At 41.8% G+C, this 144,179-nt stretch overlaps 1 protein-coding gene across 3 annotated transcripts; it reads left to right on the top strand.

The window, feature by feature from the left end:
* The first annotated feature begins 25,369 nt into the window (after positions 1-25,369).
* FAXC (failed axon connections homolog, metaxin like GST domain containing) lies at positions 25,370-97,826 on the top strand. 3 transcript variants are annotated; one of them, XM_037843629.1, is made up of 7 exons: positions 25,370-25,374; positions 26,145-26,266; positions 31,464-31,599; positions 41,558-41,754; positions 52,690-52,913; positions 83,623-83,739; positions 89,397-97,826. In XM_037843629.1, the coding sequence occupies exons 2-7, from the start codon at positions 26,160-26,162 to the stop codon at positions 89,684-89,686; spliced, it is 1,071 nt and encodes a 356-aa protein (XP_037699557.1). In that variant the 5' UTR covers positions 25,370-25,374; positions 26,145-26,159; the 3' UTR covers positions 89,687-97,826. The 3 variants fall into 3 exon arrangements, with proteins under 3 accessions (XP_037699557.1, XP_037699555.1, XP_037699556.1); XM_037843627.1 differs by lacking the exon at positions 25,370-25,374 and having other exon boundaries at positions 25,837-26,266; XM_037843628.1 differs by lacking the exons at positions 25,370-25,374; positions 83,623-83,739 and having other exon boundaries at positions 25,837-26,266.
* The last annotated feature ends 46,353 nt before the right edge of the window (positions 97,827-144,179 follow it).

The following is a 144,179-nucleotide window of genomic DNA, read 5'->3' on the forward strand; positions in this document are numbered from 1 at the left end:
GTCTAAGCCTCATCTTGTTAACATCCTGCACTTAAGCTATGGAAGCTGTTCTAGTTTGCTAATGCTGCGGAATGCAAAACACCAGAGATGGATAGGCTTTTATAAAATGGGGGTTTATTTCACTACACAGTTACAGTCTTAAGGCCACAGAGCATCCAAGGTAACACCTCAGCAATCGGGTACCTTCACCGGAGGATGGCCAGTGGCATCTGGAAAACCTCTGCTAGCCGGGAAGGCAGCCGGCGTCTGCTCCAAAGCTCCGGCCTCAAAACGGCTTTCTCCCAGGACATTCCTCTCCAGCAAGCTTGCTCCTCTTCAAAACATCACTCCCAGCTGCACTCTCTTTCTTCCCCCCAAGTCAGCTCATTTATATAGCTCCACCGATAAGGGCCCACCCTGAATGGGTGGGGCCATGCCTCCATGGGAACATCTCATCAGAATTATCTCCCACAGCTGAGTGGGGCACACTCCAAGCAAATCTAACCAACACCAAAACTTCTGCCCCACACAAGACTACAAAGATAATGGCATTTGGGGGACACAATACATTCAAACTGGCACCCAAAATGACATTATCTTTCCAAATACACAAAATACATTCACAATACCACAAAAACTCAAATCATTTCAGTAACAAAAGTTAAGTACAAAATCCCATCAAAATCAATTTAGGCGTGGTCAGTCCTAAAGCATACTTTTCCTTTAGCTTTGGATCTGTGGATTTAGAACAAGTTATATGCTTCCAATATACAAAGGAGGGACATTCATAGGATAAACATTCCCATTGCCATAAGGAGAAACAGTAAGGAAAACAGGGTTAACAGGAGCAAAACAGTTCCTAAAACCTGCAGGACAAACTCCATTAGATTTCAAAGTCTGAGAGTCATTTACAGAACGACGTTGCATCCTTGGGGCTTGAGAGAGCGGGAGTCTAACCCTTCCCAAGGGCCTTTTTGGCAGCTGTTTCCTCTCCAAATGCTTGGGTGAGTGCTCCAGCATATCCACACATTGGGGAGACCACCTTCTCGGCCCTACCCTCCTCAAACCTCGGGGCAGCTCCCGGATTCCCTTCCATCTCCGGGGCACACGCTCAACCCCTTCAGAACAGTGTGGTGGCAGCCAGGCTCTCCCCAATTCCCTGGGAATGTGCTCCAACCTCTTTGGGACCTGAGGTGGCAAAACTCTTCCAGAGCATCGAGGCGGAAAGCCCGCCCTCGACCTCCAGGGCAAACTCACCCTTTCCATGCATGTGGGCTGCTCCGCTCTCCCAGCCCAAGACCTCCTGACTCCAGACCTCAACCTCCATGGCTCTGTCTTTGAAGAGATTTTTCCTTCAGTTTGTTCCTTGTCTGTCTCCTCCAGTTCAGACTGGCAATGGCTCTGTCTATAAAGATCTCGCAAAAATTCTGTTGGTTTTGCATGAAGCATGCAGGGGTCAAAGCCATCAGACAATAGGACTTTCCACAAATCCTTTCTGCTTAACTCCTTTTCCTTTCTTGGCTTGTACTGAAATGGCGGCTGGGTTCCATGTTTGGTTACATCCTCACGTTGGGCTGTAGCTTCTGGGATTCCACCCCCTGGAGGCTCGTAATTTTCAGCTTCTGGTCTCTTTGAACCCAAGAGTTCAGTTCTAAGTTTATCTCTCTCTGCTCGCATTTTACTATAAGCTGCAAGGAGAAGCCAGGGTATATCCTCCACATGTAGTCTGGAGATCTCCTCAGCTAAGTATTCCAGGTTGTTGCTTTTAAATTCTTCCTTCCATCTAACACCAGGACTCAATTTTGCCAAATTCTCTGCCACTTTAAAACAAGGATCGCCTTTCTTCCAGTTTGCCACAACACATTCATCATTTCTGCTCAAGTCCTCATCAGAAGTATCTTTAGAGTCCATATTTCCATAAACAGTCTCTTTAAAGCAGTTTAGGCCTTTTCTATCAAGCTCCTCACAACTCTTCCAGAATCTTCCCCTTATCCATTTAAAAAGCCATTCCAACATATTTGGCATTTGCAAACTCAGCAGCAAAAGCACCCCACTTCTCTGGTACCAAAATCTGTTCTAGTTTGCTAATGCTGCGGAATGCAAAACACCAGAGATGGACTGGCTTTTATAAAAAGGGGGTTTATTTGTCTATACAGTTACAGTCTTAAGGCCATAAAGTGTCCAAGGTAACACATCAGTAATCAGGTACCTTCACTGGAGGATGGCAAATGGCGTCCAGAAAACCTCTGTTAGCTGGGAAGGCACATGGCTGGCGTCTGCTCCAAAGTTCTGGTTTCAAAATGGCTTTCTCCCAGGACATTCCTCTCTAGCAAGCTTGCTCTTCTTCAAAACGTCACTCACAGCTGCACTCCGTTCAGTCTCTTTGAGTCAGCATGTTTTATATGGCTCCACTGATCAAGGCCCACCCTGAATGGGTGGGGTCACACCTCCATAGGAGTATCCCACCGAAGTCACCACCCGCAGCTAGGTGGGGCACATTCTAAGCAAATCTAACCAGCACCAAACATCTGTCCCACAAGACCACAAAGATAATGGCATTTGGGGGACACAATACATTCAAACCGGCACAGAAGCAATCTCTCAATTTCCCCACCACTCTCAAGAACATTCAAACTCTTTGATAACTGGATAGCCTGTCCCCAACCCCCTGCCTTCACTTACTTAACTCTACTTTTCCTTCAGAACTGAGCCCAAGCATCACCTTCCCCTGGAAGGTTTCTCTGCCCCCCTTTACTAGGGCAAATATCCTTTCCAACATTATACCATCTCTTTCTCTTTCACAGCACTTATTACTACAGGTTTAGATTTTTTGCATGTGAATATTTGATTAGAATTTCTTATAAGCACCATGTGGGTTGGGATCATTGTTCTGTTTTGCTATTACATCCCGACCCAGCTTAGTGCCTGGCATGGTATATTTTTGTTGAATGAATAAATGAATGAATGGAATACTGGTAATATATTTCATCAAAGTTCCAATGAACTCAAGTAATTTGGATATCCAATAAGTTATTTTTCAATGGTACCTTTTCTTCACTTTGGGACTATCACCTTCACAGAATCCCAAATAAATACAACTTCTCTTGAGATTATGAAAAGTATTTAATCTGCCTGTATTTAACTATTCTCAACCTCACCTTATCTTTTTCTAAGAATATGATCTGTTTTCATCTTTTTGAACATTAATGCACGCCTTCCTCAATGCCTAAAGAGCCTCCTTCTTTTTTTATTCCCCACTAACTACTTCTCAATGACCCTCTTGACTACCTGCCTCTGTATACAGCCATGATCAAGGCTGCTGGATGTTCCCTAAATCTATTTTTTCCTTCTGTAGTAATAGAACTCCCTCTTTTTAGCTGCATTTCTCAACCTTCCTGCAGCTAGATGTGATCAAGTAATGTAGTTAAGGCCAATGAGATGTAAGTAGAAATGGTATGTATAACTTTCATGACATGTCCTTAAAAAGAGAAGTTCTCTTTTCCTTCCCTTTCCTCCTTCCAGCTGGCTGAAAGAGATACATGATGGCTTGAGCTAGAGCAGTCATCTGAGACTTTGAGTTGGAGCAACACAATAGAGGAGCTCGATACCATGGAGTGTTATATTAAACTTGGGCTGTTTGTCTCTAGACTTTGAGTAGAGGGGAGAGAGAGAGAGAGAGAGAGAGAGAGAGAGAGAGAGAGAGAGAGAGAGACACACAACCTGTGCCGGTTTGAATGTATTGTGTCCCCCAAATGCCATTATCTTTGTGGTCTTGTGGTGCTGGTTAGATTTGCTTGGAATGTGCCCCACCCAGCTGTGGGTGGTGACTTTGGTGGGATACTCCCATGGAGGTGTGACCCCACCCATTCAGGGTGGGCCTTGATCAGTGGAGCCATATAAAACATGCTGACTCAAAGAGACTGAACGGAGTGCAGCTGTGAGTGATGTTTTGAAGAGGAGCAAGCTTGCTAGAGAGGAACGTCCTGGGAGAAAGCCATTTTGAAACCAGAACTTTGGAGCAGACGCCAGCCATGTGCCTTCCCAGCTAACAGAGGTTTTCCAGACGCCATCGGCCATCCTCCAGTGAAGGTACCTGATTACTGATGTGTTACCTTGGACACTTTTTGGCCTTAAGCCTGTAACTGTGTAGCCAACCAAATAAACCCCCTTTTTATAAAAGCCAGTCCATCTCTGGTGTTTTGCATTCTGCAGCATTAGCAAACTAGAACACAATCTGTTTCAGTCACCGATGTTTTCTAATTCTCACAGCCAAATTGCTTTGCCATAACATCCAGGCCTAGGTCCAACATTACCACTTGGTGAGAAGGGATGGGATAAATAACCTGAACAAAACTTATGCTTGTTGAATGGAGGATCCAACACAAAGGAAGGTATTGATTTAGGGATCCTTATAAGAGTGGCTCACTTTAAGGATGAGAACACTTGAGGAGCAAACGTTCTTCTCTCTTGTCAATTTATTGAGTCACTAACCTGATTCCAGACTCAATCCAAATATCATCTCTATGAATCCATTCCTGATCAGCCCCACTTCTCATACAGAATTGATTATTTATATCTTAGAGTCACCCCTCTCCATTCTTCCCCCATCTGGTATCCTGTATTTATTCTGTCAAGAGGGTTTGCAAAATTTTATTGTCTCTCAAGAGGCAGTGGGGATAGGGGTGAGAAAGGGGTGGTGGTGGTGATTAATGCTTAAAGAGTACAGATTTTCTGTTTGAGAATATGGAAAAGTTTTGGTAATGGATGAATTGTGAATATAGTGAATATCACAGAATTGTATACTTGAAAGTGGTTAAAATGGGAAATTGTAGTTGTATATATGTGACATTTATTTATTTAGCACTATTAAAAGTTCTTTGTAGAGTAGGACTTGCAAGTCTTATCCCTGTATTATAACCCTACTACAATACCTGACACATAACAGACCATTAAATAATAATTGAATGATTAAATACTTGTCTGACCAGATTCAACTCATAAGGCTTATTTTCTTATGAAATGAGACCATTCCTACTGATGGTGTAGGAGCTCACACAATCTCCAAGCCCTTGGTGATTTTCCTCAACATTTAGATGCTACCATTCCCTTTTAGCCCTGCCTCTATTCTCTTTAATGGACCTATTCAGTCATTCCAGTGAAAATTAAAAGTGCCTGCATTGAAGTGTTGGACTTCCTCACCTGGACTGGTGTTGATGTTGTCACAAACACTGGGACTGGTGGTTTGATGTGCCGAGCCCCTGATAGTGGGACTTGCCCTTTTGAAGCTCATTACTGCAAAGGAGAGGCTAAACTTGCATATAATTGTGCCTAAGAGTCTCCCCCTGAGTACCTCTTTGTTGCTCAGATGTGGCCCTCTCTCTCTCTAACTGAGCCACCTCAGCAGGTGAACTCACTGCCCTCCCCCCTATGTGGGACCCGACTCCCAGGGGTGTAAATCTCCCTGGCAACGCAGGATATGACTCCCAGGGATGAATCTGCACCCGGCATCGTGGGATTGAGAATATCTTCTTGACCAAAAGGGGGATGCAAAATGAGATGAAATAGTTTCAGTGGCTGAGAGATTTCAAATGGAGTTAAGAGGTCACTCTGGTGGACATTCTTAAGCACTATATAGATAACACCTCTTAGGTTTTAATGTATTGAAATAGCTAGAAGTAAATACAAGAAACTACCAAACTCCAACCCAGTAGTCTGGACTCCTGAAGACGATCATATAGTAATGTAGATTACAAGGGGTGACAGTGTGATTGTGAAAACCTTGTGGATCATACTCCCTTTATCTAGTGTATGGATGGATGAGTAGAAAAATGGGGATAAAAACTAAATGACAGATAGGGTGGGATGGGGGGATGGTTTGGGTGTTCTTTTTTTATTTTTATGTTTTATTCTTATTCTGATTCTTTCTGATGTAAGAAAAATGTTCAAAAATAGATTGTGGTGATGAATACATAACTATATGATCGTACTGTGAACAGTTGATTGTATACCATGGATGATTGTATGGTATGTGAATATATTTCAATAAAACTGAATTAAAAAGAAAAAAAGTGTCTGCATTGCCTACAGATAATTCAGGCAAGTATCACTAATTGATAGTACAACTGTTGGTACAAACATTGAGGAGAATGGGATAGTCATTGGGTTCCAAAGTGTCACCCAACAGATTACTTGCTAGTTCCAAATGAGTGAATGTTCCTTTACAATGGAAAGACCCAACAGCATCACTCATGGTGGGACAGCCTGACATTATGTCCTCCTGCTATGATGCAACATGAAGTAAATGATATCCCCTATGAAGTATTCTTGCTAAAAATGTTTAAATTAATTCTACTTAAACTTCTAGGCTTAAGTTTCCAGAAATACAGAGGAAAGGGGAACAAGCTAAAAGATGCAAGGAAAAAGTTAGTCAAATACAAAATGTAATAACTTTTATTAAATAACTGACATTAACTCTTCAAAATCAATGTAAAGAGGGAAAATTAAAGCAGGTAGTAGAGGTGGAGATATGGAGAGTGGGATGTAGGTTAAAAATGACCACTGCAAGAACCTTGATTGGATTCTGAATAGAACAATAAAACAGATATTTTTGAGACAATTGAGGAAATTGAGAATGGTTTGACTATGACCTGGCAATGAAATAACATTATGGAATTATTATAAATTTTCTTAACATGTAATGACAATAGGTTTTTGAAGGAAAATGTCCTATTTCTAGGAATTGCATGCTGAAAAGTAAGATATCTGCAACTTACTTTCAAAAGGTTTTTAAAAAAATAGAAACAGACCACATTCTTAGAAAAGGATAAGGGGAAAGTCGGACTAATTAGATGAAGACAGACAGAGTGAGTATTTTCAGAACCTCAAGAACAGCTGTATTTATTTAGGTTTCTGTGGGTGAGTGTGTGCATGCTTGTGTATAAATAAATACAGAGAAAGTAAATGAAGCAAAATGTTAACAATTGGTGAATCTAGGTGAAGGGTACACAAGTGTTCACTGTACTATTCAACTTTTCTCTAAGTTTAAAATTTTTCAAAATAAGAAGTTAGTGGAAAATGATAGTGAAATTGAGATTTTTTTAACTGGTCTAATAAAGAAAGTCTACCTCAATTAACGTAAATTTCTGTCACCGCTTTTATTAAAATCCATAGTAGCTTTTGCCACTTACTATAATCCTTTGCATTTATGGAGTGCCCAGCCTTGCCCTAAATGTTAAGCATGCAGTGTCTCATGTAATCCTTACCACAGTCCCGTGAGGTACTATCGTTGCGCTGGTTTGAAGCTGTTATGTACCCCAGCAAAGGCCTATTGTAGGTGGGATCTGTTTAGGATATTTCAACTGAGATGTGACCCACGCCTTACTGGAGTGGCTGTTACTTCCGGCACCAGAGTCCTTTAAGAGACCTGAAATTAAGAGAAGCTCACAGAGAAAAGCCCTGGAGAAGCTGAGAGTACCCACAGAAGCTCAGAGAGGAAGCCACTGGAGCCAGAAACTAAAAGCAATGAAACTCAAAAGAGAAGGACCACTACATGCCCCATGTGCCTTCCCATGTGACAGAGGTGTCCCAGATGTTGGAAGCCTGTCTGCAGAGTACAGGTATCATCTTGTTGATGCCTTGAGCTGGACATTTTAACAGCCTAAGAACTGTAAATTGTAAGTTAATATAAATCCCCATTACAAAAGCCAACCCATTTCTGGTATATTGCATTTCTTCAGCTTTAACAAACCAAAAAACAGATATTGGTGCCAAAAGTGGGGGGCTGCTGCTATTTGCAGATACCAAAAATGCTGGAATGGCTTTATAAATGGATAAGGGAAGGTTCTGGAAGAATTGTGAGGCGCTTGATAGAAAAGGCCTAAATTGCTTTGAAGAGACTGTAGGTAGAAATATGAACACTCAAGTTACTCTCAATGAGGCCTTAGATAGAAACGATGAATGTGTCATTGCCAACTGGAAGAAAGGCGATCTTTGTTTTAAAGTGGCAGGGAATTTGGCAAAATTGAGTCTTGATGTCAGATGGAAGGCAGAATTTGAATGTGATAAGCTTTGATATTTAGCTGAAGAGATTTCCAAACTAATTGTGGAGAGTGCAGTCTGGCTTCTTCTTGCAACTCACAGTAAAATGCGAGAGGAAAGGGATAAACTGAGAACTGAACTCTTGGGTACAAAGAAACCAGAAACTGATGACTTGGAAAATTCTGACCTTCCAAAAAGTGAATCCCCAGAGAATAGTGCCCCATATGAGGATTTAACTGAACATGGAATAGCCATTTCAGTGTGAGTCAGAATCAGAAATGCAGCTTTCCAGAAAGGATCTGTGGAAAGTTCTATTGTCTGATGGTTGGGACCCCTGTGTACTGCATGCAAAACTGACAAATTTTTTGCAAGAACTGTATCAAGGGAACCACTGCCATCCAGGACTAAAAAGGACAGGAATGGGATAGAATGGAGGAAAGATGACTTCAAAGGCAGAACCATGGAAGCTGAGGTCTGGTGTAAAGATGCCTCAGGCCAGGAGAGTGGACCCACCCAGTGCATGTGGAGAGGGTGAGTTTGTCCCAGAGCTGGCAGAGGGCAGGCCTTCTGCCCTGTTGTTCAGGAAGAGATGCCTGGGGGATTGAGGGTAGCTTGGCCACCCCTTTGTTTAGGAAGAGTGCTGCTGTCCCAGGCTTCAGAGAGGGTGGAGCACATTTCCTAGAGATTGGGAAGAGTTGGGCTGCCACCCCACAGTTCTGAGAGGGTTGAGCCTGTGCCCTGGAGATGGCAAAGAGTCAGCCCTTGATGGGGGTGGGGCCTAGAGTTTGGTCCTCACCCTACTGCCTGAAGAGGGTGGAGCTGAGAGAATGGCAGTCTCTCCAATGCTTGGAGTTGTTGGAGCCCTCATCCCAGTGTTTGGAGTGAGCAGGGCCTCTACGTAAGTCCTTGGAAGGGGTGGGGCTGTCACTCTATCAAACCCAGAGGGAAAAACATCTATCTATAGATGACTCTCAGACCTTAAAATCTAATGAAGTAGCCCTACAGGATTTTTGGAACTTGTGGAGAGCCGTCTCCCGGGACGGGCATAGCGCATGCGCTGTAAACCTGCTCCAAAGTCCCCCCGCCCATCGAATGAGCCAAGATGGCGCCCATATCCTGCTTCCGCTTATGATGTGCACACTCACTATTCCTATCTGCCAATTGAGTGCATATGCGCGGCGCTAGATCATTGGTTATGAGTAGAGTACTTAAGAGTTTGCCCAAGCGAACCTCGGAGAGACAGCCCACTAGGAGCCGTACCTGACGGCCACATCGAGGCTGCTCTCCCGCGAGGCACTCTGCCCCGCGTGGAAACCTGTAACAGAGAATGTTTATCTAGCTTCAGTAAAAGACTTGCTCTCGCAACCGCCGTGTGGCTCGAGTCGTGACTTCCAGCCAGGTCAGTTTGCGTGGTCTGCATCTCTCTCTCTCTCATCCCTTGTTTCTCCCCTCGCCGGCCGGGGAACAGGGGTCGAGCGGGGCGGCGCCGGACAAGTGGTGGCCCGTACGGGGAACGCTCCTCCTCCTGCCTCGCTCTCGACGGTCCCTCTGTGAGGAGAGCAGCGCTGCGCATCGAGCTTACGGCGGACTTCCCGCGCCTGATCAACGCGAGAAGGTGAGTGCGTCTTATTACATGATAGTTAGGGCCCGTGGGTTTTCAGGTGACCCCGGGGGACTCGGAAGAGCTCTCCGAGTGACTGAAGTATAGTGCCGACTGCAATCATGGGGCAGTCCGGAAGTTCACCTCTCTTAGCTCCCTTAAAGAACCTTTTGAAACAACGGGGTATCTCGGTCAGGAAAAGCTCCCTTCAGCGTTTTCTTGATGATGTTGATACTTTTGCCCCTTGGTTTGCCTGCACCGGCAGCCTTAGCCTACCCTCTTGGATGAAGCTCGGTCGCGACATAGACCGAGCGCGCCAGACGGGCGTGTGTATGGACCCGATTCTAGTACCCATATGGGAGACCGTCCGTGCGGTCCTTGAACTAGAATCGGCTGCCGGCCTAAGCCCGTCCTCTGCCTTGCAAGAAGCACGGTGCGCGCTCCAAGAAACCCAGTCAGTTTCGTCAGCGGACGGCTCCTATAAGGGCAAACCGCCGGAGTCCAGTGACTCTGACTCAGAGTCAGATAGCGATACTGGCGAGGAGGCGGAAGCATCCCCGCTACTTGAGTGGGAGGAGCCTCCCGCCACACCCGTGCGGCCTTCCGCCCCGCCAATGTCTACCGCTGCACCCCCAGGGACACCCCAGCTCCCAACTGACGCCTTGGGCGGTCCCACCAAAGGACCTCGCCGAGAGCTCCCTCTAGTGGCCATGCCCAGTAAATGTAATTATCCTTTGCTGCCAGACCCGGAAACCCCGATGGGCCGGTCAGGGGAGGGGCAACCTTTGCCGTACCCCCCGCCCGAGTACACAGGCCCTCAGGACCCTTTGCCATTAGGTAGTGGTGGGAGACATTTCTGGAGATGGAACCCTTTCACACCTTTTGGCATGCTGGGTGGCTACCAGCCACTTGAGCCGCAGCCAGTCTCAGAAATGTACCCGGTTATTATCAATCCCCAAGGTGGCAATCAGCACGAATCATATGATTACAAACTATTGAGGGAATTGAGGCAGGCCGTCCATCAGTATGGCCCCAATGCCCCTTATACCTTGAACATGATCGAGAACCTCTCTGCTCTAAATCATACACCCGCAGATATTTTTCAGCTAGCCCGTGCTTGCTTGCCGTCAGGCCGATTCATAGATTGGAAAGCATGGTTTGAGGAGTTAGCTGAAGAGCAGGCCGCAAGGAATGCGGCGGGGAGACGTGGCGGGTGGAATGCTGACATGCTGTTGGGGAGAGGCGCCCATGCCCAGAACCAAACGGGTTTCCCACAAGAGGTCTACGCCCAGATCTTCCGCTGTTTTGTGGGTGCCTGGAAAAAGCTAACAGGTAAGGGAGAGGCTCAGGCCTCACTCAGCAATATACACCAAGGCCCCACAGAACCATTTGCGGATTTTGTAGCCAGGATGCAAACCGCAGCTGAGAGAATCTTCTCAGATCCAGGAGTAGCAGAGACTGTGGTTAAGCAAATGATTTTTGAGCAGTGCAACAAGGAGTGCAAAGTTATCCTGGCACAAAACAGAGCAAAAAATTTGACAGAGTGGGTCAGGCTCTGTAGAGATACTGGCAGCCCTTTAACTAATGCAGGTCTAGCTGCCATGCTAGCTAGCTCCCTACAGGTGGCTACAAAAGGCCCGAGAACCTTAGGGGCAAAGTCTAACGGGTGCTATGGCTGTGGCCAATCAGGGCACTTTAAGAGAGATTGTCCCAATAGACGTCAGCCCCCTGCCACTCAACGGTTTGGCGAACCAGGTGCAGTAACCAGGCCGTGTGGCCGTTGCCACAAAGGCCCTGACCCGGTGCTCAGCTGGGCCAGAGGCTCTGTTTGTGTTTTTTCCCCAGGAACCAGGACGTCAACCAGTGTGGGTTCCGGAAAGACTGGTGAGAACCGTGACATCACCTGAAGAAGCCAAGGAACAGCTGTCAGAAACGCCAACGAATATACAACCTGAACCATTAGACCAAGCCTCCGACCCTGCTGATGATGGCGACGACCGACAAGACGATAATAGTAGGACTGACCACCCCGCGGTTGCCCAAAAAGAGGATCGGTAACTCTGTTCTTTGCTCTCCTATAGCAATCCTTCTAATCTGCCTTTTTCTTTTTTTAGTGGAACTGTGGTAGCGCAGGAGAGTGGTCTTTGGGGCCTGTGGCATCATCCCCCGACCCTGGCCCCATTCTCTGCTGGGTCTCCCGCCTCTCCTGTGTTTTTCACTCGTACCCTGTCTCTAGGTCTCCACCACCTGCCTTCTGACAGAAATATTTCCTCCACAAGCTTCAACGAGTCCTTCCCCCTCACCAATGACACACTGATCCTCTCTTTTGCTAACCTCTCTGTCAAGGTTGTCAACACCACAGTTGCGGCGAATGCTACTTGTGAAACTGGTAATGGCGAGTTAAGTAAGAGAGTCTTGCTTGAATTTCTTAACGTTACAGGGAAGAGCCGCCAGTCTTGTGAAGGGATCTTGAGTAAAAATGAGACTCAAAGGTGCCTTTTCCTTCCGGGGTTTGCTCCTACAGTCTGCAACCGTTCCAAAGACCCGGATGCCTCGCCGCCCCGCTATCCTAGTGTATCGCCCAAGTTATGTCTGGCTCCCCGTCAAGGCAACCGACTGGGTTGGCCCTGTTTCTCAAGTTGTTTCACTTAACAATATCCCCTTCTCTAAGTCTAGGCGTCCAAGAGGCATACCTTACCCGAGACGTGCTACGCCGCCACAATCAGATGCTGAACTTAAATTTCCAGGCCATTCAGAAACTCCTAGCGGAGATAGATGAACTTGGACTAGAAATAGATGGACTCTGGAGAGTTCTCCAGCAGACGTGTGATACCCGATGGTTATTCGGGAGGCTTTGTGTCACCCCGGTTAGGGTGAACTTGACAGAGGAGCAGCAAGATGTCGCCGAGTGGCTCAAGGACACTTATCTCCCCAACTTCACCAATCTCTCCGACCAAGTGAAATCCGACCTTCAGGGACTTGAGAACATTAGGAAATTGAAGCCTGTTAGTTTCGACCTTTCCACACTGGGCGAGACTGTAAAAAATCTGTGGGACCAAGTCACCTCTTGGTTCTCTTGGCCCAATTTGACTAATTGGATTCTCTTGATGGTGGGACCATTGGTGGGATTAGTCATTGTTAAATCTTTGCTAGAACGCCTGTTTCAAGCGCGGCAGTACCGTGTTACCACTATGATGGCTATGTCCTCCACCTTTGATACCCCCAACAGCGACCATTCTGATGGCCATACCCCATCCTGGCCGCCTCGGGCGGGGCACTCGGGAGCGAGGTTTGTAGCTAAGCGCGCAGCTGTGTCCCGGGTATAACGGGCGACGCCAGCAGTCATAATTTTTGTCTCAGGTAGGTCCCTAAGGCAGAGTCATAGTTGTGGCCAGACTTGACTCTAGCCAATGCATAGGGACGCCTAGTGACGCCTCCGACTCTGGTTAATGCTATCCCTGCCCCCGCCTTTGTCCCCCAGTTGCAAGGCAAAGCACTGCAGGGAGAGTCATGTTGTTTCCAGCTCACGGACTCTCCTGTCTCCATATGAGGTGAGCATTCTGGTCGGTGCTAGAGGCTCCGCCGCTAAATGGCTGAGACCTAGTCCAGACTCCCCAAAGCACCGGAACAAATTGTGAGCCATCTGGGTTCACGGGAGCACACTCATCACTGGGGACACTGGGTCGATATAAATAATAAAGGGGGAGATGTGGAGAGCCGTCTCCCGGGACGGGCATAGCGCATGCGCTGTAAACCTGCTCCAAAGTCCCCCCGCCCATCGAATGAGCCAAGATGGCGCCCATATCCTGCTTCCGCTTATGACGTGCACACTCACTATTCCTATCTGCCAATTGAGTGCATATGCGCGGCGCTAGATCATTGGTTATGAGTAGAGTACTTAAGAGTTTGCCCAAGCGAACCTCGGAGAGACAGCCCACAAGGAGCCGTACCTGACGGCCGCATCGAGGTTGTTCTCCCCCGAGGCGCCTCGTCCCGGGTGGAACCTGTAAAGATGATGATTGCCTAGTTCCAATAAAAGTTTATCTGCTTCACCACTGTGGGTCCCGAGTGATCACAAGTGCTCCGGGTAAGATACTGTCCGTGCCCTCTCTCCCCCTGTCTCTCTGTTCCCCATCGCCGGCCCAGGCGGGGCGGCGGAGAAGCGCCGGACAGGAACTGTTTGGGACCTGTGACCCCTGTTTGGTTTAATGTTTATCCCATGACTGTCCCTCCTTTCTATATTGGCAGCAGATAACTTGTCTGAGTTTCACAGGTCCACAGCTGGAAGGGAATTTTGCCCCAGGACAGACCATGCCTGTAAATGATTTTGATGACACTGTACTTAATACTGTTACTGAAATGATTTAAGCCTTTGTGATACTGTGATGGAATTAATGTATTTTGCATACGGAAAGAACATGTCTTTTTGGGGTCCAGAGGGTGGAGTGTGCTAGTTTGAAGTTGTTATGCACAGCTTTAGCAAATGAAACAGTCGTTAGCTCTGTTTCACAGAGATGTAAAGTGACATGTTCAGGGTCCAATATTTTAGTAAGGTGGTGCCAGGATCTGAACCCAGCATGTCTGATTCCACTTTTGCACTGGTGCCTAGCATCCAAGCCATTGTATGGTCACAATAGTAGTGTAACTTCAAACAACCAGATTATTATCATATTTTTGAATTGTCTGTATGCAAGGTAGCAAATTCAAAAACATTTAAATTAGAGTTTCATGAAGTCGTGACTCTGGGCTGTTTGCCTCAGTTCTCTTAGAGCTTCATTGTCATTCTATGTTTAAAAGAATATATACTAAAAATTGCAACTTAATAAAATGCTTTGAAGACCCTGAATAAAATTACATCCTTACTCTCTATGTCATAGAGGTTTTACTATTGTACCAATGAAAAATTCAAGAAAAGTATTGAATTAAAATTTTACACATCAAAAATATCTTAGTCAAGCAAAAAAGTTGAAGTAAAAGGGGTAATTTTTTAGATTGTTTGAAATATCCTTTTGATGTGTGCTGGCAACACTTATGATAACTTCTGGAACACATACAACACTCAGAGGCATTGAGTAGAGCTTTAGAGAGACTGCTCAGGCACCAGGAACAGTGTCAAGTCATAATTACTGGAAATATTTTTTAAACCTGGACTGGAGAGTTCCACAGCTCCATAAAACATATTTGTATCACTGTATATTACAGAAGTTGAAAATCTAAAAATCTGAGCTATGTCAACGTAGAAACAAAGATGGAAACAAGACCAAATGAAAGCAAGTGTTAATACAGCCAATGTATAATTGCTTTTATTAACTGTCTATGTGACATTATTAGAAGTGAGATTCTTACTTGACCATTATTAATGAGATTCAAATGACATGCAAGCCTTTTCTGTATCAAAAAAGCACCCTGACATTGAGGGTTTGCATGAAAGTCAAACAAAAACCCTTATCATGCTATCAATAAACCTCTTGTATCCCAGCGAGAAAAGGATGCAGCAAAATATAAATGAGCCACTGTCTAGGAGCTAAAAGACACCAGTTGGACCCAAAGGAAAAAAATATGTTCTCAAGATGATGTGGTGGCAGAGTGGGGGTGGAGAGTTACAAGATAAATATGGACATGAGATGTTTCCACTTCAGCTAGATTTGAACCCTTGTTTCTTGTTGATGGGACATATTAGATATAGAACTCATCACATTACAAAATCCCCACTCCTTTCCTGACTCTAAAACATTTTCAGAACCCTCCTGAAATAGGAAGCAAAATTGTATGTATTTTCTTGCTGAGAATGTACCAGTAACTTTCATTAGAGTCTCAAAATGGCCCCTAACCACTAAAAAGGTTAAAAATCATTGCTCTAAAATATCGCAGTGGAGAAATGTAGTCTTTACTTGACAAAGTCAGGAAAAAAATATGATTATCTTCTCCTTAAATTTTGAAATGTGAACATGAAGTCATGAAAGACAAGAACTGGGAGATGATTTAAACTGCTTCTTTTTTCATTATTATTTGATATGTAATTGGAAAGACTTTCTGTAATTCTGGTTTTTAAAGTAGTTTCCTTCAGAATAGGATGGAAATCTAGATTCATTAAGAGTCAGATTTATGCAATGCTTAAAGAACTTCAACCCAGTAAAGGAATCCTGGAATGCTTAATAGGTACCAAGTTTCTCTTTCGGATGATTGAAAAGTTTTGGTAATCAGTGGTGGTGATGGTAGCACAACAATGTGAATATAATTAGCAGTGCTGAATTGCAGGCTTAAAAGTGGTTAAAATGGAAAATGTTGTGTTGTACATATGTTACCACAATAAAAAAGTTTAAAGATAACATTAAAATTAAAAAAGGATTGCTGGTAAATAGCTAGATTAGTAGGTAAATGGATGGATGGACTGATGAGTGGATGAATAAGAGATATTCAACTATCATGTTGATGGAGAGCCCATGGGAACTGCTTTAATGCTAAGTGCAATATCCAGAAAGTTCATCCACCCCTCCCCCATACCCCCTCACATGCACCACAGGGTGACACCTAAACCCACCACATAGTGATCCAGCCTTTGTCCTCTCAGACTCTGCTTGCCTGCCTGAGCACACATAGACCTGGTAGCTTTGAACCTAGAACTTTCTCTGAGAACCAATCAGTGGTGGCTGAAGCTAACCCCTCGAGAGGCAGATCTCCTTATGCTCCTGTAGTGAGGCTTTCCTCTGAGAACAATCAGTTCAGGTCCAGGTGACTGCCAAGAGGACTGATGCTCCAGGGACCTGCTGGGGCTGAATTGTTTTGTCATCCATGTGGCTTGATTAAGTCTACCTCTCCTCCCACTGCTGCTATCCCTAGCTACTGCCTAAGAGTTACATACCCCATGCTGATCCTTTCCTATAATATCTTCCTAAGAATGTTGCTTGGATTTGTTTTCCCTGACTCTTGCCTCTCACTGCTCCTTTTTCCTACACTCTTCTGCTGTGATCTCTATAAGCCCCATTTCATGACTGAGCAATTACCCTCTCTTCTCAAGTTTTCATTGAAGTCCCCTTCGTGTCCCACCTTAAATGACTCCTGGCTCTCCTCTAAGCATAGTTTCCCCTGGAGCCCTTTTGAGAGGAAATGTCATATTTTCAATGAACCTCAGGGTTGGAAGATGAGGTTCATGCCCTTTTTACTTACTGTCTGTTTGTGTAAAAGCTAACTCTTCTCCGAGTCTCAGGTCCAGCTCTCCTGTCCTCTATTCTTCCTCTACTGCCATCCCCCATTCTAGTCACTCCCCTCAATCAAGAGTCTTTGTTCATCTCCCCCGATCCCTCTAAAGTCTTCCCATCCTCAGAGTAATTTCAGTGTCCATGTGGATGGTCCATGACCTACCTTATCAGCAACAGATCAAACCTCTAGAGGTTTTTATCGTCACAGTCACCTCTGAGCAGTTGAGGTCACCTAAGAACATCTGATCATAGATTTGAACAGCCTCTTCAGAGGAGAAGTCCTCTCTTAAACTATGATAGAAAACCAAGAAGCCATAGGAGAAAAGATTGAGAAATGACAAAACTGGAAAAAATATTTGCAAATCAATTCACAGGCAAAAAGTTATTTTTCTCAGTAAACGGCTCATATAAACCAATAATACAAATACCAATAACCCAATAAAAATTAATGGTTTGTAGAAAAGTCAATACTAATGCGTCTTTCAAAAAATGTACTCAACCTCACACATATGAAGAGAAACTCAAATTTAAAACTACAATGAGAGGCTGTGTTTTCATGTGTCAAATTAGGAAAGATCAAAACATGTAAGAATATAATGTTTGGTAAGGGTATGTATGAGGAAACAGACACTTTAAACTACTGAAACTTTGCTAAAAGAAATCAAAGGAGATCTAAATTAATGGAAGGATATTCCATGCTCATGGATTGGAAAACTAAATATTGTTGGGAAGTCAATTCTATCATGAAAGCATCCATCTATATTTGTAGTGTTGATCTGTGGGATATGTGCCTTTAAACAACCCCTTTCAATCCTATTCACCTTCAATACATCTCTGATACTTATAATCCCATTAAGAAACAATCATCATGATAAACTTCTAAGTGCTTGCATGATAAACTTCTAAGGTATGATGCTCTTACAGAGAGTTGACAACAGAATGGTATATGAGAAAATCTGCCTGTTGCATATTAGGGACTGTGATAATGGGAATACCTCACTAGACCACAGAAATACCAGGAACAAAAAAGAAAAAAAAAAAAAGATGTCAATTCTACCCAAAATGATTTATAGATTCAATGCAATCCCAATCAAAATTCTAAAGCCTATTTTGCAGAATTGGAAAAGCCAATTATCAAATTTATTTGGAAGGGTAAGGGGCTCCAGATAGCCAAAGGCATCTGGATAAAGAAGAGCAAAGTTGGAAGACTCACACTTCCTGACTTATTACAAAGCTACATGGTCAAAACAGCATGGTACTGGTACAAGGATAGACACATAGAAAAATGGAATCGAATTAAGAGTTCAGAAATAGACCCTCATGTCTATTGCCAATTGATTTTTGAGGCTGCCAAATCCACTCAATTAAGAAAGAGTGGTCTCTTCAACAAATGCCATGGCAAGAATTGTATATCCATATGTAAAAGAATGAAGGAGGACCTCTATCTCACCTCATATACAAAAATTAACTGAAAATGGGTTAAAGACCTAAATATAAGAACTGGGACTATAAAGCTCCTAGAATGAAATGAAGGGAAGTGCCTTCAAGATCTTGTGTTAGAAAATGGTTTCCTAGACTTTACACTCAAAGTACAAGCTACAAAAGAAAAAAATAGATAAATGGGACCTCATCAAAATTAAAAACTTTTGTGCATCAAAGGACTTTATCACAAAAGTGAAAAGACAATCTACTCAATTGGAGAAAATATTTGGAAACCACATATCCAATAAGGGTTTAATATCCAGAATACATAAAGAAATCCTACAACTCAACAATAAAAAGACAACCCAACTTAAAAATGGTCAAAAGATTTGAATACATATTTCTCCAAAGAGGATATACAAATGACTAAAAAGCATATAAAAAATGCTCAGCTTCATTAGCTATTAGGGAAGTGCAAATCAAAAGCATGAGATACCATTTCACACCCACTGTAACGGCTAATATTTAAAAAAATGGAAAATTAAAAGTGTTGGGGAGGGTGTGGAAAAATAGGAACACTCATTCACTGCTGATAGGAATGTAAAATGATGCAGCCTCTGTGCAGGATAGTTTGGCAGTTCCTCGGAAAGCTAAGTATAGAATTACCACATGACCTGGTAATCCCTCTTTGGGGGATATACCCCAGAGAACAGAAAGCAAGGATTTGAACAGATATTTGCACACCAAATATCATAGCAGCATTATTCACAATTGCCAAAAGATGGAAGCAACCCACCTGTGAGTGGATAAACAAAATGTGGTGTATGCACACAATGGAATATTATTCAGCATTAAAAAGGAATAAAGGAATGAAGTTCTGGGTCAGGCAATAACATGCATGATCCTTGAAGACATTATGTTGAATGAAATATGCCAGACACAATGGGACAAATATTGTATGATCTCATTGATAGGAAATAATTAGAATAAGCAAACTTATAGGGTTTGAATCTAGAATATAGGTTACCAGGGGCTGGGTTGGGGGTAGGGAATGGAATGTTACTGCTTAATTTGTACAGAATGTCTATTTGGGTTGACTGTAAAGTTTTGGAAATGAATGGTTGGTGACAGTAGCACAACATTGTGAGTGTGTTAACAGCACTGAATTATATTTGTGAATATGGTTAAAAGGGTAAATTTAAAATCATATATGTATGTTACTTGCATAAAAATTAAAAGATAAATCATAGGACTACAACACAGTGAACCCTATTACGAACAATGGACTACAGTTAATAGCACAATATAAAAATGTTCTTTCACAAATTATAACAAATGTACCACACTAATGCAAAGTGTTAATACTAGGGTGGTATACTGGAAAAAAAATACACCCTAATGTAAACTTTGGACTATAGTTAATGCTACAATTATAATATTCTTTCAACATTTGTAACAAAGGTATCACACTAATGCAAAAGTGTTAATGGTGGGAGGGTATATGGGAACACTATTTTTTACATGATTTTTCTGTAAACCTACAATTTCTCTAATTAGAAAAAAAACAAAAAACTGAGAGTGTAAATTGTCCTCTATGGAGGACAATATGCCAGTATCTATCACATTTACAATACATAGGCCCTTTTGTTCAACAATTACACTTTTAAGCACACACACACAGACATATGTAGCAGTTATATAACCCACATAATCAATAGGCAGCTAGTTACATAAACTATAGTACATTCCTACAATGGAATTCTATGCAACTTAAAAAAGAAAAAAAGAATCAGGGAGCTCTGTGTTTAACAGAAAAAGGAAAGAAAGGTGCAAGGCAGGTAGCTCTATGCTACAAATTGTGTAAAAATAATTAAAAAATATTATATATGTACAGATGTCTACATGGAAATGCATGTGTACATATGCGTATAAATATTACGCTTTCATAATACAGTTACACCAAAGCTGGCGACTGTATTTGTCTCTGGGGAGGGGAACTAAGTGGCTGGAGGGACAGACTGTGTCATTTAGGGTCCCAGCAGGAAACTGAGGACACAGTCAAACTGGACAATGTGAGGAGCTCTTTATGAAAGTGTGGCACCCCCAGCCCTCTAGCTGAAGGAGCAATTGTGGATGTGGTTACTGGAACCTGGAGGGGGTAGCAGTGTAGAGAGGACTGCGTGACAGGAGGCTTGGCCCTGTGTGGGAAAATAGATTGAGAATTAGCCCTTCCTTACAGTCCTCCTGTCCGCCAATCTCCACTGTGGGGCAAACCCCATGTGCCAGTTTGAATGTATTGTGTCCCCCAAATGCCATTATCTTTGTGGTCTTGTGGAACAGACTTTTGGTGCTGGTTAGATTTGCTTGGAATGTGCCCCACCCAGCTGTGGGTGGTGACTTTGGTGGGATACTCCCATGGAGGTGTGACCCCACCCATTCAGGATAGGCCTTGATCAGTGGAGCCATATAAAACATGCTGACTCAAGGAGACTGAACTGAGTGCAGCTGGGAGAGATGTTTTGAAGAGGAGCAAGCTTGCTAGAGAGGAACGTCCTGGGAGAGAGCCGTTTTGAGGCCAGAGCTTTGGAGCAGACGCCGGCTGCCTTCCCCGCTAACAGAGGTTTTCCGGACGCCATTGGCCATCCTCCGGTGAAGGTAACCGATTGCTGAGGTGTTACCTTGGACGCTTTGTGGCCTTAAGACTGTAAATATGCAGCGAAATAAACCCCCGTTTTATAAAAGCTAATCCATCTCTGGTGTTTTGCATTCCACAGCATTAGCAAACTATGACACCCCATGAGGGAAGCTTCTGGGCCTACAACTGGAAGCCACAGTGCAAGGGGTGCACAGCTGTGGCCCATGCAGAGCAGCTTCCCTGGTTAGAAAGCAAGGTGCAGAAAGTCAGCGTGGCTCTGGAAGGCAAGTGGGGAATATGCGGCATGGAGAGTTACTTTTCATTGCATGTCTTATTTTGAAACGTCGGAATCTTATACTCTGTACTTGTATTAATATTAAAAATAAATCACATCATCACTTTTTTAAACAATAAAGGGATAGTTATACCCCCCCCACTCCCCCACCCAACCATCACTCTGCTTTCTTCTTGTATAGTTGAATTCCTTGGAAGTGTTATCTGCATTACTGTCTTACCCTTCATTTTTCAATCCCTTCTGCCCCCTTGACATTGAACATGCTTGCTTGCCAAGGGCAGTAATGTCTACTCTGCTGGCTAAATTTATTTTCTTGACATTTTGGGAGAATACGACACTGTTGATCCCACCCTGCATTTTCTAGAAATACCGTCTTCCCTTGGCTTTGGCAGCCCAACACTCTCCTGGTTTCCCTCCTGCCCCTGTTTCTCCTTTTCAGTTTCCTGTATGGGCCTCTCTTCCTTTGCCCCTCCTCTAAGTGCAAAGCGTTTCATTCATTTTTTCTTTGTGTGGGCACCTGGGAAAGGCCACATGATATCATTCATCTCCCAAGCAGAGAAACAGACAGGAGAAATCACTTATTCTCTGTCCCCCCTTCTCCCCCTTCCTTCCCCTCCTCCATGTCTCCTGACCTGTCATTTCCTCACTCAGCTACTGGCACTTTGGCATCTGGTCAATCTCTCCTAGGGGGTATGCATTACTCTCTGTTCTTATTGCTTGCTCAGAGTCTGATTTCATTTTCTTTCTATTTCTCATTCTACTCTGTCCCAACCCTTTTATCTGTGTCTGTTGTCCAAACTCATCAGGAACAGCAACTTGATTGGGTTGATTAGGAATCATGCAACATGGGTTGCCCCTACTAAGTAAAGTTTTTGATCATCCTCATCAGGCAGTGGTCTAGACCATTGCTACTCAAAATGTGGTCTGCTAACACCTGGAAGTTTGTTAGAAATGCAGAATCTTAGGTCCCTCCCCAGAACTACTGAGTCAGAATTTGCATTTTAACATGATCCTCAGTGGTTCATACGCACATAACGTTTATGAAGCATTGATTTAATTGTCTCTTGCCTGATCATCATGGCAGAGCCCAAGGTGACACACATGCACTTCAAGATTAGGAAGCACTGATTTAGTTGTCCCTGTGTCTGATCATCATGGCCAGGCTGCCAAGTTATGTGACACAAGGCATAGCAACATGTGCATAAGGAACTGTCTCAAGCCATTTTTCTCAAAAGGTGATAATATAATCGGCAGGCATTTGCTTTATATCCACTTGATTTAGACACAATTCAGGTTGGAGCCACAGACTGATAACCTAAAGGAAGGAATACCATGGGCAGAACTCCAGGCTGATATTTCGTGTGGGAGACAATGTGCTAGATGGAAAGCCCACAAGGCTGCTGGCAGGAGACATGTTTGGCTTTGAATTCTGGCTCTATTATTACCTAGCTCTAGAAAGTGAACTCATTAATTGCCCTCTCTGGGTCTCAGTTTACTTATTTGTAAAATGGTGATGACAATACATATCTAATACAGGATGTTTTGAAAAGTTACTGAATGATATATAGTACTAGTTAGGCAGGTACTCAATAAATATTAGTCCCTTTCCTTTTCTTGTTTTGTAACACCTCAATTAAAACTGATTTAAAACAATCTTTGAAAAAGAAAAATAATAAGCTGCCTCTAGGTTGGAGCTAATGCTTATGGTTATGACAACAACGTTGCCAAAATTAATGGTAGTGTCAGGAGGGGTGGAGTAAAGGTGCCCACTCTGGTTCCTGAAGTCTTCGTCTCATCCCACTAGCTGAAGGGGCCTGGGGAGGAGAGCTGGAGTGCAGAAATGTTCAGCTCCTACACCTTCAACCCGCAGGGAGGGGTGGTGGGCATGGAGAGTGAACTTGGGTTCTGGCTTTGCTCAGGGGATTCTGAGGAGCCATTCTTGGAAGAGTCAGTCTCCCTGGCTCCTCTTGGCTCTGTCTGGTGGGTCTTGATTAAATCAGTAGAGTTGTATAAAAGAGTTCACAGACAGAAGGAGTTCAGAGCAGCTGAGAGTGACATTTTGGGCTGCAGCTAAGAGAGGACAAAATGCCCCCAGAGCAACATTTTGAAGAATGCACAGGAGCTGAGAGAAGAGCTGGAACACAACCTGGGATCAGCAGACGCCAGCCATGCACCTTCCCAGCTAACAGAGGTTTTCTGGATGCCATTGGCCTTTCTTCAGTGAAGGCATACTTGTTGAGGCCTTAGCTTGGACACTTTTTGGCCATAAGACTGTAACTTTGTAACTAAATAAACCCTCTTTACAAAAACAAACCCATTTCCGGTATTTTGCATTATAAGCAGCATTACCAAACCAGAACAGCTAGTCCTCTGGGGCTGGGTCCTCACCTCTTAGTCTTAGTATCCTCTCTCTGTGGCTGGATTGTACCCCTTAATGGAGTAGCTCTTCCATGTGAGTAGCTCTTTCAATTTGACCTCAGATGAAGAGTTAACTAAGCTTTCATCGTTGCTGCATCTTCACAGCTATAGCTGCTTTCCCTGTTCCCCAAAGCCTTGTTTGATGTGCTAATACTAAATTTTGGCTCAATGCTTACGTTTGCTGACTCCTGACTCTTGTTTACCTTTATACAAACCCTTGTTATAATCATCTTCTCCCTTCTAAGCCATGGGTCTGAATGCTAAAATTTAACCTGTATCAGATTGCTTAAGATTATAGTTTAGCTTCCCTTCTAGGATTTTCTTTTAGCTTCACCTGCTTCTTAAAGACGTTCGCTGCAGTGTGTCTCTGAAAATTTAAATCATATTTGAACCGAAGACCAGATAAGGCTCAGCGATTCTCTGACACTTACACAGGAAGCAGCGGTGGGTCAGTGGCCTTGTCCAGCCCTGGGCTTTCACTGGCACCCAGTCTGCCAACCACAGGAGCTGTGAGAGTGAAATGCAGCAAGTGGTTTTCTGGGATCAAAATATTCAACTTCATCTGGTTTCTGACTTTGTTTTCTGGGCACAGTGTTTGTCAATGTGACTCTCCCATCTGCCCTCCATATTCCTCCACTCAAGCTAAGTTTGTCCACTCCCATAGCTGGACCCAGACACTCAGGCAAATAATTCTGTATCAGATCTTAAACTGATGTTCTATAATATTGACTTAACATCTACTTACAGGAAAGGCTGTGCATGTTATGTAGGGAAGGGCTTAGAAGGGGATGAAGGATCACTGGTGCCAGCCCTTCTTGGCTCCTCGAGGTGCAGAGCATTTCAGCTCACTCTGCTTGCATGCACAAGGCCCTGCCGCCTCCAGACCCCGCTCTCCCTGGAAGGCCCTAGGGTCTCACTCCTCCCAAGGTGCTCATGGAAGATTCACTTTCAACCACGCACACTACTTCTTTCCAAGAGGTCACGTAAATTCTATTCCCAGTGGTGTCTGGGGTCCCTCAGGACTGGTGCTTGGACACCAGCCCCGGCTACCAACTCCCCTAATCTACGTGGGGCTTGCATATGTAGAGAGACTCCTTCATATTTTATCAATGACACATATTTTTATCACAACGACTGCTGTTTTGGGCAGCCAGTGGGGTCTGGGAAGTAGAAAGATGGAGCAGTCCAGTTCTCCCCAAGCTCCAGTTTCTTAAAGCCTGCAAGGTTATTACATCCTTTCACCTTAGAGGAAGGAAACCCCAATGACTTGAATTTTTTTTTTTTTTTTTAATTTCAATTCATCTAAACTAAATTTTAGGCTATGCATTCTCTTACTAAAATTTGTATACACATTGCAAACTTCTAGGAAACATGGTCCTATTCTTTGTCCTGACGGATTTTTTTTAAATGAAGATAGCAACACCACCACCACCAACACACACAATCATTCGGTAGATTTTCTGCACCAAAAAGAATTTTAAAAACACTTAAAAATAAATGTGTGGATTGGCGAGTTCCCTGGTAATACTTTCCAACGGGCATGTTGGGGCGGTATCTCTCTATCTAGAGTACATTTTTGTTGTTATTTGTCAAACCGGACAACTCTCCGTGAGCACACGACCAAGACCTAGGTCATTGTGTAATGCAATAAGAATGCTTTTATAAATTATGTAAATACATAGTGCTTTCTTGATGGCCCAAAACATTCTAATTCCCGACCTTAATCCGAGCCCAAGTCCCCCGCCCCCGCGGGGTGGTGTTTCCCTCCAGCATTTCCACACAGTCCCAGGTGAGTCCCGCGCGCTCCCCGCACTCCGGCCTGTGGGAGGGGCGGAGGCGAAGGAGAAGGCGGAGGGCGGGCCGGAGGGTGCGGCGGGCCGATATCCGGGATCCGGACTGCACCTTCCACCCCGGACAGCCGCATTTCCAGCTGCCGCCGCAGCCCTTGCCCTCGCCCTGCGGGCGGTTCCTGGGCGTGCCGCCTGGAGGCGCGGAGGCCACCCGGCGCGCTCCAGCCCTGCAGCTCCGGCCGGGGCGTAGGCTGCCGGGCCGCGGAGATGCGGGCGGGGGCAGGGCGCGGGGGTAGGTGACTTTATCCCGCCTCTGTTTCCCTGCCCCGGGAGGCAATGACATCACGCGGCCCTTCTCCCCCGGCGCCGACACAAAGAGCGGCGCGGAGAGGCCGCTGCGGGGAGGAGTCGGCGGCCTCCCAATGCCGCCCAGGGCCTTAGGGCCCCGCCGGCCAGGCCCGCCGCCCGCGGCTTGCGCCCTTCCTGTGCCGCCGTCTCCTCCGACGCCGCCGCCCGCGCCGCCCGCGCCCTCCGAGCGTAGCTGAGCCGGCGCCGGGCCGAGCCGGCCCCTTCCCATGCGGGCGGCGCGGGCCCTGGGAGGGGCGCCCGCAGCCAGCAGCGCAGCATGCACTGGGGGGTTGGCTTTGCCTCGTCCAGGCCGTGCGTGGTGGATCTGAGCTGGAACCAGAGCGTCTCCTTCTTCGGCTGGTGGGCCGGGTCCGAGGAACCCTTCTCCTTTTATGGGGACATCATCGCTTTCCCTTTGCAGGATTACGGTGGGATCATGGCAGGGCTGGGCTCCGATCCCTGGTGGAAGAAAACCCTTTACTTGACTGGGGGAGCTTTGCTGGCCGCAGCTGCGTATCTGCTCCACGAACTCCTGGTCATTAGGTGAGCCGGAGAGAGGGCCCCGCGGAGGGGCCCGGAGAGGGACAACTGGCCAGGCAGGGCTGGCGTCCTGGGGGGCCCGTGCCAGCCCCTCCGTCACTCTGCCTAAATGCCTACGCGTCCTGCCCTTACCTTTCCCCAAAGGCAGTCCGTGGTCAACTGGCCGTGAGGGGTAGTTTTAGAGTTGACAGGAGGATTAAACTGGTGTTGGGAGGGAAAACGTTTGTCTCCCAACCTTTCAGTGCTAAGAGCAAGGATGCTCTGAGTCACTAGTCATCTAGCAAAATAGTCTGTTATGAAATGTCTTTAGTAAAATCCCAACTGCAGTGTGTTTTCAACAATGGAATTAAGTCTCGTAGAAATACTAAGCCCCACTTCCTTGAAATGCCTTATTTGTTTATAGGTAATAATGCTGGAATATTAACTGTTATCCTCATCTTTTACCTAAAGGTTAATTCTCCACTCTCCTTCCCCAAATGTCAACATCAAGAGGCTGAAATTGCAAAAGCCCCAGTGAGCTCTGGGTACTGTAAGTATGTATGGCCAAGTGTAGTGGTGGGCAGTTTTGATATGTTAACCTGGTTATCTGGTTATTTGCTATTTAAAGCTAACCACCATGTTCCGGTTTAAATGTAATTGTTGTGTGAACAGTAGGAGCTCCGAGGACAGGATTAGCACATGGGCGTGCTTAACATAGCAAGGAGTCCCCAGTGCTGTAAAACAGTTGCATCCGCTGCAGCATAATGTTTACAGGATTGACTTGGAAATACAGAAAATGGAGGCCCTTGCTGGTGTACATTCGCCAGACTTGAGATCTTTGTTTGAGTAAGGTAATACCATAGGGTATTGGGAGCGTTCTTTGGCTAGTTGTTACATCAATTTAAGGCTAAAATTTCTGTGGGTTTGAGCCCTCTGACCCTGGAAGATTACCAGAAGCAGGTCCTTTCTCAGTAGCCCCTGTTGGCTAGTATTAAGAGCAAGAAATGTGTCCATGCTGCCTTTTTCCAGTGGGGAAGTCCTACACAATTGGGTATAAACAAAGGCAGTGATAGGTGACCTTTTCCAATCTGCAGGATTCCAGCCTGGCCTTGTGACAGCCTGTCTTAGGTGTTTTGAATATTTCCAGTCTCTGAGAGGGTGGGAAGTTTTTTAGGTTTGGAGAAATGTATTGGTTTTCATATTATTTATCCTGTAATTGAGAAGTTTTATTTTAAGCTTATTACCTGTTTGTTTTTCTCATCTAGCACAGTGCCTGAAGTCTAGTTTAACCAAATAAAAAAACTTGGAAATTGAAATGTCCTCTCTAGATTTTATATTTAGGCTAGTTTTAGAACTGTTTCAAGTTAGGTTTCAAGGTATATGAAGAGCTAAAATATTACTGGAGTTAATTTAAATGGTAACCCAGGCATTTCTCAGTTATTTTCCAGTTTCAAAGCTTTTTGAGGTTTCTGAGCCCTGTGGCATCTCACCAGTTTCCACTTTTTGGAGAAAGTGAAGGCAGGGCAGGCTCTGACAGGATTGAGTCTAGAGCATTGCTTCAGTGACCTTGCAGAAATAGCGGGAACCACAGAACTCACCCTGGGAGCAGGCCACGCCCTGGTTAGGTGTGGTGGCTGGACAGACATGAGTCCTCTGCCCACAGACACCTACTTTCCCACTTGGAGGATCCAAACCTGAGCATTTGGCACTTATTTGAGTTTTAAGGCGTTCTTTCTTAAGTCCTTGGCTTCTTCACTTTTTGTTTTTTGACAAATGTTTAAACTGAATTGGGAAACCCTGTTATAATGCAGAGGATAAAAATGGCTGCCTATTTTTGAGCACCTAGTAGGGACTATACATATAAGGCTTTTACGTGTGTTGCAAGAGGCATGGTCCTCATTTATAGATAAGGAAATTGAGGCTGAGGGAGGTTAAGCACCTTGCCCAAGATCACACAGCGAGTAACAGTATGGAATCCTAATCTGGGAACGTGTGTCCGTGGAGCCTGCACTTGTTACCACTGCCTTGTAGGAAGTACCAATTGTGAAATAAATCTTGATGGGGAAGTGGAAGAGAAATGCAGTGAACTGGGGCATTGCTCAGGGGAAGATGGGGCACCAGGGTGGGGGTGGGGGTGGGGCTGAGTTTCTGAAAGATCCCAGGGACCACAGAGGGATGAGGGAAAAAGGACAGGAAGGTGGAAGACTGAGGCTTCAGAGGTTACATGATAGAGACTTCCACTTAAGGTGAAATGTCAGCTTCAGTTGTGTAGTTTAGGCAAACAAAACAAAACAAAACCTGATGCATCTGGGGTGGAACATACATCTTAAAGTGGCTACACTGTCTGAATTCACTGGCAATTGCAAACACTTCACCACTTTACTTGGATTTTCTGCTGCATAGGTTTAACATAAATCTATGGCTATGCCTCCAGAGTGGAAAGTACAGTTGACAGATGAGGATTATTTAGAAAGTTTAATTATTGAGTGTAACTAAAGTGGGTATTCTTGGCTTTACCCATTGTTTTTCTACCATGTTATTTTAAAACTAATACTGTTCTAGCCCTCAACTATATTTTCCCTGAGTGGAGATAGCCTTGCAGCTATCTTAAATTTAATCAGGCATTTGGAAATTTTTGTTTGTGAATTGAATGACTAAGTAATGACGTTGTTATTAGTAGCTCATTTGCCCTTTTGGCACGGGCTCAGCCTGTCCTAGAAAACTTAGGGAATTAAAGCAGCCCATGAGTGAACACCAAGTCTCCATAAACTGATGGCTAATCAGCCATATACAAAGGCATGGTCTTCTATGATATTTCTACCAATGAGAGTAGGAGCTAGTCTGGATGCTCTACAGTGTTCTTATACACAAACTTTATTATAAGGTCACCTTAACAACCCACGCGGATCCTCTGATCCTAAATTAGAGAGAGGTTCCTCATGTGTGAAGGGAGGGCGTTGGAGCCAAGTTGCCTGGGTTCAAATTCAGGCTCTGCCTTTAACCAACCATGTAACTTTGGATATGATAGTTAACTTCTTGGTTACTTGGTTTCCTTACCTGTAAAAATGGGGATGATAATAGTACCTTTTTCATAGACTTGATTAAACAAGTTAGCATTTGTGAAATGCTTAGAACATAGTTCGACATAAAGTGAGCATTCGGTAGAAGTTGGCCATCAACTATTACAAACTTTTGTCACAAGGTCCCTGAAGCTTGCATGGTCCTAACTCACTGGTTGTGTTAATAAAAATAACTGAGGAATTGCTCATTTTGGTGTAGTTTAAGTGCTTAAGGGCTTGAGAACTGGAATTATAGACTTTATCTTATCTAAACTGTCTGAATTTCAATTTCCTGTCTATCATAAAATGTAAGTATAGTATGACATACTAAATTTAAACTATAATAAAAATGACCACTCTCTAGTGTTATTGTCAGAATTGCATGCATTTCTTTGGTATCTGCTTGGCACATTGTATCCATTCTTATTTTGATGTGACCAAATCAACCATTAAAATTAGATCGTTCTGGAGAGTGGAGCAGGGGCTTTTATATTTATCTTCTCTCCTTTTAGTTCTTAAATTTTTGCCTGGATAATTTACATTAAAATACTGCTTTGTGACTTGAATTATTTGACTTGACAGAATTAAGTAATTGTCAAGTCAGTAGTTTGTGCTGTACAAACACAGTCTAAGCAGTTTCTTGAGTTGGTAATATCTGACCTCCCACATATTACTATCTAAATGAAAATCTTTTTGTAGTGAATATTGCCAGAAAGCAGCAAATACTTTTATTATTTTGACTAAGAGAACCAATATTTTCAAATTTCAGCTCTTTAGTTGAATACGTGTTCAGGTGGTAAACTTCTCCAAAAGGGTTTCTTTTACCAAATGAAGAAGGGTCAGTAAATGAGCTCCTGTGCGATGGTGATACACAGAGCTTGTCTTTGCTTGGGTGGAAGTAGGTGTGGGATTATACCCAGGGAACCAGAGGCTCAGGGAAGGCCAAAGGGAAGAGTGAGGTTTCTTTGACTGGGACATGTTTAGGTGGAATGAAAGATGGAGATTGTACAAGATTCTGGAGAAATGTAGGAGAGTGTGTATGAGTAGATGAAATAACATTTTGGTAGCTTAAGGCGATAAAACCGTACTCTTTGGATGAGAATAAATTTCACCACTCCACATTTACATAATACTTGATAGATTTCCTTATTTAATCCTCATGGTAATCAATGCCTAATCAGTACTGTCCTCACCTTTTGGGTGAGGAAGGAGGAGAGGTCCAGGGCTACATGCCAGCGGGCAGCAAGCAGGGATTGGACTTGACCCCAGATCAAGGCTTGAAACTCAGCACTCTCTCTACTCCATGGTGGCTCATGAAAAATGGTACCCAGGGAAGTCCTCTCTCTGCAAACAGCCAAAGGAAAAGATGGAATGCTATGGATGTGTGGATGAGACAGACGACAGGGTAAAAGCAGGGGTACTAAGGTGTATACTGTGGGCTGGAAATGGGAACGCTGTGAGGGCGGAGAAGATGAGAGAGAGCCTAGAAATCAGATTCCGTGGCGCCACAGGTGAAAGGCCAGGTGAGGACACAGACAGTTTGGAAGAGGGACCAGAATATTCAGAGTCATGGGTTCCCTGCAAATGTGCACAAAGCAAATCTGCACTGTTTAGTCTTGGTCCTCTGGATGAATAGACCATTTCATGGTATGGTGTAGTGGTCAAGAACTCAGACTCTTGACTCTCTGGTTCAGTCTACATTGTGTCATTTACTACTAATGTGACTTTGGGCAAGTTAACCCTCTGTTCCTCAGTTTATTCATCTATAAAATGTATATACCGCATGAGCCGTCAGAATTAATGAGATAATATCTGTGAAGCCCTCAGAACAATGCCTGCCACGTAGTAAGCAGAGCTGGTGGAGAAGAGGTGGACCTGTCCCAGAAAACAATCTTCCTGCCCAAAGGCTAAAGATAGCAGAAAGGTTGACATGCAGTTTCTTCTCTGAGCCTTTGAGGTCATGGTAATTCAGAGTTTGTAAGGTTCCTTGTATTTTGACTAAGCCTGCCATCCATAAGTATATCTGCATGAAGTAAGTGCCTGTAACAAACAGATCTGCTTGCTCATTGAGAAGCTGTGACCCAATAGGGTCTTTTCAGGAACTAAGGGAAATAAATGTATAACACATGGCTTGTTCTTTATTTCTGTTTTGCTTTTGACAGGAAACAGCAAGAGATTGACTCCAAAGATGCTATTATTTTGCATCAATTTGCAAGACCTAACAATGGTGTCCCCAGTTTATCCCCTTTCTGTTTGAAAATGGAAACTTATTTAAGGATGGCTGATTTACCTTATCAGGTACTTGTGTGCAAAAATGTTTTTAATCTCATGACAGCAGTTTCTGGTAGAGGAGGATGTATTTAATCTCACACAGTGGAAAGAGCATGCTCTTGGTGCTAGAGGGGTAGGGTAAAAACTGGTAGGATAAAGTTCCTTAGTAAGATGGAGGTACTTGATTCTAGGGTTTCTTGCCTTTTACATCTGGTTTAATGACAGATCAAAAGGGTAGGTGGACTTTTGAGGGATTCAGGGCGATGTTATTTTTCCCTGATGTACCATATGCTTTGGTTAATATTTTGGATAGTTCTACCCAGTGGCTATTAATAAAGGTGGGTGTGCCATTACCTATTTTGTTCTTTTTCCTTTAGGTTTTTTTTTTTTTTTTTTTTTTAATAGCATTATATTTTGTCTCTCATGATCATGGGGGCAGGGGCTATAGATTTGTACATTTTGTGAAAGCTTTTCCACAGTGCTCCATGTTCTATTTGAGTGACTTTCAGGGAAATGCTTGCTCATTTTTGCATTATAGAGTGAACAGAGAAATATATTTGAAGGTATGAATTTCCCTCTGGGTAATACTTTGTCCATGTCTCATAAGTTTGACCTGTTGTGTTTTCATTGTCATTCAATTCTATGAATATTTTTAAAATTCCCATGCTTTTCTTTTTAGTTGAGTTCTAGACATCTGGAATTTTTTTTTAAAAAAACTTTCATTTTGTTATTGATTTCTAATTTCATGGTCAGAGAAGATAGTCTTTGTGATATTGATTCCTTGGAATTTACTGTGGCTTTATCCTAGTGTGTGGTTAATTTTTATAAATGGTGAAAAAATTACATATTCTGTGGGTGTAGAGCTCTCTCTATATCTACTTGCTTGAGCATGTTTGGTATATTATTTATATCTTCTATAGCTCTACTTATTTTTCTGTCTGCTTGTTTTAGCAGTTTCTGAAAGAAGTATGTTAAAATATTCACATATATTTGTTGATTTACCTCTTGTTTCTGGTATTCTGTTAGTTAGTGTTTTATGTAAGAGTCTTTTTATATTTGAGGTTATATTGCTAGGTACATATCAGATGAAATTATATTTTATATTCCATTGTCTCTTTTTCCAGTACATAGCATCTTTCTTTGTTCCTTGTGATTTTTTTTTTTTTAAACCTTGAATTCTGTTTTATCAGATGCTAAGATTACTTCTCTAGCTTTCTTTTGGTTCATATTTGGTTGTGATAGCTTTCTTCATCCTTTTGTTTTTTCAACCATTCTGTATTATGTTTTATGTTTGTCTCTCATAGGCAATGTATTACTTTTATCCAATCTGAGATTCCTTTAATTGGTGAGTTTAACTCATTTACATTCATTGTAATTGTTGTTTTATTACGACTTATATCTAACAACTTATTTTATATTTTCTCTTTACTTTATTTTCTTTTTTATTTATTCTCATTTCCTGCTTTTGAATGGAGAGAGAAAAATTTTTTTCCTTATAATTTTTTTCTTAAAACTTACAAATTATACATTCTATTTTTATTGTTCTGTTGGTTGATCTTAAGACCCATGTTTGTGTCTGTTTACTCCTATTTATTTCCTAAATGTATCAAGTTCTGTGCTTACCCTCTAAACCAGACAAGAACTTTAGCAGTTTCACAGATCTCTTTGATCTCGCCCTTTCTCCCCAGTCCCCATCCCAACTGTGTTGCTAGTGTCTAGCATTTTAGTTCTGGAATTTTGGAAATATTTTTTGTTTTCTTTTTTCTGTGTCAGTTTTAGACAATAAACTCTATTAAGTTACTTGACTAGCCTTATTTCCCATATATCTTATGCTCCAGGATTTATTTTTGTTTTTATTTGAGTATTTTCTTGATGAAAATTTTAGAATGAACCTTCTGTAGTTCTGTGCCTAAGAATGTCTTTATTATGCACTCACATTTGAAAATTCTAGGTTCAAGATTATTTTCCGTCAGCTCATTAAAAATATTACTCCATTGTCTTTTTGTATCTGGTTTGCTATTGAAAAATCTGATGTTAATCTGATTCTTGTTCTTTTTCATTTTTTTCTGGAAGCTTTTAGAATTTGCTTTTTTTTAAAAATGCAATTTTATTGAGATATACTCATACACCATATAATTCATCCAAAGTATGCAATCAATGGCTCACAGTATCATTGTATAGTAGCATTTTCCTTTTTTTTCTTTTCATTTATTTGTTTCACATATTTTTTTTTTACAAACCCTTGTGTCAAGGGCTGACTTTCAATAGATCGCAGCGAGGGAGCTGCTCTGATATGTACAAAACCCCGACCCAGAAGCAGGTCATCTATGAATGGTTTAGCACCAGGTTCCCCAGGAACCTGCGGTGTGTTATGGGTGATGGGTGGCCCCCTTTCCGCCGTGCCCTGGGAGAAGGAGCCTCCTTATGGACCCCAGTCCCGATGTGCCAGCGTGATGTGATAGCCTGCTGGCGGGGACGGCAGGGGACCGGCCATCCGAAGCCATCCGAGGCTCCACAGCGCTGCGGTATGTCCCGTCTGGGCAGGATTCTGACTTAGAGGCCTGCAGTCATAATCCCACAGATGGTAGCTTCGCCCCATTGGCTCTACAGCCAAGCACAGAATTTGCTTTTAATGTTAATATTATTACATGTTGCTATGATGTGCCTTGATAGGGATCTTTATGTATCCTGTTTGGTCATTAATAAACTCTTTTAATTTGAGGTCTTTCATCTCTTTTTAATTCTGAGGAATTAATTATCAATTTTCTTTATATATTTCCTCCTCTTTTTGTTTTCCCCATCTTCTCTGTTCCCCATTATCTATATACTAAACTTTCTGCTTTTATTTCCCACTACCTCTGAACTCTATGCCTTAATTCTTTTCTGCTGCTTTCTGGGATAAATCCTCTTTCTGAGTTTCTGTTGCTTTGCTCTGTTTTCTTTTTGTATCCATTGTGCTATTTATCTCATCTATTATGTTCTTTATTTCAACATTTATATTTTTCTTCTTAATATTTCTACTTTGTTTGTATTCCTGGTCTCTTCTTTTGTCTCGTGGAGGATACTTATAACGCTAATTAAAAATTTGGGGTCCCAATAATTGTGTTTTGTGTCATGTCATATATATTCATTGTGTTGTCCTTCTCTTATAATGGATATACTCCTTAGGTATATAGTTACATTGGTGTGAGAGCAACTGTTTATCAAGGATATCCACTTCCCTGCCTGGGAATTTGTGCTGGGCAAGGCGTAAAGCCCAAGTGTCACAGGCTCTGTTTAAGAAGTTTAAGGAAGGAGAGCTTTAGCACCCTCAGACCACTGTGGTCCCTCCAATTTGCTGCCACTCCTCCAAATGGCTCCTCTGGCCAAGGGGTCACCTTTAAACCCTGAAGAAGCAGTAGCATTGGGAGGAGGTGGTCTCCCAAGGCTGTGACAGACCAGCTGGGAGGTTGGAAGGGGACTGTTCGCCATCCAGCCAAGTTTTGGGGCTGGCCTGAATGTGATATTGCCCTTGGACTCCTGAATTCCCAGGACTGTGCTTTCTGAGCTTGTTTCTGTCTGGAAGAGGGAATGGGACTGCAGTGATCCTTCCAAGGCAGTGCTGGAAGGAAACTGATTGCATACTTTCAGCTTGGTAAGTGCTATTATGGAGGTGCCATCTGGAACGGTACTGAGCCCTGACTTTGGGTGGAGGGATCCGGAAGGGCATAGGGTGTTCTTTATGACTGGGAACTGGAGTGCCAGTGGTGAGTCTGGAGAGAGAAACAGGGAGAAAATTATGCATGACTTTGTAAGCCATCCTTGGGGAAAAAAGTAGTCATAAAAACAGACAAAGCTTGAATGATCTAAATGCATTGGATCCTATTTGGAAGATTGTTGTTCAACAATTGAAAGAGCACGTCAATGAGGGGCTCAGATTGAAGGAGGAGGTTCCCTGCAGCAGCCACCTGACTCTATTCCATTATCGCTGTCAACCAGATTGCCTTCTTTAGCATTGTCATCTTTGTATCAGGGGCCAAGCCCTGAATTTTGTGCTCTGCAGTCTCTGACTGCTTTCAGATAAGTTTTGCACTCCACACCCTTGATGAAGTACTCCTGCTGTTTGCAGCAGCTGCAGCAACTGCCAGGCTGTTTTGCCCTTTCCTTTCTTTCCTTCAAATCATCAAGCGCTGACTGCTGCAGACCTGTCTTTACCAATCGCCTAACTACCTTTGTTCATGTTTCAGAGTGGCTGCTTCTAGTTAGTAAACTGGAGCAGCAGGACACATGCCTCACTGGGAAGCCTAAGCTATTACAGAGAGTTTTTTTACCCCCTTCCAAAATAATTATTTCCTATAAGTATGTTTTTAAAAAAGTAATTGTCCAGGGGTGTTTTATTTTCTGTAAAGACTCTAAGGAAAATAGATGGAGGGGATGTTCAGGCCGTGGCGGAGATCTTAGGTAAAACGAAAATGCTTTTGTGGTTTAGAACATGGTGTTCTGTGCCTGTCTGGGGTGCTCTGGGAGCTGTGTGTTGTCAGCAAGGGTTTGTGCTGGTGGACGTGGTGCCTGGGAAGTGCTGGTGGAGCTCATTTCTTGGACCCATCAGTAGAGAGATATTTGGTCGTGGACACAGGGAGCTCCACCTTCTGCCCCTTCTTTGCCCTGTGCCTTTTAAAAAATGTCAGAATGCCTTGTTCCTAAGCTTATGACCTTATATTAGAAACTTTTGTATTTTTTAATCTAAGTGAGTCTGGAATAAATATTTGATGACCCCTAGTAGGAACTCACAAGACTGTTTTTAAGAAGCTTGATATATTGATTGGACACAGTAATTTTCTTAAAATCAAGATATCTTGGAAGCTCATTTAAAAAAAAAAACCCTTTATTTTGTAGTTATTATAGATTCACAGGAAGTTGGAAAAATGTACAGGGAGGTTTTACAGATGTAGCTCATTTTTTTTCAAAACCAAAACTGCTTTATTGTTTTTTTTCTCATTATTTATAAGAAAATTACAAAAATTTCAAACAGTACAAAGAAGTGAAGTGGAAAGTAAAAACCACCTGACATCCTACCATCTAGAGAGAGCCATCCCTGGTATTTTAGACCATCCTTCCATGTATTTCTCTGGATATGCATAAAGACACCTACATCAGCTGACATGACTGGTTATATAGAAGAATGCATTTCACACAATAATTATTTTTAAATAAGAGAAAGAAAAAAAGAAAGAAAATGGCCCCATTGGAACTCTCTGCTTTGGCTCTGAGCCCTAACTTTGATGTTCTGTTAATTTGTTGATCTTATTCCCCCTTCCCTATCTTTTTGTTTTGAAAATTTTCTAAGCTACAGTGAACTCCCATTTGCCCTTTACCTAGATTTTCCAGTTGTTAACGTGGTGCTCATTTTGCTTTATCTCTGTTTATATATACATTTATGACCAATTTTTTTTGAACTATTTGAAAGTTGTAGGCATCATGACACTTAACCCCTCAAAACTTCAGCTTGCATATCCAAAAAACAAGGACATTATTGTGCATCTCCAAAAAACAAGGGCATTCTTCTAGAAAACTTGAAAACTTAGTGGATTCATGGATTTTTCTTTCAATGTGTTATAATTCACAAAAGCTGCTCAAATTATCCCAAATTTAGCTCCTTCAAGATGATTCCAAGGGTGCAGTGAATATATTGGAGTATAAATGTAGTTATAAAGTTTGGAATACTATAGCCAGTGTAGCAAAATAGAGTCCCAAGACTTGGGTTCTCTCCCAGGGTCTCAAATTCTCCATCTCAAAATGGTGATGCAAATACTTCTGATGCATGTACTTGGTCAAACAATTGATGTGCATTTTCTCATTTAAACCTCACAACTGTTATTATATCCATTCTATGGATGAGGAAATTGAGGCCCAGGGAGGGGGCAAATTAAGTCCAAGGTCACAAGTGAATAAATGATAGAGTTAGATTTTTAACTCCAAAATCCATGGCTTTCACCACTGTGCTAATAATGTAGTATAAGTGTGGCAGTTTCTCACCTGCATAGTCTTGCAGGGGAATCATCAGCTTGGAAAAAATATGGAGTATTTACCTCTTCATCTTTCTTCTCAAAATTACTTTCAGAGATTACCCCTAGTCAGCTAGTCAGACTCCAATTACACTAATAATAATAGACCAGTAGTTCTTTAATGTATTTCGGGAAGTTAATGAAAAGAAAGTATTTTACGTAAAGATATATATTTATTATTATAAAAGTAATATAACCACATTTAGAAAGATTGAAAAGCATGAGAAAGAAAACATCACCCAAATCTTACCATAGTCCTACCAGTTAGTCCTGACATTTTTGTGAGTTTCTCTCTTTTAATATTTTTTCAATTTGTCTGTTTTACTTGGACATAATCATGGCATATCTAAAATGCTGCCTCCTGCTCTTTTACCTAGTGAGCAAAATTTTTGACAATAAAAATGTATTAGAGCTTTCATTTCCGTAAGAGTTGTTTCCTGATTTTTGTATCTGCCATTCAAAAAACTGGTCTGTATAAAAAATGTGCTAAGCACCCAGGGGATAGAGAGTGGTCAAGAGAGGAAGGCAGATGTGCAAACAGTTATTCTGTAATGAGAATATGCACTGTACAGTGGAAGCATGGAGGAAGGGCAGGTAATGGTTCACCCTGGAGAGATAGTTCACTAAAAAGGTGAAATTTGACCTGACATTTCTGGGATGGATAGGACTTTGCAGAGAGTGGGAAATGGGATTCCTATAAAAGGTGAAGGGTGCGCAAGGTCTGGAAGGTGGGAAGACCTTGACATGGCTGGGCCTGGTTCTTGGAGTTCACAAGACCAGAGGGGCTTGAGGGCAATGGGGCTGGGCAGGTGGGCAGGTAGTAGGTGTGTGGGCCCAGATCGCTAGGTGTGGCGGGAGTTGGACTAACGCCATTAAAGCAGTGGGATAATTTTGTGCAGCAGAGGTCGGGTATCTGATTTGCATTGCAAGCAGTTCGCTCTTAGGTCATTGTAGAGGATGGATTGCATCTGAGAGTGGCATGAGTCCAGAAGGGGATGTATCAAGGAGGATGTGTGTGGTATCGAGAAATCTGAAACATGTGCTAGGTTAAGTGGTAAATTTACATCTTTAATATATAAAGTACATGAATGTCAGATGTACTAGCAACTACCTGACATTTTTTCTGGTTAACATCAGGGATTAACGTCTAGTGCTGTCGTGTAAGGTTGTGCAGGCTGCTCACTGCACAACAGTGCCCTGCCAGGGGGTGAGGGTGAACTCCAGAGTCAGTTCTACTTGCCAAGCTGTGAACCCTGGTATGGACTGTGTCTACCCAGAGGAGGTTCTGTTTTCTAAATCACACAAAGGCCCTGTGGTTAACTGCAGTCCTTCAGGCTAGGTCCAGTTTCATTCTTTAAAATAAGCAGTGACATATAGTATCTAGATACCAAGAGGTGGAGACCAACGTCCCCGTTGTCCTCTGCCCAAGACAGTTATAAACAGCATTTAACTAGCACCTGCTTTGCTTTTCAGCCTCCCAAAAAGATGATGCTACCTCAAAAGTCTGAGAAGCCAGGCCCCTCAACCAGGCCCTAGTCTATGGGAAATAGGCTGCCTTTAAGAGGGATGATAGCCAGTCCTTTTATCTTACTTGAGGTCAATTCGTTGATCATGCATGCTTTGGTACATACAACAACACAAGCAGCAGCATAATTCCTAGGCTCAGAGGCTTGTCTTAGAAACTCTGCAACATTCTATGTTTTCTTCCCTTGTGGTAAGATGTACTATTTGCATGACTGTAATTAATGCCACTGGTTTCTGGGAAAGGCACACACAAATCTTGGCCTGATCTAAGTAAAAAAAACTAGAATAATAGTCACCTTTGCTAATCCCAGTGGTTTCCCACAAGAAAAAACGTCCTTTTAAAAAAAATTTGAGGGTTTCAGGCCTAAAAGTGGGATTTGACCACAGGTCTCCTAGAAGGTGACCCTCTCAGAGCTGCCTGTCATAATACACCTTTGCAAAGAGGTATCTTGTCCAAGGCTTGGTCCAAATGGTTAGTTGATTTTAATTTTGTTTCTCTCGGAGGCGAGGATGGTAACTGGATGCCTTTAGAACAGGGTCTAGGAAACTATGGCTTGGGGACCAGATCAAGCCCGTGAACTAAGAATGGTTTTTACATTTTTCAATAGTTGAAAAAAGTCAAAAGAAGAATAATATTTTGTATTATATGAAATTCAAATTTGGTCCACAAATAACTAGTTATCGGCACAAGCCATGCTCATTCATTTATGTCTAGTCTGTGGCTGCTTTCCTGCCACCGCTGTAGGGTCAAGAGGATGTGGCCCAGGCCATATGGCCCACAAAACCTAAACTATTTACTCTCTGGTCCTCTAGGGAAAAAGTTTGCTGACCCCTGCCCCAGAGAAACAGTTTAAATATCTGGAGGACTGATGTATTTAAAATTTTTTCTAACACTATCTTTTATTAAAAAGCAACTTTTTTTGGATAAATTGACAAACACATGTACGTATTTAAAGCATATGGTTTAAATGTTGACATATGTATATACTCATGAAGCCATTACCACAATCTGGATATCCATCACCACACAAAATTTCCTTCTACCCCTTGATAATCCCTCCCTCCTCTCCCCATATCCCCAATCAACTGCAGCTAGGCTTTCTGTGACTATAGATTAGTTTTCATTTTCTAGAGTTTATTTAGGTGGGATCCCACAGTATGTACTCTTTTTGTCTGGCTCATTTCAGTCAGCAAAATTAGGAGCCTCGTCTGTGTCGTTGTGTGTAGCAGTAGTTCCTTTGAACAGGAATGTACCACACTTAGTTTGTTCACTCTTCTCTTGCCAGACAGTGACTTTTTTCCCTGTTTTTGACCATTGCAAATGAACATTCTGTGAACACTGATGGATGAGTCTTTGCGTGGACCCATGCTTTCTTTTCTTTTGGTTAAATACCTAGGAGTGAGATGGCTGGATCATTTGAACAACTGTTTCAGAGTTGTCGTCCCATTTTACGAATATTCCCGCCCTAGTGTTTGAGAGTGCTAGTTCCTCTTCAGGAGTCAGTGCTTGCCATTGTCCACCAGTGCCTGAGCTACCTATTTGTATGAAGTACCAGGAAGGGTTTGTGCTAATCTGATTCATTTAGGATGCATAGAACACCAAAAGAATTGATTCAAGTTTCAAGAACTTTGGGCTCTAAATGATCCAGATTTACTAAAAAAAATGTCGGCGTAGATGGAATGGAATCATTACAACAGAATCCCATCCATCAGTGTGGCTGAGATCTTGATTGTTTTCATACCGTGGGCAGAAAATGCCACTCTGTAATTCTAAGTGGTAATACAGTGTTTGCGACCCCACCTCTACCCCATTCTGGGTCAGTGTCCTGTGGCTCACTGTGAGCTTCTAGTGTGCGTATGAATCAAAGGGGAGCTTGTAGAGAGCACAGCTTTCTGCGCACCATCCTTAGGATTTGATCCAGAGGCTTATGCCAGGGCCTAGGAATTTCTGGGACTGCTTGTGGTATTGAGCATTATTCCTGTGTGAGATTCTGGATTTTAAGTCAGGTCTTTGGTCAGTAGCCTTAGTCAGTTCAAGCCTCCTTAGGATTTATTTTCACTTCTTGCATTCTTGGATTGTTACTACATTATAACTAGACTGACTATTACCAGGATAATTTCAACAAATCCTTGTGGGAGCCAGCAGAATTTTTTTTTTTTTTTCCTAATAATAAGCCAGAGACCATGATGAAATCTCTGGGAGTAACGTGGTATCTTCATTTGATGTAAATCATTGTTTCTTTTTCTAGAGTTACCATTTATTCTCTCAAATTATTTATGTGTTGAATTCACTCACTTGACTAGTACAGCCACTATCAAACATAAGGTTGGAATGTTCGTAGTGTTTGTTTCTATTAATCGTACTGTGAAATTTAAATACAATGCTGTTTTTCTCTTTTTAAAATTTACTCTGCTAGAACTATTTTGGTGGAAAACTTTCTGCTCAAGGGAAAATGCCTTGGATTGAATATAATAATGAAAAAGTTTCTGGCACAGAGTTCATAATTGACTTTCTGGAAGAGAAACTTGGAGTGAATTTAAACAAAAATCTTGGTCCTCATGAAAGAGCTGTCTCCAGAGCGGTGACGAAAATGGTGGAGGAGCATTTCTACTGGTAAGTTCCCGGGGTCTGGGGCAGCTGGGCAGGCCTGGCCCCATCCTTTCCAGTAAACTTTTCAGACACTCCCCACACTTTTCAAGTTTTCTGCATTAACAGTTTGGGATGAGAAATCTGACTTATTTAGAGGTAAAAGTTATGACAATTTTGAGGTATCTAGACCAGGGGTCAGCGCACATTTTCTGTGAAGTCCAGTCAGTAGTATTTTAGACTTTGCGGACTGTAAATCTCTGTCGCAGCTACTCAACTTTGCCACTGTAGTGGACAATATGTAAACGAATCAGCATGACTGAGTTCTAATAAAACTTTATTGTGGGCACTGAACTTTGAATTTCACATAATACAAAATATTATTCTTCTGCTTTATTTTGACCATTTAAAAATATACAAATGTCTTAGCCTTTGGGCTGTAATTTACTGACCCCTGATCTAGACTAGAACTCAGTGAGGTGAGGTTGGTATTTCAGGGCTATTTACAAATGCAAACTGCTGAAGTGAAGTAATATTACGTCAGGTACCCAGAAGGAGGGAATAGAAAACTATGTCAGGAGAAAATTCCTAGCTGAAATAAATTGTTTAGTCTTTGTAAGATTATAGGCAGTTTTCCTCAGGTAACAAGAGCTTTTCTACGTTCCAGGAACAACTTCTTCCTCCTTTATGTAGAGTGTTTGTTCTGATTCCCTGACTCCAAGTGGTGCTCCCTAAGTTTTAAACTGACACACATGGCGTTGATGAGGTGTCCCTTTTGAGGTTGAGGCATTGTGCTGGCTCTGACACCCTGCGAGTTAGGCAGACATGGTTTTTCTTGCTTTACAGGTTGTCCTGTGGGCCTTTTTCCTTTTCTTTCATCCATTTTCTGAAATCTCAGCACCTTTTTCTACACCTCAATAAATGAGAGAAATTTCCTCCCTGATTTCTACAAACTTTATCTTGTTTGAAAGATTTAATTAAGAATTGTTAGGCCCACTTTTTTTTTGGCATTAATTGTTACTTCTGGGTCTGATGCTCTCCCAGTAGCTTTTAGGGAACTTGCCGCTGCCAAGAGATACACTCAGCATGGGGTTGATTGTTGAAGGTTCTTCTCCATCATCTCTGTGTCATCCATTCAGCTCTCTTTCTAAATGGGAAACTTGCTGTTTCGGTCCCTTGTTTTTGCAACCTCTTATTTTTCTTTTCCTCTCTCTATTTTTGGTTCTTGTCCAGTTTATGCCAGGGCTGACCCGAAGCATCACTCCCCACCTCTCCACCTCATTACAGAGGTAAAGGGAGTGGGAGCAAGTAGGGTGCTAGGGAGAGAAGAGGGACGGAGGTACAGTCAATGAGGGAGCAATTGTAGACTCAGCCTTCCTGGAATAAACCTGGGTCTATTTCTTATTATCAAAGGAGACCTGCTGGGCCTCGCATCTCAGCATGCTGCAGTGTGGACCGAAAGGAGTGGTTTGGGCGACATGGTTAGCTTCTGGAAAAAGCCTTGTGGGACAGAGCCCATTTTCCTTGCTTGCCAGTCTCCACTCCCAGCTTTGCAGAGACAGAGGGAAATGAAGACCCAGCCCAAGCCATCCAACCCTCTGTGCCTTTCCCTGGATGCAGCCAGCCCTCCAAAGTACTGCCTCATTTGATTGATAGGTCCACTGAAGGGAAGAGCTTTTGCTTTGTCAGCTCTCTGAAAAAGGATCCAAAAGCCTTACGTTTTAGTTGGTACTTTGCTTAAAGTTTTTGATTTATACAGTGGTTCAGAAGATTTAAATTCCAGTTAGAAAGTCTTTGATTCAGCACAGTTCCAAAGTACCACCCATCACTACTACTTGTTCTGGGTATGTACTTCATTTTATATGTACTCCCTGGTAAAAGTTCATCTTCTGTCCCCTTCCATCCCTGCACCTCCCTCACCCCCACCCCCAACCCCCACCACAGCCCTGAGCTAGTATGCGATGTAAGGTGTTGGGGATTGAATTATGGTCCCCACAAAAAGCATATTTAGGTCCCAACCCCTGGTTCTGTGGGTGTGAATCCATTTGTAAATAGGACCTTTGAAGGCATTATTAGTTAAGGTGTGCCCAGACTGAATGGTGGTGTGCCTTAATTCAATATGGCTGAAGTCCTTATAAGCAAAGGAAATTGGACACAGTAGAAGAAGCCATGGGGAGTAGCTAGTCAGTGGAACCTGGAAGAGAAAGGAGAAAATACGGCCATGTGACAGAAAAGGCGGGACCAAGGATCATTGGCAACCAACCCCAGAATGCCACAGTCTTTGGGGAGAAAACATTGTCTTGCTGATGCCTCAGTTTTGAACAACTTCTAGCCTCAAAACCATGAGCCAGTAAATTCCCATTGTTTAAGCCAATGCATTTTATGGTATTTGTTTTAGCAGCTGGAAAACTACTGCAGTTTTTGGTATCAGGAGGTGGGGTGCTGCTATCATAAATACCTAAAAATGTGGAAACAGCTATGGAATTGGGTGATGGGTAGAGGAATAATTGTGAGGCACTTGATAGAAAAAGCCTAGATTGTTTTGAAGAGACTGTTGGTAGAAATACGGATAATAAATGTACTTTTGATAAAGCCTTAAAAGGAAATGATGAATGTGTTATTGAAATTGGAAGAAAGGTGATTCTTGTTATAAAGTGGCAGAGAACTTGGCAAATTTGTGTTCTGATGTTGGATCAAAAGTAGAATTTGGATATTTATCTGAGGAGGTTTCCAAGCTGTGTATGGAAGGTACAGCCTGGTTTCTCCTTGCAGTTTACAGTAAAATGCTAGAGGAAAGGGATAAGTGTAGAACTGAACTCTTAAGCACAAAGAATCCAGTAAATGATGGTTTTGAAAAATGGTCAGCCTATCTGGATAGTGTGCCCTGAGACTATGAGATAGTGGCTGAGATAGTGGCTCTGTCAGGGACCTCCCTGAGCTTCTGGGAAGCGAGTCTCCAGAGAACGGGTTTCCATGTGAGGACTTAACTGAACAACCTTTTGCTAGAGAGGGTGTGGCTGAACTTGGATCCAGTCATCCTTTTCAGTAGAAGTCAGGATTGGAAATGCAGTTACCCAGGAAGGATCTGTGGAAAGGTCTGATACTTTTGAGCTGCTTGAACTTCACGCAAGGTCAACAAGGTTTTTGCAAGCCTGCACTGAAAGGGAGAGAGAAGGGATGAAATGAAGGAAGAGTGACTTCAAGGGCAGAACCCATGGAAGCTGAGGTCTGGACCAAAGAGATCTCTTCCTGACGAGAGTGTGGGCCCACTCATGTGTGCAGAAAGAAAGGGCAAGCCTACCCCTGTGCTTGGAGGGGATGAGTCTTGTTCCCTTTTGTTCAGGGAGAATGCCACCCCAATGTATGGAGATGAGGCCTATACCCCAGTGTTCAGGGAGAGCATGGCCGCTGTGCAAGCACTTGGAAAGGGTAGGGGTGCTGCTGTAGCGGGCCCGGAGGACAAAACATTGATCCGCAGATGACTCTCAGACCTTGAAATCTAATGGAGTTTGCCCTGCTGACTTTTGTACTTATTTGGGAACTATGACCCCTATTTTCCTTCAAATTTCTTCTTTTGGAATGGTAATGTTTGTCCTATGCTTGTCCCACTGTTGTATAACGCAAGCAGATAACTTGTTTTCTAGTTATCACAGATCCATCAGATAAAAATTTTGCCCTAGAATGAGCCACACCTATAACTAATTTTGATGAAGCTTTGTAGATAGAACTGTTCTAAAATGGTTTAAGGCTTTTGGGATATTATGATGCAGTGAATGTATTTTGCATGTGGAGGTGTCTTTTTGGGGTCCAGAGGGCAGACTGTTGGGATTGAATTATGTCCCCCACAAAAAGGCATATTCATGTCCCATACCCTGGTTCTATGTGTGTGAACCCATTTGCAAATAGGACTTTTGAAGATGTTATTAATTAAGGTGTACCCAAGCTGAATGAGGGTAGGCCTAAATCCCACATGGCTGAAGTCTTTATAAGCAAAGGAATTTGGATGCAGAAGAGGACGCCATGGAGAGCAGCCAGAAGCTGGAAGTCAGTGAAACCTGAAGAGAAATAAGATGTGGCCCCATGCATTGCCATGTGACAGAAAAGCCAAGGACCAAGGATTGCTGGCAACCAGCCTAGGACTCCAGTCTTTGGATTGAAAGCATCACCTTGCTGACATCCAATTTTGGCTCAAAACTGTGAGCCAATACATTCCTGTTGTTTAAGCCAACTCATTGTATGGTATTTATTTTAGCAGCTAGGAGACTAATACAGCTAGGCATGTTGGGGGTTGGGGCAGGGTTGGGGGAAGGGTCTGGGGAGAGAGTTGGGAGAATCTTCGTTCTACCCACCACAAATCCCCAGCTGCTTGGGATGCTGCTTGGGTCCTACATAGACCCTTTTAAGGATAATTTTATTCCCTTAATTCACTTTTGAATAAAAAAATTACTTTTGAGGGTTAGCTATTATTTCTTATTTGTGTTTACTCAAGGGTTAATTTGAGAAAGAACTAGTGTAGCTGGGAGGAAAGGTCTCTGTTAAGATGCAAGTATCCAGTGAACTTTCAAAATAACATTCCCGAATCCCTGAGTTCCCTTAAATTCCAAGTAGCAGAAGGAAAAATAAACCTTTCTCTCTCTGTTTTGTAAATTTCCCAAACCTTTAGTCAACTTCTTGCTTTGGGGAGACCCTGAAGAGGCCTTCTGGAGAGCTCCAAAACTCCAAAGGAAAAAAGATTCCCCTCCCTCCTGGGAAGGAAAAGCCTCAGGCAGAGAACCCCCCAGACACTTCCCGCAGATTCCTCTCCTTCCCCTTTTTTTGGTTCCAGGGGCTACCCACAAGGCATGCACCTGTGGAAACTGGAGGCCCAGCCTAGGAAGAGACCATGGGAAAATATTACAAATATGGGCTCTCCGTGAGATCTTGTTAAATTCTGCCCATTACTGAGAGTGACACAGTAAGCTCCAAGGCTGTGTCTGTATTCACAGAGGTAGAAGAGGAAATCCAATAAACCTGCCGTGCTTGTCTCAGTTGATTCAGTTATCTGGAGTTTTCAGAAATGTTTATTTTGGCCTGAAACCTTAAAAATACTTCACTTCAGGTATGGTTTTCTGGAAAGCAAAGGAATGGAAAGCTGGCATTATTATGTAACATCACGGAATTCCGAAAGTCTGTATAGATCTGTTCTGTAGTGGCATACCCAATTAGCTATAAAGTGATTTTTTTCTTGTACCAGAAATCCATACATTTATGTCCCACTTGCATTATAAAAGCTATTATTGAAGATGGAGGAGACAAGTTTTTTTTTTAATCCCTTTTGTTCCACTGAATGCTTAAGTTAGATCCAATGCAGGGAAGTGGGTATAAAGGGACATCTGATAGGCACAGAATCAAACTGCTGGACTGAAATAGATGTTAGGTAGCAAACACTGTAGCTTCCTTTGTGTGCTAACCCGTTGGGGACCTCAGTGAGTGCCTAAGAGTCTTTTAGCCCCTTAGGGAAATGTGTGGAGGATCGTTGCCAGACCATCTAGCCATAACATTTTCACCCACAAAAATACAGGCTTTATAACAATGAATTCAAATTTGATTTAGATTGGTTATAATTTCTACGTTTCAGGTGTGGCTTTTGGTGTAGTTTTGGTGAATGGAGGAGGTAGGATGCTTTAATAAAAGTACTTAACCAAGATCTCTCCTAAAAGCCAGTAGACTCTCCTTGATTACAACTTAATTGATGTGTTCCCCTTGTATTTCTTTTTTTCTTTTTCCCCAGTCCTGTTTGGAGGGGCTAATCTTATGCTTGTGAAACTGCAGTGGCATTTGCTCCTACACCCTTGAGAATTTAGAATACAAGTAAAACACAGTGAGGATGTGGCATGACATGAAGGAAGGCGTTCTCATGATTTTCAAGGCCATGAACTGAGACACATTCATCAAATAGAAGTTTCCCATGTTATTCCACATAGTAATATTTGTTTCTGCTGTGGTGCAGGCATCATGGTAGATTGTAACAAGAGATACCTTCATTAAAAGGTCAGGGGTTAGCTTTTGTTTATCTGTCTTCTTGATCTCCTTTAAAAATGTTTAAGCAGATTTTATTCTTCTGTTCTAAGATAATCAATCTATTAAAAAAACACCTTTGACCCTGTTTTGCAGGAGAGATCAGATGCATCAGTGGCGATAAGGAAATTTAGTATCTCAACATCCTGAAATAGGCTCCCAGAATGATAAATTATTTTAACTGTTTAACCAAACCTTATTTGCAAATTGGCTCTCCCCATTCTCTCCAGTTAATAATACATGATTCCTTGTACAGCAAGCCTCTTCTGAGTGGAGAGTAAAGATTTCTGGGTCCCAGAAGAGAAGTGTGACAGCCCCCTTTTTCATTCTCCATAGGCACTTCTCTCCTTCCATTTTTCTATTTAGGTATGTGTCATCCCTTAGAAACACTACTTAGCAGTCGCTGGCTCAGAGCAAGCCTTTTTTCATTCACTCAGTAATTCATTCTTTCAGCAAACTTACTGAATGACTCGTAGGGGCCAGGCACCATGCTGGATGTTGGGGAAGCAAGGCGGATAAGACTCTGTCCCTGTCAGTGACTCACAGGCTGGAAGGGAGACATCAAGCCTTCTTGGTGGTCAGTGAGCTGGCGAGAGTTTGAAGAACCAAGGAAAGGCAACCAGCACCCACTGGAGAGATGAGAGGGAGGCTTCTTAGTGGAGGGGGTTTTAAAATGGAATCTAGGGATAATTGGAGTAGGAAGTGAAGGGGCTGGAGGTGGGGGAAAGATGTCCAGGCAGAGAGCGCAGCATCTGCAAAAGTTTAGAGGTAAGACAGAGTGTTTGAGAAAGTGCATGGAATTCAATATGGCTGGTGCATAGAGTTTCCAGAGGGCAGTGCTGGGAGATGGGGCCAGGCCATAGAGGGGTCAGAGTGGCTGTGCTGATGTGCCATGTTCAGGAGCTGAGGAGAGTTCACAACGGAGCCCAAGAAGCAGCATAGTATGATTAGGTTTGTGTTTTAGGAAGTTTTTTGTGGCTTGGAGCAAGTGGATTTCCGAGGGTCCTTGAAGGACCGTCAGGTGACCTGCTGGGAGGATGCTGACCTCATCGTTGAGAAATGATGAAAGGCTGAACTGTAGTGTTAGAGGAATTGGAGAAAAGGGGAAATTCACAGGGTGGCTGACTGTCAGGAATGAGGGAAAAGGGCAGTGAAAAATAACTCCTGGGATTCTGGCTTGGGTGAGGCAAAGCAGGTTTGAAGGAGGCGAAGAAGATGGGTCCAGTTTTAGAATTGGTTTGCGGTTCATGATGGCTGGCATGTGGATCCATGGGTCTCATGACCGAGGTCTGGGCTGGATGTGGATTTGGGAATCATCCGTTTTCCTGAGGCATGAGACTCCCCTGTGGGTATGGAGGCAGAGGGTGGGTAGAATGAAGATAGAAATCTTGGGAACACATAAGAGATGGGAGGAGAAGCAGAAGAGACACAGGGTAAGGAAGAGTTCCAAGAAGGAGGCCGATCGGGTCAGGTACTGCAGAGAGGTCAAGAAAGACCTCTCTGCAACAAGGAGGTCATTGTTCCTTGGATGAGCGTGGCTTCGTGGAGTTGTTGGGGTGAAACCCTCCTCCAAAGTGGGTGGGATTTTCAGGTTGTGAGAGGAGGTGACTACTTGGTTGTGATGATATGGCAGGATGTGTGATGCTGTCTTCCACCTGTGGTAATTGATTTAGGAATGCATGGAACATTTATTTTCTTTGGAATTAAAGTTTAGGGTGAAAGAAAAGAGAAAGTGGGATGCTTCCCTTCCTAGCACTGACTGCAGACATATGCCACTGGGCTTGACCCTCAGAGAGCCTACCTGGCCCTCATTTGCTTCTCTTCCCTGACACTGGTATACAATCTTGGGTACAGGGAAGGAAAGAGGAAGAGAAATGAAAAGCAGGGAAGGAAAGAGAAGAGAAGACCTGACTGTTTCAGAGGTTATTTTCCAGGTGCAATGTTCCTTCTATGCCTTCCATTTGACCTGCTAATGCAGGAAGAGAAACTGACACCATTGCGTTGATGGGGTCTCCTCCCTGCCTAACTGTGTGCCCCAGAGCAGCTCTCTCCCATCCTTACTTACGAGCTCCAAACCATCATTATTCTCCTAAAACTCTCTACCCAGTGTCAAACCCTCGCTGTGTACACATGATCTCATTTCCTGCTCTACAGAGGATACTGGAGTCATCAGCCAGGAACTCCAAAAGCTCTCTGCAGCCATTCACCCTTTGCTCTCTTCTCCTTCTGTCCATCACAGAGAATGAGGTGTCCCCATTCCTCTCCCAGCTGGTCCTTCCAGCCTTGCCTTCTAACTTGCCCAACTCTGGTGGCTCCTCACCCTAGAAGCTTCCTTAGATAACCTCATCTCTCACAGCTTCAAAACTACTTCTGACATGTCCCTGCTCACCGGGTTTCTATCTTGAATCTAAACCAATGTCCTGAGTTCTCAGCTTTCTGAATATCTTTGCTTGGGGTTCCATGGTCACTTCAAATGCAGCAGGTTAACTCATCTCTCATCACCCAAATTTGTGCTGCTTTGTGTATTCCAATATCAGTTAATGGCATTCTCATTCACCCAAAACATCAGCCTAAGGGAGAATACCTAATTTTTTTTTTATACCAATTCTTTATATCTCTTGGTCAAGAGAAGCTGTTTCTCTAATATTTCTTCTATTTTATCCTTTTCATTGTCCCCTCTGTCACTGCCTTAGTTCTCATCATTTCTTGCCTGGACCTTTGCCATAATCTTCCTACTACCGGCTGTTCCTTCCCGCTGCTGTACATTGGATTCTGTTTCCTGTCTGCTTAAAACCTTTCAGTGGTTAACCTTTGCTTTGGGAGTGAAGTTCAGCCCCCTTTGTGTCAGGCCCGTCCTTCTCTGAGCCCTGCCCTCTCTCCCAGTCTCATCTCTCATCAGCATCCTCATTTACCTCCTGTATCCCACACATCCTCACTGAGGATCTTGCAGTTCATCAACTAGCAAATGCTCTTCATGCACACACCTTCCCTCTCAGCTAGGCCTCGTGAACTTCTGCTGATCTTTAAGATCAGTTATGCTTATGATAAAACCTGTGTAATTCATCTACAAAGAATGTTTTTTTTTCCACATCAACCTGTCAGCTTAGAGCTACCTATTCCTCATTTCTATGCTTAAATGCTTCTTGGGTGCTATTGTTACTTTTGTATTTTCTTTAGTTTTACCCTCAGACCATTGACCTCCAAAGTAATCAAGGATAATGTAACCCTCATATTGTGAATATAGGCCTAGTAAAATTAGAATGAAAGTGCGGAATTATTCTAATGGAATGTGAAAATTGTCACTTCAGTTACTGCAGGGGTAAGGAAAAGATCAAGTAGGAAAGCATTTTGTTTGCATGTTTATGTAGAATTTACTAAAATAAGTGTGCGATATTCTATATCAAAAGATCATTGAATGCTCTGACTGCACACATTAATTAGTCACCATTGCAATGTACTTTTTTCCTCTTTTCAGAAATCCATTTATCTTGACTCCTCAATACTTTTTATTGGGAGACGTACAAAAGAGAGATACTCAAAAGCTTTCCTAACAAGATTTGTAGGCACTCTTTAAACAGTAATAAGAAGAGTTATGGTTATAATACAGAGCGTATGTTTAAATTGGTTGTAGGGCTTTATAGGAATGCTTCAGAAATTTTAAAGAAATCTTCTCTTTCTCATTTTCATTTTTTAGAGGAGAGAACTTTCAAAAGAACTGAGCTATATAATGGTCAAAATTTTGGTGCCTTTTTCCTTTTTTGCTCCTTTTTTCCTTGAGGCTGTAAATAGCATTTCATTGTAGTTCAATCTCATTATCATCTCTTGTGTTCTCTCTGTTAAACTATGTTTTGCTCCTCTGAGTTTTTTTGAAGTGGCCTTTACCTCTCTATCAACCAGCACCAATACATCTTTTATTGCTCATTATGTGGAAAAGCTAAAGTATCTTATGCTTGCACTCCCACAGCTACATCCTTCTCATCCTTCATGGAAAACCCTTTTAACTTTTATATACCAACACTATTAGCCACAAAAACATTCTTGCAACTGTGTAGACCTGGAGGACAAAATCAGCATAGGCCTAGGTATTGTGGCCAGAAGACAGGGGCAGTGAATAGCCCTTTACATATGAAACAGGAGCACCTGGATGGTTGAGTTTGCATCACCCAGAAGGGAAAAATGATTCAACTGAGTTCCTTTGGTAATTGCAGTCACTTTTGAGTGACAGTTTAAGAATAAAGTGAAACAGAGGGTTACTTTTATGGAGAATGAATCCTTTGCATAATATTCATAATTTATATACCTTATAATCAACATGGACAGGTGTACCCTACCCCCTAATCCTCTGTCAAAAAAAAAGGTAAAAAGTTTTCTTTTAAAAAATCTTTCATATTGTGAAATAGAACATGCGTACACAACGTATACAAAATAAAAGTGTGTACCTTAATTAATTCATACAAAGCATGTACCTGTGTAACCATCACTTGTCAAGTAAGAAAACGATTCCAGCACTCAATCACTAGTGCCTCCTTCCCTGTCCTACAGGTGCTCACTGTCCTGACTCAAAGACTTCTTAAGAAGGTTTCTATTTATTCCCAGCGGGAGGTGCATAAGAGAAACAGAAGCATGGTTGGGAGGTGGGAGAGGGGGAGGGGTCGAGGGAGGGTGCCACAGAGGAGAGTTTTGTTGCTTGGTTACCTGGGGATGTCACTGTTTCTCCCAAGGCCCCTAATTGTAGGCATCATCTGAAGCCTGTTGTAATATCTGCCATGCAGTTGCTTTTGTAAAAGCTGGAAAGGCTCAGCTTCTCTAGAGTGCACTAACATCTGAACGACTCATTTGAAAGTGACTCTGTGGTGGTCATATGTATCTGATGCACGGTCGTAACTTGTTTCCACACAATTCCAGGACGTTAGCTTATTGCCAGTGGGTGGACAATCTCAATGAGACCCGGAAGATGCTCTCTCTTAGTGGTGGTGGTCCCTTCAGTAACCTGCTGAGGTGGGTCGTGTGCCACATAACGAAAGGAATTGTGAAGCGCGAGATGCACGGCCATGGCATTGGCCGCTTCTCAGAGGAAGAGATTTACATGCTGATGGAGAAGGACATGCGGTCTTTAGCAGGGCTTTTGGGTAATGTACCACACCTTCTATTCTATATTTTATAGCCTAACATTTTTGCATGATTAGCAAAGCACTGTTAGATGTTACCATTGAACGTTTTATTATTTTTTTTATTTTTTAAATAGACATTACTTTTCAGACCAGTTTTAGGTTTATGGAAAAATTGCACAGAAAGAGAGTTCCCATGTTTCCCCTCCTCTCCCCCTCACTCAGTTTCCCCCATTATTAACATCTTGCATTCGTGTGCAGTTGTAACATACGTTACAATTGATGAACCAAAAGTGATACATTATTATTAACTAAAGTCCACAGTTTACATTGGGGTTCACTCTTTGTGTTGTACAGCTCTGTGGGTTTTGACAAATGTGTAATATCATGTATCCACCATTGTGGTATCATTCAGAATAAGCTCATTGCCCTAAAAAATCCCTGTGTTCCATCTCTTCATCCTTCCTCCTCTCTCCCTGAAACCTTGACAACCATTGGTCTATTTTTACTGTTTAGTTTTGCCTTTTCTAGAATGTCATATAGTTTTCAGATTGGTTTCTTTCATGTAGCAATATGTTTATGAAGTTTTATTTTGATTAGTTTCTCTGCTTCCAGTATAGGGTGTAGTCCCATCATTTAACCAGACCCCGTCGTGGTCCATGAACTTGAGCCTCTTTTCTTAGCCACTAGAGTGTGGCTGTTTGGTGTGGGGTGGATGGTGAGGAGTGGATGGAACATGGGCAGCATCACCTAGCTGGGAGTGATGCTGGTGTTTCTGAATGTATCTGAGAAAAGAGTCATTTTAGGCAAGAAAGCTTCTATATCTAAGCAGGTTAGTGTTAAAAGGCTGCCCACGAGCGTATCTGCTCAGGAGATGGGACCGTTTACCCGTCAGCATCGAGTTAAGTTTGAGAGAGATGCTGGTAGCATGTGTTCCGAGCCATTCCACGTGCAACGTTTGTCAATTTCGCATCCCTTGTGTTCTGTTGTAATCTTAGTCCTCTGCATGCTTGTTCATTTAACACTGTCTGCTTTTGAATTTACTGTGCACAATGGTTTAATTGCATTTGGGAAAGCCCTCAAAGAGAAGTGAGGATGGCTAAGAGAGTCAATGACCTGCTCTTGCTCAGATGCTTGGTAAGAGGTGGACTGGCCTGATGAGGCTCTGCATTGGGTCAGGGTTCGAGTCTTAGCTATGACAGTTCATAAAGAGATCATTTGAATGCAAGAGCTTCTATGTATGAAATTATGGTCTCTCCTGGAGCACAACTAATGTACAGGGCACTGTGTCCTCTACATGACAGCAGATGAATACATACAACCTAGCCCTTTGGTGCTGCTGATTTATCTGGAGAAGGTGGGATTTCACTAGCCCTCCTTTGGCTGCAGTAACTTGCAAGCTAACTCTTGCCCACATTCAGAGCACATTCAGTGCCTCACCCCCTTTAGGAAAGAGGATTTAGAATTTGTTTTTGTTGACTGCACCCGGTACCCTAGGAACTGGGGCTGTGCTGGGTGTGACCTGCCCCTGTGGGGCGACTCACTCTGGCTCCTTCCTGCATTCCCCACACTTGGGGGGCCTGGCATCCTCCCCTGTCTCCCAGCCTGCAGAGGGGAAGATACCAACACTACATCCAGCTCTTGGCCAGCTTTGTTACGTGGGGGTTTGATGCTGGCTGGGGCCCTGCTCCAAACAGATGTTCAAAGGAACTATCTGGCTTGAAGAATCGACGTTATCTGGACCTTCTGTTGCTTTGTTCCACTGGGCCCCCCATGTAGCTGCACAATATAGAAATGTGTGGAATTAGCTTCATTTTTTACGTCATTCCTTTGGAAACTTAGGACTAGACTTCTGGCCTCAGAAGCCAGGCCCAGAGCTGGGTCATTTCCTCCTTACCCATGTCTATGTGTGCTCCAGCTCCCTCCTCTTCCTCACCAGCACCTGGTTTTGGGAGTCCCAGCAAGCAGGGAGCTGAGCGCCCAAAGTCGTGGCACAGGTGATGCCAGTGAATGCTGCTCATGTTTTAGCAGCGTAGAGTCTTCCAACCACAGAGGGGCGATTATCACCTTCCGGGGCATTTCTGGTTGGGTGGGGGTAGAACCAGGGAACAGGGTGGGAACAACGATAACGGTAACTGCCAACATTTCTCTAGCATTGAACGACTTAGAAAATGCTTTCTCCCCCATTGCAGTGAGATGGGAGATAACCGGATTGCTGATGGCTTGGCTGGATACCTGGCAAGGGTCTAAAACAGCATCAAAAGTCTAGATGGTTTTCTGAGAGGAGAAGCTGAGTGGGCTACTCGAAAAGGAGGAGTTGGCTGGAGGCTTATTCTGTATGGGATCCCAGGGAGCAGTCCAGTTCTGAACTCTCTGATAGGAAAGGCACTTTTTCTGAATTTCGGGAAGGAGAGTTTCTCTGACTGAACATCATAGGTTTTCTTACTGAGGCAAAAAAGCACTCCTACCCGTCCGCTCCGGGATTTGGCTTACTTTTAATGCCCGGATGCTTAAGAGACTCAAAATCCAAAATTGATGTTTTTTTTTTTAGATTATTTTTAGAAATTGTCCGGCTGTGCATTTGATTCATCAGGGTAAATTTATTACTGATATTTCAGTTCTATGGACGTTATTGATTTGAATAGCTTCTGTGTGCCAGGACTGGGGAATACAAAGATGAGTTCCCTCAAATGCTTGCAGCCCAGCGGGAGGGGTGAACCACTGGACACGGGGTCGGCAAAATAAGGCCCATGGCCTGTGACCTGTTTTTGTATGGCCTGAGAGATAAAAATGATTTTTACATTATTAAAACATTAAAAAAAAAAAAAAAAGAGGGCCCAGAAAGCCTAAACTATTTGCCATCTGGCTGTGCATAGAACGTTGCCAACCCCTGCTCTCAAGGAATAACTTGCACAGGCCGGCTTGTGGCAGGTCCCAGGACGGGTCTACGCTCAGGTCTCTGGGGATGGAGTGGGGACAGGAATGGAATGGATGTGGTCTGAGGAGGTGACAACCTCAGTTGTGTTGGCCTGAGAAGATAAACAGGTGTCCCAGTAAAGAATATAACGAGAACTTCCAGGCAGATCATGAGTAAAGGAATCATGAGTGAGGGGGCATTTGGGAATCATGGTTGAAAACAAAGATTAACAGGTAGTTTGGGGTCATATTATAAAGGGTGGTAATTATCATGTTAAGACGTGTACTTTATCTTACAGAAAACATGGAGGTGTTGAAGATTTGTGAACGTAGGAAGGAAGTAGCCATATTTGTGATTTAGAAATTGTGTCATGGAGGATGGATTGGGCTGAGTGGAGGGAGCAGAGAGAGACTGAAGACAGGGAATGAATGTCTATGCATGTAGTTTAAAAATTATAATTAAATTAAAGCTGAAATTAAAATTAAATTCAAATTAAATAAAAAATTAGTTAATCCAAATTAGTTAATTTTTCTTGTGGTATAGTAAAAAAATAAAATAAAACATCCCTATAACCAGTCCAAGTAGGGTTTGAATAGAAAGTATAGTTTCAGTTCATGATATTTATTCTGAACAGCTAGGAAGAAGATTATAGTTATCTCATGATGAACTTCAGTATCCATTCCTGATAAAAACTCTTAGTAAAATAGGACCAAAGGGTAGTTCTTTAACATGATGAAAGGCTATTAAGCCAACATTCAGTGTCATATCCATGATGAGTCACTAGGGGCATCCTAGTGAAATAAAATACAAGACAAGGATGTCTTGCTAACACTAATATTTAATGCAGTTTTGGGAGGCCCTGACAATGTATTTGGACAAATAAGAAAAAGATGATATCTTGGGAAGGAGGAGAAAAAATTATCCTTTATAGAAAGTAGGGAATTATGTAGTTGAAATAACAAAGAGAATCAATTGAAGAGTTATTGCAGTTAATGGGAGAGTTGAGTAATGTTATAAAGGTTAGAGTTAGCATGCAAGAACCTACCCAAATAACAAGTTAGAAAATATAGGTTAAAAAAATCCCATTCACAATTGCAATAAAAATTAAAAATATTAGAAATATGATTTATAAGAAATATTTAGCACCTATAAGAATATAATTAAATAATTCTAAAATGAGAGAAATTAGGATTTTTTTAGAAAATGAAGAAGTGTGCCTTCATTCATTCATTGGCTCATTCATTCATTAACTCGAGAGTGATGACTGGAACAGGTTCAAACCCCAGCTCATCACTTAGCTCTGTGACCTTGGCCAAGTTTCTAAACTTCTCTGGGCCTCAGTTTCCTTATGTAGAAAGTAGAGACAATAATGGTTAGAATAAAATTAATATATGTAAGGTGGCTCAGAATAGCCCCTGCCCTGGTAAACAGTCTACTGGCAGGCAAATGTAAATGTAAAACTGTCACAAGTGGCAGTAAGGAGAGGCTCATGGTGCTGCGAGAGTGGTCCCCTGGCTCATGGGAAGGGGCGTGTGTGCATGTTTAAAGGACAGAGACTACATACGTATATGCCTGCTTTTCACCATGTGGAAGAAGGGTATACTTTCTCTGTTTCCATCCCCCCTCCAAAGAGGGTGAGGGTCAGTAAAGAGCAGAAGACATAAAAATCAAGAGCAAAGAGGTTAGGTTTGTGGGAAACAGTGGGATGGAGGCAGGTTAGCCTAGTGGTCAGCTCTTGGGAGTGGGGCCAGATCTCTGTGTTTGTATCCTGGGCTCCACCATGTACAAGCTGTGTGATTTCAGAGAGGTCATGTGGATTTTTTCATCTGCAAAATGAGGAGCACATAATACCTACATCATATAGTTGGGAGGGCTACATGAGATAACTTATGTAAACTACTTACTACAGAGCCTGGGACATAATAAGTGCTGGATAAATCTTAGCCACTATTGTTATCACTTTCACAGAATTTGTAACATATCTTCATTAGGAACATTGCTTCCTGGGGGAAAAAGTTTGTGAGAAAACATTCTTTTCCGATTTTTAAATTTATTAGTTAAGTGTAGAAATTTGGGAAGGTTTATAAAAGCATGGGGGGGAAATTAAGTCACTATAATCTTATAACCTATAGATAACCACAGTTACCATTTTGGCATATAGCTTTCCAATATTTTTATGCATAACTTTGAATCATATATTGTATATAATATGTTTAAATTATGTATATGAATATTTAATATAGTCATATATATTGTATATAAATATATACTCTATTTCCAACCTGTCTTTTCCCACATAGTGTACTGCAAACATTTTCTTCTGTTATTAAGTATGCTATACCATGTTCTCCCCCCACCCCCACACGTGAGTCACCAACTTTGTGCCTGGATCACACTCAGTGCTGGGAAAACTGATACAAGTTACATGTTTCAGCCAAAACCCCACTTTGCCGTCTACCTCTTTTATATTTCTGTTCTATTATTAATCCCGAGTCTACAAGCATAATCTTGAGGCAGAAGGAAAATAAGACAATGGAAATAAGAAAAGGGTAACTGTGTGCTGTGTTGTTAGCACAGAGATCCCCAGATATGGTCACTAGATATGAGATTAAAGTAAGAATAGAAGATGGAATCCAGTAAAAAGTCAAAGTAACACCACCTATTTGACAGATGAGGAAACTGAGGCACAGAAGGTTAAGTAACTTGCCCGTGGTCACACAGCCAGTAAGGAGAGGATCCTAGATTCAAATCGAGGCTGTCTGATGCTAGACCTCTGGTATTTTCTGACCCTGCAACTACCCTGAACTTCTTTATGAATTGTGATTTAAAGTGAAGAAGCTGTGTTATGTCAGGATGGACTGCTTTCCTTTAACTGGCAAGTTCAAAAATGTGGTCTCCAAAGTAATTTTTAAATATGTTTTATTATGTTGCTCCTGGGAGCCGAGTATAGAGTTAAATATAGAGTGTTACCAATTGATTTAGATTTCCTGACCTTTGTGAGTTAAAATTATACCCTTTTTTATGCTGTCTGTTCCCCACCAGAAAGGTGTATTAGAACTCCAGGCTAACGTGCACAAGTATTTGAAGAAAAATGATCTTTTTTAGGGACTGCTACTGAGAGAGCCAAGAGATGAAATGGAATTTGTTAAGTGGAAGTGAGAAAAACAAACTGATTTCCAGCCAACTATATGTGACTGATAAATGTAATTTGCTTTTATTATTTATTTTTGCCAGTTTGAGGCTTTTCATTGAGTCAGAAAATGGCTGGGAGAGTATTTAATTTTTGAAGTCCTCTTTGAAAATAAGAGACAAATCTGTTGGTTATTTTAACAGACATTAGTATGTGACCTTGACTAATAAAGAGTAAAGGATGTAAAGTAATGCTTCTTTTCAAAGGCAGTAAAAATGAATCACTTGATCTTGATAAGTGTGCTTTTTGTCACTCTCCTATGCATGTGTAATTACAACATGGTTTAGTTTTTTAGAGTGATTGTCTTTTGCTATTGAAAGAAATCAAATAATTTTTGCAAATACATAGATATTTGATCACTTAGTTATTAGTTAAAGAATGTATAGAAGATTGAAATATTCTGAAAGAGCAATATGGTTAAGCTTTTGTGATTAGTAATAGAAAATCTCTAGCCCTCTCTTAACCAGAAATGCCTTTGGGGTTCCATACCTCCAGATTGGAAAGCCTCACCATGAAGCAAAGTGACGTAGTTCAGGAAGCACATGGACTATGGCAAAAGTCAGGAAAGCTTAGGGAGGGGCATGTGTCCAGTATAAGGTAAAGCGAATATGGTTGCAATTATGCCTCCAAGTCTAGATTGGAAGTCTTTGAAAGGTGGGGTGCCACATTGCAGACCCCCTTACCTTGGGTATGCTGGGAAAAGAGGGAGCTGATCTTAGTGAGCTTGGAATCCAAAGAAGGAGTGTGGGCTCTGGTAAGAAATGGATTGTGGGAGGGGGACATGCTAGCAGCTGGGTTGGGTGCACCATCTTTGGCGAGTATGCCAAAAAAACCCAAGTTATTGCCACACCCTTTCTGTGGTTTCTTACTCCTTGTTTGTGGTTCTCAAACTTCTCTCAGTCACAATACAAGATTGCATTTTGATTCTTTTTGAAAATAGCTTTCATAAAGTGGACCAAATCTAAGAATTATTAAAGAAAGTTAAAGTGGCCGCCCCTTGTATGGTATGGAGGGTGGTGTAGGGTGGTTGAAGTTTCTTCCCCTGGTCTCTCCTGACCCCTAGGGCTCAAGGTGGGGTAACAGGCTTCAGGGCAGGGGTATTCGTAATTGTTTAAACTATTATGAAGGAGTCTTAAGGCAGCCGTGCATTTACCCGATCATGATGGGGCTGCACAAGCTATTGAAATCTAATGTTTGTTTGCTTTTTGTTGGACTTTTATAGACCCTGGGTGGTGATACAATAATTATCTCATGGGAAAAGCAAATGAATAACTGGTAAATAGAGTTAGTGGTTGGGCAGACATGTTCGTGAAGAGGAAGACTACTAAAAATACAGTTTGAGTTATGAGGCCCAGCTGTACAGTGTTGATGGTCAATAAATACCTGCTGAGTGAATGAAGGAAAGAATGAATGAATGTTAGGACACACTTAGTGGACCACCAATTCTAGAGGATAGAATCTGTGGATCTGGGAGTATTTTCTGAGGAAAAAATTTAAATTTGTGAAATGCATTTAAGCGGTAGGGTCATGAATAGTAAGGGGGTCTCCAGGTAGAACCTGAAATTTCCTATCAAAGAATGTTCTTTCAGTCATTTTTTCATGAATAGAGACCTTAGGAGGGAGAGTATACTTGTAAAATTAGAATTTAGACAGAGGGTAATTCCTTTGACTTAGGGCTTATGACTTTGTATGTCAATTGCACGAGTATTCTAAAGAGCTCTTTGTGAGGGGCTGGAGATGTGGCGGTGAACGAGTGGGCACAGCCCTGAGCCACCAGAGCTGCCACCCCAAGGAGAGATAGTCAGTAAGCACAGATAGTAAAATAGCAACCCTTGTGAGAAGTGCCACATTGGAGAAGCACAAGCTGCAATGAGGGCATTTTTGCAGGGGAAGCTAACGTAGTTCGGGAGGTTAAGGAAGGTTTCTCAAAGGAGGTGACATTTAAGTTGGGCTCTGAAAGATAAGCCAGAGTTAGGCAGGCATGTGTGGGGTGGGGAACAGGGGTGAGCCAGGGAGGGGAATAGCTTAGAACACAGAGGGAATGTCACATGCAAAGGCAGCTGGGAGCATTTGAAGAATGAAAACATGGCCGGTGTGGCCAGAGATAGTGCAAGGGCAGAAGAGGGGTATGAGGCACAGGTAGACAGGGGCCAGATCATACAAGCCTATGTGCCCTATGAATAACTTTGGACTTTGTTCTAAGTGCAATTAAAAAGCCATGAGAGGCTTCATGCAGGGAAGTGGCATGACCAGATTTGCACTTATTACTGTGCTGGAGAGGCCAAGAGTGGATTCAGGTGCCCAGTTAGGAGGCTGTTGCAGTCCAGGAAAGATCAGATGGTGTTTAGACTACAGCCATGGGGGGAGTGGTGGATTAGAGCAATAGTTTGGAGACAGAATTGACAATGGTTAGTAATTCATATGCATATGTATACGTAGGAGTGGGGTGGAGAGGGCAGCGGTCAGGAATAACTAATTCTTGACATGAAAACTCACTGGATAGAGTGGTAAATCATAGGGTTGGGGAACATGGAGGAGAGGGAAAAATTATGAATATCAGTTGTGGATATGCTGAGTTTGAGATTCGTGCAGGAAAAATATATGACTGGAGATGCAGTATATGACAAAGGCAGCCTTTCAAATCAGTGAAGAAAAGGCAAATTAATTCAGTAAATGGTGTTGGGACAGATGGCTTAACCACATGGAAAAAATAAGTACAATCCTGACATCATATCATACACCTGAATAAATTCCAAATGGATTAAGCAATACAATGAAAAAACAAACAAACAAACAAACTACAACAACAACAAAAAACCATAAAGGTATCAGATAAAATGTGGGAAACTTTTATGTAATCTTGAGCTTGGGAAAGTTTTTCTAAACATGGCACCAAAGGGAGAAATTATAAAAGACATTTGAATAGCTTGATTACATGAGGAAAAGAAACAAAACAAGCCTCCTATATGCCCCAGTTTACCATAAATAAAATTAAATAGTAAGCTGGAAAAATATTTGCAACATGTGACCAGAGAATGAATATTACTCAATATATAAAGAGCTTCAACAAGTCAATAAGAAAAGTGAATACCTGAAGGGGAAGATTGGGCAAAAAGACATGAAAAGGTAATTCACAAAGAACAATACAAATGATGAATAAATACATGAAAAAAATGTCCAACCTCTTTAGTAATGAGAGAGATGCAAGTAAAAAATGAAGCATCATTCTGTTAATTAAATTGGCAATGTTTTTTAATAAAAATAATAACAAATATCACCAGTAGCATGAAGGAGGCACTGATATACTGTGCTATTGGGGTATAAATTAGAGATACTGGCATACTCTGCTGATTGGAGTATAAATTACTACAACTTTTTGAAGTTGTAAAATTTTGCCCATTCATTTATTAAGCAATTCAACCTTCAGAATTTTCTCCTAAGAAAATTTGAAGATTTATCTAGAAGGAGTGTTACAATACTGAAACTTTGGTATTTCACAGTTATTATTAGTATATATATATTTTTTTCTGGAGTTCCTGATTTTTGTTTGAGTTGGTAACTGGAAATTTAAGTTACTTTTGGTACTTGCTATCCCCCCTCCCCATCACCCCACCCCTGCTTATGCTGTCAACTTTCCCATTTTCAGCTAGGGGATCTGAAGTTTTAACCATGGTAGAATACATATAAATTGTGTATCTTTAGGTACCCACTTAATGGATTATTTGTGAGTAATTTGCATTTGGATCATTGAGTAGATGGTTGGTTTTCATAAAGGACCATCATTGGTTCATTGTGACTAAATCATACCAAAAAGATAGCTACTGTGACTTCTTGTCAGCTAAACTTACCAACTGGGTAGGCACTCTCTTGTTTTCCTCAAGCCATTGGTTACACTTCTCATGTTCTTGTGGGCAAGTTGGCTTGTTTTCAAAGGGAACTTCATGGATCCCTGTGGTTCCATCGTGGTTCCTTGGTGCTGTGGTGGGGAGGTGAGGGAGCCCTAGCAGGTTGGCCTGTCCTCACCCCTGCTTCACCTAGAGCATGTCCTCTTTTATCTGATGATATTGCTAGGAATCTGCTGGATTTTAACAGAGGGTTTCCTCTGCCAATGAAAAAAAAGTTTGGAAAGTCCTGGCTTAGTGGATTCATGACCGGAGGTGGTGGTAACTGAACCCACACAAAGTGGATTGTGAGCCTAGGGATTCTGCGGTTGCCCTTATCTTGTTCAGTACTTTTCTCAACCACCTGTTGACAACGTCAAGCATGCCTAATGGCTTTTGAATGACACTAGGTGGAAGGATAGCCGAAAAATTGGATGTGAGAATCAACAATCAAAGATTTCAACCTTAACAAGAGGAAACCTTTTAGGAATAAATGCCAAATTCTGTACTTTGGTCCAAACATCTAATCGCACAAATACAAAGTGGAGACAGACATGAAAAAAAACTTAAGGATTTTAGTTGATTTTAATCTCAATATATGTCACTAGTGTGGTGGGATGCCAAAGAAGCTATTAAAAACCTAGTCTGTATAGACAGAGCATAGTGTCTCAGCTTTGTCAAGGAAGCCTTTCTGGATCTCTCTCCCAGAGCATGACAAGCAAACCTGTTCCGTGCTCCCGGGCAGCTGGTGCTTTCTTCCTCAGTGCTCTCTGCACCGTCTTGCAGTGGTTGGGTGTGACTGTCTCCTCAGCTGGACTCTGTGCTCCACCATGCCTTGCCCAGGTCTAGCTGAGTGCCGGGCACACATTAGACATCCAGCCAAACTTTCCTGAATGAAGGAGTGGATGTTCAGTTCTGGGATCCATCTTTTAGAGGAAAATGGCCAAGCTAGTGTATATCCAGAGGAGGGTGGTGAGAAAATGGTTGGTTTCAAAATAAGTTCACTTGAGGAATTTGAGGACACTGGGGTTGGATGGCCTGGAGAAGGAAAGATACAAGGGTCATATACTGGCTTTTTTCAGATATTGAAAGTGGGTAATGATTTAGTTGTTGCTGCAAATAGGTATAAGAGGGGAGAGGGGAAAAGGACAGAGAGAACGGTGGAATGTGGACGTGGGGAAGTAACAATGGATCACAACTCAGTGTAAGGCAGAACTTTAAATCAGAGCTGTCCAGAATTGGGGAATGTCTTGTGATATAGTTAGAGCTGCATCATCTTGGAATTTTCCCAAGATGATGTTGGATAACCACTAGCTGAGAAGGGGTGTTTTCACAGGCAGTGAGATTTTAACTGGAGATGGTCTCTGGGAGTCTTGCCAGTTCTGATGGTTTCATGATTTTATACTTATTCTCTAAATGTCTCGAGACATTTTTCCACGTCATAAAACAAGGCAGAGGCCAAGGTGGATTAGTTCACTCACGTTCTGGTTGTTCTCTTAGATTGTGTTTTGTGTTTAGGCTGCCACCTCTACCTTCTGAGGGCATGGCGCTTTAATTACTCTGTGTATATTCGACACCCTTGCCATTAAACTACTTTGTGAAAATGATTGATTTCCAATAAGCCTCTCTCTCTTTTTTAATTTATATTTTTTATTAGGGAAGTTGTAGGTTTACAAAAAAAAGTCATGCATGAAATATTAGAGTTCCCATATACCACACTATTATTAACACCTTGCATTAGTGTGGTATTTTTGTTATAATTCATGAAACATTTTTTTATAATTGTGCTATTAACTATAGTCCCTTGTTTACAATAGGGTTCACTGTTTGTGTTGTACAATCCTGTTTTCTTTAAATTTTTTATTCTAGTAACATATAAATAGCCTAAAATTTTTCCTTTTAACTACATTCACAAATATAATTCAGTGCTGTTAGTTTCCAATAACTCTCTCTTTAATCTTTCACTTCTTTTAAAGTGATTTGTACTTAAAGGCTATTGACTTGGACAGTAGCAAAGCTGTTTTTGTTTCTAAGAGTGCTTGAAATGAGGCTATTTTAATATCTGCTCTTCCTATCCTGCTTAATTATATCATCCAAAGGGCACCACATGGAGGTGCCTGGGTCATCTCCACATTAGGTATTCAAGCCAAGGCTGGGCACCACCTCAAACACAGCAGCCATACACCACGCTCCCTAAGTGAAAGGAACCGGGGAAAGAATACAGAACTGGGCAGTGGAAAAGTACAAGCAATAAAAGGTTATATCTATGGACCTCTTGGCACATTTAGCATATGCTGGGTATTAGCATAGCCTGTCAATCTACCTAGAAAGATAAAATCCACAGATACAAGAAGAAAGTAAACAGACACTAAAAGGAACATTCTGCAACCTCAAAGCAGTGTTTCTCAGTGCTCTCTAATCTACAGGAGCCTGTCGAGAGCAGTGGTTCTCAGCCCTAGCTGCACATTAGAACCACCTCCAGGACTTTTTAAAAACACAGCTGCGCAGTCCCCATGTCAGGCCAATTAATTCTGAGTCTCAGGGAGTGGACTCTGAGAAAAGGTATATTTTAAAGCTCATCCAGTGATGCAATCATGTGATCTAGTATAGGGCAGGGCCAGAGGTCCAAGGGGCCTGGGTGCTGGAGGAGGACAGGGCAGGCCAGGAGCCGTGGCAGGGGCCTCAGGAGGGTCCTGTGCTTTGGGTTGGGCAAGTCCAAGAAGGAGAAAACTCTAGTCTTTTCTAAGGGAGGTGATAACGTTCAGAACAGACTGGGTTTATCTCACAGACCCTGTTTGGGTCCAACGACATGATACTTACTTAGCTCAAGACTTCCTTCTTTCCATGTCAAAAACCTATTATGTAGACTATAGATTTTGTATGGGCAAATTTTAGACACTGTTTTTGATAGCATCTGGGAGATGTTCTAGTCTAACAGCACCCCTGAGAGCTAATTATTTTATAGTCTCATTTTCCAGATGACAAAGCCAAATGATGTTCAGAGGGGCTGGGGAATTTTTTTTTCTAACTCAGTTTTGTTGAGATATATGCACATACCATACAGTCATCCATGGTGACAATCAGCTATTCACAGTACCATCATATAGTTGTGCATTCATCACCCAATCTATTTTTGAACATTTTCCTTACACTGGAAAGAATAAAAATAAGAAGAAAAAATAAAAGTAAAAAAGAACACCCAAATCATTCCATCCCCTCCCCCCATCCCACCCTGTTTTTCATTTAGTTTTAGTCCCTATTTTTATACTTATCCATCCATATGTTGGATAAAGGGAGTGTGAGCCACAAGGTTTTCACAACCACATATTGTAAGCTACATTGTTATACAATCGTCTTCAAGAATCAAGGCTACTGGGTTGCAGTTTGACAGTATCAGGTATTTACTTCTAGCTATTCCAATACGCTAAAACCTAAAAAGGGATATCTATATAGCGCATAAGAATGCCCTCCAGAGTGACCTCTTGACTCCATTTGAAATCTCTCAGCCACTGAAACTTTATTTTGTTCCATTTTGCTTCCCCCTTTTGGTCAAGAAGGTTTTCTGAATCCTACCATGCCGGGTCCAGGCTCATCCCCAGGAGTTATATCCTACATTGCCAGAGAGTTTTACACCCCTGGGAGTCAGGTCCCATGTAGGGGGGAGGGCAGTGAGTTCACCTGCTGAGTTGGCTTAGCTAGAGAAAGGGCCACATCTGAGCAACAAAGAGGTACTCAGGGGGAGACTCTTAGGCACAATTATGAGTAGGGAATTTTGGTCTAAGGCTATTCAGCTAATGCCAGTGCTTTTCTTTTGTTCCAGTAACAACTTCTCTGTGCTTGCATTGGTGGCTTGTTAAAATCACATGCAATAATAATAATAATTTGGACTGGAGACTATGAATTTTATTTTTACCTCTTGATTAGATTCTTGTAAAAGCCTTAGGTTTTCACAAGTTCATACTGGAGTCCTGTACTCAGCGATTGAAGTGGAAGTGATTTATTCTGAAAGGTCTTTACATATTATTCATACCTCTCAAATAACTCCTAGTGGCTAATGGAGAGGAGTGTAAGATCAGATACTGTTTTATGCATCCCCTTCATTCTAGACTTCCTGAGGGAGGAGGGGGGCATAGATGGCCTGGGGGCCAGATATCCTTAAATAGCCATGGATTGCTGGGGCTGGGTCTGCTTTTATTAGTGTTTGCATCCTTATGGGGACTAGGCAGTTGCAGCCTTGAATTGTGTTTATTTTCTTCCCATTTTCATTGTTGTTATGCCAATTGGTAAAAATAAGTTGATTATTCATGGAAACAAAAATTCATTTTAGCATGATAAAATTAAATGAATTCCTAGAGTACTGAATTCCTAGAAATCTTTGTGGTTTATTTAGCAACATAAATTGGTCGGTATAATACTGACAAAAGTGATTTAGGGTCTTTTTTTTAATCTTTGGGGGGTTCTAACTTCTTCCTCCTCTGGGAAAAGTGACTTCGACTTTTAATTTAAATTTCAGACTTCTAATTCCCGAATGAGTACTAAAAAACAAAAACAAACACCAGCAAAAGTACAGAGCAAAACCGAAGTTTACAAGATAGCACCACGCCAACAGGCCACATCCCTTAGGTGTGTATGTGTTGGAGATGAACACAGAACGAGAAGGCTCAGTGCTTTCCTCGGCGCTGCCACAGCGGGAAGCATTCCCCATTTGAGTGCTCCTGGGCTGATTTTCCTGGATAAAATTCATTGACTAGGTTGTCTAACTCGGGAGGAGTCACAGGAAAGTGATGACTTAATACCATCCTAATGCATTGTCACTTGTTTGGTTCTAGATGAACCCAACAGCATATTTTAATTCATTTAAATTATTCAACTTGTATTGAAGAAACAATAAGCCAACATTTAGAAAATTGGGAAGAATTTAGATATGTTATCATTTTGTCACCTAACTCAATGACTGTTTTCTATTTCCATGTATCATCCACGTATATATTTTTATGTAGTTTCATTTCTGAAGTACACGTCTCTTTGTATTGTTTGTTTTTTGAAGCAAAATCTAAACATTCTTCCATGTATTGACATATTTAAAAATTTATCTTCTTTAATAACTGCATAATATTTCATTATGTTGGAAAGTATTAATTCCTCTAAAGTTAATCCAATTTTTTTGTGTACAGATTATTCTTAATTAAATATCTTCATACATTACTTTTGGGAAATTATTTATTTGAGATAAATTCATAGTGAAATTACTGGTCAAAAGAACAGGAAATTACTAGTCAAAAGAATATGAACATTGTTAGGTTTGTACCTCCACATTGCCATGTGGCAGGAAACAAAAGAGAAGCATAAATTTACCTTGTGACCAATGCCAAAGAAAATTGTCCCAGACAAGATTGAACAGGCAAGGAAGACTTTACTCAAGGCTATTGGAACAGGGGAGAAAGGCCAGAAACTAGTCTGAACTCACCTTGGCATAAACAAAGTACAGCAGGGTTTCTTAAAGGGCTGGGGGTGGGACAATGGAAAAGAACTGCAGGAGGTCAGGGCAGTCGGTCACTGGGATGGGTGAGTGATTTACTGAGCTTGTCATTAGGGACATGTGGTTCAGAAGGTTTCCTTTTGCTGTGGTTAGGCCACCTGACCTTGTAAGGAGTGGGAGAGGGAGATACCTGGTTAGGTACCTGTTAGGTGCCTGGAGAGTTTAAGGGCCAGAGTGAGAGGGAGCTCAGTGCCCTGGAATCAGGGAGAAGCCTGTCCAAAGTTTAGTGAAGGGGAAATTGACGCTGTCTTGGTCACCGGCCAAAGATTGAAGAACCACTTCACTGAAGGCTTGCCAGCAGCAGGTCTTGTTATTTAAAAATAGTTTACTACATGTTTGTTGTAAGCTGGTATCCTAAGGGTGTTTCATTTGCTGATTCTTTGAAGATCTTTAATTAGTTGTTTCAACTCCTGTATCTCAGTTGAAGTGTAAGTTTGTTCCTTTGAGCCATATCTTCATTTTTCCTAGTGTGATTTGTAGTTTTCTGTTGTCTAGGCATCTGGTTTCCTTGATTACCCCAATCGGATTTTCCCAGACCAGACAGGCCCAGGTCTCGGGAGAAGGGTGTATTCAGGATCAGGTTTCCAGTTCTATGCTGTGATCTCAGCCGTTCTACCCATTCCAGACCAGTGTACGATGTGTGTCTGGTCACAGAAGTCCCCCAGACGTTGTTCCAGATTATTTACTAGTTGTTTCTGGCTATTTGCTAGTTGTTCTAGGGGACTAACTAAATTCTACACCTCCCTATGCCTCCATCTTGCCCCACCTCTGCCTCATTTACTAATTCTTGAATCACTTCTACGAATAAACATTTTTCTTTTTTTTTATTTCTTCTGTGAATTGTTTGTTCCAATCCCTTGTCCATTTTTCTATTGAATCTTGAGGTCTCCTTTAAAACGTAATCAATCTGGTATATCTTACAGATATTATCCCTGCATGATGTTTGAGGCAAATATTTCCTCAGTTGCCATGTAATTTTACGAATTTATGTGGGTGGACAATCTGATCTACATTTGTCCTCTTCACATCACCCCTGACCCCACCTCAGGCATCCGTGGTGCTTGTGTGGACCTTTTGTCCAGCACCTCCCAGCCTTGAAGCCCAGCCCTGTGGGGCCCTCCTCTCCCTCCGTTGAGCTGCCTTCTCCCATGGGCCAGCTCTAGTCTTGGACAGACTTTTGACCACAGCCTCTCAGCCTGCCACAGAGGTTGATCCTACTTGATCACTGACTGCATTCCAGACCTGAAGTGTCTTCTCTCCTCCATCTTTCCCCTCCCTCCACTATTGGCCCTTTCCCGTATTTACTTCCCTCCCACTCAGCCTAGCCCAAGACCCTTGGCAGAAGCCACTCTCTCCCCAGTGTCCCTCCCTCTCTCGACCTGGGTCGGTGCCTTCCCTATCCTGCAAAGCTCCTGTCAGCTCAGACCTGCACTCTGTCTTCTCATTGGGCCCTGAGGCCCACTCCTCCCCTCAGGGGTTTGAGTACAAATTCTCTACAGACTCCTTCTGTTTACCACATAAGTCTATCCTGTCTTTAAAAATACCACCCCAATTCTGAGTTTTCTCAAGCAGCGGTCCTGTCTCTTGCCTTCCCTTCAAACAGGTTTATTTGAAAGGTAGCCACACTCAGACTCTTCACTTACCCCTTATCTACTTCTGAGCCCCTGCATCCTGACTTCCAACTCCCACTCCCTGAAATTGCTCTGGAAAGGGTAAATTATGTTTGCCTTATCGCCAGAGCCATTTAAAGCCTTTTGGGGTGGGCTGGGGTGGCCTTTTGACTGCACTGCTAATGGAATGAATTTCCTGGGTGTCTTGAAGTACAAAGGATTCAGGCTTTCTCTTTCCCTGGAGGCAGTCATCCTCCATTTTAGCTCTGGATTTCCAGGCATGCCCTGAGGGGCATTGATCTTGTTTTTTTCAGGTGACCCCTGGTTGGTGGATGGTGGGTATAAGTACCACTAACAGAACTACTGACATGTGCACGGTAACTCATTTACTGCTCACAGTGGCCCTATCCATGAGGAAACTTAAACAGAGAGGGACACCCAGCAGTAATTGACGAAGCTTGGATTTGAACCTAAGTCATCTAGGAGTAGCTGGAAGTCGTTCTGAACTTTTCACCTTTATTTTACTCATTGGATCTTTCTGATCCTGCTTTTCAGCTTCTCCTTTTCAGGTTTCTTAAATATTGATGGTCTCTAGAATTCCATCCCTCACCTCCTCATCTCACATTGCACACTCCCGCGTGTTTATCTCCCATCCCAATCTCTTCCCTGAATCCTAGCGGTTTCTAGATCTTTATTTAGATGTCCCACATCCACCTCAAAGATATCCCCAGACAGAACATGTCGCCTCCCACCAAACCAGCATCCCCTCCTGTGTCCTCTCTCAGTGAATGGTGCATCATACATTCAGTTGCTCAACTTGGATGGCAAGAAGTCATTCTAGATTCCTCCTTCTCCATCATCTTCCGTGGCCTGGGCCCAGTCTACCTCTACAAGCTCATTTCTTAACTATCTGCCAGCCACTCTGGGCTTTTCTCTGCTTCATAGACACACCAAGCTTATTCTAATCTTGAGGCATTTGTCTTAGTTGTTTCCTGTGCCAGGCGTTCTCTTCCTCCAGACCTTTGCATTGCTTGATCCTTCTTGATTCATATATCTGTGTAAAATCACCTCCACTGAGAGGCCTTCCCTGACCACGCAGCCTAAAGTAGCTGTCAGTCACGCTCTGCCACATTACTTACATTAATTCTCTGCATAGCATTCATCATGACCTAGTGCTTTCTTGTTTATTGATTGCTTTGTTTATTGTCTCTCCATGTGATATAAGCTCCGTGAGTGCAATGATCTTATCTGTTTTGTTCATCACTGTCTCCCAAATGCCTAGAGCTGTGTCTTGCAGTATTATTATCAAAATAATATTGATAACAGCTGACGTGTATTGAGCATCAACAATGTTCTTAGGCACATAGTAATACAATATATAATACCTATTAAGCAAGGCAGGGGAAAGAGCCTATGAGAAGGCACAAAGGTGCAAAATAGCACTGTATACATCAGGTGTGGTGGGAGAAAAGGTGAGTAATATGATACCTACCCTCACAATAATTGAATAATAATATTATCTATACTCATATGGTTTTGATGAGCATTAAATGAATTAGAAGAGTTTTGAACTCATTTAATTCTCACCAAAGTCATAGAGGCTAGGTATTTGTAGTAGTAGTAGTAGTATGCCCCATTTTCTAGATGAAGAAACAAGTAACACAGTGGTCAAGTGACTTACCCAAGACCACATGGCTCATAGGTGGTGGGGTCAGGCTCTGATCTGGGAGTCTGGCTTTAGAGTCCGATGTCCAGTAAGTGCCTGCTTGCCAAAGCAGTTACCCCGAAGGCATGGGTAAACTGATCCCCAGGCTGCTCTCCAAATCCCTTAACCTCCTATCTCCTTTCTGCCTGCAGTCATAGCGCAGGCACTTAAAGGCTCTTGTTTGGATTATTGCCAGGGCTTTTTAGCAGAAGCCCTGACTCCCAGTTTTACCCTCCACTTCTACTAGAGTGGTTAATCCAAAATGTAAATCAGAAACTTAGAGTCCCAATGCTTTTAGGCTAAAAGCCAAACTCTTTATGTTCACAACCTGAATTCTACCTACCTTTCCACCCTCCTGGCCTGCTTCTTTGCCCTCTGCGCCTTTACTTCCACTACTCCCAGTTACCTGTGGGGCCCTGCAGCGTACACCGTGCTGTTTTGCACCTTTATGCCTTCGCATGGGCTGTTTCCTCTGCCTTGCTTAATTGGACAGATTGTCAAGACTTATTTTCACTTAGAAACTTTCGTCATGTGCTCCCCAACCTCTCCCTACCCTGTGGAGCTGTCCACGTTGAGTGCTTCTCTGTGCTTCTCCTTTGTTTCGTGCCCACTCCCACGTGGAATTACTCTACTTTACTCTGGACTCTTCCTGTCCAGCCTTCTTTGTCCCCCCGCCCCCACAACTTTCCCTGAACCTTGTGTGTAGACATTTTCATTTTAAAGGAATTGGTCGATTTATTTATTTATTTATTTATTTATTTATTTATTTAGCCTTCCTTCTAACCTAACAGAGGCCAAGTAGATAGTAGGCATTCAGAAATTGTTTTCTGAGTAAATATTAACTTCCAAAAGGAATTTGAGGCAATCTATAACATTAAAAGACATGTAAGGCAGGGCAATATAATGTATTCAGCAACACAAAAGTTTCAGAAACCAATTAGAGAAAACATCATGTTGTTGGGATGAGTTTATTCCTGGAATTGGGCACAATTTAACTTTGTGCTTTTTGACAGCCAAGATCAAAAGTGAAATGTAAGGGGGCGATTCATGTTTATTTTCTAAGAAAAGGAAACACAAGCTTTTCAATTGGGATGGGTTTTTCTTGTCCCTGAATTCTAAGAAATGATGCTTCCATGAAAGTTATATAGTGGATTCCCTTAGGAATCCCTTAGGAGTATCCCTTAGAGAGAGTGTTTTTGAATATAAACATTTCTAAAAGTTTTTTATAAAAACTTAGGGTTTAACACTGAATTGCAGTGCCAAAGGCTTTTCTTTGGGAACCTACTTTAATATAATTCCTTTATCTCTTTTGCTAATCAAATTTATTATAGAGGTAGAGCTTAGAGATTGTAGAAGTTTTGATAACTCCCCCACAACCATAGCACAGGCACCCCTTACACCTCCTTTCTAGTACAAATTAAAAATGCTTTTCTTGGGGGGAGGCGAACTTTGACAAGTCCCGTATGAACTATTTTGTATTTAGTTCTTTGATGACCGTCAGAGGTATCCCTCTTCGTTGTTTGTTAAAGAGAGGTCTCATTGCATTAGACACCAGGTGGTCTAGACTTGGACACTGTTATGAGCACTTAAGAGCCTGACTTGTCCAAATGCTACCTGGTTAAAAGGCCTTCTTGCCTCCAAGGCTGTATGAGGCTGGGGGCCATAATAGTTCTTCATGAAGAACTTCATGTTAACTCAAGCACTGATACAAGTTCCTGGTTGAGCCCCAGAGTTCTAGACCAGAGTCCTATGCCCTAAAGTATTGGAAGGGACCATTTTAGTTTAAAAAATTTAAGGGCGAGGTGTTATGCTATAGTTGCCGATCATTTAAAAAGTGCATTTATTGGGCACCTACTGTGTGCTGGGCACCAGGTTGAGTATGGGGGACACAGTCCTAGGGCCCATGTAGAGCTCATTGTCTAGTGTGATTTCTATTTCCATTGATTTAACAGTCTAGGCAAAATCACAAGAGAACCAAATCAAATGTTGTAATTTAAGATTTAGTATTGCTGATACCGTTTTTCCCCTTCACCCATTATTAGTGAACAGGAGCAGATATTTTTTGATTTTTTTATTATGGAATTTTTCAAACATACAGAAAAGTAGAAGACTAGTACAATGAACATCTTTATACCCATCACCTAGATTTAATAGTTAATGTTTTGTCATGTTTGTTTCATCTGTTTGTTTTGTGGATATGTTTTAAATCACAGATATCATGGCATTTGATCTCCAAACATTCTGAATGTAGCTCTGAGAAATAAAGATATTTTCCTTTTGTCAGCAGCCTCCAAGATGGCCCCCAATGACTGGTACCTCCTGGCATTCATCTTCTTGTGCAATCCATTCCCCTTGAGTATAGTTTGGACTTACTGATTTGCTTCTAACTAACAGAATATGGCAGAGGTGATGGGATGTCCCTTTTGAGATTAGGTTACAAAAAAATTGTGTCTTCCGTCTTGGGCATCATCTCCCTCCCGTTCTTGCTCTCTCATTCACTCTGATGGAAGCCGGTTGCCTGTTGTGAGCTGCTCTCTGGAGAGGCCATGTGGCAAGGAACTGATCTCTCTGGCCGACAGCAAGTGAGGACCTGGGCCCTGCTAAGAGCCAGTTGAGCCTTGAGGTCACTGCAGCCCTGGAGAGCCCTTGCAGCCTCTTTAGAGACCCTCAGCCAGAGGCATCAGCTAAGCCTGCCTGGATTCCCGACCCACAGAACCTGTGAAATAATAAATGTTTGTTGTTTTAAGCCACTAAATTCTGAGGTAATTTGTTATGCAGCTGGTGGTAACTGAGACATCCATATAGCCCCTATCCCATTAATTCCAGTAGGAGTTTCTTTCAGCTGCTGCTGAACTGGGAAGAGTAAATCAGGTTGTCAGCTTAGGAAGGGGTGCTTATCTTGTTATGAAAGGTTGGATCTCAGTGACCTCAAGTTACTCAGATAAAAGTTTTATATCTTTTGGAAGAAGAATCTTATAGCCTCTCAAGGGACAGTTGTTATTATTACCCATTCTACCAGGAGTATTCTTATCTTGGCTCTGAAGGACCTGGGATGTATTCCAAGATTATACAACTTGGCACACAGGAGATTTCTGTCTCTGGAATCACTGATCTTTGAGAAAGTAGTGTTCATGGGGCAAAAGATACAGGGACTGTTCTTAACCATTTAATGGCCAAGATAGATGGAGGAGAGCAGTCAGTACGGGAATAATAATACCTCCTACAGAACAGGAGACCAAGACTTAGCCCTGCTCTTGAAAAGAAGCATCACAAGGAATTTTGACACGATGAGTACCCTATTGATGGGTGTATCATTTGAGAAGGTATTAGTTTCCCATTTTAAAAGATGAAATAGATAGCAATTTGATTTTATCCCAAGGGGCCTGGACCTGTTGAATTAATTTGAGTAAAGTCCTCCATTTTCAGCAGGCCCTAACATTTCTGGCGGGGAAAAAAATCTTTGCTAGTCTTTGGTGATTCCTCAGGTGATGTACAGTGGTTGAGGATCTTGGATTCTAACCAAGACAAAACCTGGGATCCATAAATGAAGACAGTTTCTACAGGAACATGGAGTCTGCTTGCAGAGTTGAGCTCCTGGTGGCCATGATGGCTGAACACAAAATCTCCTAGTAGAATCTATTACTACTACTCAGCTTTTTTTTTTTTTTTTTAAGGATACGTTCCTAATAAAAGGATTTGAACTTAAATTTCAATGACTTTGATTTCTGTCTGGTATGTTGTTTCATTAACTAAGCCAGACTTTGGGGTTACCAGGTAGTCTTTATTGAAAAGAGAGAACAGCTGGTTCCTTTGATTGCCCGAAACACAGGGCAGCCAAAACTGAAATGAAATGAAGGTGAAAGCCTCTTCTAGAATACAGGATAGTCTATTGTATATTCTTAATTCTCAGAAGTTATATTTGGGAAAGTGACACTTGGGAGACCCATATAGCTGTTACACCCTTCAAGTCTCTCCATTTTGGCAGAGTATGTACTCAGACGCTAAAGCCTCATAGTCTCAGCTGCTTCAAAAACAGAGGCAAACAAAAATGCTCATCACCAGTGCGTCAGTAACTCCTACGTCTTTGTTAGACTGTACGTATGATCTTAGACTCCAGAAGTTGCTGTCTGGTGCCATTAGTTATAATAATAGTGAGTCTGAGCAGGCATTTACCTCTTCCTCGGGTACAATTTCCTAAACTAGATTTCCCATATGTGAAATTTTTTCCACATCTGATACAAGTCCTGGCATCCAGGTTTCCTAAGATTACAGTATAAGCCCATGGATGTTCTGAATATATGGATTTGAGACACATTTGTAGGAGGACTGAAGTGGAACAGCAAACACAAATCCCTCCCTCATGATGGGGAACTTATGCCCTTCCTGGTCTCATCACAGGGAATTTTAAGAGGTGGAATCAGCAAAGAGAAGATTGAGAGGAAAAGATAGGAAGGTGTTATTGGTGGTCAGTGGGGAAGGTGTCAAAGATAGTTTATATAAGCTGAAAAACTTGTCTCTTGTGTGTTCATTCAGAGAAATTTTACAGGAAATTTCAGGAGTAGCTACTTGTTATCTGGAATGAAGTCTGTGGAAGGATTGAGGGACTGGTGCCCACCTCCATCCTCCCCTGTTGTCTTTTCCTAGAGTCTGAGCAGATTAGTGCAACTAGTAGAGGTCAGGAAGTTGTCAAAGTCCATGAGTTAATTCTGAGATTTATCCATAAGGACCATGAATAACCTCAGGTAGGTGGTAGCATCCCCTCCTCCATCGTTGAAAGAACTATTTGTGTAGTGATTTTAGAGCATGCTGGGAATGTGAATGAGGGCTCTTTAAAGAAAATGGCCTGTCATATTATTTCTGCAAAAGGAGGTCTGATGAGAAATGTAAGAGAGAACAGAGTGTAGATTTCATTTTACCTGTAGCTTTGCCCTCTGGTCACAGGCAAGAAGAGAGCTAAAGTGAGTGTTCTGTGATGGTTGGCTGGTAAGAGTGCTGTAATCTTCTTGGGTAAAGCAGTCAAAATTTTCATTTCTCAATTTTCTTTAAATTTTCAGTAAATTAGTGGTGGAGAGAGAGGGAAAATTGGAAATATAAATGGTACCCACACTGACTTCACTGGGATTATCTGCTTATAAATTATATCAGTGCTCAAGATAGGGAACTTTGTAGGTAAAACACTCTTAGACTAATGGAAAAAAAAGAGTCCTTGAAAATCTTTTCACTATTTCTCTCCTGAGCTAATCGTTTCTAGCAGAGCCAGTCTTTCTCTTCTACCATTCACAGCACTTGGAAATTTAGTTAAATGGCAGCCGAAGTGGAGCTGACCATGACCAGTAAACCTGGGAACAGAATTAGTAAGGGAGGAAGGAGATGCAATTCAGAGGTTCCTGTGCCCTGAAATAAACTTTTCTACTCACCATCCCATAGTGATAAATAGTGATAAATACGAAAACAAGTGATAGAGTTTTACTTAACAGTGTACTAGTGGAGACTTACTTCTTAATAGTGGATGCTGTAGTAAAATGAATATGGCCATAAATTCTTTGAGTGACTCCAGAGGAAAGAACTGGGATCACTGGTGAAAGTCCTAAGGATACATATTCTGTTTCAATATAAGGAGCTCTCTAACTGTAGAATGGTCTGCCCTTTCCAGGGAATGTTGGGAAGTCTTAAGTGGGGTTACATTTGGGGAAGATCTGGCAGGGAAATGGTAGAAGAGATTTCTACACCGGGAGAGAAGTTGGACTGGTTCTGTCCGCAAGCAGTTACTCACTTTGATTATTGGCAGTAGGTAGAAAATAATTCCTTATGTTGGAATAGGACCTTCTAGTTTGCAAGAGGCTTTCACATTATTATATCTTTGAATCTTTACAGCAGCTCTCCATTCTAAGACAGAAGAGAGATCAAATATAATTAAGGCCAGCCTCGTGAGGTAGCATTTGATATCGTCATCACTTTAATTAATGGTTTCTGCCATAATAAGTACCAGATGGACAGAAAGTAAAACCAAGAGCCACTGCCCTCAAGGAGCTTAAAAACTGCTTGAGGAGACGTATATAAATAAGACTGCAAGAAGGTGCTATACCTAAAAGGTGATTTAGACTGATGGTTCTCAAAGTGTGGTTAGAAGCCAGCAGATTGTTAGAAAGGCAAATCTTGGGTCCTACTCCATAGCTACTGGGTCAGAAACTCTGGGAGTGAGGTGGGGCACAGCAATGTGTGTTTTAAAAATCCATTTAGAAGATTCCATCTAGGCCAGTGCTTCTCCAGCTAACGTGCCTAAGAATCAAAGTGTGGTTCGAGAGCTGCAGGCTCTCTGGGTGATTTTTATGCCCCTATAGTAGAAGCAGCACTGAAAGCTTGTTAAAACAGATTCTCTAGCTCCATCCCCAGAAATTCTGATTCAAAAACTGGTACCTGAGAATTTGCGTTTCTAACATACTCTGAGGTGCTGCTGCTGCTGCTGGTCCCAGGACCGTTCTTTGAATAGCCCTGCTCTGAGCAGTATGTGTCTCTGGGGTTAAGCAGAGTGGACAGTGAGAGGTGCCAGTGGACTGGGATGATTTGGGAAACCTGCATGGAATGGAGGAGGTGGGACTTGATCTGAGTCTTAAAGGATGGTTTGGGCTTAAATAAGTGGCGAGGGTTCAGACGGTGAGGGTTCAGACAGCGGGGATGGGATGCGCAATGAGGCCGAGGTAGAGATGCACCCAGCAGGTTGGACTGAAGTGAGTGGTCACAGGGAGTAGACCTTGGCTTGTTCTGCCTGGATCTGGAGAGTGTCCCATATCATCCACTCTCATGCGACCTCCCCAGGGAGGAGCTGGCAAACAGCCTCACATCATGAGCAGTTCCTCAGTTGCACAGAAATGGGTCCCACCCTCTACTACCCAGTTTTAAGACCCTTGTGGCTCTCTGCTTGCCCTTTGCTATTCCCTTGGTTCTCTGCACAGCAAGCCTAGCTTGCTTCAACTCTGCAGTGTGCTTGCTCCCTCAGTTTGGCCTGAAACTTCAGGCTTGGATTCAGACTCTCTATTGATTCAGTTCTCCCTGGATACCCCCCAACCCCATCCCCCGGGACTGCATAGCTTTGCCCCGTATTCACCCTTCCCATCAACCTGCAGCCATCACCTCAGTCAGTACTAACGGGGTGAGGGGTAGGTAGGTACCCCTAGCCTACATGCTCTGTTCTCTTTCATGAACTCTGTGTTGCTGCCCATGACCAGGGAGGTGGAAGACAATTGTGGGAAGGGCCAGAGACTAAACTTGAAGGTCAGGGTAAGCAACTTTAGGTTAATGGGAATCACTGAAAGCTTTTGATCTGTAATTTATGATAAAGTCAACTCACAATGAGTTCCCATCTGGTGTACAAAGAGCAAATATCCATCAGGGCTCCAAACATCCTTGTTATTCATAGTTCCTGACTTCCCACTCAGTTTTTGGCATCCTGTGGTATCCCAAGTGGTTCCTAAGTCTACAACATGGTCCTCCTCACAGAGTGAAGCTGCCACCCAGGACAGGTAGGCTTATATTCTATATATGCCCAGCACCAGTTTTTATTCCCCAACCCTCAGTAGATCCGGCTCCTCCTGCTCCTGCCATGAGCTCTCTCCTTCCCCAGATCCGTGTGGCTTCTCCCCTGTGGCTGCTGGTCACTGTCCTTGTAGTTGCTAGTTGCTCGGTGGTCCCTGCTCCCTAGCAACCACTTGGAGGCCCAGCCTCAGAGGGCTGTGGAATCACATGAGGCCACCCAGCTGCTGTTGGGACCTGGGCTCACCCTCATAGTCAGGATGTGTCCTGGCTGCTGGGAGCTGGCTTCTGCTGGAGCATCCCTCAGGGACCCTGACATACCCTGCGCCCCTCACCTCCCAGGTCTGCACTCCCAACCTGGAGGCTGGCAGGAGAGTTACTGGTGCCCAGATATCTCTCGGCTGTTCTCTCCATCCCTACACAAGCCGGCGGGTGGTTCACCTGCGGAAAATGAAGTTCGAGATGTCTCATCACCCAAGTCTGTTCCTTCAGTGAGTGTCCTTCAGAAGTGCCCTTAGTGTTCTGTTTTGTTTTGTTTTGTTGCTAAACATCTCTCGTTGTGAGATCTGGGCCACCTGGTGAAAACTGGAAGTGCTGCAGACTCGAAGCCTTTGGTTTGGCCTCTTGGACGGTAATAGAGTCAAGTCTAAATTCAATTTCCCAGTTCCAAATGCTTCCTGCCAAGCTCCCAAAGGGCAAAACTGGAACAATTTGAGCAACAAAATAAATAATGAGAGTATTGGATTTTAACCCATAGGATAATATCCATTAGTGCATACTTACATAAATAAATAATTGAATAAATTAGTAAATGGGGGTAAAGGGACAGTAGAATTCCAATCAATAAATGTAGAAGGATTGAGAGAAGTAGAAAATCACTGTTAGGCAAAACCACAATAATAATTGTTTCAGGTAACATCCACCAATAGATGCTAAAATTAGTGTGCCAAGTTTAGGAGAAACAGGGTATTACACAGCCTCAAAGTATCTCCCCTAGAATATAGTTGCAAGGGGAAAAATAGAAATTTTGCAGTGGAGAAAACTGGCAGATGCCACCTTTACTGTGTGTCTGAGATTAACCTCGGTAGCCCCTGGTATGATAGACTGAGAAGATCACAGCATTACTTTTGATTTTCAAAATAAAACATTAAAAAAAATGCTTCCTGCCAACTAGTACCATGAGTCCTTTTTAAGAGCAGAGGATATTTTTATATTCTCTAAATTTTTATCTTCTTTAAATTTGCAGAATTTTTATATTCTTTAAATTTTGTATTCATTAAATATATAAGAATATGATTTATGTATCTGCCTCTTAACATTTCCCACAAATAATAAATTCCATCCATAATTTTAAATAAGTACTTAACAAAAATCACCTTAAGGTTTCGCTTTATTTTTTCTTCTGTATTCAGTATTCCTTCCCAATTAAGGCATCCCTTTATAAACTTGCACAGCTCAACCTTCCTGCTGTTCTATGGGGTCTTGATCTCTGAGCAAAGAGCGTTGGGCCAGAAGTCAGGAGCCTGGGGGCCAGCATTCTTAGTGTGCTTCTGTTACTAACCAGCTCAGTGTCCTTTCAGTTCTCGTATTCTGGGGTCAGTGGAAAGTTTTAGGTAACACCATATGCAGTAGCTGATGTGGGGATTCAAATTATAATATTTAAAATGTTTTTTTTCTTTTCATCAGGTTCCCGAGTGCTCTTTGTTTTTGCCAAGCCATTTATCCACATGCCTTTTTTATCTTACCCCTAAAGTCTGTGATTCTACAGTGGACTTCACAATTTACAGACTTGACTTTTGCCTTGCCCTTGGAGCCCTATTGAGCAATTCAACAAGACCAATGTTTTCTTTTTTGAGGGGGTGGGGGTGTGTGTATGGGGAGATCAGGAAGCCATTGTTGTTTTTCTCTGTCCTTAATTTTGTCTTGCTTTGTTCTTTCTGAAACATCTCACTAGAGTTCTGAAGCCTTCTCGTGCTTTCTAGTCTGTGTGCTGCCCCACGACCTGGCCTTGAGTGGGCTGAGCCCTGGCACCTCCCAGAGGAGGGAATGCTGGGTGTCTGGCTGGCCTGTTCCTCCTCCCCTTCCTTGCAGGCGGCGGGTCCCTTTGCACCCCCCCCCCCACATACTCATTTAATTCCAGCAGGGGTGTGGCTGAGACATGGAATAAGCAGGACACACCATTAAGAAGTAACTGATATTTCTTAAGTGAACAAACCATACCAAGTTTTTTGTTGTTATTTTTGTCTAGGCAATATTTTTTCCCCACCATATGGGTAATAGTTTTGGATCCCAGGGAAAGACTCAGATGATGGAGAAGTTGGTTGACCATGGGGTATGCCTGTGGGCTCAAGTATGGACAACTTTCATGTCCTTACCAGAAGAGTCAGATATTAGATTAGTCTAGGTGATTTCTTGGTCCCTATGTATTATACGGTAGATATGAGTTTTTGTTTAATCACCTCCAGCTTTGTTTGTGCCACATTGGTTTGTGGACCCTTTTTCCCTCCTCCAGCCATTTTCCCCTCTTATCTTACCTGTGCATTGTCATCAGATATTTAATTTCCTTAGCTTGCCTTGCAAGAACGGTATAAGAACATAGAATATGGCACATAGAACCATGCCAAGAAAATGCTGTATAAGTGTTTGTTAAATAAAAGTAAGACATGGTCCTTACCTTCAAGGAGCTTATCATTTAGTTGGAAAGGTGAAAGGTACAAATGAAAAAACACCGGCTTAACTGTGTGGAAAAAAAGCCCTTCAAGGGACCTAGGAGAGAAAAGGCAGGATGAGTCTGCCATGTGTTTTGCTCAAGTTGTCTTAGTTATTCCTCTCAATAACTAGTGATTCTTCCCATTTTATAGTTCAGGAACTTGAGGTTAACAGGTCTGAAATGCCTTAACTGAAGTCACTTAAGGTTGTATGGACCAATATGATATTTGAACACTGGTCTGTATGAATTGAAAGCTCCTTTTGCAGCCAGATAGAGTAGACGGAGAAAGCTTTGAAAGGAGCCTTGAGATGGACCCTAAAGGATGGATGGAATTTATCAGGTGGAGAGAAGTGGGGAGCACATCTGGGTTGTGGGGGACAGGGAGAGGGGTGGGCACAGCATGTGCAAAGATGTAGCATTGGGAAGCATAAGTAAAGGGGGAGTGAAGAATAATGCTGGAACATGGGTTGGAGGCAGGTTAAAATGGGCCAAGTTGTATTCCATGTTGAGTTTGGACTTTATTTCATAACCCATTTCATAAACCATTGGGGATGTTAAGAAAGGGAGTAACAGTGAAAAGGTTGTTTGAGGTGATTGAAGTTTCAGGTGGGATATGGAATGGACTGGAAAAAGGAAAGGGCTATAAGAGTTAATATTAACTGAGCTATACCCAGATATGGTGTTAAGTGCTTTACATGCATTATATAATTTAATCCTCACAACACCCCTTTGAAAGAGGCACTATTAATATCAGCTCCATTTTCGAGATAAGAAAACTGTTCCCACAGTGAATAATGGTGGTGCCAGGATGTGAACCATGTTAACCCAACTCCACCTGTGCTGCCTCTGTATGTGACAGGGCCTGATGGTAGCCCAGGAGATGCCTTGGGGCAATTTTAATAGGTCAGATGTGATAGTCCAGATGGCAAGGCCTGAGCTCCATCAGAAGTAGTGGAAATGGAGCCATGAGAGTAGCCGGGTGAAACTTGTATAGGAGCCCGATCCCAGGGCTGAGGCCTGTGATTTCATAGCCTTTAGGTGTCTGCAGACTTATCCTTCCTTTGTGCAGCAGTTCCCATGGAAGCCACTGCTCAGTGTTGAGAACCTTGCCAAGACCATGATGACATCATGGAAAACCTTGCTGCCAAACGTCTTCAGTAGCTTAGGTGTCTTGTGTTTTTTTTTTTTTTTCCCGAAGGAAAATAATGTAATTGCTGAGGTTGGGTGTGCTTGGTTTGGATTACCCTAGAGATGGCTTATGCAAACTCCCAGATGTTCTCACTCAACCATCTCAGCTTTAATTACTAGAGTTTAAGACAATGAGTTTCCTACAGAAGTTGGTTGGTGATCAGTTCTCTCTCTGTTCCATGAGCACCCTCCCTCATCTCCTTATCTGAATACATTCCTAGTGACTTGCCTGCTTTATTACAGTGTGAGTTGATGCAGTGTGGGTTAATAGAATTGTTTAATCTGATTTACTTTCAGTTCTACTTTTTTTTTTAAAAAAAGAGGGTGCATGCATTTTGACTCTGCAAAGCTTTATGGTGTGCAGTTTAAAAAGTGTGTGTTGTGAGTGTCTTGAATGCCGTGGTGACCATCTGGGGCGATGTGGGCCAGCCCAGTGACCTCTCTGCTGTATCTACTGCAGGTGATAAGAAGTACATCATGGGGCCCAAGCTTTCCACTCTCGATGCCACCATCTTTGGGCACTTGGCACAGGCAATGTGGACCTTACCAGGGACAAGACCTGAACGGCTGATCAAAGGCAAGCCCTACAGATCTCTTCAGGTTCTGGGGATCACTGGGCTCGGGAGGGGTAGCAGAATGGAAAACTTTAGGCCAGTATCTGTGTGCTTGGCTGTACTTTATGTAGGTACCAGGCTGTGATGTCTGGGTCCAGGGTTGGTTCTCTGTATTCAGCACCTATGGGGGTGGAGGAGAGACTGGGCTTCCCACCCACCATCTTGCCCAGATTGTGTTCTCAGCCACACTGACATGTTTTACACCGGAGCTTATCTTATAGCTTCTGAGATGGTGGGACTTAATGCTTGTCATTGAATAAGCACCTGAATTCTACTTTGTGCTCTCTTTAGTTGGTTTCCTTAGTTTCCTTTGGGCAATGGTGGCTCACCACCTCTTGGTATAGTCAGTGCTACAGCATCCCAGTGGGGCTGGAGCCAATTAACTTCCTGCCCATCTTAGATGTTCTTTTTGTGTATGAACTGGTCTTGGATATTTCACATGTAGGTATATGTGAGTGTGATTCTGTGTCATTTGAGTTCAAGGCATTTCCTCCTAGTCTAGTGGAGTGGCTGTACATGATGCACTGAGAGTATTAGAGCTGGAAAGTTCAAGATTGTGGGAAAATGAGGACAGTGTCAACAAATGATTTGTAAATCTTATGCTATTCAAAGTATTATTATTAATATTGTTACATGTGCATTTGACCAAAGAAACATAATTTCTATCATTGCTGTGTAGTCGTGGCCTTAAGGCTGTCAGAATTAACAGAATTACAGTTCTAGCTGACGGGGGAAAAGGTAGAAAGTGACGATGAATGGGGCAAGAGCTAGGAGATGAACTCAGGTGTGGGGTAGGAGTGGGGTTGGTAGCCAGGAGCAAAATTCATGGTGGCCAAGGGGCAGGGGAAGTCATTTTACCTTGGGTTGGTATCAGGGGACCAGATCTTGTGTGTGTGTGTGTGTGTGTGTGTGTGTGTGTGTGTTGGGGTGGTAGTATATACATGGCAGCAGGGACCTCTGGGTGGGGGAGGCTTCCCCAACATAGGTCTGTGGGAACTGTTTGAAGTCATCTCATCTTTGAAGTGGTCTCTGAGCAAGTGCCTGTAGGCTGAAGTTGTAGGGATAAAGGTTCAATTTTTAGGGTTGGGGAGGGGAATTGGCAAGAGTTAATTAAGGTGTTCAGGCTCCAAAAGAGCAGATTGGATTATAGGCGAGATCACCAGTAAATAGTGCATTGGATGTTCTCAGTAAATTTTGGATGGATAGAAGAAAGGAAAGGAGAGAGGAAGGAAGGGAGGGAGGGAGGAAGGAAGGAAGGAAGGATGGAAAGATGGATGGATCATTCAAAAAACTAAGGCAGGCAAATAATCGTGTGATGGTCATAGATGGAGAGGGAGTGGTTGGAGGCTGCAGCTATGTGTGTGCGTGCGTGCATGCGTGCGTGCATGCCCAGGAGTTCAGACGATGATGGGGGCAGCAGGACTCATTCTCCAGCTCCTCCTCTTGGTAGGAATGGGGCTTGAGATACATTACCTGCATTGGTGGGAATGGATCAGGCATTAGTTAAAAGTCTTCCAGAACTTCAGCTGATACTATGGTCTGACATTTAATTTCCTGAATGATCGGCATGAAGACAGTTCTTGTCTTGTAATACGTTGGAAATTCTCTAAGTTGAATATTGGTGTTTGTAGCATTTAAAGTACTAATTTCCCTTTATTTGAATCTGTTTTCCATGGTGACCTGAAAGATACTAATTCCTCTTCTCGGTTCATTGAGGATGTTTTATTTCCACTCTCTCTTCCTGTTACTTCCTACACTACTCTCCATTTCCTCACCACACCACCCTCACAACCACATCAACTCACATACTTATGCACACACAGATATCCCCTACACACATACAAACACACACACAGACACATACACACATACCCAACTATTATCGACAGTATTATTGAGGTCATTTGCTATTTAGTCAGAAGCATTTAGGTATCCATTATCAGTAGCTGGATAATTTAGAACCAGCTCAAACCCAGGAGTATGAGTGGCTTGTGTCAGGAAGCTTTCTGCTTTGGTTTCAGAAGAGCCAGGTATGCTGGCCCTGCCACATGGGTGAGTGTGTGCGTGTGCATGTCTGTGTGCACAAATATTAGGTTTTTGGTCCTGTATATTATTTGCAATGCCATACAAGCTAATTTTGGAAACATCTAGAAGAGCAAGAAATTATCTTAATTTAGGTGAGCAGGAAGACAGACTTTGAATGTTCAGCAACATTCTCTCTCTCTCTCTGTTGGCAATGTATTCATCTATCTATCTAATATTATTTATTTATTGGAGAAAATTTAGAAAAGTCTTTAAAAATAAAAATTAACTTGTGACCCCATTCATCATATTTTGGTATATAACCTCATCTTTTATCAAATATATGTATGTGTATGTTTGATAAAATTGGAATAATGAGGTTGATATAGTTACAACCTATAACCCAAAGTTTTAAAATTAACTATGTATTTTGGCCATTTCCCAGGTCATGTTCTTCAGAACAGTATTTTCAGTAGTTGTATGTCCTATCCTAAGACTATGTTGTAATTTGTTTCATTAGTCTTTTTTTTAGACTTGGAGATTGTTTTCAAATAATTTTTACTAATATTCTATAGTGAGAGTATTGTTATAAATAAATATTCTTCTCATTCCTGGTTGTTATCTTAAGCTAAATTCCTACTACCTAAGGGAGTATGAACACTTTTAAGCTTCTGATCTCTGTGGCTAAATTGCTTTCTGCAAAGACTCTAGCAGTTTACATTACCACCAACAGTGCTTCTGACTTTGCTTGATCGGGGTTGAATGTTATTTATTTTGAAATCGCATTTTTATTAATAGCAACACTCTTAATGTGGAGCCAGGTTTACTATTTTAATCAGGGTGTCCTCATTAGAGGATCGCACTGGGTTTTGGGCACTCATTAAAGCAGAGGTAGAGAACTGAGGAGCACCTAGAAAAGTGAAATTGAAACAATTAAGGGTAACAAGATCTGCAAGGCATCTCCTGGTCTTTTAGAGTTACATTGAAACCACATGTACTAACACTATTTTTCCAAATTAGTAAGAAACACAACCTTCTGTGTTGTAAGAATAAACTCATTCAACAACCCTTTTACCTACAATTATTTATTCTATTTGGGTGTCTGCTTTATTATTTGATTTAAAAGAGAAAAAATTTTGGATATTCTTGAAAAAGTGTATAAATGTACCCCCACACTGGTACTGTCCTCCATCTGGATGTGTTCAGGAAGAGGTTGTGGGGGATTCGGATCTCAGGAAAGGGCTGGGTCAAATGACTGCCGAGGGTCTTTGTATTTTGAGGTCGGCCAATTGGGGTCTTTTAGTTTCGACGAGTGACGGTGAAGAGGTGTCCTCATCACAGCACTCAAATGTGTTCAGAACTTTTCTGAAGAGAGTGCTGCCCTGTGGACTCCTTGCCCGGGAAACACACGGTGAGGGGAGCCCCCAAGAGGGTGTCTGGCACCCACTGTGGGCCTGGAGCAGGAAGGTGCTCAGTGAATACCTTGGACCAGTTGGGTGCGTTTGGGACGGCAGCCTCGAGTTTTCCAAGCACATGCTGGTGAGTGACGAAGAGCAGGCAGGTGGTGCTGGGAGCTGTTGGCAGGCTCCTCTCTTGCCCTCATTCCTTCATGCATGATTGGCAGCTGGGAGAAACTGAGTCCTGTAGACTGGGGTTAGTGGACAATGTTTTCAGTGTCAAATCATATGGAATGTTTTTGATTATTAGAAAAATTGGAATGATAAGGGAAAATAAAACCAGTCACTTTTTTTCAAAGTGGTGAAGGGCATTTCTTTCTGAGAAACCGCAAGGAAAGTATTCTTTAGTATGTCTGGGATCTCCTCTGGGTAGAGGGCCTTGAGACTTTCTCATAAAACATTCTCTCAATTTGTCTGAGACTATCACTCTGTTTTTTACTACTTTATTTTATTGGATTTTTGAAATTAAAGTAATACCTTATAGTCACAATTGGAATTATACGGGTATATTTTAAAAAAATTATGACCTCCTCTTTATCTATCTCCTTATCTATCACTTAATATCACCCACATGGAATTATCAGTATGAATGATTTGGTGTGCCTTTCTTTTTTGTGTACAAATTTACATTCACATATTTAGGTAATTTGGTTGATTGTTCTTGCTATTTTTAAACCAAATAATGGAATTACTTATATACATTACTCTGTAACTTGCTATTTTCACTTTAAAAATCATAGAAATGCCTATGTATGTTAAAATTATTTTTATAGCTGTGCAATCTTCTATAAAATGGATACAATATAATTTGTTCAACCCATCCCTATTGATGGACCTTGAGGCTGTTTCCACCTTTCTTTTCTTTTCTTTTTTTCTTTCCTTTTGCTGACAAGTAATTCTGCATTCAACATCCATATATACTGATGCTTTTATTTTAGTAAAACAGAGTACAACAGTTGGAATCCTGGGCCAACAGATATATACATTTAAAATTCAGTTTCTAAAATAGGTATTGAAATTGGTAGATATTGATATTGTTATCTATTTCAAGAGATAACATCAGATTACTTTCCAAAAAATGTTAGAGCAGTTTGTGCTTCCACCACTCATATAGTACAATGCCTGAAACCCTGTATCCTCATCAGTATTGGGTGTTACCAGACTTTACTCCAATTGGCACTTCTGTAATAAAACATGGATTACTTGTATTTCAAGTGAATATTTATATAACCTTAAAAATGTACATCCAAGGAATATTCTTAGGGTTATAAGGTCCTGTAAAAGAATGACAATATATTTTTAAGCAATGTTGCCATCTGGTGGATCAAAGGCATAAACTCACCCTCTTCCTTTTCCATTCATAATTATGACCTGAAAGCCAAATGTTATGTCACATTTTAGACAAATACCTGGATGATTTTAGAGACTTAATGAAAGTGTTCTTTTGATTCATATGAAAAAGAAGTAGTCCAGAGACTTAGCATGAACGTAATCGTGCGTATAGCTGTTTAACTTTATTTAAAAAAACGTAAAAAATATCTATTTTACTACATGTGTTTGCAGACATACTCATCCAAAAAGACAATTCCAAGTTATCCATTTCATGGATTATTTGGGGCAAAGTTTTCATTCTAACATAATTCTTTCAACTACTTGGCATAGTAACTAGTCTGTAATAACACTACAAATATTTGTGGAAGGAATAATTGAATGAATGAATAATTCTGACTTGCTTAATCCAACCAACAGCTGGTATATTTTCATGGAATCTAAATTAATTTAAGTATGAACCAGTTGAAGCACATGTTCTCTTGATATGCAAACATGAAACAATGAAATGCATCACGAAGCCAAATGATGGTAGTTTATCTGCCATTTTTGATAAACTACCACTCTGCTTCTCATCAGAAGTTCACCACAGGGCTTGTTCCTTCATTTCATTCAGCTCACTGACTGAATTGAACTTTTCCCGCTTACCTGTCTTATTTTATATATAAAAGTTTAAATATTTTGACAGTAACTTTGAAAAAAACCCAACTTCTTAAGAACCCTGCCCCATTCTTCCAAATTCCCCAGGTAGCTGAGTGGCTGATAGATTGTTGCCTTTGAGACTAACCTTCACTTTCCTTACCATGTCACAGGGGAGCTGATCAACCTCGCTATGTACTGTGAGAGGATAAGGAGGAAATTCTGGCCGGAGTGGCACCACGATGATGACAACACCATCTACGAGTCCGAGGAGAGCAGTGAAGGCAGCAAAACCCACACCCCCCTGCTGGATTTCAGCTTTTACTCAAGGACAGAGACCTTTGAAGATGAGGGAGCAGAGAACAGTTTTTCCCGAACCCCAGACACAGATTTCACCGGACACTCACTCTTTGATTCTGATGTGGACATGGATGACTGCACAGACCACGAACAGTGTAAGTGACGTCCAGCCTCGCCGACCCTCTTCTGTCTGAGTCGCCACTCCCTGGGGTCTGACCAGTTTCCCAGGCAGAAAATCATTCGAGCTGGGAAAAGAGATCCTGGTGTTTGGCACAGTTTCAACATGCTAACTGAACTATAGCCGCCTTATTTCTTTTTTCTAAAAACAGACACAGAACCATTCAGATGGCTCCATTTAAAACAAACAGGGAACAACAAAACAATGTCAGCATGGTTCCTGAAATCCATTTTTGTTTTCATTAGAAAACCAATATCATATGGTAGAGCCGATGAAAGAGCAGGTTGTCAATAGACAGTGTTTGGGTTGATGCTCTTCAGGCCGAGGTCTTAGTTGTGAGACCTTGAACGTCTTTCATCCACCCGGGTCCGAAGTCGTGAGAGAGATCATCAGAAAAAATGTAGGAGATAAATATTTTATGGTGGCTGCTTGTACTTTCTATGTGTATATTGTATGTTGAGATGTAAGTCAAATAAAATCCACAAATATTCAATGAACACCTGCTACGTGCAAAGCACTGTGCTAGGTGCTAACCCATAGAAGTTTTATTCTAAGCTCTGCCAGTGACTAGCTGTGTGATTCTGGGCAAGTCCCTTAACTATCGTGTGCCTCATTTCCCCCACCTGTCAAGTGGGGATAAAGATGCTCTCCACCTACCTACCTCACAGGGGTGTTGTGAGGATTCATGTGTTAACATTTGTAAGGCCCTTTCAACCTCTTGGAAGAGGCGTGACACCAATGTGACATTTTGTTCTTTGTTGTGCTTTATATGTGTGAAGATTTGAGGGCAAAGGAGTCCCCTTTCAGGCATCAGCAACCATAGTCAATTGCAAAAGTGAAGCCGATGAAACATACACAAAGGCGCAGTTAGGACTCTGTCATCGTTCCTCTTTGTGATCTTGCTTGAATCTTTTGTTGAAAGAACCTTGGAAATATTTTTACAAATCGTCAACAGCTACCAATGGTCTCCAGTTCTACCATGTCTTTGCAGAAAAGTGTTTCTTTCATTGCCTGAACTCACACTGGAATGTTGTCCTTTTTTTTTGACTCCAGAGTGTTAACTTTGTTTTATTTGGAGGGGATAAAGCTCAGGAATATGGAGGGTTTGAAAGAGGTGGAGGGGAAAGTATTTGATCCTATTTTGTAAGCAGAAACTTGCCAACTTGTAATGTCTTTTTGAAAGCGAATCTTGCAAGAGGTACTGAAAAGATGAAGTAGGAGGAAGATCCTGTTACTTGTATCACAGCACTTTGTGCAGTGGTAGACTCTATGCAGTTTTACTAATGCAACTTTTCTGGTATTTTCAGCCATTGCCCTGTGGGAAGAGGGCAACCGCTGAGGACAAATTTAATGTTTCTTAAGGATCACCCTTGCCTTCTCCATAGAGCACATGAACTGTTGGAGTTACCTGTGTTTGCTAAGGCACTCTGTTTCTGAAGACATAGCTTTTGTTGGCTTGGACCATTTTTTCAGGGAAATACGGGGTGAAGGTACTGGGTGATGGCTGTGAGTTTGGTCTAGGAGAGCCTGTGTTAATATTTACAAGTGCAAGCAAAACTGCTTTGCTTCTGATCACAACTGTCTGGCTGAGTAAAGATGACTCATTAGACAGCCACTTCTTAAAAGACAGCGACTACTTCTGAGAAGCTCATGTACTTCTACTTGAAAAAGCCTCTCTTTGAATATAACTTTTGCAAAACAATCCTAAAAGACTGCTGTGGATTCACAAGGAAGTAAAGGGGAAGAGGTTTTTATGGCTGTTTGCTAAGATGTTTTGTACTAATTAAGCAACTGTGTAGGGTATATGTATCTGGGAATAAATGTTAAGATACCCAAATTGAGAAATTCGTTTTCCACAGAAAACTCAGTTGTTAGGATCTTATTAGGACCGTTCACATTGAGAGGACCTTTTGATGCCTAATGAGAATGTGTTGAGAAGTTATGAATAGATTAAGCCTTTTTTTTTTAAGTCTCTAGAGTTGCTTGGAAGGACTGTTTGCCTCTCTATCGCAAGCCAGCTGGTGGCTGTTCTGTGTGACGAGGGAAACTCTAGGCCTGAAAATGTGAATATAATGAACATTGGACTGTGGACCTATTTCCACAAAGATCAAGTTGCCCTTTCCCCATCCTGGGCTGGGAAGAAATGAGTTTGAATTTTTGCCTACAAACATTTTTTTTCACCAAGTGTGATGTTTTTTCACTGTAAGGATGATTAGATTATAAGTACATAGATTCATTTATATTTTTTATTGATTGCTGGCTGTGTGCATTACTTGGAAGACAAGAACATGGAGTGCTACTGTTCAAAGTGAAATTGTAAAACAGTTCATCCCACTCACGTACCTCCCATGGGGGCTTGGATGGACATTGCCACCTGGAGCCTTGGGTGCTTTCCTGACCGTTTATGATTGGGTACTCAATATTTTGAGGTGTAAACTTGACTTGGAACTCTAGAATATATCCAGGTTTTACTTTCCCAAGGTGGGTTATGAAAACACAATGACCAAGACAAATAATCACTGTGGTGTGGGTGACTTAGGCAGTCTTGATTGTGAGGGCTTTAATTTTATGTGTTTCATTTTTAAACTATCCAGATTTGAAGTGTTCCCCAATTTGCTGAATAGGTGCTACTTATAAGAAACAAACAACAAGAAATTAGGGGCCATTTTGATCATCTGACTCACTTGTCCAAGTACTGTGTTTCATTTTTCCAGAAAGTAAGGAAGTGTGATCTTTAAAGTTAACAGATACTTTCGTTGGACAAAAGACCCATGGATCACTTGTTCTATTTTTTTTTTTAAACCTATCCTTGTAAAAATAAATTCTGCTCCTCTATCTACCTCCCCTGCCCCATCCCCACATCATCAGGATTAATGAGAGCAGTTGGTATGCTTTGCTTCCAGTGAGCCATCAGATTGGATAAAAAGGATGATATTAATTTATGCAGAAATAAACTATACTGTCAGGGCTCACCATTTTGTTGTGCCATAATGTTTTGTGAACAGGAAGACTACCAAGGTCATGGGCTACCGGAAGACTGATCCCAGGCTTGAGGACAAGTTGGACTTGAGTATAACTGCAGTCTAGCATTCAAGTGGGCCCTGCCTGGGTAGACTTAGTGTTAGAGTTTATGTCTTGGTGAAATAGGTAAGCTATAAGGAGAGGATGCACTAGTTTTGTAGCCCCTTGGGTCTTGCATAGGTTTATTCTAGACACAGTGTAGAATCATAGAAATGTATACCTTGGCCAGGATTAGCTCTAGCAAGCCCCTTCCTTAGAAGAGAGCCCTAGAGCTTGTCATTGGCTTGGTGTCACATAACATATTTATTTGAAGGGCAGGATGTAGAAATGAGGTCTTTCACCTTGTCCTAGGTGTTTTTTCCCATTATACTACCTGGACTTGGTTTCCTGTTAAGACCATGCTTCTAAGAATTCATTCCATGTACACAGAACTAGCACATCTCCAGTCTCTCTCAGAGAGTGCTTGGAATCCTTCATTCTTGTCCCTCATCTCTATTCAGGTCCCTCCAGGCCAATTCAAGAGACTGTTCTTCACTGTCTGCTCTGTGCAAGGCCCTGCGAATGGTACTATGATGGACATCCAGGACTCATCATTCTTGTCTATCTTTTAAAAAAGTCTTGTCCATTCACTCACGCTGAATATTTACTGAGTCTGGCCCCGGGATCTGCACTGGGACTCATAGAATGGTGAAACAAGGCATGGCATTCCAATTTTCTGGCCTTCCTCTTTTGCTGAGACTTCAACAATAGCCTCCTTGACGTGCCTGGTCATCCCTCTGGTCCATGCCACCCATCATCACTGGTTTAATCTTTCTACAAAGTTCCCCAGCCCTTATGGGGTACCCCACTGTCCCTAGATGAAGGCCACTCCTGAGGGCCTGGCATTCACCTTTAATGCAACTTTTATTCACCTGTCTCCCATGGCTCCTCCATGTGAGCCATCCAGTCCAGCCAACTTGATCCATTTGCCACTGCCTGGCCACGCCTCCTGGGGCCCCATTTCTCTGCCTCTTGTTGTGCCATTGCTGCTGCTGAAAGCCCCTGTCTCTCCTCTCCCCTGAACCATATCATCCTGTATCTCAAAGCCCAGCTTCATCAGTTCTGCAAGTGGACTTCATAACCACTGCATTAATCCTTTCCACCCACGAAGGCTGCTTGGGAAAGGCATGTGCAGAAGTGAATCACATATAAAGTAGTAGTTTTTAACCCTTTTGTGTCAGGGATTTAATAATCTAATGGAAGTCCTAAACCATACCCCAGAAAAATACACTTATGCAAATACATTAAATTTTACATGTAAGTTCAGGAGATATAGAGACCTGAAATCGTCCATGGTTTCCTTAGGGGGTCTGTGGACCCCAGTTGAAGAAGCCAGAGAGGAAAAAAATTGTTTTAAGATGTGTTAGCAAAAGTAATGGTTATCATTGTTCATGTTGAGGATGTGTGGAGTGGAAGGGAAGGAAGAAGAGCTGTCTTAGCATTGCTTGAGAAAATGTCTTTGTTTTGACAGGTCTGGCATTTTGGAAGTGACAGGGTCCTGTTGTAGTTTTATCTTTTTTTAATGCAATTTTATTGAGATATATTCACACACCATACAATCCATCCAAAAAAATTTTTTTATCTTTAAACTATCCAGAAAGTCAGTTTATGAAAATCTGTTCATCCCTGAAACCCACCAAAATGGGAAAGGAGAGGCTGAATTTCCCATAGAGCACATTTGCGCGATCAGGTTTTTTTTCTGTATCCATCCATCCATCCTTCCATCCATCCATAGAACAATTGTGTGGGTATATTTTCAATAAAAGTTGTGCCTTTTGTTGATAGGGAACAACTCAGGTTATTATATTCTTTTTTCTCTAACATGGTGAAGTTATTTTTATTGCTCCTGACTATGACCCAGGATCCTTTGTTCTGCTTTATGTGCAGTGTTGTTTAAGCCAAACAAGAACTGGTGAAAGTGCTTTCCCTGACAAATACTTCCAAGGCTAAAGACTGAGCCCTGGCACCCATCTTTAACAGGCCCAGGGTCAGTTGTGTGCGATTGTGAAGTCCATGACCTTTATTCAATTCCTTCTGGTGGTCAGGATGAAACTTGTAAAGTTCGAAAGGATCCCATGGTGGATGGGGTGGTCCCTTTTGTCTGCAGGTCTCTGACTGGTGCTGGTGGTGGTGGGAGGGTAGATGCAAACATATGGGACATTTTCCTGATTAGAATTCCTTACCAGAAACTAAGGTTATTGGTTCCTGACTTTAAAGAATATCCTAAAGGTATTTAAGATCCTTTAATCTTTAAGATAAGATGGCTGGAACCAGCAACATACTGGCCTTGCCCCTTGGGGATGGTTTCAGAGGGTAGGGAGAATTAGCTCAAAGGAAAGTGCCTCCGCTTTCTTGGGCCTGGGAGTACTACTTCCTCAACCATTTGGCTTTTGCCAGAGCAGGAACTTGTCCCCAGACTTAGGCTCTTGGAAACCTCTGCTGCTGGCTAGACCATGACAAACTAGGATGCTCAGATTTCACAAGGAGTATTGCCTTAAAGTTGTCAAATCTGTACTCAAATAAAGCGGGCTAGTGCAATAATAAGACTAGTAACTTATGGACATGGTCTACCCAGCTCTAAACTCCTGGTCATTTTGGTGAGGAGACAAGAAAGTGTCTAAGAGCAAAAGACTGATACAGTACTTTGGTGTTCTGTACACAATTAAATAATTTCAGTAATGAAGTTGATGGCCTTCATTTCTTCTACTTTTTTCTTTTAGCTCTGTATCCCTTATTGCAGCTTTAAATATTTTGAAATAACCCACTAACTGCAGCATAATATGTATTTGTCATATTCAGTTAATTTTGTAAATATTAGTGTTGCTAAATGTGACTAAGCATCCCTTTTTTTTTTTTTAACTCTGGGGCTCTGAAATAGATTAAATTTCATTTACTAGTAATATTTACACTTTTTGCCTTTCTTAGTACCTTTTAAAGACTACCCTTGGTATTAAAAAAAATAGGATCCAGTTCTTTGAATTGCCATATTAACTAGCAGTCGTTCAGCAAGAATATAATATAATTGTTCATTGGATGTTGGACACTAGAAAAGAGGAATGCTTTGGGTATTTACTATCTCCTTTTTTCTTTTTTTTTAAATCTGTGGACTTTTCTTTTAATAGTTGTTTAGTATTAGAAGTGTTCTCTCATACTCCTACCTGCCACAAGAATCACATATGGTTCATTAAAACACAAACCACGTCCAAATGGTTGTATTTTTACCTTTGACAAATAATATTTGAAATGTTTTGCAGCAATAAGAGTAAAGACAATGCTCAACTTTTTGAGGGGTATTTGCTTCAGTAGGTGTGACATGTTTGAGTTATTCCTGCCAAAGTGATTTTACCTCCAGTAATAAGCCCCGTGGGATCCTCCTTGCTGTAAACACGTTTTTTGCAGTGATATGCATCATGCAGAAATGCTTGACAAACCAAACGCTGATGAGGCTGACGGTTTCCTGATGGTGATGGTTGGGAAAATGAGGGCCTGAGTCCTTACATTGAGGAAACAGTAAACAGATATTGGGGATTCCAGCGGCCATGTGGTATGGCTGTGTTTTCTATCAGGTACCCTGAATGTTTTCTAAGTGTTGGCATCTTACTGAAATAATAAAAAGTACAGGTTCATAAATTTTTTTTTAAAAAGCCATCTACATGAGGACCTATTGCCTATGGATAGACAAGTAGCCAGTGCAGGAAGCACTGTAGTAATGTTTATTTTATTTATATGCTTGTGGCCCAGCCTGCCGCATGTGGAGCTCAGCCTGGGAACTTGGAGGAGCAGCTTAGCATGGCCAGCCCCAGTGTATTAAGTTACAATGTACTCTTTTGTTTTTGGATCTTCCTTCTAACCACTCAAAAATGTTTGTGGGGTGTATTTTCCATTTTGTAAATGCAAAATGTAGAAAGTCATGCGCATATTGTTTTAGGGAAGTCCTTTAAATGTTCAGAGACATCTCAAAGCATTCCTATTTAGGCAGTGGTCTCCAAACCTTTGTGTTTATTTACCCTATCAGTAAAAGCTTTTTGAGCATGGCCCCCGGTGTGTTTATTTATAAATTAAACACAGGCACATGCACACTCACACATATAGATATGCATTCATTGCTGTGCTAATATATTATGTACCTTATAATTCATAGCAAACAGAAAATTAAAAAGAATATTCTCCTATACTCAATGTGCTTTAGAGAATGGGGCAAGAAGTACTTAGGGGTAACACCTAGAAAGCTGCAATTGATAAGAAAATGTATGTGTCATATTTGTGGCAAAGCGGATGTAAAATAGGCATGGAAGCATGATTTTAGGTTAAGATATTTATTTGTCTTTATGTAAAACAGGCATTTTTGGTTAGAGTAAGAGAAGGGTGAACAATTTGATGTCACTTATATGAGATTTCTTTTTAATTCTGTTTTCTGGATCTCTTGCTCTAGAATGCCTTGAAAGTTCCTTAAAGATTTCACAATGCCCTGATTTAAGCAAAAGAAAAAAATAGAAGGGGGGGAAAACCCAAATAATGCAAATGCAGGATGTATTGCCTGAGAATTTCTTCACTAATCTGAAACCAGTCCCAATTTCAGAAAAGCATGTTTTGACCATTCCTGGTAATCATCATCTAACTAATTATATGTCTTTCTTCCATTTGTTTACAATTTGGTGTCTCCAAATGTGTGGAAAATATACAGATTTATTTTCAAGTATCTGAGGAAGGGCGAATGTTGTCATAATTTGAACCCACATTTCAGCTGCTTGGGGGCTGATGGGTGGACTCTGCCTGGAGGCAATTACCTGCACCATCTGTTTTGCAAACATAACAAATGACATCTTAGTGAGTGAGGACCCCAATGTGGATGTGTTATTCCAGTGTTGATTTCTAAACCTATGAGTTATTTGAGCACAGTTATTGTTAGTAGTTTATAAAGCCATATTTAAACTTGTACACTTGACTGTAAGATAGATTTGAATTGTGCACTATGTTGATTACTGTATATAATTGTGGGAATTCTGTATATTTGGTCTTAATGATGTATTATTTGATGTATAAATGATAACTAATGGATATGAAATAGCTTGTAGTGAATGCCTTTATTCCAATTCACTTCTCTTTTGCAAATTTGAAAGTTTAAACTTTATATCCATGGAGAAAATCTGAAATTTTTGCTTCTAAAATACTGTTAAGTGGTGGTCTCATAGATGATTGGGAGAATATTTTAGTTATAAGGCACATGTATAATTAGAACAGAGGAAATGAATTTTTTAGGCTTCTAACACTTGGATAGAATATCAAATGAGTGTTTTTAAGTGGAAAACACGTCTCTGGAATGTGCTGTTCTACCCTCTCCTGCTTTTACTTCATGCCCAGTGTACCCCTCAGAGGAAGTGAGGGGTGACAACCACTGGAAGAGAGATGAAAAGAAAGAGGAACACGTGTTGACTTTTCTTGTAGCTAGGCCTAAACAGACCAATTTTATAAATATTATCTCAATTAGTTTTCACACCTATTCAATGAAGTGATTATGGTTCCCATTTTATGGATGAATAAAGAGACGTGGGGAGGTAAATTTGCTTAGTGGTAATATGACAAAGATATGCTCAATTCAAGTCTTGGTATCAGAGATTCACAGGGAGGTTTGGAAATGCAAATCTTATTACTAAGTGCTTCACACACGTGTATGACGATGAACTGAGAATAGCTGGGTGGGTGTATAGGCATGTCAGGACGGATAAAGACATTCAGGATGTTTAAAATCTTATCTTAAAATCTGGCCAACCAATACTCAAATATTAATTCTTACCATTTAGAACAATTACAGTAAGGTAACATCCAAAATTCCAGCCACACCCCAACTCATGGGAATATCTATGAAGTGGAAATGAGAGCACCCCTAAACCCACCTTGCAGAGATAATCCTTTTAGATTCTTCTCTCTTGATCTATAAATCTTAGATATTCAGCCCTGCTTATAAACACAGACCTAATCAAAAGAGCTTTGGGACAAATCTCCATCTACTTTGACTTAAGTTGGCTCCAGACCCTGGCTGGAGTGTATGTGAGTCCCATTAGGGTAGCTTTGCTCTCCTTGCTTTCAGAACACATCATCGGGAAGGGAGTGCTTGTCTTTCCAATATGCCTGGTTCTCAGACATGTTAAGAGAAATGTTGTCAGTTGCACAAAATACTACATGACTCGATTTTTTATAGTTTTGACCTTTCCTTTTAGGAGAGAGGTGGAACAGTTGTTCTGCTTGTTCTCAGGAGCTGCCTGTTTTGTTTGTAGATGATGCCACGGTCTTCACCCATTAAACGCTCCCATCTGGGATGGTTCCCACGAGCAACCTTTCCTTTTAAAAACTGCCGAGGTTAAGGCAGCTTATCCTTTGGATAAAAAGGAACTTTAGAAAACAAAGAGAAAATAGAACCAGCCCCCTTCCTTTTTGTAACTACTGCAGCGCTGTTGTCCTTTCTGCCCAAGAGATACCCAGTCTATTTTAGTGAAGATGTTCTTCTTACGAAGACTTATGGGAGTTGCCTCCAGCTGAGGAGCAGTTAGGATTGGAGGCAGGGGTTTACCTATCACGGGGTGTGTTTGGCCCAGGTAAGCACACTGGATAGCCCGTGCTCCAACACTGTGTCCAGGTAAACCCTGGTTAAAACAAATGTCAAAGGCAGTCTTGAAAGGGAGGAGGCGAGAGATGAGGGAAGGGCTGTGTGGAAGGGGCAGGCCCAGGCCGATTTCCCTACTCGGCCTGCTTACATGCCTTGACTCACACAAGGGGTGTAAGTCCCATCACTTTTTTCTCCACTTGTGGTTCCTCCCTCCAACTCTAGCTGGAGCCGTCAAAGGAAGATGGCAGAAATTTTAAGGACTACTCAGGGAGGTCAAATAGTCCTGATGAGCTGGTGACACAAGCATTGGAAGTGGGGTAAGGGAGGCAAAAGAACTCTGGGCCCAGAATTTTTGGAAGTCATCTCTGTGGGGGTGAGGAGGGTTTTTGAGGAGGGGACAAACATGTTGAAATAGTGTTTAAGATTTGTTGGATGACAACATGGATGCAGGACTAGTCAGAGAATAGGCCGTAGCAGAGCGACTGAACCTGATTTCAGTGGTCCGGAATGGAAGTAGAGATGTGAAATGGGATGAGGGTAGTGGGAATGGGGAGGGAGAGAGAGGGAGAGAGAGCAGCTCCATAAGTGAGGAAATGCTGAGACCCTTTGGATTTAGGGACACAGTGATGCTACTGTCAGGCAAAAGAAATGCATAGAAGGGAGACCTGGTTCTGGGGAGATGTGGAGTTTGGTTTTAGCCACATGGGATATAAGAAACCAGTAGGTAATGTGGGATTGGAACTTGGGAAGGGGATCTCCAGTTTTCAGGGTGATGGTTTGCCTTATGACTTCAATTCTCTGGTGAATCTAAGAATTGTTGACTTTTAGTTTTTTAGCTTTTATCTGCCTGTGAGGATGGGTGTGAGAACTTCCAAGCTCTTTACATGACAGACTGGAAACCAGAAGTCAGCACCTTGCATTTGTATAATGTTTAATTGTCTTTAAGATATTGTCAGAGTCAGTAACTCTCAGAGCATCACTCACAAAATGAAGTAATTTTTGAGACCTTTTAGCTCAAACCTCATTTCATCCTTCCTGAAGTTGAATATTATAAACACTGATTTGTTGATTCTTATAGTGCTGAAAAGGGATTTATTGACCAAATCAATTAACAGCTAACATTTACGTATCACTATGTCCCAAGCACTGTGTTCTAAGCACCCTACATATATTTAATTCACTTAATCTTCACAACAACCTTCCAAGATAGTATTACCATTATCACCATCATCACCACCACCATCATCATCATCGCCACCATCTCCATTTTACTGATGAGGCAAAGAGACATTAAACAACTGAGCCCTCCTGAGAAATGAGCAGTGGAGCTGGGGTTTGACACAGAGGGTCTGGGTTTAGAAGTCAAGGTCTTACATCTTTATACACCATTAGTTCAACCCCAAACTAGCTCTCCCATGGTAATATCATACAACCTCTGAAGTGGAAGGCCTGTGAGGACTGGAAGGTCCTTGTGCTTACTGTGAAATGATTTTACTTAACTTCTGCTTCATTACTCTCATCCAGTCATGCAGGGAACTCCTTACAGAAGGCATGCAAACCCATCTCATATAGACCTCAGTCCATGTTAGGACAGTTTTTGATTTTCTGTTGGGTGGCCTGTCTGACTTGTGGACTATTTGTGATCAATGAAGTTTGCTTCTGGTGGTCTTGGCCCTTGGCCCCACACACTTCATTCACCATAGATTTGTACTGAGAGCCTCTGGGGGCAATGACTAAGAAATATAAAGGAGAGAACTACTTTAAGTGAAAGGGTTCTTAGGGCTCCAACTGCCTGTTGAGGCTCCCTTGAGGAGCTCAACCTTTCCTTGCTCTCCATCATCTATATACAGATGATGCCTGCATTTACATCTCTAACCTCAGAACTTGCTTTCCGTCTCCAGATGCATTTATCCAAAAACCTCTGAATATCTCATCATATCTGAAAGTGAACTCATAATTGTATTTATCCCAGTGTTCTGGTTTGCTAAAGCTGCCACTATGCAAAATACCAGAAATGGATTGGCTTTTATAAAGGGGATTTATTAAGTTACAAATTTACAGTTCTAAGGCCATAAATGTGTCCAAACTAAGGCATCAACAAGAGGATTCCTTCACTGAGGGAAGGCCGATGGCATCTGGGGTTCCTCTGTTACATGGTAGGCACATGGCCAGAGTCTGCTTGGCCTCTCCTGGTTTAGCTTCTGGTCTCTGTTGCTTTCTCCAAAATGTCTCTGGGCTTCTGTCTTAGCTTCTCTCTCGCAACTCGTGTGTGTCTTTTCTTCTTTCTCTGTTTCTCCCAGGGCGTTTCTCTCCAAGTGTTTGGGGGTCCTCTTTTAGCTTCTTTGGAGGCAAACTCTGGGCTTCATCTCTTAGCTTCACATCTCCAAATGTCTTTCTATCTGCATCTTTGAGCATCTGGGTCTGTGTCAGCCCCTGAGCTCTCTTAAGGACTCCAGTGAACTAATCAAGACCCACCTTGAATGGGCAGGGTCACATCTCCATGGAAATAATCTAATCAAAAGGTCTCACCCACAGCTGGGTGGGTCACATCTTGGAAACAACCTAATCATAAGATCCTACCCATAATAAGTCTGCCCCCCACAAGACTGAATTAAAGAACAGTGTTATGTGCTTTCAAACTGGCACATTCAGTCTGTTATTTCTGAGTGTTTCTAATCCACACAATATCTAAGCAAGACCTCTGGAATCTTCCAGGGCTGCCATTTTCCACCTTCAAATCAAAAAGTCACCCAATTCTGTGGATTTTACTTCCTGGAAACACTGAATCTCTAGCCTCCTCTGAAATTTTACAGCTCCTGCCTCAGCTCAGCCTGAATTGCTGGGGCTGCTATTTCCTATTTGGGTCCTCTGTTTCCGATCTGTCTCCTAAAAACCAAGTCTCCACCTTGCTGCAAAGCTATTCAAAATGGGAAAATCTGTTAATATTGCTTCATATCTTTCAAGATAAAGTCCAGACATACAAGGGTCTTCATTGCCTGGGACCTGGCTCTCTCGCTTACCATGTTTCCCATCACTGACTTTCTCATTCCATACATCAAACTACAGTTACCAAATTATGAATTTGCCACATTGTTTTGCATGTCAATCCATAACTGAATGAATGATTTTTTTTTTAAATTACTGGCATATTAGTCTTTTCCATTCACCTATATAACAAATAGTTGATTGCAATTAATATTCTTCTGAGTTCCCTGCTGAGTGCCTTCAAGATTTCCCCAAGGAGAGAAGGAACACTTAGGGGAAGAGACATTGTACTACAGGAAGGTATTCTGTTTCATTTCTTCCACACGGTGGGTGATGTAAAGATAAAATAGACACTGACCCCCTCTTCAAGGAGACATAAGACATGAACATACAAAATTCTGAAAAACCTAGATATTTGTAAATGCCGCAAGAGAAGGACAGACAAGATGCTTTGAGCCTGATGGTGGTGAGAGTCCTTCCAGCTGGGGAAGTCAGGTAGGGCCTCTTGGAAGGGACCTTCCAGGCTATTTGCCTCTCTCCATTGTTCTCCTGCTCTCATAGCACTGAAGGTTGACTTACTTTTCCCAGTCATAACATCTCTAGAATATACCCTTTCTCTAGCCTAGAAAGGAGGAGACATGTAAAAGACTTTCAAAAGCCTGAATGTCTAAGAAATGGAATTCCCAGACCCTTTGTGATCTGAGGTCTAATAAGTGTAAAGTCCTGCTGCATCCTCCTGAGATAACTCACACTGTCCAAGATCCTCTCACCACCAACAGCATCTTGTACAGGTAAAGAACATTAGCATTAAAGGGATAAAAGAAGGAAAGCAGTATCTTAAAATGGTTAAAATGAACATGGAAGGATAAATAGATGGATGTTAGATTGATAGATAGATAAAATACATGGCAAATGTGGCATAATGTTAAAGTTGCTGAATCTGGGTATGGGGGGTATGTTGGAATTCTCTTTATGGATTTTGCAACTGTCCTCTAGGTTTGAAATTATTTCAAAATAAAAAGTTTAAGAAAAAGGAAATGGAATGGAGGGCATCCATGGCAGGGAAGGACAAGCTTTTTCTACAGGACTTAATGCTAGATGCTTGGAGGCAGGTGATATGGGTTGATTGGGTGTATGAGTCTTATGACAAAGTATCAACTAAGTCACCCCTTTTGATCCTTAAAAGCAACTCCTAAGTCACTGTGCATAAGCTTTCCCTTACACGTGGAGCCCTGGGAAACTGCGTAGAAAGAACACCGAGGATGGAGCACTCTGGGGACCCCACTCAAAGACACTTGTGGTTGTAACCTCTTTAAACATTTGTTTTATTTTTATTGCTGCTGATAGGTATTTCGTCTCCAGGCAGGGCTCACTAGCTTGCCATAGGATGTCTGATTTCTGATGTTGGATGAGTTTATGGGTTTAAAGCCTGCAACAACTGGAGGCCCAAAGGGGTCTGCATAATCCACTTCTCTCCACAGCTTGGTGCATGTAGTAAATGCTCAGTAAAGATTTGTTACAGGAATGGACAGATTCTCAGGTACAAGAGAAATCAAATTGCAAAGAAATATCCCAAGTTTGAAGTTTGACATGATGTACTGTGCAAGGGCAGCCAGTAAATTACTCTACTACAAACTTCAGGTGACTGAAATATGGGGTAGTGATTTCTGTAGGCTCAAGTGGTTTATGCAGTCCTCGGCTCCCCTTGATGGAATTATAGGCCTATAATTCAAATAGCTCCTGTTTCCTTGACACACACATATCATGGAACTGAATCCCAAATCCTACCCAAAGTTGCCACCACGTTTTTCTCCCACCCCCACTCTCTCGGACTGCCCAGTAGTTCTGTTGGAGCCTCTCATGTTAGCTACCTTCCCTGTTGTTTCTTTCTGTTATATTGTTTCTGTGTATTACTGAATATTTAACTTATTAATAAGACTACATATAGTAAAACTCTGTGTATAGCTTTCTTCTTTGGAGGTCTTGGAAATTTATTCCTTTTCACGATCTGTTTTTGCATCCTATAGGAAGCAGAGTGAGGTTAATGGTTTATTCTTTGCTAAAGTACTGACACATATTCAGCCTGATCACTGTTCACATCCACAGAGGGACAAATTCCTGGTAGGTGAGGAGAATTTCTTCTTTAACCTTTTCCTCTTCTGCTGCCATTTTTTCCTGATATTATTAATATGAATTCACAGTAATATGCTATTGTTTTTATCCCTCTTTCCTATGCTGGCTTATATATGCAAATAGTTCCTAAAAACAGACATGTCAGGTATAATTATAAAGCAACTAATTATTTTTTGTAACTGCCTTTGCAGAGTCACTATATGGGGCTAATTTCCCCTCTGATGTTGGTGAAATTTCAGGCTTATCTGCTTCCTCTTAGAGAAATGCCACTGATCTCTTCAGTCCCTCAAAAACATTGAAGTTCTGCTACTGATATGTTCAGTCTAGTGTAATAATAAAAAAATCTGAGTTGCATTCAACATTGAAGCAACTCCCCTGCTTTGCTTGTGTCTCCGTCAGAAGGAGGGCAGGGTACTTTTATTTTCTCTCCCTTTTCAATGTCTTTTACCTCCCTATCCCCTTCCTACATCATATATGCATTAACTAGCCACAGCTCTGTCTCTTCTAGAGTTAGAACAGAGGAACGGAGAATAGTTTAGGGGGCACATCTAACTTGACTGCCACACAATGGTTGTGGATATTTGCAGATGTTTAAATATGACTTTCTGGTGGGCACTTTGGTGTCCTGTCTAATTAACGGGAATCTCGCACCTGTTGGTTCCCGTTAGGCATTTCCCACGCCTCTCCTCTGGCTAACCCCTATGACCTTACTATTGCTCCTTATTGGAATTCTAACACTCTTCCAGAGTTCTCTTGGGCAAAGTCTCTTTAATTTGGTGCTACTATCTCGGTCTCTCTTTATGCTAAAATGTAGACCAAGGGGAGTGTGCCAGTTTGAATGTATTATGTCCCCCCAAACACCATTATCTTTGATGTAATCTTGTGTTATCAGTGTTGATTAGATTGTAATTCTTTGAGTGTTTCTTTGGAATGCGCCCCACCCAGCTGTGGGTGTTGACTCTGATTGGATAATTTCCATGGAGGTGTTGCTCCGCCCATTCAGGGTGGGTCTAAGTTGAGTCACTGGAGCCATATAAATGAGCTGAAGGACAGAGGGAACTCAGTGCAGCTGTGAGTGATGTTTTGAAGAGGAGCTACAGCCAAGAAGGACACTTTGAAGAAAGCACAGGAGCTGCAGATGAGAGACAGTTTGAAGATGGCCGTTGAAAGCAGACTCTTGCTCTGGAGAAGCTGAGAGAGGACAAATATCCCAAGTGCAACTAAGAGTGACAATTTTGAGAAACTGCAGCCTAGAGAGGAATGTCCTGGGAGAGAGCCATTTTGAGACCAGAACTTCGGAGCAGATGCCAGCCACATGCCTTCCCAGCTAACAGAGGTTTTCCGGACGCCATTGGCCATCCTCCAGTGAAGGTACCCAATTGCTGATGTGTTACTTTGGACACTTCATGGCCTTAAGACCGTAACTGTGTAACCAAATAAGCCCCCTTTTACAAAAGCCAATCCATCTCTGGTGTTTTGCATTCTGGCAGCATTAGCAAACTAGAACAGGGAGCAAGCTCCAAGCCTTCCACCAAGCCCCACTCACTAAGTTCAAGGTGATTCAGAACTTCCCCTACCCTTCACTGACCTCACCCATCTCTGCCAGAGATGCTTTTGTGGTCTAAGACCCCACTGTAGAGAGTGGGATTAGTTGGCATTGGTTGAAGGTGAGGGCACTTTACCTCCTGTAAAATGGAGCATGTGCATGTGGGGGATTTATTCACATATTGTCTCAGGGAACTTGTAATGATTTGTGCTTTAATTATGCCTGCTTATGTTTCATCTAAAACTTAGATTAAAAAGTGTAGAAACTCATGCTTTTAAAGTCTGGGTGCTATATATATGCTGTTGTGCCTTCTGGTGACAGCATTTGCAAGTTTCAGGGGAAGTAACCAGGAACAAAAATCAATCTTTAAAATGGAATTTGTAAAAAAAAAAAAAAAAAAGTGGCAACTTTTTGACATGGTAAAATTATAAATGATGGACTAAAATTAAAATAATAAAACAAGAAGAAATTATACATGTAGATGAGTTCAGAGTAAGTGAGACCATTGTGGGCAGGAGGGATCATTAATGGCTCTTGGAAAGAAGTGGGCACGAATTACTTCTGGATGAATGAGTAGGCTTTAGGCAAAAAGGTGGAATGGGTATGCTACTAAATTTTGGATCTTTAAGAGTAATGCTATATTTTATCATCTTTCTATTTTTACATCTAGTACAATTCTGAGCAGAAAATGGGTGTCCTGTAAGTGTTTGTTACTAATGAATTGTATATATGCTGGAAAGAGTGAACTGACTGTTGAGTGGAGTGGAAGGATCCTTTTGTGTGTAAGTGGAAGATAAGTTTGTAAATTAGATCTGTGCAAGACTGTAGAGTGTGCTGGAGGCCAGGTGGAGGAGTATGGGCTCTGTGTGGTAAGCAATGAGGATTTTTGAGTGAAGGATTAACAAGTTGGTAAAGGAAGATACATTGGTTTGCTAAAGCTGCCAGAATGCAATATACCAGAAATGGGTTGGCTTTTATGATGGAAATTTATTAACTTACAATTTACAAGTCCTGGGCCATGAAAATGTCTAAATTAAGGCATCAACAGGATGATGCCTTCTCTAAAGAAAGGCTGCCAGCATCTGGGACACCTCTGTCACATGGGAAGGCACATGGCAGGTGTCTGCTGATCCTTCTTTCCCTGGTTTTGTTGCTTTCAGCTTCTGGCTTCAGCGTTTCCCTCTCTCAGCTTCTCTGGGGGCTTTTTTTTTTTTTTTTATAAATCAATTTTATTGAGATACATTCACATATCATACAATCATCCAAAGTGTACAATCAATTCTTTTTATATAGTTGTTCACTCATTACCACAATTTTTTGAACATTTTCATTACTCCAAGAAATAAAAATGAAAATAAGAATAAAAATAGAAGTATGAAAGAACACCCAAGACATCTCATACTCCACCCCCCCATTATTCATTTACTTTTTTTTTTTAAAGGTCACTGTGATGATTGAGCTTTTTTTTTTTAAATCTTCATTTTATTGAGATATATTCACATACCACGCAGTCATACAAAACAAATCGTACTTTCGATTGTTCACAGTACCATTACATAGTTGTACATTCATCACCTAAATCAATCCCTGACACCTTCATTAGCACACACACAAAAATAACAAGAATAATAATCAGAGTGAAAAAGAGCAATTGAAGTAAAAAAGAACACTGGGTACCTTTGTCTGTTTGTTTGTTTCCTTCCCCTATTTTTCTACTCATCCATCCATAAACTAGACAAAGTGGAGTGTGGTCCTTATGGCTTTCCCAATCCCATTGTCACCCCTCATAAGCTACATTTTTATACAACTGTCTTCGAGATTCATGGGTTCTGGGTTGTAGTTTGATAGTTTCAGGTATCCACCACCAGCTACCCCAATTCTTTAGAACCTAAAAAGGGTTGTCTAAAGTGTGCGTAAGAGTGCCCGCCAGAGTGACTTCTCGGCTCCTTTTGGAATCTCTCTGCCACTGAAGCTTATTTCATTTCCTTTCATCATTTACTTTTTGTCCCCCTTTTTCTACTCATCTGTCCATACATTGGATAAAGGAAGTGTGAGCCACAATGTTTTCACAATCACACGGTCACACTGTATAAGCTATATAGTTATACAATCGTCTTCAAGAATCAAGGATACTGGATTGCAGTTCATCAGTTTCAGGTATTTCCTTCTAGCTATTCTAATACACTATTAACTAAAAAGGGATATCTATAAAATGCATACAAATAACCTCCAGATTGACCTCTCAACCCCATTTGAAATCTCTCAGTCACTGAAACTTTGTTTTGTTTCATTTCTCTTCCCCCTTTTGGTCCAGAAGGCTTTCTCAATCCCATGATGTCAGTCCAGGCTCATCCCCAGGTGTCATGACCCACATTGCCAGGGAGATTTACACCCCTGGGAGTCATGTCCCACGTAGGGGGGAGAGCAGTGAGTTTACCTGTAGTGTTGGCTTAGAGAGGCCACATCTGAGCAATGAAAGAGGTTCTCTGGGGTGACCCTTAGGCAAAATTATAAGTAGGCTTAGCCTCTCCATTGCAGTTAACAAGCTTCATAAGCCCCAACATCGAGTTGGTTTGTACAGGTTAACATGAAGCCCTGATACTTTCCAGAGTAATTTGGGCAAAGAATAAAAATGTATTTTCAAAGCCCCCTTGAAGGACTGGGGAAAAATTGGAAATAATAAACTTCCCCACCTAGGGAATTCCTGATATTCTCACAAGCATTGGGGACTACCATTATCTCAGGTGTCATACAGATACCCAAAGTTCCAGGGACTGACCAAGCTATACACAAACAGTTAATTATTTCAGAATTTAGAAATAACCATTACAACTCATGAATAGATGTGACTGCTATAAGAGCTTACAGTCTAGGAACCTTTACCATAAGCATAGGCTACCTGATAATCTATGCTCTCAGATTCAATTCTCAGAGTTTGCACATTATAGTTAGTTCATATTAGTGAGGTGTTATTGTGTTTATCTTTTTGATTCTTGCTTATTTTCATTCAACATACTGTCTTCAAGTTCCATTCACCCAGTTGCATACCTCACAACTTCATTTCTTCTTGCCACTGCTCAATATTCCATTGAATGTATATATCACAGTTCACCATTCCATTTATCGGTCGATGTTCCCTTAGGTCACCTCCATCCATTGAGAATCGTGAATACTGCTGCCATAAACACCAGTGTGCAATGTCCATTCATGTTCCTGCTCTCAGTTCTTCCAAGAATATACCCAATAAAGGGTTTGCAGGACCATATGGCAACTCAATACTTAGTTTCCTGTGGAACAACCACACTGCCCTCCAGGTGGACTGCACCATTCTACTTCTCTGCCAACAGTGGCTAGGTACACCCCTCTCTCCACATTTTCTCCAGCACTTGTATCCCTCTGTTTATTTTTTAAACAGTTTTATTCATCCACCATACAATCCATTCTAAGTAAACAATCAATGATTCCCCGTATAGTCACATAATTATGCATTCACCTCCACAACCTATATGAGGGCGTTTCCATTTCTTCTGCAAAGAAAGAGGAAAGGGAGGAAAAAAATGAAGAATAAAAATATAAAAGAAGAAAAATAAAAATAAGGTAAAATACAATGAAAAGGTCAGACAACACCACCACCACCAAGAATTCCATATCACTCCCTTATAAAACCCTCCTATAGACATTTAGCTTTGGTATATTGCCTTTCTTACAAGTAATGGAAGCATCTGATACTATTACCATTAACTATAGACTCTAGTTTTCATTGATTGTATTTTTTTCCCTTTTACCAGCCAATTTTCAACGCCTTGCAATGTTGACATTCATTTGTTCTCCCTCTTTTAAAAACATTTTTATGTTTGTGCATTTAATCACCACCACTCCAAGTTTCACTAAGTTATACAATCCCAGTCTTTATCTTCTATCTTTCCTTCTGGTGTCATACATACCCCTGGCCTTCCTCTTTCAACCATACTGACACTCATCTTTGTTCAGAGTACTTACAATATTCTGCCACCATCACCCAGTATTATGTTATCCATTTCTGTATCTAGACGATCCATCCTATTTACCCTTATGCACTCCTTTAGCATCAAATACCCAATTTCTAACTTCACCTCTTTGTAGTTCCTGGTAATCTGTGCTCTCAATTTTAACTTTCAAATTTCGCTCATCAATGTTAGTTCATATTAGTGAGTCCTTAGAGTACCCATCCTTTTGTTTCTGGCTAATTTACTCAATGTAATGTCTACTGTCCACCATTTTGACTTTTGGAATTTACATGTTTTGCTGGTGTGTATATATTATGTACCTCAGAAAAAGTTATATTCGTTAATGCAATCTTGTTGGGGCAGATTAATTAATCTTTTTGATTACAGTGTGACCTCTTGATTGAATGTTTCCATGGAGATTTGACTCCACCCATTCAGGGTAGATCTTGATTAGTTTACTGGAGTCCTTTAAAGGGATCTCGCACAGAGAGCAGAGAGATGAAAATGCCCTGGGATATGCTAAGCCAAGACCCAGATGCTTGCTGAGCTTGGAGATTCTTAGAGATGCAGACAGAAGGATATTTCAAGATGCTAAGTGCAGACAGAAGCCCAGAGACATTTTGGAGAAAGCTGTTTTGAAACACTACCTGGGAGCAAAGGACCAGCAGTTGCCAGCCACGTGCCTTCCCAGCTGACAGAGGTGTTCTGGACACTTCTTCAGTGAAGGTATCATCTTGTTAATGCCTTAGTTTGGACACTTTTATGGCTATAGAACTGTAAATTTGTAACTTAATAAATCTTCTTTATAAAAGCCAACACATTTATGATATTTTGCATAATGGCAGCATTAGCAAACCAGAACATACGTCATATCTTATTTTATTTTATTTTCCCTCTCTCTCTTTTTGCTCTCACTAATAGTCTTCATTTCTACTTTCTTCTCCAAACCTCTCTCTCCTGTCTTTTCCTATCTGCCTGCAATGCTCCCTTTACTATTTCTTGTAGAGCATGTATCTTATTCACAGACTCTCTGTCTGTTCATCTGGAAATATTTTAAACTCTCCCTCATTTTTGAAGGACAGTTTTTCTGGATATAGAATTTTTGGTTGGCAGTTTTTCTCTTTCTGTGTCTTAAATATATCATGCCACTGCCTTCTCTCCTCCATGGTTTCTACTGAGAAATCTGCACATAGTCTTATTGAGATTCCTTTTTATGTGATGGGTCATTTTTCTCTTGCTGCATTTAGAATTCTCTCTTTGTCTTTGACATTGAAAATCTGCTTATTAAGTGTCTTGGAGTAGTCTATTCAGATCTATTCTGTTTGGGGTATGCTGTACTTCTTGGATCTGCAATTTTATATCTTTCATAGGAGATGGGAAATTTTCAGTGATTATTTCCTTCATTATTTTTTCTGCCCCCTTTCCCTTCTCTTCTCCTTCTGGGACACCCATGACACATATATTATGTGCTTCATATTGTCATTCAATTCCATGAGACCCTGCTCATATTTTTCCATTCTTTTCCCTGTTCTTTTGTGTGTAGCATTTCAGATGTCCTCTAGTTCCTGAATCCTTTCTTCTGCCTCTTCAAATCTGCTCTTGTATGTCTCCATTGTGTTTTGCTTCTCTTCTATTGTACCTTTCATTCCCTTAATTTCTGCCAATTGTTTTTTCAAACTTTCAAGTTCTTCCTTATGTTTCCCAATGTCTTCTTTATGTCCTTCATCTCTTCTGCCCTATCTTCCCTCAACTCATTAATTTGTTTTTCAATTGATTTAGCATATTTGTTTAAAGATCTTTAATTAGTTGCTTCAACTCATATCTCATTTGAAGTGTAAGTTTGTTCCTTTGACTGGGCCATATCTTCATTTTTTCTAGTGTGTTTCATGATTTTTTGTTGTCTAGGCATCTGGTTTTCTTGATTACCCCAATCAGATTTTCCTAGACCAGACGGACCCTGATCTCAGGAGGAGGGTATAATCTGTATCATGTTTCCCTGAAGATGAGACCCAGCAGGTTGCCAACTTTCCTGTGAGGCCTCTAGATGCTGTGCTTTTCCTATCCTGACCAGCAGGTGGCACTTGTCAGCCCACAGCTCCCTACTGGCATAAAGAGGTGTGTTGCCTTTAATTTTCAGAAGACCTTATCCCTGCCAGGGGCTATGAGTGTCAGAAGCCAAGCTTAACCTGTTTCTGTCCCCTCACCCCCACTCCAGGCCCTAGGGTCTGAGTTCACTGAGGGAGGGCAGCCACTTGAGCTGGGCCATGCCTCCTCTGGGGTCTTTTCCTCTATTTGCTTCTTGGGCTTTTTCTGTCTTTTATTCTTTTATAAAGGACTCCAGCAAAAGGATTAAGACCCACCTTGAATGGGCTGGGTCACATCTCAATTGAAATACCTAACCAAAATGTACCACCAACAATAGGTCTGCACCCACAGGAATGAATTAGAAGAACATGGCCTTTTCTGGGGTACATAATAGCTTCAAACTAGCACTGAAGATTAACCCAGAAGCAGTATGCATTAGAAAGGAAGAGCAGAATGTCCTATATATTTGTTCCTTCTTTTCTATTCACACCGTTTCTGTTCACATTGTTATTTTCTATTTCACATTGTTATTCCTAACCTGAGTCCTTGTTGCTTCTAGTCAGAATTTCCTGCTCAGACACCTTTGATGACTCCTCACTATTCACAGAATAAGGACTTAAATTCTTAGCTTGCTTGTTAAGGACTTGATGTGATCTGGTCCTAAAGGGTTCACCATCCTGCTCTTCTATGTGATGTTTTCTGACTTGAACCCTGTCCTCCATTAAGACAACTGATTTACTGAGAATTGTGTCTTACCTTTGACTACCTGCATGTCTTGGTTCATGGGGTCTCTCTCCTGTCTGCTCAGCTGTGCCCATCCCATGTTTTATGGTGGTACCAAAGTTCATCCTTCGTCAGGAAATTTTCTTGCCCTGCGAGATGGTCCCATCTTCCCTTCTTAAGCAATTACTGTTTATCTGTTCATTTAGCATCAAGCTCATACTACCTGCTTTTCTATTCCACAATATCCTGTTTTCTGGGTTATAAACTCCCTCCGAAACACCTGAATTCCTGTATTTCTTTTTATTTCCTCTGAAGTCCAATAGCTATATGGTTTCCAAAGTAGGGACTGTGGAAATAGAAAGGAAGAAACAGATATGTGAGTGATTTTGAAAAGAATTCAAAGAACTTTGTGATTAGTGACTTATCTATATCCTTCTTGGATTTATTTTTATTTTTGTGCTCTTTACACACATGAAATAATGGGTTCCATATACATCCATACTCATGTGCAAAGAAATTCTTCTTTTTATTTGTCCTAAATTGCCCTTTATGCTGATGATCCTATTTAAAACATAAGGTCTATATGCCTTTTAAAGGTTAGGGCACTGTTTAGCCAGACGCCCAAATATTTATATACCGAGAACTGCACGAGTGTTGTCTGATTAATAGCTGTCTTTTTGGGAAAGCTGTGAATAATGTCAACATGAACTACATTATTCCTGCTAAAAATTCATCCATTTAGTTTAACTTGCATGTAACGACACCTGAAAGTCAGGAGCTGTTTGCTGAGCACTGTTGCAATACCATTGTAGCTCATTCATAACGAATGGAGATGAAGTACCTTCAGCATACCAAATGGGAGGATCAGCATAAATGGGAAATTTAGTGGCTCCTGGAAACCCTTAATATGTGATGAATATAAAGGGAAAATGAGATGGGTCTCAGAGAATTCCTTGTTTGGAAAAAAAGAAGCCTTTAGTAATAGAATTGAATTGGAAGCGAAAACTATGGTATTAACCACATTAATACCAGTTGAAAATTTTCAAAATAGCTGAACAATAAAGAAGGTAGGGATGGAGCTAATAAATAGACCTAGGAAGGGTGGGGAAATGCAGAACCTCTCTATTCTCTTTTCTCCTTGTTCTTTCCTCATTTTATATTCCTCCTTTTCTTTCTTGTTATGTGACTCTTGTTTATGCTTCTTCCCTTTTGAAACTTATTTCTCCTAGTGTTGCATCAACTGCTCTCCGTCCTCTAATTGCAGACCCTTTTTCTCCCTTGCCTGTTTTTTCCTGCTCTCTGTGAGCCTACTTTTCTTCCACCTCAGATGTCCTGATTCTTCTCTATTGTAAATTAGAGAATTTTGCAGTGTGAAGGAACTTGAAATCATCTAATAGTCTCCTTTTCTTTTGGGGGAAGCCTAAAAGCTCAAGAAAAATTAATTTACTCAGTCAGTGAGTGATAGGATCTGCATGAGAAGCACCAGGCCTTAGTATTGAAAGGGACTGAGATGTGATCAGTGTCATGCATCATCCAATGCAGAAATACTTTCTAAATAATCCTGAAATATTCTGCCTGTTCGAGAATATTTCCGGGGAGGGTAGCCCACTCCTTGGTTAGGTGCTGTGATGGTTGGGTTCATGTGTCAACTTGGCTAGGTGGCCTAGCTGTCTGGTCAAGCAGGCACTAGCCTGACGATTGCTGTGAGGCTATTTGAGGCTGGTTAATAAACCAACGGGCTGGTTTGTCGGATAGTCAGTCAATTGACTGCAGCTGACTGATGACTCATCAAGGGGCGTGCTTCCACAGTGAGAGAATGCAATTGGCTGGATTTGGTCCGGGTGATCAGTTGGAGGCTTATAAGCCGGACGGTTAGAGAACCTTCACTTCTTCTTCAGCTGCTCAGTGAAGCTTTTCCTGGGGAGCTCGTCGAAGTTGCCAGTTCGTTTCCTGAGGAGTTCGTCAAAGTTGTCGGTTCGTTTCCTGAGGAGTTCGTCAAAGTTGTCGGTTCGTTTCCGGAGGAGTTCGTCGGACGTCTTCCTTGGAGTTGACAGCTTGTTGATGGCTCTGCAGAATTTGGACTCGTGCGCTCCCGCAGTTGCGTGAGTCACTTTTACAATTTGATAGAGACATCTCTCATTGATTCTGTTTCCAAGGAGAACCCTAACTAATACAGGTGCATTACTGTATTTTGATAAAAATCTCACTCTGTCTAATTTTCTTCCACTGATCCTCCTTCTGTCCACTAGAGTTACAACGACGACTTTCATTTGCTTGTTCTTTAAATACACTAGGAAACAGACTTCCTTAAAACTTTCCTTCCCCACGCCAAACATCCCTGATTCCATTAATGGGTCTTCATGTTATACGGTTTACACATCCATCATCACTTTCGAAGTCTCCCCTAGATGGTCTCTAGTCAGAAGGGTGACATCAGATTTTGACACAATACTTGAAATATATTTAATCCATAGACTACACAGTCATTATCATGGTCTGGACATTTTCTCAGTTTATCAGTGCAACCAGTTGACTCATCCTGAAATTAGACCCAGCTGAAAGCCTCAGGTCTCTTCCATTTAAGCTGCTAACTAACCAGATTTTATAATCAAGCATTTGCAAAATATATTATTAATATAATTAATAATATACATATTCATTTTATAAAAAAACTAAACAGTTACAGGATTACTGAACAGTGACCAGCTAACCTTATAAGTGTGTGGTAGGGGAAAGTGGATCATGGAAATCTGCAGGGGGAAGGTGATATCTAATGTAGGCCTTGAAAGGTGAATAGTAATTCACTAGGGAGGAGGGGTAATAAGTAGAGAGGAGGCATCCCAGAGAGGTCAGCCTACGTGGTAGGATTGGGGACCACGTAGTGGGGATATTTGGAGGGAGAAGGTGGAGAGGAGAGTAAGAAGGCAAGTGGGAGTGGGCTATAAAGGGCCTGGTTTGTCTTGCTGAGGATTTTCAACAACATCCTATAGAGAACCACCATTCAAGAGAACTTTCTGTGATCTTGGAAATGTTCTATATTTGCACTGTCCAATATAGTAACCACATGGAGCTACTGATTACTTGAAATGTGGTAAGTGCAAAAGAAGGGACTTTAATTTTAGTGAATTAAAATGTAAATTTAAATAGACACATAGTTACTGGCTACAATTTGGTACAGCACAGCTCAAGAATATGGGGAGCCATAAGAGATTCTAGGTGGTAAGTGATGCATCAGATCACTTTAATGATTCCTCCATCTGAGGAATCACTAATATGAAGCTATATGTATACAATGCCAGGAGAGTCAGTCAAGTAAGAAAAATATAAATCCATTGATTGATTGCTGCATGAACCAGCCTTAGAATGGAAATAATGATGATTTGGAGATGCAGGATGCTCATAAAACAGGCTTTTCTGGTGTGAATACTCACGGGATCAGAATGAATGCTGCTGTAAAGCCACTACTCCACTAATAGTATTAGTAGCCTTTGTACTGTGATATAGCAATACAAAGATAATAGCAAAAAAGATATGGTTTTATTAAGGCTCTTCTCTTTCTTTAAGATTATCAGAATATGCTATTGCATTTCTATAAGATTTCTGAAGTTCTGTGTATATATTAAGAGTCTAATAATTAAAAAAAATCCATTATGGTTCATTTATCTGTCACTAGTTAAATTGCAAATGATGTAGTGGCTAACAGAGAAATCTTAAATCTTTCATTAGCACCAGGTGGTCTCCAGAGAGACTGTGACTTCAACACACATTTTGGATGCATTCCAAGTTAGGGAGGATCTCTTCCAGCATTCCTAAAAACAGAAACAATTCTTTAACTCCTAAGGGGTTGACCTGTTGTCTTGCCAGAGACAGGACTTGGTCTGTGGTGGGGGGGCACAGCTGCTTACACGCCCCACCTGCTAATTTCAGTTGGATCCGCCTCCTCTCCCCACTCCCTGGAGCCTGGTTTGGTTTCACAGCTCATGTGGTCCAGGCTTTCATGATGGGTCCAAGCCCCTGACCTCAGCTATTCCAGATAAGAGGTAACCCTAAGGATTGACCCTGGAATATCTCATCTTACCAGCTCCCCCCTCCTCAACCATCCCTGGCCAACCCAGAGTTAGGCCAAGAGACCAAATCCAGTTGTGTCCCTTAGGAAAACTATAAACACTATGTCAGGTCAGACTTTTTATTGTTTCTTGTGCACAGTGTCCTCAAAGGCTAAGGATGCAACCCAGACTTCCCCAAATACAGGTTAGAACTAGACTGATTTCCAGGCATGCATAGAAGGGGCGGGGGCAGGTGGAGTGCTGTTTTTCCAGGTCCTTTGCAGAGGTGTGCAAGCCTTTATTGGACACCCTGTATATATATTGCCCACCTTTTACCTATCTCTAGTCGGGGATACCAGCAGGACAGGATATCAAGTCACCCACAAGAGGGCAGCAAAAGATTTCCTTTCTGGTTTTGTTTCTTCAACTCCCCCCAACCTCATCATTTTGCTTCTTTCCACAGAGCTTCTATTTAGTCAAGAAATAAAAATTTGATGCTGATGGGAGGAATGGGACCTGGGTTTCATTTCCCTGCACAGCTTTTGCACATTTCTCGCATATCCTTGTTAGTAGAGGTTATCGCTGGAGTGTGGCAAGTACTGGCTGGTGATCTCAGGGCTAGATCTCAGGACAGGGAGGCCGTGGGGACTGAGCCTTCCTGTCGGCACAGCTCTCAAGGCCAGGGTTCATTCCTGAGGAAAAGAACACCGCAGCCCCACGTTTAGTGGAATATTTGTTTATTTTCTTGTTTCAACCTCCCTTGTCTTTACGATCCCTCAGATTGTGCCTCTAACCCAATTATCAGGTGCTGATCAGCTCTCAATTTACCTACATAGGAGGCACTCCGTGGCCTGGATGCCTTGAGGGTGGGGGTCTTTTCCCTTTGAATCCTGCCTCCTTGGTGATTGATGTGTCATTATTCCCATCCCCCCCCCCCCAACATCAGGCAGATTGGCTTAGGCTGGATCATGAAATCAGCCCTAACCTGGCATCCTTAGTGACCTCCTTGCCTACACCCTTCTCTTTCCTGTGAAGGGCTTTCCATTGCCTCCAAATACCAAATCAACAAGCATTTATCAAGCACCTCTGATGCTGGAGAGCCCCGGGAGTTCTCGGAGAATTTGAGACCTTGACCAGGGGCTGAGGCTGTGAAGGTTCTTGACTCACCTGCAGGAAAAAACCCAAGGACTAGCCAGTGTGTACAGCCCCAAACTTTAATACATAAGGAAAGTACACGCTCGAACAGGATGGGTACGGATTCTCCAAACGAGGAGAAATACTCTGAGGTTGGGATTTCTGCATTATAAGCACTTGGAGGGGCCCTTCCTGCTCTGGTTATGCTAATAAGGGGATTGATGAGCTGCAGTTTTCATTGGTTCTTCTCAGGTGCAGACCTGAGTGAGGGCTAGGTTGTGCGCCATAGGCGTGCACGCTGAAAGGAACTTTTTGTTATGGGTCTCAAGTTCACTTCCCTTTTCTCCTTCCCTTTCTTGCCACTGAGTGGATGCCCAAAGGGCCATAAAATGCCACAAATAATAATACCTTATTTATTAAAAGCATAGGCTCGGTCCATTTCATTAATCCTTAAATCAACCCTGTGCGGTAGGTATTGCCAGTGATGCAATGGAGGTTTCAAGAAGTTTAAGCAATTTGTCATTTAGCTAGTCATGGGGGAGGAACAGGAATTTGAACCCGGACTGACTGACTCCAAGACCTTAGCCATGCTGCTACATTGATTTTCTCCCTAGAAAGGCCTTTAGTCTCAAGGACCTTATAATTTAAAGTCCTGATTTTCAAACATGGGTGCACATCAGAATTACTGAGGGAGCTTTCAAAACTCCCAGTTCCCTGACCTCACGCCAGGCCAGTTAAATCAGAATCTGTGCATCTTTGTGTATGTGCATGTTGGCGGCGAGGAGTGGGGTGCGGTGTCCACAATTGGCATTTTTAAAAGCACCCCAGTTGATCCCACGTGCAACCAGAGTTGAGAATCCCTGCTCTTGGATGGGGAGGGATGGAAGATGTGAGGTCCAGACACCAAAATAAAGAGAGGAGGATACTTATTTTGGTTAGGATTGCCTGTCAAGCCTGCTCACCCTTCTCTGGCAGGCAGTTTTACATATTTCTGTTAAAGTGAGTACCTGTGTGCACAATGAGCTCCTATTTGACAATAGTTATGATAGCTGATATATTTTTTTATTAGAGCAGTTGTAGGTTTACAGAAAGCTAATTTTTTTTTCAGTGTTTGCTACTGGTGAGGCACTGTTCTAAACTTTTTCACATGTATTAACTATTTTAACCCTCACAACAACCCAATTGGTAGGTCCTACCTTTTCATCAAGTCTAAGATGCCATGCATTCTAAGATGTATCATCAGCATCATTTTATGTAGCGCTAAGAAAGAACAAAAGAGAAAGAAAAAAGGATATGGACTAATATTAACTCACCATAAATTATGATTTGCTTTTTTTTTCTTACAGAGATGTTAAAATGTGAGGAAATGTGTCTTAGAATTAATGAAATATGGTGGCGTTATTTCCACTTGTAGATGAGGAAACCGAGGCACTGAAAGTAATGTGCCCAGGATCAACTTGGCTAGGAAGTATTTTATTATGCACATTTATCATGTCATCAATATTCTTTTAAACATAATTTTAATGGTAACATTAGGTTTAATACAACTATACCATAATTACCTTAATTACTCCTCCAATTCTAGTTGATTATATCTTTTTATTTTTAATTTAGAGAACTTGTACATATACAGAATAATCATGCAGAAAACACAGAGTTCTCATATTCTCTCCCCTATTATTAACAACATGCATTAGTATGGTACATTTGTTACAATTGATGAAAGAATATTACTATAATTCTACAGTTAACTATGGTCACTGATTTACATTAGGATTCCCTATTTGTGTTGTGCAGTCCTATGTTTTTAAAAAAATTGTTATAGTAACTTAAAGACAACCTGAAATTTCCTCTTTTACCCACATTCAAATATATAATTCAGTGTTGTTAATTAAGTTCACAATGTTGTGCTACCATCACCACCATCAATTACCCAAACTTTGCCACCACCCCAAATAGAAACTCTATACAATTTATTCATTAACTTCCCTTTCCAAACTCCCACTCTGACCCTTGGTAACTGTGCCAGTTTGAATATATTGTGTCCCCCAAATGCCATTATCTTTGATGTAATCTTGTGTGGGCAGACATTATCAGTGTTGATTAGATTGTAATGTAATTTCTTTGGAATGTGCCCCACCCAGCTGTGGGTGATGACTCTGATTGGAGAATTTCCATGGAGGTGTTGCTCCACCCATTCAGGGTGGGTCTAAGTTGATCAGTGGAACCATATAAATGAGCTGACACAACAGAAGGAACTCAGTGCAGCTGACAGTGACGTTTTGAAGAGGAGCTATAGCCAAGAGGGACACTTTGAAGAAAGCACAGGAGCTGCAGATGAGAGACAGTTTGAAGTTGGCTGTTGAAAACAGACTCTTGCTCTGGAGAAACTGAGAGAGGACAAATACCCCAAATGCAACTAAGAGTGACATTTTTGAGGAACTGCAGCCTAGAGAGGAACGTCCTGGGAGAAAGCCATTTTGAAACCAGAACTTTGAGCAGATGTCAGCCATGTGCCTTCCCAGCTAACAGAGGTTTTTTTCGGACGCCATTGGCCATCCTCCAGTGAAGGTACCCAATTGCTGATGCGTTACCTTGGACATTTTATGGCCTTAAGACTGTAACTGTGTAACCAAATAAACCCCCTTTTATAAAAGCCAATCCAACTCTGGTGTTTTGCATTCTAGCAGCATTAGCAAACCAGAACAGATTTTGGTACCAGAGAAGTGGGGTGCTGGTGCTGATGTGTTTGCAAATACCAACCATGTTGGAATGGCTTTTTAAATGGATAAGGGGAAGATTCTGGAAGAGTTCTGAGGATCTTGATAGAAAAGACCTAAACTACTTTGAAGAGACTGTTTTTGGAAATATGGACTCTAAAGATATTTCTGATGAGGCCTTGAACAGAAACAAGTTGTTGCGAACTGGAAGAAAGGCGATCCTTGTTTTAAAGTGGCAGAGAATTTGGCAAAATTGAGTCCTGGTGTCAGATGGAAAGAATTTGAAAGAGGCAATCTGGAATACTTAGCTGAGGAGATCTCCAGACTACGTGTAGAGGATGTACCCTGGCTTCTCCTTGCAGCTTATAGTAAAATGCGAGTGGAGAGAGATGAACTTAGAACTGAACTCTTGGGTTCAAAGAAACCAGAAGCTGATGGCTTGGAAAGTTATAGGTTTCCAGGGGGTGGAATCCCAGAAGCTACAGCCCAATGTGAGGATGTAACCAAATATGGAACCCAGCCACCTTTTCAGTACAAGCCAAGATTGGAAAAGGAGTTAAGCAGAAAGGATTTGTGGAAAAGTCCTATTGTCTGATGGCTTTGACTCCTGTGTGCTTCATGCAAAGCCAACAGAATTTTTACAAGATCTTTATAGACAGAGCCATTGCTGGTCTGGACTGGAGGAGACAGACAAGGAACAAATTGAAGGAAAAATTTCTTCAAAGACAGAGCCATGGAGGTTGAGGTCTGGAGTCAAGAGGCCTTGGGCTAGGAGAGTGGAGCAGCCCACATGCATGGAAAGGGAGAGTTTGCCCTGGAAGTCAAGGGCAGGCCTTCCACCTTGATGCTCAGGAAATGTCCTGCCACCCCAAGCCCCAAAGAGGGTGGAGCACATTCCCAGGGAATTGGGGAGAGCCTGGCTGCCACCACACTATTCTGAAGGGGTTGAGCATGTGCCCCGGAGATGGAAGGGAATCCAGGTGCTGCCCCGATGTTTGAGGAGGGTGGGGCCAAGAAGGTGGTCTCCCCAATGTGTGGATATGTTGAAGAACTCACCCAAGTGTTTGGAGAGGAAAGAGCTGCTGCAAAGGCCCTTAGGATGGGTTAGACTCCTGTTTTCTCAAGCCCCAGAGATGCAACGTCATTCTGTTAATGACTCTCAGACTTTGAAATCTAATGGAGTTTGCCCTGCAGGTTTTAGGAACTGTTGTGGTCCCTTAAATCCTGTTTTCCTTACTGTTTCTCCTTATGGCAATGGGAATGTTTATCCTATGAATGTCCCTCATTTGTATATTGGAAGCATATAACTTGTTCTCAGTTCACAGATCCATAGCTAAAGGAAAATTATGCCTTAGAAACAGCCATGCCTATAATTGATTTTGATGGGATCTTGTACTTAACTATTGTTACTGAAATGATTTAAGTTTCTGTGATATTATGGGATGAATGTATTTTGTTGTGGAAAGATAATGTCATTTTGGGGTCCAGGGGGTGGAATGTGCCAGTTTGAATATATTGTGTCTCCCAAACACCATTATCTTTGATGTAATCTTGTGTGGGCAGATGTTATCAGTGTTGAATAGATTGTAATTCTTTGAGTGTTTCTTTGGAATGTGCCCCACCCAGCTGTGGGTGATGACTCTGACTGGATAATTTCCATGGAAGTGTTGCTCCGCCCATTCAGGGTGGGTCTAAGTTGATCAGTGGAACCATATAAATGAGCTGACACAAGAGAAGGAACTCAGTGCAGCTGACAGTGACGTTTTGAAGAGGAGCTACAGCCAAGAGGGACACTTTGAAGAAAGCACAGGAGCTGCAGATGAGAGACAGTTTGAAGTCAGCTGTTGAAAGCAGTCTCTTGCTCTGGAGAAACTGAGAGAGGACAAATACCCCAAATGCAACTAAGAGTGACATCTTTGAGTAACTGCAGCCTAGAGAGGAATGTCCTGGGAGAAAGCCATTTTGAAACCAGAACTTTGAGCAGATGCCAGCCATGTGCCTTCCCAGCTAACAGAGGTTTTCCAAACACCATTGGCCATCCTCCAGTGAAGGTACCCGAATGCTGATGCATTACCTTGGACACTTTATGGCCTTAAGATTGTAACTGTGTAACCAAATAAACCCTCTTTTATAAAAGCCAATCCAACTCTGGTGTTTTGCATTCTAGCAGCATTAGCAAACCAGAACAGTAACCTATATTCTAGTTTCCGACTCTATGAATTTCTTTATTCTAATTATTTTATATCAGTGAGATCATACAATATTTGTCCTGTTGTGTCTGGCTTATTTCATGCAACACAATGTCTCCAAATTTCATGTATATTGTCACATTTATCAGAACTTTACTCCTTTTTATGACTGAATAATATTTCATTGTATGTGTATACCATAGTTTGTTTATCCATCCATCAGTTGATGGACACTTGGGTTGCTTCCATCTTTTGACAATTGTAAATAGTGCTGCTATGAACATTGGTGTACAAATATCTGTTCTAGTTGCCGCTTTCAATTCTTTTGGGTATATACCTATAAATGGGATTGCCAGGTCATATGGTAGTTCTATACTTAACTTTCTGTGGAGTCACCAAACTGTTTTCCATAGCAGCTGCACTATTTAACATTCCCATCAACAATGAATGAGTGTTCCTATTTCTCCACATCCTCTTCAATTTTTGTAATTTTCTGTTTTTTTTTTTAATAACCATTCTGATGTGTGTGAAATGGTATCTCATTGTGGTTTTGATTTGTATTTCCCTAATGGCTAATGATATTGAGCATCTTTTCATGTTCTTTTTGGCCATTTGTACATCTTCTTTGTAGACATGTCTATGCAAGTCTTTTGCCCATTTTTTAATTAGGTGGTTTGTTTTTTTGTTGTTGAGTTGCAAGTCTTCTTTATATATTCTAGATATTAAACCCTATCATATATGTGGTTTGCAAATATTTTCTCCTATTCTGTATGCTGCCTTTTTACTTTCTCAGTAAAGTCCTTTGATGCACATAAGTTTTTAGTTTTGATAAGGTCCCATTTATCTGTTTTTTCTTTTGTTGTTTGTGCTTTGGGTTTAAAGTCTGAGAAATCATTGCCTAACACAATGTGCTGAAGATGATTCTTCCAGGAGTTTTGTATTCTGGTTGTTATATTTAGGTCTTTCATCCATTTTGAACTGATTTTTTGTATATGGTGTGAGGTAGGACTCCACCTTCACTTTTTTGCATATGGACATCCAGTTTTCCTGGCACCCTTTGTCAAAAAAGGACTTGGCACCCTTGTCAAGAATCAGTTGTCTATAGATGTGAAGGTTTGTTTCTGAACTGTCAATTTGATTCCATTGGCCTATATGCCTATCCTTGTGCCAGTACCATGCTGTTTTGATTACTGTGGCTTTGTAATAAATTTTAAGACCAGGAAGTGTGATTCTAACTTCATTCTTTTTCAAGATTGTTTTGGCTATTTGGGACTCCATACCCTTCCAAATAAATTCAATGATTGGCTGTTCTATTTCTTTAAACAAGGCTGTGGAATTTTGATTGGGATTATGTTGAATCTGTAAATCACTGGGTAGAATTGACATCTTAACAATATTTAGTCTTCCAACACATGAGCATGAAATACCCTTCCATTTATTTAGGTCTTCTCTGATGTCTTTAAGCAATGTTTTGCAGTTTTCGATGAACAAGTCCTTTACCTCCTTGGTTAGATTTTTTCCTGGATATTTTATTCTTTTAGATGCTATTGTATATGGATATTTTTCTCTTGATTTCCTCTTCAGATTGTTCATCACTAGTGTATAGAAACATTACTGATTTTTGTGTGTTGATTTGTACTCCACCACCTTGCCAAATTTATTAGTTCTAGTACCTTTGTTGTGGGTGGTTGATTATATCTTGAAGTAGGCCCTAATATATATTTTTTCCCCAAGGCATTTCCACAGTGGATTAGGCACTGACTATTTTGCAACCATTAATTCAGGTAAGACCGTGAGGCATTCCCACTCACTCTCCATGTGTCTTTATGTGAGAAAGATTCTGAGACGTCATGAATCTCTCGTAGATCTTTCTCCTCTCCATGGGCTAAGGTTGACCTCTGTGGAAAGTAAGATGCTGATTGGCTGCACAGTGGTTGTTTCATTATCCAGTGTCTCAAATACATCAATCAGCCTCTGGTCAGTTCACTCCTCTGCACTCAGAGTTGCTCTTTGAAGCCTAATGACCAATGATTGCATGATTGATGATGTCTTGAGTGCCTTACTTTTCCTTCAGTGGTGGGAAGTGAGTGAATCATTCATTCACTCATCTGAGGAATGAGCACACTTGATGAACAGGAGAAAGTTGCTGGGGGTTTGCTTTTTGATTCTGGAAGAATCTGGGGGAAAGTAGAGGGTCATCTTAGCTAGCTGAAAGCTTGGTTGGTCACACCTGAGAGCAGCCATGTCTCACTCTGAAGAAAGTGTAGCTGGACCCTGGCCGAGCCATCCTTTGTCAGTCACCCTCTTGTACCTATATGTTCTAGTGTTTACTCCATATACACTGGGCTAGCAGCTGATATATGAATTGACTTCAAATGCCTCATGTGGAAGTCTTGATTATTTTCTTTCATGCAAGACAGATTTCTGATTAGTAGGATTAGCTTCTTGAGATCCTCAGGTCATTTTTAATGTACAGAAGTATATTGTTCTGGTTATCTATTGCTGTGCAATAACTGTCCCCAAAATGTAGGGGCTTAAAATGACCTCTTGTTTGGTTCTATAGCCTGACTGGGCTCAGCTGAGGTCAACAGTGCTGGAATCATCTGACAGTCAGTCTGGAATGCTGGTAAGGGTGCACCTCTCTCTCTCTCCACGTCATCTCATGGCATCTCCTGCCCAGAGGATCTTTCCACCAGGGAGGTCAGATTTCCTACATGGTGTCTCAGGGCTCTCCAAAGAGCAAGGCAGAAACTGCCAGGTCTTCTTGAATCTTAGGTCTGAAACTGGCATAGTGTCACTTTTATTTATTAGGGAGCCACAGGGCCAGCCCAGATTCAAGGGGGAGAATTAATAAGCTCTACTTTAATGGGAAAAGTGGCAAGGAATTTGTGGCCATCCTTAGTCCACTCACATGTTCCCTGGCCAGAAGATAGAACTGACACCAAGGATTTTAGGATATGCAATTGCTTACTTACTGATGCTCTGATAAAGATGCTAAACAAGACCCGTATGCATTAGCCAAGGTTTTATTGGGAGGAAATAGGAAAGTGTAGTGGATAGAAGGGGTGCTTGGTGTTCTTTTGCTTTGGGCTTCAACCATTTAATTCAAGACAGCAAGGAGTATAAGGGGCTTTTTTCAAAGAAGAAATGAGTATTTCCCTACAATAGGCATAATTTGTTTGTGGTCATGTCTTTGTTTTGGCGGGGGGCCACTCTTCTCTCAGTTGTTGGTGCCCTTGGAGGGCACATGGCAGAGCTGTTGTAGGGATGAAAGACATGAGAGAGTCTAGCTCTTCTCTTCTAGACTCATCCCCTAGCTTTCATTGTAACTAAAGACCTGGCATGGTGCTTGGCACAGAGTAGACAAGCAATTAATGTGGCTTGAGACAGAGCAAGCCTAGGTAAGCACAGATAATGAAAAGCACAAGAGGCAAAATAAAGGCAAATCTCCCAGAACACAGCTTCACATTCTGTGGGAGATTTGGCACAATGGCAATAGGGGAAAAACTTGTGATTAAATGAGGACAGGCTCACTAAGAAAAACTTAGGGACGTTAATACAAGAAGAGGGAGGGCTCAGGGAGCCAGTTGGAAAGCAGTTGAAGAATAGGGAGAATGTGATCTAGTGCAGACTTCTTGAACCTTTACCTTTACCTGGGACCTTGGTAAAATGCAGACTCTTTTCAGTAGTTTGGTGTGAGTCTGAGATTCTGCATTTCTAAAAAGCTCCCAGGTATTGCTGATGCTGCCTGTCTGAGAAGATTCTAGCAGAAAGGAGAAAATGAGACAAGTTTTCAGGGTGGAGAAGTGAGTGTGAAACTTGGAGGTGGTGTTAAAGGGTACTGTTAATGGAGTCATTTTTCTCTGGACAGCTCTTAAGTTAGGAACGTTTTTCTAGCAGGAATACAAAGGGTCCTGAGGTGATGCTCTTCAAGACGCAGGTATGTATGAGTGAATGGAAGAGATTCTGTCCCAGATTTTGTCTACTTATTTTGTATAATTTCAACAAATTTAATTCAGATTTTTTTTTAAAAAAATTATTGTGGTAATGTATCAACATAGCCTTTTTCTTGGATATTCCCTACTCAACCTCCCCCTTCCCCTGGTGCATTCCATTTCCTAGGGATTCCATTTCCTTAGCATCACTTGCAAAATGACCTCAGAGAAAAATTCCTCAGGGAAATAGGGAACTTGCTAATTTTTGAAACTCCTTTGAGATTATGGACTGATGTTATCATAGCCCTAAATTTATTTGAAAATAAAAATGATGTTTGAGGACTTTAAATGGTCAACAAGGATGAGAAAGACTTGGATAATCTATCTAAAGACTATTTCCCATTTCAAGCTATTATTTATTTTAATTTTTCTTACATGGCAAGGCTTTCATTTTCTCAGTTCAAAATGGCAAACTTTCAAAGTCATGTGGGCTTACTTCTACTTCTAAGACTATGCTTCTAGGTTCCCAATAAAATCCTGTTCTTTCAACTCACTGTCCAATACTAACTGACTGAGGGGGAGATTATATCCAGGAAATCATGGCCTCCACTGTAGCTAAATGGAGTTCCATGTCTCCATTCCACCAAGATAAATGGGCTCTAGGATCACCATTACTTCCAAGGTGAGAGCTGTGTATAGACCATAATGGGAGGTTAACACCTCCATAGATTTATGACCCCTGACCAGTCCCAATCACTGTTCAGATAGACAATATCACCTCTTATCACAGCCCTTCTGTCATAACCTGGGAGATAGTAGTCAGGGTCCAAATAAATGATACACCTTGAATTCAGTTGGTGAGTTTTGTTGCATAGTATTTATTTCAGGCGTACACTCCCAAGCTCTATGAAACATGGTGTCATGTCTTTTCTGTACAGGAACTGTTGATTTGTAACCCTCATTTTCCAGATAATTGTTTTCCTTGGTCTTGTATTGCTGCAAACCACTTCCTGGAAAGCTAATATTGTATCTTCTTCTTTTAAAGTGGTCCAGTTTAGATAGGAAACATGATTTCAGATTCTTATCCAAAGACTATGCAAACCATTTTGGTTTAGAAAATTGGTCTGTAAATCATACAGGGCCCAGGATTTTCTTGGGTGCTTACATGGCTTCAGGTGGATCAGAAATATTGACGCAGTCTTTCCTCAGAATTACAACATTGCTCACTGAAGCCAGCCTGTAATTGCCAATACTAAGCAGTGTTATAAAATGGATAGGAGAGGTACCTGCATGTTTTGCACTTTAAAAAGAACTTCTGTTCCATTTGCATGTGAGTTTACAGGTTGTCCTCTGTGGCTCCCCCAACCTTGATAAGAAAAAGTTTGCCCGCCCTCAAGGGGCCTCAGCTGAGGACAGACACATTGGGTATGACTGCACTGACCTTGGCTGGTGGACTTGAGCTGTGTGTGACACTTGCCCCAGCAGTGTAGAGAAAGTAACGATGGTACACAGGTTACTGATGTGTGTGACAGCTACCATTTATCATGTGCCTAATGTATACTGGGCTCTGTGCACTCAGCATATCACTTAATCCCCTCAGCAGCCCTGTCAGGTGGGCATTTTCATTCCCATCTCACAGTGGAGGAAATTGAGGCTCGAAGAGAGGTCTTCCACTTTCTGCCAGGATGACAATGGGAGGATCTGGAGATACGGCTAGATTTAACAGAGGCAGAAATTAGTCGGATTGGTCTCTACCTTTAGACTTGTTTATATAATGTCTTTGGCCTCTTTGTTCTTCTACTACCAATCCTGCCTTTCCTCTTTTCAAGCAATTTGGGGGTCTAGGAAGGTTCAGAGGGGAAGAAAGAGGAAGAGCAGAAACAGAGGATGACATTAGTGTCTCAAGCTGGGAAAAGGACTCACAGACTCAGGAGGTAGGGGTGAGCCAAATATAGGTGCTTTGTACTGGTCCTCCAGGCCCTGCTGCACATGGGCATTTTTCACAGGAAGGAGACATGAATGGCTTAGTCAAATTCTTCTTTGGCTGGGTGAGTGGCACAGAAGACAATCTCTCCTTGGCATCATTATCAGCACCAGGGTGCTGTGGCACGGATGATAAAAGAATCTTTTATTAGTGAAGGGGGTGTTTTCCTATTCTCTAAAGAACTGGCCAGTAGCTTCTAGTTTATTGACATTTAGAGTTCAGGATTTTGTTGTTGTTATCTGTTTTGTTTTGTTTTGTTTTTTTCCAATTCAGAGAGCCGTTCTTTGGGGAAAGGACTTCTGCACTTCCTTTCCTTTGTTAGACCTACGCTCCGCCCCAGGGGTGAGGATGCTGCTGCCTGGCACTTCACTAACCTGTGGGTTTAGGTGTCACTGGCCCTGATTCTGCAAAGCCTGATCCTTCCTTCTGGAATCCTCTGTTGTGGCTCTTGGTTTGCAAGGCAGCTTGTCTCTTTTCTTTGAAACCGGGTTTATTTGCGAAGCAAAGGCAGCACCATCACATCTTGCCGATGCTCGGAGCAAACATCAGTAACAAATGATCCTCTTAAGCAAGTGCTAGTGGCTGGAGGCAATGCTGGGGGCTAAAAGTACAGCATGGACTATAACCCAAACAACTGCTCAGTCTCAATGCACGGCAGACGGCTCCTCCAGAATACTGATGTGAGGAAGACTCCTTAGAACCCGCAGCTGATGGAGTGGGAGAAGGGGCTGCTTTCCACAGTAGCAAACTGCTCCACAGCCTGGGGCACTGAGTCAGTCAGTGGCTTGTCAGTCTGGCTGGTGCTTTGCCAGTTTGGCTAGAGAGAGGCTCAGCCTCTGCAGTAGACTGGGATGAGGGTATAAGAGGTCTGGAATTAAGCAGGAAAGGGAAGTGTCCTCTGCATAGTTGGACTCTCTGATTCCAGCAAGCAGTGCCCCTGTGAGCCCAGTGGAGCATTTGCCATCCTTTTCAATGGATGGCAGAAGTCTCTGCTACTCAGGTGAATGGTCTGTGCTAGGTTTTTGAAAAAGGAAATACATGGGTATTTTTCACAAAGTCCTTGCTCAGTCTCAGCTTGCCTGTCAGTGTTTTATTTTAATTCCCAAGAATTCCCTTTGCTGACTGAAGCCAGGGGCAGGCCTCTTTGTATGGAAGGGGAGTCAGGGAGTATTGATGGCTGGTGGCACTTATATTTCTCTAGGGTACTCGAAGTGGGTCCACAGGAGGATTCAAGCTTCTCAACCATAGAGCTATTTGTCTGTGGGGCAGATGTATTTTCAGATGTTGTAATGGTCCATGGGATTTGGTATTTGTATTTTTCTGGAACCCCATTTCAGTTCTTGTGATGGTTTGAAGCTGTATGTACCTCCAAAATATCATGTTTTTAAAGCTAATCCATTCTTTTGTGTGTAGACCTATTGTAGGTGGGGCCTTTTGATTTGGTTATTTCAGTTGAGGTATGCCCCAGGTGGGTCTTAATCCTTTTATTGGAGTCCTTTATGAGAGGATGAAATAGAAAGAACAGAAGCTGAGAGAGGAGGACACAGAAAGCAGAGAAGAATCCACTGAAGCCAGAAGCTGGAAGCAATGAAACCTGGAAGAGAAGAGAGAGCCCAGCAGATGCCACGTGCCTTGCCACCTGACAGAGGAGTCCAGGTATCACCTTGCAGATGCCTTGATTTGGATATTTTCATGGCTTCAGAACTGTCCGCTTGCAAGCTTATAAATCCTCGTGGTTAAAAGCCAACCCATTTTATGGTATCTGCATTTCATCAGCTTTAGCAAACTAAAACAGTTCAGTTCTCCTTTCACTAGAGTCATTAGGCCCTGTTTGCTTCCCAGGTTGTCTGGTTTCCAACCTCTGTTGTTTCCTCTCCCCAGGGCTGGATCTTCGCTGAACAAACCTGCAGTCTCAGCTCTGCCCTGGGCTCCAGGACTAATCCTACCTCCAGGCAGGAGGGATTCAAGGAGTTCTAGGTTTTTGAGGAGTTCTAGGTTTCAGCATCAAGTGACTTTTGGTGCTAGTCTAGCCCTGACCTCATGCCCCTATTCTGATAACTGGACTTGTGTGCTAGTCCCGAGTTAAGGTCTCCTCTCTGTGCCTTACTTAGGTCTGAGAATTGGGCTCCGTCTAGTACTCAAGATCAAGGTTTGTCTGTGTTCTAGTTTGCTAATGCTGCCAGAATGCAGAACACCAGAGATGGATTGGCTTTTGTAAAAGGGGGTTTATTTGGTTACACAGTTACAGTCTTAAGGCCATAAAGTGTCCAAGATAACACATCAGCAATCAGGTACCTTCACTGGAGGATGGTCAATGGTGTCCGGAAAACCTCTGTTAGCTGGGAAGGCATGTGGCTGGCGTCTGCTCCAAAGTTCTGGTTTCAAAATGGCTTTCTCCCAGGACGTTCCTCTCTAGGCTGCAGATCCTCAAAAATGTCACTCTTAGTTGCACTTGGGATATTTGTCCTCTCTCAGCTTCTCTGGAGCAAGAGTCTGCTTTCAACGGCCATCTTCAAACTGTCTCTCATCTGCAGCTCCTGTGCTTTCTTCAAAGTGTCCCTCTTGGCTGTAGCTCCTCTTCAAAATGTCGCTCACAGCTGCACTGAGTTCCTTCTGTTTGTCAGCTCATTTATATGGCTCCACTGATCAAGGCCCACCCTGAATGGGTGGGGCCATGCCTCCATGAAAATTATCTCATCAGAGTTATCACCTACAGTTGGGTGGGGCACATTTCCATGCAAACAACCTAATTCAAACATTTCAGCTTGATCCCCACTAATATGTCTGCCCCACAAGATTGCATCAAAGAATATGGCTTTTTCTGGGGGACATAATGCATTCAAATTGGCACCGTCTGCCTTTTGTTGTTGTTGTTGTTGTTGTTATTTTTGCTTTCTCCTTGGAGAGCCACTTTTTAAAATACAGTTTTATTGAGATACATTCACATACCCCGTAGTCATCCACAGTGTACAATCAGTTATTCACAACACCATCATACAGTTGTGCATTCATCACCAGAATCAATCTTTGAACATTTTCCTTACTCCAAAAAATAAAAAATAAAAACAAAAGTAAAAAAGAACACCTGAAACATTCTATTCCACCCACCCCACCCTGTTTTTCATTTAGTTTTTGTCTCCAGTTTTGGAGAGCCACTTTTGTGTTGCTCACCTGGGTATTAATTTGTGTTTCAACAATCTTGCATTTATTCTGGTTCCTCCAGGATGGGGATATTCTTCTTCTTAGATTCCTCTCTCTCCCTGAACACTTTTCACCTGCTGATGGTTTTTTGGGGTGGCCTGCCTGCCAGGGCTGCTGAGTTTCTCTCGTGGCCCTCATGTCTCCTGATTTGCTGTCTTTATGATATCTCCTTTTGAAATCTTGAACTGAATGCACGTCCATCCATCCATCCATCCATCCATCCATCCATCCACCCATCCACCCACCCATCTGCCATCCATCCAGCACTTACTGAGAACCCACTGTATGCTAGGCACTCTCTCCTGTGACCATCCTCTTTAGAGACCAGGCTTTTCCTGGCAGGTGCATTTCCTCCCAGCAGCTTGGTGGTCCTGCAACTTCATTGAGTGGATCCAGGCATGGGGCATTCTTCCCCCTGGTCAGGCCCTTCCCTCTGCCCTCTCTTGCTGTAGTTTACTGAGATTTCTCTTTTGCCCATGTGTGACAGCTTTTACCTTCAATTCAGCTTTTTCCTTCTTTTATTTTTAATGACCTGGATCACAAGTATTAAAATATTTAGCTTACATTTAAACTCAAATAATAACTCCTTAGTATTCCTTGAGCTTGTTTACTGAGATTTCAGGATCTGGTCAATGTAGGCAAAGATTTTATTGTTTCAGATATGTACAAATTCCTTCAAAGTCATACAATTAATTCATATTAATTCCATTCCTAGATTTGTTTTGGTAAATTTTGACATTGTGTCTGTCTGGGAAGTTTTGTATAATTTTTTGGATATCTCTCATATTGTCAAGACCCTTATAAGTGGAAAAAATATGGTAAAAAAATAAATATTTTGCCTAACTCAGACAACTTCAGAGAGTAACAATACTAGAGAGAACACCATCAAGTGCTCTCTTTAGACTACTCAATAGGTAATTATTGTTCAGCTTTGCAAACAAATTGTTTAAAATTGTTCCCTTTGAAATGATGGGTTTGTTTTGCAAAATGGTAAAATGGTAGGGAAAAAAGTTGAAAAATTAATGACATAATAAAAGTATTTTGTGTAAAAGAGCATGAAAAAACTTTCAAAATTCTGAAAATAGGGTAAAGGAAATTTTTTTACTTAAGAAATAGTGGCATGTATAACAAATTCATCCAAATGCAAGTGCTAAGTTGCAAATTAAGTGCTAAACTCAGTGAAATAGTAGAATACATAAATATCTCAAGGGGGAGGGAGAGTTGATGTTTTTAAGAAAGATTGTTGGAATATGGGTGACATTCTCTGGAAGACTAGAGATCCCCGGGATTAGGGTGGAGACCTGTAAAGACTGGCAGACCTCGAACCCCAGACACTTTTCATTTCAGCTTCTAGACAGTGTGCTCTGGATGAGCACTTGGATAGTTCCTTTGGGCATGTCCTTAGATGTGGCTGAAAGCCTGTCTTATTATCTACACAGTCCTCCTTCTCTCTTAACTTTTTAACAATTCACTTGATTCCCAAATGAAATGTTTCTCTCCCATTAGAGCCTTTCATCTGGTATGTCAGCGTCACATCAGGTTGCATCACCTACTCTCCGTCTCTCCTTGCTGTATCATCTTACCCTGTTTCTTCTGAACTGCGTGTCACATTTGGAGAATTATGTTTGAAAATGCTGCCCCGACGTTCTCCTTATTGTATCATGTGTCTTGTGCTCCCATGTTCTGTTGGAAATGAGAATGCACAGTTAAAAAGTCTCCTAAACTTTTAGTTGACAAGATGGGCTGAAAACCTTGCTATGGGTCCCACGTGTTGGAGAACATCTGAAGAAACACCCTTTAAAAATTCACTTCTTTAAAACATTGCATATATATTCATTTGAAGTAGTTAAAGTTGAGAAAACTCTAATTCTGTATAGTCTCTGCATTCTTTTATACTTTCCTACAAACTGTTTAGCTGAGACCTACCTGCTAAGTCATATACATCTTCTTTCTGCTCTACATTACATTATGGTATTTGTTATTTATTATACAATAGTACTACAGACAGAATGATCACAATCATTTGGACCCTCATCAAATTTATAATTACAATAGATCCAACTTATTAAGCCCATATATTATGGAACAATAATTTTCAAGCCTGGCTGCACATCAGAGACACCTAAGGAGCTTTTAAAAAATCCCAATGCTCAGGCCACACCTCAGACCAATTAAATCAGAATCTCTGGGGGTGGGAATCCAGCCATCAGTATTTTTTAAATCTCCTTGGATGATCCAAGGTGTAGATGCATTTGAGAGTCCATAAAGCTTTGCTACTACAAGCTTGGTCTGTGTGTCAGCAGTGTTGGAGTCACCCGGGAATTTGTTGGAAATGTCAAATTCCATCTCAGATCTACAGTATCAGAATCTGCATTTTATCAAGATCCCAAGATGCTTCCATATGTACTTTAAAGTTTGGAAAACACTGATGGACACTGAAAGGCACTCTGCTAAGTATTTTAAGGTCATTCATTCATTCATTCATTCATAAACAATTTACTAAGCTTCCGCCATGTATAAGCACTGAACAAGGCTTGAATTCATCACTACCTGGCAAAGTGGTAGTTCAGCATCATTTTAGGAGTAAAGTGAGATTCGGGTAGGTTAAATGTCTCCAAAGAGTCTTAGCCAGGATTTGAACTTAATCTCTGTTACTGAAAACACAAGATTTTTTGGCAAACCAAGATGCTTCTAACCATAGTTCTTTATTTCTCAGTCTTGGATATTTTCTACAGTAAGCCAAATAAATAATACTTTACAAGTCTTTACCCTGTTAATAAAATCTTCAAGTCTATTTTCCAAGAACACAATTAAACGTATGATTGCCTGGCAAAACATATAGATCTTGGCAGAGAAACATAGGAAGGTTAAGTGTTATTTTTCAGTCACTGATGCAGAAGGCAGAAGGCAGAACAACAGCAACAAAAATTCCCTTTGGTTATGAGTGTGTCTCAGGGGACACACTGAATATTCATTTTAAAGAGGAAATATCCTCAGTTTGTTATGTGGGGCCTCTAGTGTGCCTGACTTCGGATAACTGGGCTAGAAGAACAAAAATTGCCTGTAGGGTAGCTTCACATAATTCTACATACATTTTTGTCATCTCATTCAGTTGTTTGCCCCAAGGGTCTCATTCTGGGCCTACTCATTCCAAGATTTTGTGTAAACAATTCACAGAGACTCTGGTAGCTGGGATGTGAGGGATATTTGATATGACTAGAAATATGCTCAGCAATGTATATTGTATGTACTGATATTATTTCAACTAAATAATAATAATGATCTGCCACTGTGGTTCTCTTCCACAAATCTAACTTGGCTATCTTGTGTTAGTCCTTCCCAAATTAGAGATGTTTTCAGTGGAATATTCTTAAGATATATTAGAGGTAATGAAATGGAATGGATAAAATAAACCCTTCCTTTTCACTTAATCATAAATCTTTTTCTTGTCATTAAAAACCAGAAACATGCAACAGCTTTTAAAAATTACTGTTTAGTATTCTATTCTATAGGTACATCATAATTTATCTCACCATAACCATAGTTTTGGACACTTCATTTTTTTCTATGTTATAAGGACCTATTTTTTCTCATAAGCCCTTGTTCATAATTTAGATGACTTCTGTAGGACATCCTAAGTAGAGATGGTGAGTCAAGGCATATGAACATTCGAACAAAATCAGGGCAGACGCTCCCAACCATCGCTGCAGCCCTCACCGCAGCCATGGTCAACCCCACCATGTTCTTCAACAGCACAGTTGACAGCAAGCCCTTCAGCTGTCTCTCCTTCGAGCTGTTTGCAGACAAATTTCCAAAGACAGCAGAAAATTTTTGTGCTCTGAGCACTGGGGAGAAAGGATTCGGTTATAAGGGCTCCTGCTTTCACAGAATTATTCCTGGGCTTATGTGCCAGGGTGGTGACTTCACACAATAATGGCATGGTGGCAAGTCCATCTACGTGGAGAAGTTTGATGATGAGAACTTCATCCTGAAGTATACAGTCCTGGCATCTTGTCCATGGCCAATGCTGGACCCAACCCAGTTTTTTATCTGCACTGCTAAGACTGAGTGGTTGGATGGAAGCACATGGTCTTTGGCAAGGTGAAAGAGGCCAGGAATATTGTGGAAGCTATGGTGTGCTTTGGGTCCAGAAATGACAAGACCAGCAAGAAGATCACCATTATTGACTGTGGACAAGTCTAATAAATTTGATTTTTGTGTTGTGTTAACCACCAGATCATTCCTTCTGTAGCTCAGGAGAGCGTCCATCTCCCTGGTCTGCTCTCAGTATCCTATCATCTTTGTGCTCTCTCTGAAGTTCTTTGGGTTCTATACCATCTTTCCCTTTCCAAGTCTAGCTGGATTGTAGAGTTAAGTTTATGATTATGAGATAAAAACTTAAACAGCCAAAAAAAAAAAAAAATCAGAAAGGAAATGCATTCATTTTCAATGAAAAATATAATTACCAAAAAAAGCGCTCATCCATTGATTCTCTTCTTTTCATGAAAGAGATAGATATTCTGAAGGTTCATGATGCATATGGTAAAGTTGCCTGTGTGCATTTGCACCAAAGAGGCAGGATTTGAACACCAACCACCCCTGCAGGAATTGTAAAGGAGCAGAACTGGTAGTCAGCCCAAATGCCTCTGAGCTATGTGAACTTGGCAATCACCTGTGGTTGCTGCTTTCTGCAGAAAACTTAAACTTGTCAGCAAAACCAGGAATTTCAAGAGGCTGGACCAGGCCACTGGGAGCAACTGGATCCAACAGCTCTGCTGTTGTCAGTAGGACATTTTCTCCTCTTTCTGATCCTCTTTTATCTGTTTGGGTTCATTTTCAGTTGGAAATTTTCCATTTTGGGGTAAAGGATATGCCCAGGAAACTTTAAGCTTAGATATTTCTCATAAGTAGCAAACTGGGGAAAAGGGTATGATGCCTTCTCCCCTGTATCTATAGAAATTCTTGAAAATCATTCTAACTGATGGTATTTGGCCACATACCCATCCCTGCACCAAGCTCTATGTCTTGGAGGATGGTATATTCTGAATCATCAGACAGAATTAAACACTTCTGTGTTTGAAAATCCCATCAGATGAAGAAAGGAGGAGATTAAAAAAAAAAAAAAAGTAACTGCTGAGGAAAATAATGCTCATTCATTTTCTGATACTTTGGGTTTCAGTTTTCCCAAAAATAAAATAAAGGAATTAGGTGAGATAATTTTTGTTTCTTTTTAAAAAACTCCATTGATTTACCTGATTCCAATAGTAATATGTCTTAGAGTAGATATTAAAACAGTACATAAATGTATAATGGATAAAAGGAAAATTACCTAGCCCCATCTGTTTCCTCCAATTTGCTTTATGTTTTCTAGGCTTTTTTCTATGCATTGCCAATATTTATTTTATATTTTTTTCTATTATTGGGCTTATTAGTACATACAGATCCATTTTATTTTTTTAATGGTACCATAGAATTGATGGATGTACTATACTTTATTTAACCAATCCCTTTTTGATGGATATCTGGGTTTTTTCTTAGGGTTTTTTTTTGCTATTTTAAGCAATGCAGCAACAGATTTTGTATTTTGCATATTCAGGTGAGAATATTTGAAGGATAAATTTCTACAAGTAGAATTGATGTGTCAAAAGGTATGTGCATTCTAAATATAAATATATATTGTCAAGTACTCACCAGAAAAGTGAGTGAATTTATATTCTCTGACAGTGATTGAGAGGGCTTGCTTCCCTATACCTCCATCAGTATGGAACAGTTTCTGTCTTTTTCCATCCCTGCCAGTATAATAGAGGAAACATTATCTTGTTCTAATTGTAATTACCATTGGCCAGGTTCTTCAATTCGGGTTCAAGTCTTGCCATAATGTGATTCTAGCTTAGACAGTCAAGGATTGCTTTCATGCAAATTTGGGTCAACATGGTAAAATTTAAAGGATTCTGAAGGACTGCACATGGGGCATGGGTCACAATAGAACATACACTACTGCAGTAGAAAGCTTTGCATTCATTAATTCATTGAGCAACAATTTATTGAGCACGTACTATCTGTAAGGAACTATGGTGGTCGAAATATAGAGGCCGATGAGACAGATATGATTCCTGTCCTCATGTCCTCTTCTTCAAGACGGGAAGATGGATACTGCACAATTAATTATCAAAAGGGAAATACGATGTACTGGGGATGTAAAAATAGGGGGACCAGACCTTAAAGCTTCCTTGAGAAAGTGGTGTTTCTGCTGAAATCTGAAGGATGCATGGGCAAGCAGCAAGAAAGCGGAGAATATTCCAGGGAGAGGGAATAACTTGTGGGAAACATGGGAAGGCCTGGAGGTGAGGAGTGTGGCACATTTAAAGAAGCCCAGATTGGCTGGAATAAAGAAAACAAGAGTGGTACAGGCTGTGGGTGGACAGGTGGGCAGGAGTTAGATCATGTGGGTCTTGTAGGCCATGGTAGAGATTTTGGGTCTTTTTCTAAGGTCAATGGGGAGCTACCTTAAGATATTAAGGAGTGGAGTGACATGATCAATGATATTTACATTTCAAAAGGTCACTCTAGCTGCTGTGTGGATAATGGATTGTAGAAGAGCAAGACTGGAGTGTGTGGAGACCAGCAGGAGGCTTTTGCAAGAGTCTAGGCAAGACATGATAGGGCCTGAACTAGGTGGAGACAGTGTAGGTAGGGAAATGTGGAGAGATGTAGAGGTGTACAGGATAGAGAACCAACAGGCGTTGGATGCAGGGGCTGGGGGTGTGGTGTGGCAGGGGTGGTGGGGCATGGAGTTGGAAAGAAGTCAGGGATGAGTGGTTAAGAGATCAGCCTCAGTTTCTCAGACTTTAAAATGGGGATAATAACAGTATTTACCTCATAATATTGTTCCAAGGATGAGATGAATTAATATACATATAAATTACTCAAAACTCTGTCTGGCAAATATTAAGTTCTAGTATATGTTAGTGGTGGGGCATGGAGATGGAGATGGAGATGGAGAGAAGTCAGGGATGCATTTGGTAGAGGGTTAGCCTAACGGCCTAGATAACATTCAAAATCTTTTGCACCTCTGAGCAATAATGTTCCATGAGCCTTGGGCATATCTAGGGCTATACAAATTTGAAATTTAGTTTTAAGAAATGTGCTTGGTTCTAGGAAGAAAATGACAATCCTCAAACCCAGGGGTTTGATGGTTCTAGCTCCCATGCTCTTCTGCCAGGATAAAAATAGGTATAACAATGATAATAATAACATTGGGATATTACTTTTCAATATTTGAATCTTATTTATTTATTTTTAAACATCTTTATTAATATGTAATTGACATTCAATAAACTGCACAGATTTAAAGATACAGTTGGTAAGTTTTGCCATATATATACAACCATGAAACCATCACCACAATCAAGACAGTGACCGTATCTTCCACCTGCAAATTTCCTTCTATCCTTTTGTAACCCTCCCTCCTGCTCTCCCCCTCCCCAGGCAACCAATGATTTGCTTTTGTTACTATAGATTAGTTTGTATTTTAAAGAATTTTATATAAATAGAATCATACAATATTGTGCCTTTTGGGCAAAGGATCTGGCTGCTTTCACTCATGAAGCTCTTTTATATACACTAGCTTATTTAATTATTATAGCAATAATTCTCTTACCATGAAACTGATATTCAGAGAGGTTGAGTCCCTTGTCCAAGGTTGCCCAGCCTGGAAGTGGCAGAGTTGGTCTGCCTCCCTGGGGCATCCCTGGAGAGTTTGTAGCCTCTGGGCGGCTTCATCTCCAGGGCTTGAGTTTGCAGAGGACCTAGCCCACTTCTCATGGGTCTGAGGATTGAGATGACGACCTAGAACACCTAAAGATGAGCCCCTTACCTACCATGTCAGTGTATATGTGGAGAACCCTAGTGGAGGAGCAGCAGACACAAGTGGTCTGGGGTTTTGGGGGTTCTTCGATTGTGAAGACCATTGGACGCCTAGGCTGGTGGAGACAGAAGGGATCACAGAGGTTATATACTCCCTTGGCTTTGGAGCAGAACCCAGGGTAGCCTTGGGGACAGCAAATAGTTGGGGGAGAGGGCTCTGGCTGCTCATGAATGCTCCAGCCAGGGCAGCTCTATTCTTTTCTATTTTATACATTGTGCTTCTGTGTAAGAGATCTTTCAACAAAGGCTTCTGCTTTAAAAAAGACTTTGAAAATCACTTATCTAGTTTAATAATCCTTTTAGAGACGAGGAAACTGAGGCCTAGAGAGGGTAGCCACCCAAAACACGAAATTCCCCATCAAATTTGGATTTCAAATAAACAACAAATAATTTTTTTAGTGTAAGTATGTCTCAAATATCACATGAGCTATACTTATACTAAAAATCATTCATTTTCGCTAAATCAGACAATCCTAGGCCTAGAAAGCATAACTGCCCTGCCCAAGAGAAGTTCAGGGCTGATGAAGCATATGAGATAAGGATGTGGCTGATTCAAATGATCAGATTCCTGTCCAGAAGTGGGCCTGGGCATGACTATGTTGCATAAAAGTACAGATCCTCCCTTCCCGGGGGCCTGAACATTGTTTTCTGCAGGACACACCTGTTCAGGGTCTGCAGTGACAGAGGTTAGTGGAGGCAGGCCTGGATGAGACCAGGCCTGGCGTCCCCTTGTTCAGCTGTCCTCCCTTCCCAGCTGTGCCCTGGGGTCTTGAGGTTGAGTTGTCCATGGCTCTTGGGGTGGTGAAGGGGACACACTAAATCCTTGAGCTGTAACATCCAGCTTCCTCTCTGGAGTATGGGAGGGAGGAGGGAAGGGGGATAGGGAAGGGGCCTGGAAGTTAACAAGCAAAATCACTCAAATGATCTTGCTTCTTACTCTGCACTGACTCGGCCTCATTAACACAAGGAGGCTAATAACTTGGCTCTGGAGTGAAGGCAGGACTGAAGCTCTCTCCAGGGGCTCTGTTAAATGTCATAAATCACGAGAGCGCAGCTTGAGGAGTTTGTGAATGGCATCTGAGCCCGAGGCCATCTAGTAATATTTATACCATGGACGTTCAACCTTTTTCTTCCTTTAAAAAAGTTTCTGGTTTGTTTCAGAAGATGTCCATCCCCATCACTGTTTCTGGCACTCTAATGGGGAAGATTCTCAGTTCCCGGATGCCGGGGGAAGGCTGTGGAGGAAACAGGTTTCACACTGGGGAGGTGCTCACAAGATCTCAGATTCCTGCCCAGTGCCTTCTTTCCATCTGGGGTTCAGTTAGGAAACAGGTCTCCAGCTGTCATGGGAAAAGAGGATTATTCTTATTTTTAGTTTATAAAATCCTGAGAATGAATTAAACTGGTTTGTTCGGCCATGCCCAAAGGCCATGAAACCCCTCAACAGGGGTGATGGAATATTACCCAAAATAATAATAACTAACATGTACCTAGAACTTAGTATTTGCCAGACATGGTTTTGAGCTATTTGCATGTATACTAATTCATCTCATCCTTGGAACAATACTATGAGATAAATACTGTTATCGTCCCCATTTTAAAGTCTGAGAAACTGAGGCTGATCTCTTACCAACTCATCTCTGTCACAGACCCAAGTGGAGGATCATGCTAGCTTCTTGCACTGAGGCCATGTCTATGCTGGCCTCTGAGTGCCATAGTCGAGCATTTCCAGGCCCCTCATGACATGTCCCCAACCTGCCTTCTCAATCTTATCTCTCACGACTCACCATAGGGCTCTCAAGGGCAGTCAGTCTCCTGCCCCTGCCCGAGACTGGGAATATTGGGTACCGCTGGGAACACTGTCTGCTCTTCTCTCCATGAAGAAAACAAATTCTGTGCAGCCTTGAAGCAGGTCCCACCTTCTACCCCAGGCATTCCCACTCCAGGTCACAGAGCTTTCTCCCATGCTCTGAATTCTTGAAGGACTGCTGGTGTGTATTGCTCCTTGGTCCTTCGAGCCTTACAGCCTTGGAGTTGCTTTGTACTGCATCTCAAGTCCTGTGCTTTATGTAATGACTCAGCTTTCTGTCTTGTTCCCTAAATAGATTATAAGCTTCAGGAGGGAAGAGGCTCTGTGTAAACCTAATGGCCCCTCAGTTAGAGATACTGAAGGAATAAGTGGCTGAGAGCTGTATTTTTCACTTGCTGACTCTTAAAAGAGTCACAAAAAAGGTAAGTGGTGCTCTTTACGGGCAATTGAGATGCTTGTGTGGTCTCTTGGAATAGGTAAGGTCTGAGATCTAATACTAGTTTGCTTCCCACATGATGGATGTATGTAAGCAGACCACTCCCTCACTTCTGTAATACTGGTCTTATACAGATTCTACTTTCCTCAAATTGTTCCATTAAACACATAATGAAAATTAGAGCTGCAGAAACCCTATGTTCTTACAGAGCACAGAGTCACCGGTTGAGCAGCAGGAACTATGAGCAGGCCTTTTCCTTTTCTGTCTGGTAATTTTACAGTGACTGTAGTATTCATGATGCATGAGCTTGTGTTATGTCAATGTTATTTGTGTCATTTCCCCCTTACTTGCCTTCTAAGCCTAAATGCAGAGCAGTGGTTCAGGAGGGGCTAGAAGTCTGACTGAAGATGCAAGGGGAGAGTACAGTGATGCTAATGCTGATTTTGTGGCTGGACACCGGTGTTTCAATAGATCTAAAGCTCATGCTTATTTTCTTAATGTAAACATGAGCTCTGAGGCCACTAGGATGGACTGAAAGCAACATAAAATTATGCTGAAGTGTTTTTGAGTGTCACAAAATTTGAGTTTTGCAAGATCTTCTAACAGAAGAGCTGGGTGTCTCAGGAAACATTTGTGATTTGTAGTCTGGGTAAGATAAGTGAAGGTGGAATATTTCTGGAAATGTTAAGCATTTTGTACCTTTACCTTTTCTGAAGTCTGTAAGCTGGCAACTATGGTACTTTGGGCCTGTCCTCCACTCTCTTCCTTGCCCAGAAAGAGCTGTTTGTCCTCGTAACAAGGGGGAGAAGACCTTCTGGGGGCAGAGAGAAATAACTGCTTTTCTTTTATATTCATCATAAAGATCTATAATTCACATATGATTTCCACACTGGGCCTTAAGTATGAGTAATTATGGAATAATTAAATGTGCTAGAGGTGGCCAGGGTCTGCTAAGAGAGCAATTATGTAACTAACTCCTGGGGGTTGCCTTTACTCTGAGTTGAAATGAAATAATTTGAAATAGAACATCCGATTTCAGAATGAACATTTCAGAATCCCCTTCTATGACCAGCCATCATGGGTTGAATTGTCTACCCCCAAAGATATATTCAAGCCCTCGTCCCTGGAACCAGTGAATGTGACCTTATGTGGAAATAGGGTCTTTGCAGACCCTGTAGCTAAGATGAGGTTGTACTGGATTATTGGGGTGGGCCTTCATCCAGTACAACTGGTGTCCTTATAAGAAGAGGGAAACTTAGACACAGACACACAGTCACAGTGAGGAGAACGCAATGGGAAGATGGAGATACCCGGGGAGAAGAGGTCCATGTGATGACAGAGGCAGAGATTGGAGTCACGTTACCACAAGCCAAGGAGCGTCTGGGGCCATCAGAAGGTAAGAGGAAGAAAAGAAGTACTCCTTTCCAGAAAGTTTGGAGAGAATGTGGCCCTGCCAACAACTTGATTTTGGGTGTCTGTCCTTCAGAATTGTGAGAATTGCTGTTTTAAAACATCCAGTTTGTGGGACTTTGTTATAGCAGCCTAGGAAACAAATAAACGGGCTGTGTACCAGTAATAGAACCTCTTTTTTCTTAAAATGTAATGAACAAATACCAGCCCGAGGACCTCAAACAAGGCCAGAGAGAAAGGGAATTCAAAGCTGGGTTAAGATAGGGCTGTCCCTACCTACCCATGTGTGTTCTTCTACTATAGTATTGCCAGTCTTTAATATCCAGTTCAAATGACACTTTCTCTGGTTCTGTGATGCTACTCACCATGGGCCCCTCCCTACCCACAGTACTTTCTGCTTCTGTAGTTGAACTTTGCAGAACCTGCCTTACTTTCTGGCTATTTGATAGTAACAACCTTCCTATAGTGTTTTAGAATTTACAATACAGTTTTCACGTATTTTAATCCTTGTCACAACCTTGTAAGAGGACCTAGTATTCCAATTCATAGATGAAGAAACTAATGC

The sequence above is a fragment of the Choloepus didactylus genome, chromosome 7 (genome assembly GCF_015220235.1).
Source record: "Choloepus didactylus isolate mChoDid1 chromosome 7, mChoDid1.pri, whole genome shotgun sequence".
Classification (NCBI taxonomy): domain Eukaryota; kingdom Metazoa; phylum Chordata; class Mammalia; order Pilosa; family Megalonychidae; genus Choloepus; species Choloepus didactylus.

Coding starts and splice junctions, on each gene's coding strand:
- FAXC (XM_037843627.1), top strand. CDS start 26,001: ATGCACTGGGGGGTTGGCTTTGCCTCGTCCAGGCCGTGCGTGGTGGAT. Junction 52,914..83,622: donor GTCTTTAGCAGGGCTTTTGG/GTAATGTACCAC, acceptor TATCTACTGCAG/GTGATAAGAAGTACATCATG. Junction 83,740..89,396: donor ACCTGAACGGCTGATCAAAG/GCAAGCCCTACA, acceptor ACCATGTCACAG/GGGAGCTGATCAACCTCGCT.